The 144,179-nt window shown below is 41.4% G+C and overlaps 1 protein-coding gene across 1 annotated transcript; it reads right to left on the bottom strand.

Moving 5' to 3' along the window:
• Positions 1–31,408: 31,408 nt before the first annotated feature.
• On the bottom strand, positions 31,409–109,996 carry LOC124788651 (monocarboxylate transporter 13-like). Its single transcript, XM_047255927.1, has 8 exons — positions 109,718–109,996; positions 95,812–95,938; positions 90,409–90,549; positions 71,251–71,738; positions 59,752–59,882; positions 49,931–50,229; positions 45,374–45,565; positions 31,409–31,679 (listed from the first exon to the last, which is right to left on the bottom strand). Exons 1-8 carry the CDS (start codon positions 109,994–109,996, stop codon positions 31,543–31,545), a joined length of 1,794 nt encoding a protein of 597 aa, XP_047111883.1. The 3' UTR covers positions 31,409–31,542.
• Between the last annotated feature and the right edge of the window lie 34,183 nt (positions 109,997–144,179).

Raw genomic sequence — 144,179 nt, 5'->3', positions numbered from 1 at the left:
GAATTGTTTTTGTGGACTTTTGTTGTTTTGTACATCAGTAAGTACAGTTTATGGCAATAACGAAATAATGTGTAAGCTTTCACAACTTCATTTCGCATTTTTGTGTAAGTGGGAGTTTTTGCGCTTTTCCAGTTTCTTGGACAAATGTACAAGGTCCTTAAGAGATGTATTAGTTCACAAATTTACTCCCGGGCTGAAAATCAGGTACTCTTATGCTGCACCCACACAACAACTTGTATTAACTGTACACTTCTTGTTAAATGTTCTCTTGTAGTCACTCTTAGTTGATTTCGTCACTCTCTCAATCAAAGGATCTGTTCTCGGAGGCCCTAGTTCCTTTGCTGCTAACTTTTCATGGTAATTTACTTTTCTATTCGTAGAATGGACCCATCCTCACAGCTTTACTTTTCTGTTAGCATTTAAATTAGTTTCAACATAGTTCATATTTACACTGTACACGATTTCCCACACAGTAAGAAACCAATGCCAAACACAAAGTGCCATTTGCGGAAATGATTGAACTGAAATAGTAATGTCTACTAACGTGGTCACTTAACTAGAATACAAATGAGGTGCTGAGCTCCATAAGGGACTAAAGCACATCATCATCAATCCCACATTTAAGTGAATATTAGAGAAACCAGTGATATAGCTTTTTGTGAATTTTCATATGTTCAATGTGAGTCTATAACATAGATAAACCTGACTGAACAACAGATTTCAGAAGCTTGAATAAATGCTACAATCTCACAATCAACATTGATGCCCTTTAGGCCCTTATGATTCTCACAAGGCAAACTCCCCGTTACACCCCCCCACCCCATGAAAAACTGAACACAAATCTAGCATGAAAACAGGAAGAAGGTATACCGATCTGTTAAAAAATAAAAAAAGCAAAATAGCAACGAGCCCGTGTTCAAAGTCCAGTCACTGACATGTCTGTTCATTGTATTCAAATTTATATCTGTGTTGTGGTGTAACATCCCTTTGCAACAGTGCAGTGTAAGGAAGAGACCTATAATGAAAGTCAATTCTGCACAACTACTCGATTAGCAGCCGAAAGGAAGAGGCTTCGCCTTGATGACAAGGTGATAAGTCAACTGAATCCTCCACCAGAAAACACATCTGGTGTGTCATACACGGCATTAGTGACAGTGTATGTGTAATATGATAGGCATCTCTTGTGCGTGTGTAATAGGATAGGAATCTCTTATCAACACACCTAACTTGTATGATTGATGAGTGAGAGAGATATGTCTCCTTGTGCAGTTTAGGTGTTTGTATGAATGTGATCACTCCAAAAGAAATGATGAAAATATAATAGTTTGTCACATAAGCTGCAACAAATGAACACAACAGTTTCACAGTCACATAGTTTCCACTGCGATATGTCAGGACATATATTTTTAACATTTTTGAAGTTGTGTTCCTTTTTGGAAGTTTTGACACTTGAATTCCTTTGCTGTAGATAGTTCACACCCATTTGTTTGTTGTTTTCATCTCTGTGAGACGTCTATGTGGTATCGCACCTGCTCTCGCTATTCGTCACACTCACTTGCGAAGTAATGTATTCTTACCACATGATTCATATTCCATAACCAACGGATAATATGGCAGTCGCGAAGACTTCAGAAAGAGAACAAACATTTCAATGTCCAGGTGGACAGTTGTTAATTTTGTGAAAAAAAAATAAATAAAAAAATTGGCATGAGGGAATTTTGATCACTGCCCATCCGCTTTGCAGTCCAACACCCTGCTCACTTAATCATGATGCCATGGCTATCCAGGTGCACTCAATGTTGTATATGTTAAGCTTGCACCGTTCACTGTTTCTATTTTGACTTTTTTTCACAGTTCACTACACCTTCTTCCCATTTTCATGCTTGATCTATGATCAGTTTTTGATGGGCTGTTCACTGGTTCATCTTACCACTAAATATGAAGGGGTTGTGATGGGGAGTTTCCCCCATCAGCGCCTCAAATGGATTACTGTATGATAAACTTTTATAACTTAATATATTGTAGCACATTCAGAAGCCCACAAAATAGGTTTACTGTCAGTATAACTTTTAACATATTCTGACGTCTGATCTAATTTTACCTACAGTATGTGAATTAGCATATCTGGGGAGTGGGCTATCATCTAGCAGGATTTATGCTGAAGGACCATGTGTATGCGACCAATATGGAAGATATTCCAATGTTAAGAGGTTGTATCACAGGTGTGATTGTGGCAGTGACAGAGGACAGTTTATGAAGAATATGACAACAAAATGAATACATTGATATACTTCATTCCGCAAATGATTCACATTTAAATGAAAATAGGTTTTCTTGTGAAGGAAACACATGCCATTAACTCATTCAGAGCTTAATGTTGTTATGGATCACAATTTTAACTCCATGTTTTTAGCTTTCCATTTTGTGCAGTGTCAACTGTTTTCTGTCTTTTATACTTCACATCATTTGTCCTTGCTCTGTGTTCTCTTTTGTTCCTTTTCTTCAATATCAACTTCTTCTTTCCTTTTTAATTATTGTCAGAAACCTCTTCTCACATAAAATTTTCAACACATCTTACTTGCCAACAGTCTTCTCTTTAAATTCCTATTTCTCATTTTACCATCTAATCATTCAATTCATTAACTCTCACATTATGTCTTTTATGAATGCCCACAAGGATAAATCCAGCAGGGTAATGTTGGGCAATGTGGGGGCCAGGCAATAGGTCCTATGCGTCTGATCCACTGATTGGGAAATTTCCAGGAACTTGCGAACAGCCATTGACCAATGTGGTGGAGCTCCATCCTGTTGGAAGATGATGTTTGGTTGCAAGTCATGTATCTATGGGTACACAAACAGCTTCAACATGTCCAGTTACACTGACTGATTCCCTATTCCGGCAAAGAAGAATGGTTCAACAATACTGTCACGCATTAGACCACACCACACATTCCATTTAGGGCTATCACAAACATGTTCAATGAGAGTGAGCGTCAGATCTGAACATTATGCCAATTAACTATTCGTAGTACATGAAAAGTTACTTCATCTGAGAATAAAAATCTTTGCAGGAATCTGAAAGTCATGCCAATAGGCTGCACCATATCCATAGCAAAGTGTTGTATGAATTGTTTGTTGTTTGGCATTAGATGTTGCAGGATTTGCATTTTGTAACCATACAAACAAAGACATTGGTGTACTGCACAATTATGTCCCCAGCTGCAGTATACGATGTTTCCAGATTCCCCCTAACTGTGATAAAGAAGAAGGATTTTGTGTTAATGGAACATATCTGAGACACCTTTATTTTGCTAATTACACTGTATGGTTTGAATTGAGTGAAGTGAAACATTAACTTTAAGTGAAAGTACTCAGCAAAAGAAGTTTGCAAATAGGCTTGAAATTCAAAAGCGATGAGATTAAAATAGTGTATATACAACACACTGGAAGGAAAGTTTGCAAATTAATAAAGAAATCATAGTGGCAGTCGTGGTGTTTTTGTATTTAGGATATTTAGAGATAGTAGATTAATACTTAGGGAAATGATCATGAGTGCTTTTAGTGAGCGAAATAGAGTTTCAAAAATAATCTTTTGATATGTCTAATAAAGGAAATTTACAATTAATGTCTCTGTTTGGCTTAATTGTAATGAAATGTAGAATTTTAATGCAAAAAAAAACAATTAAAAATTGAGAGCTGCTCTGTGACCAATTGAAGAGTGCATGCTGGGAATTACCAGGAGAGATTGAAAACAAATAAGTGAATCAGGGAATAAACTGGAATGAAAGACATAATTCTGACTATATTTAAAATGGATCAAGTTTGTTGATATTGTCAACCACAAGATACACAATCTGTTATAAATTTTTATTTATGTTAGGGATTGAAAACCCATTATATCAAGATTGTAAATGAAATCTTCTTTATTTGCATGTATTATTAATTTCAGCTAACAATCTAGCAATCTTGGTGCCACTGCAGTTTCACACATCATTACAATATTTCTTACAATGATAACATCCATATATGACAGTTAAAAACAGCTTTTTATCATTCGTGGCCAGTGTAATTGAATGATGATCCTAAAACAAAGGTGTTATGTCATTAAAACTTAATAACAGACAATACTAGCCACACATACATCTAATATATATAGGGCCTATAATGCCTTGTTTTATAACCACCACTCAATTACACTGGTCATGAATGATGAAAAGATGTTTTTAACTATCTCTGGTAAGGATGTTGTTGTTTTAAAAAAGATTTTAACGATGTGTGAAGCCATATAATGGCATCAACATTACTCAAGAATGTTTTATGATCAAAATGTGACTTGATTGTTAGCTGAAACTAGTAATTCATCCAGATAAAGAAGATTTCATGTTCTAGTGAGTTTTCAGTCCCTAACATAAATAACGATTTAAAATTGAATCGGGGTGGAGCACCATTCAGCCACACAAAAGGACAGTTGATGGACTGAGGATTGAAAGAGCACATTAATTTCACTGAATACCATGTGTTTTTCTGACTACTCACTTTAGTGTCATTAACATTAAGGCACTCTGCACACTGAGCTACTGAAAAGAAAGTGAAATCACTAATGATATGCTACAAGCCAGAATCTTTCTGACTTAATGAGATGCCACACACAGTGCTACTGGTAGCTAATCAGTCAGTAATCTGATAGTAATCTGACCCAGCTACTCAATGCATCAATCTGGAGATGACTGAAATCTCTGAGTTGCTGCATCTGACCTAGTGCAACAGTGCCCCATTCAGTAATACAAATGGTTGATCAGGCAGCTAACATAAAATTTGTGAACAAAATGGAAAAACATCTTGTATTACACAATTATAAACTGCTGCAATACATGAGAAAGTACGAGACTGAAAACACCAGAAGTATTTTTCATGCCTGAAACAGAGACTGGTGAGACATCCACCTTGCAGATGTGCCAGCTAGAGAACTATAAAAAGTGCAGGTCCCAGAAGGGAACTATGAGATAGTGCAAGAAACATTTAAATAAGGAAATTAATCTGCATAAAATTTAAACATTTTCAAAGATATATTTTGAAGAATTTGTATTTTTTTAGATAAACTTTTTTCCCTATGAGAGATTGTTAATATCAGTTCTTCTGGATCCACACATTGCATCTTGTGGGCATTTAATCTGTGCAGTTCAGGGGAAGTCAATTCTCCTATATGTAGATAACTACTTTTAGACATATGAGAAAATGATAAAAATGTTGCCGCAAAAATCTATAGTTCTTTCGCAGCAATCAAAAATAGTCAATTAAAATTTCTTTCAATATCTTTATAAGACCAGAACCTTGTTTGTATTATGTTTCTATGATAGTGATAGTAACAACATAATACTACAGTTTCATCACAGGAATCATCACTTAAAGTTCAAAAATGGTTCAAATGGCTCTGAGCACTATGGGACTTGACATCTGAGGTCATCAGTCCCCTAGAACTTAGAACTACTTAAACCTAACTAACCTAAGGACAAAAGGACATCACACACATCCATGCCCGAGGCAGGATTCGAACGTGCGACCGTAGCGGTCACGCGGCTCCAGACTGTAGCGCCTAGAACCGCACGGCCACACCGGCCAGCTCACTTGAAGTGTTATCCATGGAAACTAACAATGACTGTGCTACTCTTTGAACCAGGAACACACCAAAATTACCTATTTCAATCACTTCTGAGTAGTGCTTGAGGTGCTACGTCACTAATGACGTTGGTAATTTCAGTATCAGTTTATTTTGAGTAGCATTGTGTGTGGACTGCTTAACTTTCTAAGTAAAGGGTTGCCCCAAAAAATTATGGCATGAGATATTAATGACTGGAAATGTTCAAAAATCTTAGCCACTGTTCTTCCAAGTATTATTATCTTTATCATAAAAGTTATTTCAAACTATTTTCCTACTAATCTCAATCAATTCCCCACAAATTTCTTCAGTTTACTGATAACATATGGTGTTTAAGTTGCTTCCCCCATCACCTGGAGGACTCAAGGGAACTTTTCAACAATTTACAAGAAGTTGATCAAGTTCTTTTTGATTCAGAATGTTTACCATTTATTTACAATAATATGTGTATTCTATGTGTTTCTTGGATATTCTCTGTTCAAAACCAATACCGGCAAGCCTTTACCATTTAACATCTACCTGCATTAGTATGAATGCACAGCCAATGACTATTAAACAATGTATCAGGTTTCAGCAGAACCTTAAACAAGCAAAACACTTACCAAAATCAGAGACTGAAAATAACATTACTTTAGGTCTTTGATTAACATGTAGCTCACTCATTCAGGGAGTATGATCCTGTACGAGACAAAAGGCTGCAGTATAAAAGTAACAGTAATACAAGGGATGAAAATTAGTGCAAGAAGATTGCTACATATATCATCATGGTGATTGTGTCATCATGGACAGAAGAATCCAACGAAAGAAGAAAAATGTGGAAAAATTAGAATGAAATTTGTAATTGGAAAAAGGCTGTAATTGGAAAAAGGCTGTGATTGCAGAAAAGACTGTTCTGAGGATCTGAAGAAAAACGATGCCATAAGAAATAAGGTAAGCTGTTGAAAAATTGTTGTTGTTGTGGTCTTCAGTCCTGAGACTGGTTATGTTCCTATAATTATTAATGTCAGAAGATATTGTGACTATTATTGGTTGTAAAGGTTCTCAATTCTTTAAAAAAATATGAAAAAGTAACAAGGTAGGGGATACAAGGCTAACTTGAAAACTGGAAAACAAATCATTTAGACATACCTCTAGTAACAAATGTGTATTGAGATATGGGTCATTTTACTTGTGTACTTGCACTCCATACTTGTTAGTCCATTGATTGTGGTGTTGTTATTAGACATAGCACGAACAACTGTCTCCGTAAAGAATGCATTGTTTTGAGAATGTTGAGAACGAGATAAGTGATTCCATGCAGTGTGTACACTGAAAAGGCCTCCCACAATTCTATACAGGGAATGGCTGCCATGGTTTTCTGTTATTGTTTACCAACAGGCATGTGTCATGTATCTCAAACTACATCCTCAACATTGCTTTCTGCGTGCAAAAATGTGCAGCAGGTTATTCCAGCAGATAGCTAACGTAAGATCATTACAATAATAACAGGGGATCATAGCAGACCTCACAACTCCAAACAGTAGACATGGAGAATGGAGTGTTGCAATGAGTAGAAGATTATCTTGGAACAAGTGTGCAGAGAATTGGAACTGCTGGAGGCATAATCTATTATGTATAAGAAGTTATTTTATCCATATCACTTAAAGCATTTTCCATTTTCCACCTCTCAGACCTTAAGACCACTACACCTAATTACATTTTGGCCAATGAATTTAAAGAGAGATTACTGAAGATCCATTGCTCAAAGTTTACACTTTACTGGCACGTGAGGAAAGGAATTGGTGTGTAGCATTGTTGCAAGGCCAAATGAGACATTGTTTTTCAGAGTGGTTGAACATAGTGTATCTGAGGCAGCATATTGGAACCACCATGATATTTACCTAAAGCACCTGAAACCACATCCAGGCTGTTTGGCACACAGATCCCCATCATTAATCTGCAAGGCAGATTTAATCCACGGCCCATGCACCATCCTTTTGGATATCAACAAAAGTAACCAACAAAAAAGACAAAAAGTTCTACAAAGTTGAGAAACAGTGAATAAACTTAAAAAAATGTTGTTCAACTTCGATGACATGTATATGGGAGAGGGGAAAAGATGGAAAAATTAATTTCATGCACTTACAAAGAATACTGCAAGGCAATTCAGTCCAAAAGGTAACTACTTTTTGCAACCCGCAACTATTTGGTACACTTATACATAACACAATACTTTGTATTTACAGATCACGTACAGACAATACATAATTTAAACTTAGACATTAATTCCATCTTGTTCTAAGACAGAGGGCACAATGGAAAGACTGTGAGGGTAAAATGGAAATATATTAACAAATGATAATATATTTTCATTGGCTACAAGGTGCTATAAACCAAAATTTAACAAGTTGCCATTTAGATTTGTGACAAAGATCATAAATAGAGAAACTCTTATTTTTTGTGAAGTCTGTACATTGTGTGAAAGCCTACTTTGTACAAAAATTGCACTGAATCCATTATTCTTTGTTCAAACTATTCTCAAGTAAAGCAGCACAGATAAGACATGGGACAAATCCTTCAGGGACAGGAATGTCTAGAGGTAGTTTTGACATCTGTAGGTTTTCTTTTAAATATGGTTAGCAATGTTTCTTATTGTGTCTGGATGAACAAATTTTCTGCAAGGGCCTAGACCTATCCCCAGAAGACGAAGCATTTAATCCAGATAGAAAACACCATTTTGGGTATGCTTTTACTTTATCTATCATTTTATTTTTAAATAGACAATCAGCTATAATTTATGATTTCTGTAAAATAAGATGATGTTTTTTCTCAGGTTATTCAGGTTCATTAACTTGTGGAAGAGGAAAATCTTTGGTAGAGGTCTACCATACTTGACTGTGTTTTAACACTTGTAGACCTTGGACGAGTTATCAAAAAATCTGTTGATTATAGCTTGACTGAATCCACTTTAATGGCCTGTGCTAGCTGATTCTGGAGTTCTGAAAGTAATTCCAGGATTCCTTTTCATAGATTACTCTGGCCAATCTGGTCCTGCATTTCCTGTCTGAAAGGGATGTGCAATGTTGTTCTTCACTGCCAATGAATTCAGACCATGAAACTCTTGTCTAGTTCCTATATGTGTCTAACAGTTTTCAGTTCCATTTACAATGAAAATTCCTTTTTTAAAATATCCAAGTACTGATTTAGCAGAACCAGATTTAAGATGTAGATACAAAGTTCCCCGCAAAAATTAAGAAGTTTAGATGCCTATGCTATGCCAGTACTTGTTTTTTTTTAGCCTCATCCATTGCTTGCCGAATAGAATAGAGATGGTGAATGTATGGTGCAGGGAAACTACTACCCACATTGATGCATTTGTGTATGCAGATTGTAAGCTCAATGCCAAGAAAATTGACTTAAGTAACTTGTGTGTAGATGTGGACTAGAACTGGTTGCTTTAGAGCTGCCAGATGCTAACTTTTTTTTGTTTCTGTATACTGTTACTGTTTCCCAGATAGAAATTTTGAAAATTTCATCAACCAGTTGGAAATTGGTCACCTAGTGCACCTAGGAGCAAAACTAACCCTATGTGAAGATTTCAACATTTTTATTGGAGACGGCAGTGATGAAGTGGGATGGACTATTTGTGATAAGTTATCTACCAACAAGAGGATATATTTGTCTTGACGAAATTGTCACAAACCTAAATAACTGAGACGGCAAAGTAAGTGTCATTAACTCTATACTTGCAGATCACAGTACAGTAACTATGAAGCCATGGACAAACTTGAGTGAGTACACAACAAATTCCCAACTGGCATTCAAATTATGTGTTAAGAAATAGGGCAATTACAAGGAAAAGCTCAGACACTTTTAAGACCATAGTCTGTTCTATAGATTGGCATCAAATATTTGAAGAATTGGTGCCAAACAATGCATTCACTTGCATGTTTCAGAGCCCTGAAGTCAAATTTGATGAAAATCTGCCACTTAAACCCAAGAGATATTCAGTTGCCTCATCAAAATGCATTCAGAAAACTGTAAAAGTGAAAAGTGGTATACCAACAGACTAGCTAAAATAAAATGTATCACTCAAATAGCAAATAATAAGCTGAAGATATTGGCATTAAGGCTAGACTGTACTATAGTTATTTACAGGCCAAAAGGGCCTGCTGAAAGGAAGTAGAAAAGCAAAGATGGAAAGCAATGCAAAATTTATCATAGCAGCTCACAATCCTTGTATGGCAGCATGGAGTCTGGTTAATTGAAGCAGGAAAAGATCCACCTCCTCCTCCTAACATTGCAGTTCAGATGAATTTAATGAATATTTTATAAATATTGTAGAAAGCATGGTAGTTGAAATTCCTGGTTTTATTAGGTCCTGCAGCTGCTGTGAAATTCAGAAAAAAATGCAAAATGGTAATGTGGAAGAGAATATATCTAAGAGAAAAAAAATTGTAGACAATTAAAAGTCTTTAGGGTAGTCTGATATTTAGGACATGTCCTGTCCTACATTAAAAACTATAATCCAAGAAATGTGCAAACACTGACAATAGTAACAAATAAATGCCTCCATGCTGGGGTATTTCCAGATTCCTAAAAATAGCACATACAGTTCTTGTTTACAAAAAAGGTAACCCACATGAAGTGTCAACCCAGAGGGTCATATCTATAAATAATACCAGTTCTAGCTAAGGTGGTGAGTACATAATGAAACATCAAGTATTAAGTTACTTTGAAGGAAATAACCCTTTTATGAAACACAACACAGTTTTCAGAAGTGTAGGTGAATCACAACAGCAGTATTTGAGAAATAAGGCACAGCTGTGAAGACAACGCGTCTATACCAGTGGTACTCAGTGACCTTAGTAAAACATTTAGCTATAGGTTCTGCTTGACAAGCTAAAATCATATTTTTTTAGAGTATCTGTTTTGCAAACTCCTAATCCTAGCTAAATAACTGGTGACAGATTGTACCAGTGCAAGGAGCAGACACAGATGAAAAGAAGTAACAACATGGCATCCCACATGGATTTGTAACATGACCCCTGTCACTTCTGAGTTTCTTTAATAACATAGGTTCCAATGGGCGCATCTTACAGTTTGTGGATGATACAACAATGGTCTCAACAGGAGAGTTTGTTGTTCAGTCAGTTCAACAAGTGGAAGTTGCATTTAGTGAAGCCAAGGCCTGGTTTATCATGAGCAAGATGATAATTAATGAAGACAAAGCACAGACGATGATATGTAGCTTCAGCTATATTGGATAATTGGGCGGCACAGCCACAGTTAAATGTCTGCGCTTTATCACTGATATATAGTTAACTTGGCGGCAGCACACCAAACACCTATATTCCAATCTTTCATGGGTTCTGTTTCTCTTGAGAAAACAAAAAAATATAGTGTCAGAACAGTATCTACTAACAGTGTACAAAGCAATGTTCCACAGCCACATCAGTTATGGACTGTTGCAGTGGGGGCTTTCTGCAGGCTACAAGAATGTGCTTTTACTGCAAAAAAAGCAATGAAGACCATTACTGTAGACAAAAAATTGTCCATTGTAAACCATTATTTCTAAATTAGGAGTTCTGACTGTTTTCAGTCAGTATATATTCAACTACCTCAACAGCATAAAGATAAATCACAAAATATACAGAAAGAGAAATGAAATAAAGACATTATGCTGATTAACAAAGACACAAAACAGCTTCCCAATGATGGCCTCAAAGCTGATTACTGCACTGCCTAAGGACATCCAGTCTTTACCAACAGAACAATGTAGAAACGACATTTTGTGTAGATTGAAAGAGCAGCCTTTGCATATTACCAAATAATTCTTCTCTGGTGATAGCACACTGTGTACCCGAGTTCCAACTTAGTACCATGGCTACAACAGCAAATCTGCTATTTAATTAGACTTTGTTGTTGTATTGATTTTATAGGTGTGTTAATATTGCAAAGAATACTGTGATCTAGTTCTTAATTTTAATGTAATTCATAGTACCTATTCTAGTATCATGGTTTAAACTGCAATATTGTTTTCATTTTATTGATGCAATATTACTGTATCTCACTGCTGCCTGCGAAGCCATGGCTGGTAAAAGACATAGAATTGGTAATAAACAGCAATGGAATTGCAGGAGTAGTAGTATTTATCTGTAGCTCTCTTTCACTGGCATGTTAAACATGTTTTGGTTTTACAATCTACAAACAACAAAATAAAGTAATTAATATATACAGACATTTACAGACTTTACAAGGAGGGGGCAGTTAATTGGGGGCTTTATAATACGAACTATCTAGGAATTTGCCTGAAACAATCTAGGAAAACCGCAGGAAACCTAAATTTGGATTGCTGGATGAAGATTGGAGCCTTCACCCTCCCAAATACAAGACCACTCTGTTTAAAACAGTGTTACATCATTCAGTGTACCACTAGCATACAATGCTACATTGTCCATTCATTTTTCAATCCCACCCACTGCACACACTATACACACGTTGCTTCATAACACTATACACACAACCAGCTGATGTCAGGACCATTGAAAAACTCTATAATGAGGAAGATAATGAGCTCAGAAAGGATAAGGTTTTAGTGTTATACATTACATTGCTTTGGGGGTAAGTTTTTCCAAAATAAGAAAAAAAGGAAGGAAATATATAGTGTGAAAATGCTACGCCGAATGTTAGATGTTGTGTTATCATTATTATTGTGTTACATTTTTTTGGCAAACCCCACTCTGTATTATGTAAATAATCCTTCTAAGTATAGAATGTTTGGATTATCAGGTACTTTTTAACTGCCTTTTTAAATTAGTTTGTTCTAACAGTTTCTTCATTCTCCTTTGGTAACTTATTGCACAGGTGGTATAAAACGATATTTTGAGTTTTATGTTTATTTGTTCTTGGTAAATATAAATCTAGATCTTGTTTCATGGTCATGGACAAAGCTGTTTGTGCAACAATTACCAATGTTATTTTTGATGAGTATAACTGTTTGATAAATGTATTCACACAATGGCTTTAAAATCCCCAGTGTTTTGAACAGATATTCATAATGAGCTGGACAACTAATTTTAGTTATTATTCTTATTGTCCTTTTCTGCCATTTGATAAATATTGTGTTAATATTTTGCGCATCTGATCCCAGAAGAGTACTGAGTCTACATATAAACAGTATGTAACTAAAATACACTATCTGTTACAGTAATAATAAATGGCACTTTCAGTCCAACTGCCACAGTTACTTTTCATATTTCAAATATGTATCACCTAGAGTAAATTAATAACAAAATTTGATAATAGTAACAATAATAATTAAAATGTTTACTTGCTAATTGTATAAAGCACATAATTTATTGCAGTGTATGTAGAGGTCAAAATGAAAAGCTCCCCTTAAAACCAGTACCAATAAACGATCACATTCTTTTTGATACACATCAGTATTGCCACTGCCACGTTGTCAGCTGAATTTCCACACACTGCAATGTTTTTTCTAGACATTGGAACATTACTACATATGCTGTGTCGGCTATGAAGTGAGTAATAAATTACTTTCCATATTGAGCTTGCTTTCCATATTGAATTTTGCTCCCTTACAATTTTGTTTGCTTAAACTTTACATCTGATCACGCTAATGGATTTGTGGCATTGCTTTCATGTTTTCTATTTTTAATGTCGACTGTCATAATGAAGCTGAATAAAAAATGTTTTGAAAGGTATATTTTTCACATTCCTTAGACAAAGTTTAATCCATTCACGGCATTTGAATGAATGAAAGTGAAAAATCTGCCAGAATCACCCTCAAACAGGCTCACAGAATCAGCTTGTAAATGCCTGGAGCTGAACCTGTGTGGCCTCACGCTATTGTGCAGTCAGATTAATTGGTCTGCAGAATTCCTAGCTCTGTGACTGCATTTCGGGTTGTGTTGCACCCCATAGAGTTCGGAAAGGTCCCAGTGGCTGGAGAGGGCAGTTTTACGATCTTGAAAATTCACGCTGTTTTTTTTTCTCTTCTATCACAGAAAATGGCGTTATCTTATTTCGACTGAAGTGATTAGATACCAAATTTCAGTGTAAGTGTACACACATGTGGTATGGCATGATGTGTTTTTTAGAGAGTACTACAGTAGCTCTGCCATGTAAAATTGAATGTAGCATAACCATGCAGCGAGCCATGACAGCAAGGGGGCTCATACCCGGGAACAAGGGGAGGCTCCCGACCCTCCCAACTCTCAGGGAAAGGAAAAAAATCTAGTCAGGTGTATTTCTCTCAAGGAAACGCTTTAAAAGTTGGTATTAGCTGGCTTTCAACAGTGTAGGAAATGGAACTTTTTATAGCTACTTACAGGTCACCATTCGTTTTCCAAAATATTAAAAGTGCCCCATACCCCCAAATATAGCCCCCCCTACAAATTCCTCCCCCCACCCCCCCCACCCCCTACAAACTGTCGTATGTGCGCTATTGCATTACGGATCTTCTTCGCCTACATAAAACGGTAAAGAACAGTTATGATGCCATTGTTCAACAAAGGGAGAGATCGTCCATATCGGAATAGGAGAATGGATGATGGCATGGTTCTGTAAAATCTCGCACCCATCCTGATAGCAGAAGAATGCCGAAATCGCTGCCGCATGTAAGAACTGGCAAATTTCCTATGAACAGCGCAACAACCAAACACGCCGAGATGTATAGTGGTTGCTGAAGTTAGGGTAATTTCCGTTGGGGTCAGCATATGTTAAACTTGCAGTTCAGTAGAGTATCTGATAATCATTGTTAGAAATGTTTGAAAATACTATAATTAATATAAATCCTGCACTCAAATTACATCAACCTCTTGCCTTCTCTTGCGGATTCCTATGGTGTCAGGTCTACTGTGCACAGTAGGCCTAGCTGACAGCATGATGAATCATCTTATTAGCATCTACAATTCCAGCTACCGCTACCCATTCAGTAGTGGGGGGACGATATGCGAGGAAAATGTGGGTACACTATACTTGGATTGAGGATCTGGCTCACCTTGTTTAATTTCAAATCGCATTTCTTTCCATAACACGCCTGTGACTTAAACGACAAATTAGTTTTCGGGCAAAAATACAGTTTAATGTTCGAAATTCGCCCATAATCGTTAGATATTCTCATGTGTGCATGGAAAATGTGTTTTTCAAGAGACGGTGGTAATACGCTCGAGTTGTTGAACAATGTCATTAGAGAGAATACAGAGATCATTCGGTACAGAAACATTTTAGGAGAATGTGTAATTTGTAATGTTCCGAGTTTCCAGTAATTTATAAAATTCCTGGTTATCCGACACAAACTGCCTCAGGCAACCTTGATAAACAGTTTGGAACCGGTCTTAATTTTGGCCGAAAGTGTCGGAACGGCCTTACGGCACCTTTCAGGAATTTTTTTAACTCACTGGACCAAGTCGGCACTGGAGTCTGAAAATAGTACACGTGTTTTAAATCGCAACGGAACTATAATTTGACGCTGCACCGGCTCCTGTGAACGTGACGAAAAGTGACCAGCGTGATGCCTACGAGATTTTATGTTATGCGTTCACAGGAAGGTGCACTCGATCTGCCGTCTGTGTTTTTGGTGGTACGGTTTGGCAGAACTCAGATGTTCGATGATGTCTTACCTTCTGACTGCTACCGTTACCCCGTGCTCTTACTGCATTTCACGGTTTTCGTAAGATATTGCTGACTGTGGACGCACACACACACTTACGTTGCTCGCCAGTCGCTTAAACTGACGCTAAGCAAAGGCTTGCATTGATGCAGAGACTTGTGTATTGTTGCGTAACGGCGTCACGTCGCCATGTTTACTCCAAGAGCAAACGCAGAAAATAACTACCTCGAAATTATGGAAACTAACAGCAATAATAGCAGGAGTATAGCTATACTGTTACTATCAGGGGGAAAAAAGGAAAAGTGAAAAAAAATCAGTATAATTCGCTAATCAAGATAAGTCTTTCGTTTACGTTAAAATAATGAAGGACTGTTTAAAAAAAATCACTATGACACGGAGATATGCGAATCAATTACCTTCTGCAGACGTCACTTTCGTTAATATTGAACGAAAGATAATATACATGAGAAAGTGTTTTGGCCAAGGCTGGGACGGAGCAACCGTCTTGAGAGGTTTATACAATGGTTTGCAAAAAGTATAAAGTCACAAATGAATCGAATCGCTTATTTCTAAGATCAACAGCCCGCAATTCATAAATTATTCAGGAGGACGAAAAAAACATTGCACAACCTTATAGTTTAATGGCAAATTTCTTGCTACCTTGTGAAGTAGTTAATTTTGCGGAATGTGTAATTCCAATATTACCTTATTTGTAAAGTATTTGTGGCTGTTGTGATTTTTATCATCTGGCGTTCTCAGCTTATAGCAATAAATGGGGAAGCAAATATGTTTCAAGGCATTTATTTATTTAAATAAAAGTACGAGCTTATTATTAATTAATGATAGTATTTTGAGCACAATAAATGTAATAAAAAGTAAATATGTCTGTGCTGAGCGTACTATTGCACAGAAAAATGCCTAGTTACAGTGCTGTACGTTATGAAGTTACAAAGTACGTTTAAATGATGACCAAAAAATTTACTGTTTCTCAATGCTTTTGAACCTAAACCGCTGAAAATGTCTGATATTAACTTTTTTAACCCTACGTGTTCACAAACCTGTAGTAAGTTCACACGAAACTGAATATGTAACATGTTACAAAAGATAATAATTTCTAATCATTTTTCAGTTCTGTGGTAGGTGACGCCTTTAGCTGATTATGAAAGACTTGATCTGCGGATCTGTAACTTACTTCAGTTGTTTGCTACTATCATCTTTCTTCATATGCTTCCGCTTCAGAAAACGCAATGCTCTTGTTGGAAATATAAATGTCTTGGCTTTCACTGATGTAAAGGCATGGACTTCGACCTTCAGATTTAGAACTCAGCAACTGATTACTGTTTCGTTTCTGAACTGTACTCACAGTACAGGAACTGCTGGGGAGCAAGTTCTATTTTTTGTCCTGTTTGGCTTTTTTCATTGTTTCAGCTTTGAGGACGACATTTTTATATGTAACAACCCACCACGTTTTAACAACCACCACATTATTTATTTTTGCAGTACAAACTTTAAGCAGACTGAGACAGCTGGATTCGATGATAAGTGACATGCACTTACTTGGAATAAGAACTCGGTCGTAGATTTGTAATTTTCCTTTCGCGATCCCTAAGTCACGTTGAGATGCAGATGGAGAGTCTTCTGTAGCATGGTAATAGTGGAAGATTTTGTCAATTCAGCCACTGTCTGTTAACAACTGTTAACATTTTTACAACCATATGTGTGCGATTTAGGCCTCAGTGGGCATTACTGAACAAGTAGCGTTCTCTTATGTTTCTTGGGAACAAATATATCAATATAAAGGTAAAGAGAGGTGCACACTTCATTAAGGCCTTCTTAACCTTGACCTTTGTGGTAACATTAGAATATAACTTCATGTGTTTTCAAGTCGTGTGTCTCAAAATTAAGCCAAAAAGTAACCAAGCTTACCTTTCTTCCGTTCTCTTGTGTTTTCATCATTATTTAAAACTGAAAACCCTAAGCTACTCAACATTATCTGCGAACTAGTTAAACAAAGTTTGCAACATAAATCACGGAGTGGCTCAGCATGAGTCCAGGCCCGCCGCATGTTTGTTTCTAAACTGCGACAACTCATGGAATTGTTGTGGCAAAATTAAATCCGCTCTCTAAAAGAGGCAAGGTCACGACAGCGTCCCATTTTGGTTACAATCCATGCATCTATGTCTCAAAAAACCCTAACCGATAAAATATGCATCTAAATTTTTTAGGAGTTTTATCTCATTTTAATAATATGCAATTCAATTGAAATTTAGTTCTTAAAGTACTGTAGTTGAGGACATCTACAATATTTTTGTCGCATTCGCTATGATTTGAATAACTGTTTCGTGGACCGTGAGTACTTTCAAGGCAAAGTTAACAGCGCCGAGTGCAACGCGTTGGACCGACTGATAGGAAAGCAACTTGCACACTTAAAGAGAGATTCATTGATGTTCTTAAGATTCCGTCAAACATAATTGGTAAGAGTTACAAATGTTACGGACGAAGTCTAGCAATAAAACTTAAAAACATAATCTTCCCCTTTTCAGGTTCAACGATCCAGATGAGCAGGGGCGAGGGGTGCCAGTAACTGCTTCAAACGCGGATTACAGTTTCTGATGGTTGTCAAACGTTATTGGTATACATTTTTTTTAAATTTCACTTACGGACATACTTCATACTTGTAAAACGCACTGTTTACGCTGGTGCATTTCAGACATTAACGGCTGTCAGAGTTTTATTTTACAGGTCCGTCTTGATCACATAAACTTTTACACTTCACTATTACCGGTTTCAGCTACTGCCATCATCAGATCTGTTACAAACAAAAACAATGTCTAACCAAGTAAGTTCAGTTTGCTGACGCTAAATCTAAAAATGGCCTGGTGCTACAGAAGAAAGGTAAAAAAGTATTTACATGACTAACACCGATGTATACTAGCCATACATACCATAAAATATTCTGATGTAGTATCAACGTCAAACTAAACATGTAGGTACTCAGTAAGTGCTGGTGATGATCAGAATGCGTCTGATATTTATGCAAGGAAACTGAGGCCAGCAGAGGGCACTATAGTTAGGGTACATGATTAACCACTGTCGCAAAAGTAATGGGTAAAATGCGGTATGTGCCCTCTGCTGGCCTTCCTTGTATACATACCAGACGCATTCTGATCATCACCAGCACTTACTATGTACCTAAATTCTTAGTTTGACGTTGATACATCAGAATATATTATGGCATGTATGGCTGGTATGCACATTTTATCTTTCTTATGTAGCACCAGGCCTTTTATAAAAATAAACAATGGGGGTTACTATTAAAAAAAAACAGTTGATATCCGTTTGAACTATGGCGGCACCATCTAGCGGGCCAACCATAGTGCCATCTGGTTTCCCCCTTCAACCCAGACAAGTTTCGTTCTTTGTAGTTTTTTCGTTTGACGCTCATTTCGTGAGATATTTGGCCCAGTCACGATCAATGGACCACCCTGTATATTCGTTTAGAAATGTCCACTTCTGCGGTGCACACAGATAATGGAGTACCGAGAGGTCACCGTTGTTATATATTACAATGCTGTTTACAAATTATCCAGTTAATAAGTACTTTTAAAAAAAATAAAATGGTATTTGTAATCAGATAGTACTAAAAGGGAATCTCTCCGTGTATAATCCTTTCGTGGTTGATGGGACACTGAGGTGAAAAAAGTCATAGGATATCCCCTAACATCTTATCGGACCTGCTTTTGCTTGGCTTAGTGCAGTAATTCGACGTGACATGGACCCAACAGGTCGTTTGAAGTCCCCTGCAGAAATATTGAGCCATGTTGCCTCTGGAGCCAGCCACAATTACCGAAGTCTTGCCGGTGCAGGATTTTGATCACCAACTGACCTCTCGATTATGTTTCATGCTCTATGGGATCCAAGTCGGGCGATGTGGGTGGCCAAATCATTCGCTCGAGTTGTCCATAATGTTCGTCAAACCAAATCCCTTGTGGCCCGTGATATGGCTCACCGTCCTCCATAAAAATTCCATCGTTGTTTGGGAACATGAAGTCTATGAATGACTGCAAATGGTCTCCAAGTAGCCGATTGTAACCATTTCTAGCCAATGATTCGTTCGTTTGCAGCATGTAAACACACCACACATCACTGTGGAGGCACCACCAATTTGCACAGCGCCTTGGGTCCATGGCTTCTTGGGGTCTGCACCACACTCGAACACTAATATCAGCTCTTTCCAACTGAAACCTGATGGATCAGGTCATTGTTTTCTAGCCGTCTACGGTCCGAGCGATATGATCACGAGCCCACGATAAGCGCTGCAGGCGATGTCGAGTCGTTAGCAAAGGCACTAGCATCTTTAGTCTACTGCCATTGCCCATTAACGCCAGATTTCGTCTCACTGTTCTAACGAAAACGTTCATCGTACGTCCAATATTGATGTCTGCCGTTATATCATGCAGTGACAACTCTACACAAATGCCGCTGGTCTCGTTCGTTATGTGTAGACCGCGGGCCACTGTCTTATCGGTGGTGAGAGGTAATGCCTGAAATTTGGTATTCTCGGCACACTCTTGACACAGTGAATCTCGGAATGTTGGGTTCCAGAACAATTTCCGAAATTAACTGTCTTATGCGTCTGGTTCCAACTACTATTCCGCGTTCAGAGTCTATTAAATCCCGTAGTGCGATCGTAATTACATCTGAAAACTTTTTGTATGAATCTCCTAATTTCAAATGACAGCTCCGCCAATGCGCTGTCCTTTTATACCTAGTGAATGTGATACTATTGCCATATGTAAATATGCTCATTGCTACCCAATTACTTTTGTTACCTCATCTCACCGTATGCCCCACAAAAATAATATGCAGTTTCGAGCGTCGAGATGTCTATATCTCATTTTTATCTAGTGCTAGCATGTAGCGAGATACTTTCGGAACTTGGAGAACAATACTACGGTTCATGGGGTCGATATATGGAAGGCTGTGAGTGACCAAATTGAGCAGCGTGTGTTTATAGCGTGTCTGTTTCACGAAAAAGTAGGTAAAATCACCCTATTGTCCAGTCTAAGAGTGTCTGAAATAACTAACAGCGTTTTTTAATACATGATAGACATTGTTTTGAAATATTGCTAAACATCTCAGTAATTTGACTGGTTTGTACATAGTTTGTATGTAGTGGAACATACAGGTACATACCCAGAAAACTTAACTGAATGCAGAAAACATTTGTGTGTGGTATGTCAAAGCCATCTTCAAATATTATGCTGAAATCTTGTGTGCAACACTTCATGTTTTTCACTCTCAAGAGAATAAACGTTATTTGGTACTGATTTGAGAAATAATATATATAATTTTCCGACAAAAACCTTTCATCACATATTCACAAGGCTGTTACGGAGTCAAAATACCTAAAAAAAACAATTGAAATCTAAAGAGCTGAAAATCCTCTTAAATTGAGAGGTCATCTGGAAAAGCGCAGGGTGCAAACATCATCACATTGAGCTGCCTCTGGGAGCAACAAAGGCTCTAACCTGGCTGGAAGTGTAGTGAGTCTATACGAGTACATCTTTCTTCGTTGCTTCAGCCCTATGCCAGAATACAACAACCATAGTGCCTGGCCAGTTTTGGTGAGGCAGTATCTCGGCAGCCCGTGAATAGATATTTTAAATGGGTGAAAGATGTGGAGAACTTTCTGGCCAGTGCAACAGTCGAACATCCTCCGTATCGATGAACAATGAGGTGAGAAAAGCCATGAGGTAGCGATATGCACAAATACAGATGGCGACAGTATCGCGTACACAAGGTATACAAGGACAGTATATTGGTGGAGCTGTAGTTTGTACGCAGGGCATTCATTTGAAACGACTTCAGGCGTGATTATGGGCGCACGACGGAAACTAATACACTTTGAACGCGGAATGGTAGTTGGGACATTCCATTTTGGGAACCGTTAGAGGATTCAATACTCTGAGATTCACGGTATCAAGGGGGTGCCGAGAATGCAAAACATCAGGCGTTACCTCTCACCAAGGACCACGCAGTGGCCGACGGCCTTCACTTTACGGTCGAAATGGTTCAAATGGCTCTGAGCACTATGGGACTTAACTGCTGAGGTCATCAGTTCCCTAGAACTTAGAACTACTTAAACCTAACTAAGGACATCACACACATCCACGCCCGAGGCAGGATTCGAACCTGCGACCGTAGAGGTCGCGCGGTTCCAGACGTAGCGCCTAGAAACGCTCAGCCACTCCGGCCGGCTTAACGGTCGAGAGCAGCGGCATTTTCATAGAGATGCCAGTGCTATCAGACAAGCAACAGCGTGTGAAATAACCACAGATATCATCGTACGACGAACATATCCGTTAGGAGAGTGCGGCGAAATTTGGCGTTAATGGACTACGACAGCAAACGGCAGACGCGAGTGCCATTGATAACAGACTAACATCTCCTGCAATGCCCCTCATGGGTTTGCGACCACATAGATTGGACCTTAGATGACTGTCAGATGAGTCCCGATTTCAGTTGGTAAGAGCTGTTGGTAGTGTTCGAGTGTGGCGCAGACACCTCGAAGTCATGGACCCAACCTGTCACCAAGGCATTGTACAAGCTGGAGCTGGCTCCTTAATGGTGTGGATAGTGTTTACATGGAATGGTCTGGGTCCTCTTCTCCAACTGATCCCATCATTGACTACAAATGGTTGCGTTTCGATAATGGGAAATCGCTTTCAGCCATTCATGGACTTCATGTTCCCAAACAACGATATAATTTTTAGGATGACAAAGGGCAATGCTACCGGGCCACAATTGTTCGCGATTGGTTTGAAGAACATTCTGGAAAATTCGAACGAATGGTTTGGCCACTCAGATCGCCTGACATGAATCCCATCGAACATTTTTGGGACATAATCAAGAGGTGAACAAAATCCTGCGCTAGGAACACCTTCACAGATATGGACGGCTACAGAGGCTGTACGGCTAGATATTTCTGCAGGGGACTTGCTGAGTTCGTGCCATGTCGAGTTACTGCGCCGGCCGCCGTGGACGAGCGGTTGTAGGCGCTTCAGTCCGGTCGAAGGGTCGAATCCTGTCTTGAGCATGGACGTATGTGGTGTGCTTAGGTTAGTTAGGTTTAAGTAGTTCTAAGTCTCGGGGACTGATGACCTCAGACGTTAAGTCCCATAGTGCTTAGAGCCATTTGAACCGTTTTTTCTAATAGACGCTGTTCATGCATTGTTGTTTACATCTTTCGGCTGGTTTAGTGACATCTCTGAACAGTCAAAGTGACTGTGTCTATGATGCAATATTCACAGTCAACGTCTATCTTCAGGAATTCTGGCAACCGGGATGATGCAAATTTTTATATATATAGGGTGGTCCATTGATAGTGACCGGGCCAAATATCTCACGAAATAAGCATCAAACGAAAAAATTACGAAGAACGAAACTCGTCTATCTTGAAGGGAGAAACCAGTTGGCGCTATGGTTGGCCTGCTAGATGGCGCTGCCATAGGTCAAACGGATATCACCTGCGTTTTTTTTAAATAGGAAGCCCCATTTTTTATTACATATTCGTGTAGTACGTAAAGAAATATGAATGTTTTAGTTGGACCACTTTTTTCGCTTTGTGATAGGTGGCGCTGTAATAGTCACAAACGTTTAAGTGGTATCACGTAATATTCCGTCAGTGCGGACGGTTTTTTCTTCGTGATACATTACGGAAAAGGTCGATACCGTGTTGATGTATGGCTATTGTGATCAAAATGCCCAACGGGGGTGTGCTATGAATACTGCTCGGTATCCTGGACGACATCATCCAAGTGTCCGGACCGTTCGCCGGACAATTACGTTATTTAAGGAAACAGGAAGTGTTCAGCCACAGGTGAAACTTCAACCACGACCTGCAACAAATCATGATGCCAAAGTAGGTGTTTTAGCTGCTGTCGCAGCTAATCCGCACATCAGTAGCAGACAAATTCCGCGAGAATCGGGAATCTCAAAAACGTCAGTGTTGAGAATGCTACATCAACATCGATTGCACCCGTATCATGTTTCTATGCACCAGGAATTGCACTTAGAACTACTTAAACCTAACAAACCTAAGGACATCACACACATCCATGCCCGAGGCAGGATACGAACCTGCGACCGTAGCGGTCGCGCGGTTCAAAAATGGTTCAAATGGCTCTGAGCACTATGGGACTTAACTTCTGAGGTCATCAGTCCCCTAGAACTTAGAACTACTTAAACCTAACTAACCTAAGGACATCACAGACATCCATGCCCGAGGCAGGATTCGAACCTGTGACCGTAGCGGTGGCGCGGTTCCAGACTGAAGCGCCTAGAACCGTCGGCCACACCGGCCGGCAGCGCCTATTAGACGGATGGGGCCCGACGGCCTATCAGTTCCAGTCATTCCACCAGGAAGAAGGTACGCGGCTCGTGTTGTCAGTAGTTCAACCATCCCTAAACGGCCAATATTTCGGTCCGATCGCGTTCGGAAGGGCTCTCAACCAGGGAAGTGTCCAGGCGTCTCGGAACGAACTAAAGTGATTTGTTCGGACATGGAGGAGATACAGAGAGACAGGAACTGTCGATGAATGCCTCGCACAGGACGCCCATGGGTTACTACTGCATTGGATGACCGCTACCTACGGATTATGGCTCGGAGGAACTCTGACAGCAACGCCACCATGTTGAATAATGCTTTTAGTACAGCCACAGGACGTCGTGTTACGACTCAGACTGTGCACATTAAGCCGGCCGCTTTGGCCGAGCGGTTCTAGGCGCTTCAGTCCAGAGCCGCGCTGCTGCTACGGTCGCAGGCTCGAATCTTGCCTCGGGCATGGATGTGTGTGATGTCCTCAGGTTAGGTATGTTTAAGTAGTTATAAGTCTAGGGGACTGATGACCTCAGATGTAAAGTCCCATAGTGCTTAGAGCCATTTGAACCATTTGAACTGTGCACATTAGGCTGCAAACTGCGCAACTTCACTCCCGACGTCCATGGCGAGGTCCATCTTTGCAACCATGACTCCACGCAGCGCGGTACAGATGGGCCCAACAACATGCCGAATGAACCGCTCAGGATTGGCATCACGTTCTATTCACCAATGAGTGTCGCATATGCCTTCAACCAGACAATCGTCGGAGACGTGTTTGGAGGCAACCTGGTCAGGCTCAACGCCTTAGACACACTGTCCAGTGAGTGCAGCTAGGCGGAGGTTCCCTGCTGTTTTAGGGTGGCATTATGTGGGGCCGATGTACGGCGCTGTTGGTCGTGGAAGACGCCGTAACGGCTGTTCGATACGTGAATGCCATCCTCCGACCGACAGTGCAACCATATCGGCAGCGTATTGGCGATGCATTCGTCTTCATGGACAACAATTCGTGCCCCCATCGTGCACATCTTGTGAAAGACTTCCTTCTGGATAACGACATCGCTCGACTAGAGTGGCCAGCATGCTCTCAAGATATGAACCCTATCGAACATGCCTGATATAGATTTAAAACGGCTGTTTATTGACGACGTGACGCACCAACAAGTCTGAGGGATCTACGCCGAATCGCCGTTGAGGAGTAGGACAATCTGGACCAACAGTGCCTTGATGAACTTGTGGATAGTATTCCACTACGAATACAGGCATGCATCAATGCAAGAGGACGTGCTACTGGTTATTAGAGGTATCGGTGTCTACAGCAACTGGGACCATCACCTCTGAAGGTCTCGCTGTATGGTTGTACAACATACGATATGTGGTTTCATGAGCAGAAAAATGGAGGAAATGATGTTAATGTTGATCTCTATTGCAATTTTCTGTACAGGTTCCGGAACTCTTGGAACCGAGGTGATGCAATGCTTTTTTTGATGTGTTTATATATGTAACTGTAAACTAAGAATATATATATTCTTAGCTTATAATGGTGCTCATTGTATATAGGGTGATTCACGAAGATATAGGTGTATTTTAATATGTTATTCTACAAGTAAAACTAAAGAAAAAAGTCTTACATATGTAGGTCTGCAAATGTTTAGTTGCGGCGAATAAAACATTTTGCCTACAGTTTAGCAACTTCGCTAACATGAAGCCATTGCAAAACTGTACGAGGTTAAAGTAAAGCACGATTTCTATTTATTTCGTTGTTATTGATCTGGTGAACCCAATAAAACATGTCCCAGATATGTATCTGCAGTATTTCCCCAGAACATCCAGAGAAGCAAAGAATTATTATACAAGTAAATTTGTTCACTTTCCATTAAGAATGTAGAAACGTTTATGTCAGTTTGCAACCGTTAGTGAGTTGTTTCAGTTGTTTCCTAACCTTGAAACGAGCTAGGTTTCTGTATTGTTCAGTGAAAGAACTTAATAACAATCGTGTATTTAAGTGAAACCACATAGTAACAGTTGTAGTTTGTAGATTATTTATGAAATAGTGATGCCTTTCAAATTTACGACAGAGGAATTTACTGACATGGCGTTTATTTACGGCAGACGACTGAAAGAAGCCACTAATATATATTATTAGTTGATATATATTCTTAGTTTCCGATGGTGCTTATTGTTTCATAATATTTACGCAAAGAAACCCATCATCATTACGATCGTTTAGCAACCACTCACTGTAAACCAATACAGTATTACGTAAGTTATTATTAATCTTGTTAGACGTGCTTACATCCAGTTTCATGGCATATAATAGTTATGTTAAAGTGTAAAATACAAATGACCAGCTTGAAGAATGTGCGCCTTCCTTCTCGCTTCATTAATGTCCTTTCATGCCTATGCTTATGTTTTATTATTATCTCTTCCATGGGAATTCCGGTAGTCATTTCCAGCGCTGATTAGGCGACAAACTAAGTAAATCATGCTGCCTTAATTCTATGTGTCGAACGTGATAGATTTATGGCTGTAGCATATTTGCATATCTGTATTTTACAAAAACGTCTGTAATTTTTTATATACGTACAGGATTTCAAATTCAGCCAATTCTGGTGTTTGCTGACATCGTCAGCTCTCATTTAATGCATTATACGAAGTAATAGCTCCAGCGATTTTATTGTTATTAATTTTTGTTGTCCAGTTTAATATTCATAATAAAAACAACAGCAGCTTTTTTAACACTTATTCTAGAATCGTACTTAATGTTGCCCATATCATCACTTGATTTTTACGGTGCTTTTGTAGTGTCATGTTTGTGCGGTATGTAACGTAGTTTCCCGCAAAATGTATTCTTCATCTCACACATAATTGCTGTATTTTCTTCACGTGGGTCAGTCATGCCTGCGTTGATAAGACAGAGAAAAAAATGCGCCCACCAGTCGCTCTCCTTAACCAGGGCCGGCCTAGCTCGTCGACGGTTAACGCCCCCTCCGCCAGTTCTGGACCGGCGAACCGGCTTCACGTAATATCGCACACTGACGAATTCCGACACACGCTGTTAGCCACTTCTCCTTCTTACACAATCTTCTCGCAGTAAACCAACGTTTAAATGCGATTTCTGAATGAGAGATCTACTGTGTAATCACTTCTTATTTATAGATGGCGTTCTTCCTACATACACTATCTGATCAAAAGTATCCGGACACCCCCAAAAACATACGTTTTTCATATTAGGTGCATTGTGATGCCACCTACTGCCGGGTAATCCATATCAGTGACCTCAGTAGTCATTAGACATCGTGAGAGAGCAGAATGGGGAGCTCCGCGGAACTCACGGACTTCGACGTGGTCAGGTGATTGGGTGTCCCTTGTGTCATACGTCTGTACGCGAGATTTCCACACTCATAAGCATCCCTGGATCCACTGTTTCCGATATGACAGTGAAGTGGAAACGTGAAGGTACACGTACAGCACATAAGCGTACAGGCCGACCTCGTCTGTTGACTGACAGAGACCGCCGACAATTGAAGAGGGTCGTAATGTGTAATAGGCAGACATTTATCCAGACCATTACGCAGGAATTCCAAACTCATCAGGATCCACTGCAAGTACTATGACAGTTATGGGGGAGGTGAGAAAACTTGTATTTCATGGTCGAGAGGCTGCTCATAGGCCACAAATCACGCCGGTAAATGCCAGACGACGACTTGCCTGGTGTAAGGAGCGTAAACATTGGACAATTGAACAGTGGAAAAACGTTGTGTGCAGTGACTAAGCACGGTACAAAATGTGACGATCCGATGGCAAGTATGGCGAATGCCCGGTGAACGTCATCTGCCGGAGTGTGTAGTGCCAACAATAAAATTCGGAGGCGGTGGTTTTATGGTGTGGTAATGTTTTTCATGGAGATTTCACCCCTTGTTGTCTTGCGGGCACTATCACAGCACAGGCTTATATTGATGTTTTAAGCACCTTCTTGCTTCCCGCTGTTGAAGGGCACTTCGGGGATGGCGATTGCATTTTTCAACACGATGGAGCACCTGTTCATAATGCACGGCCTGTGGCGGAGTGATAACACGACAATAACATTCCTGTAATAGACTGACCTGCGCAGAGGCCTGCCCTGAATCCTACAGAGCACCTCTGGGATGTTTTGGAATGCCTACTTCGTGCCAGGCCTCACCGACTGACATCGATACCTATCCTAAGTGCAGCACTCCCTGAAGAATGGGCTGCCATTCCCCAAGAACCCTTCCAGCACCTGATTGAAGTATGCCTGTGAGAGTGGGAGCTGAAGCTGTCATCAAGGCTAATGGTGGGCCGACACCATTTTGGATTCCGGCATTACCGATGGAGGGCGCTACGAACATGTAAGTCGTTTTCAGCCAGGTGTCCGGATACTTTTAATCAGATAGTGTAGTTTGTGTGGTTGTACTGAAATACTAATCATCAGCATATCCGAACATGTAGTGCACCTCATGGAATTATTCTATTTGTTGCCTGACGTATTCATGGTGTTGCAATTTTGATGAACAGCACTGTATTAGTCGACCACAGTGTTATTGTACCTGAGAGGGAGTTTTTATCGTGATATTCGACGAGGACACGCTGAAACACGTGACAGTATATGCGGAACTACCATGAAGTCATTCACAGTACGATGCGTTTTCCTTAGTCGCCACTGTGGTTTTTTACTGTATCGCCACTGTGTGCTTCCGATAACGACCACGGGAGGCCGAGTGCAATAATAGCGTGGTCGGGTAGTACATGGAAACAATGAAGCATTTACAGTTGTTGCATATGTTTCTGGTTTTTCTGAATTACTGCGGTAAAAGTTCGTGGTGCCCAGCGGCATAATTAGGATTTTACAACATCGTTATAATTTAAGGATTCACAGTCCTTTGATTAGAAGGAGACGTGACGTGTATAGGAGATTCCAGGTTAGCAGTCTCTCACTGATATTATTAGTGCATGTAACTTACTAAAACACCACCTGTGGACCACGACGTTGTTATCATTCGAAGTGTATCACTACAGTACCAGTCGTTAATATACGTTGGAATGGAAAATGTTATGGCGTGTACGTTAACAATTTATTTCAAATTGAGTATATATGCTGAGCTGTGCGGTAAAGGGGCTGTAAACCAATTCCAGCTTTCGCTTTTAAAAATTATGCAGTGTATACAACTCAAGCCAGTATTTTAAACTCCGCCATATGCAAAACACAATGTATTCCCTTTTTATTTACGTAGACACATTTCGACACCTATGTGTGTCATCTTCTGTGGTCTCGATTCGTCTCTGTAAAATATCATGCAAAGCTCATAGTAGTTTCTCTATTTTAGGCTTATTTTGACTTACGCGTTTTGCTTAATTTGTTTAGATAGCTCGGCTTGAACTACATGACTTGTGAAAATTAGTTTTTGCTGGTCGGCTTGTTTTGCATCGTTTAATCGCTATGACAGCATGTCATCTGTAAAGTAATCATAAAGAAACTGGATTATTTTGGAAAGTGTTTTTTGTGATTTGTAGTTCTGTAGGGCGCTCTACTTACATTTTCCGTCCGGTTGTGTACCTCCGGTGAATTTATCTATCTATTTCTATTGTGTGCACTGTATTCCACCCTTTTTCTAATGTTTCACTCTCAACTTTTTTCCCTTCACAGGTATTTTTCACTAAACAACATTTGAGTAAATGCTTGCTTCCCTGTATCATATAGAAGTGCTAAGTTACTGTCGCCGGACTTGTTCATCGTTTTCCTTCAGTTCAGTGTGGCACTAGTTTTGAATTTTCTGGTGACAATTATTCTGGTGTGTCTGCTGGGGAAGAAATTACGTGTTGTGACGTGATGTGATGTTTGTGTGTTTTCCTGTGTTTTTGCGTTCAGTGTGGCGCTAATTTGGAATGTTTTGGTGCGAATTATTGTGGTGTGTCTGCCGAGGGAAAAATTATGTGATATAATGAGATGTGATGTATATGTGTGCGTGGGTGAATTGTGTTTTGCATAAGGTGGAGTTTAAAAAGGAATAAATTGTGTTTTGCATAAGGAGGAGTTTAAAAGAAGAAAACAACAGGAGCTTCCAATCCAAGCAAGATGATTCTATGCAGTTTAAATTGGTAGGACACATTCTGAGGTGGCAAGGAATAGTAAGATGGTTCAAATGGTTCAAATGGCTCTGAGCACTATGGGACTTAACATCTTATGTCATCAGTCCCCTAGAACTTAGAACTACTTAAACCTAACTAGCCTAAGGACATCACACACACCCATGCCAGAGGCAGGATTTGGACCTGCGACCGTAGCAGTCCGACGGTTCCGGACTGCAGCGCCTAGAACCGCACGGCCACCGCGGCCGGCAATAGTAAGATGGCAATTAAGTAATGTATATAGTCATGCTGGGGAGAGCGTGGAGGGAAGGGAAGTAAATATTGTAGAGTGAGACCAGGACTTCACAACAGTAGGCAGATCCCAGTGTACGTAACTTGGAATAGCTATGCATAGATAAAGAGGCTTGCACAGGATACTTTATTTTACAGGTCCGTCTTGATTACACAAATTTTTACACTTCACTATTACCGGTTTAGGCTACTGAAATATTCTGATGTAGTATCAACGTCCAGCTACACAGGTATGTACACCGTAAGTGATCTTACTGATTGCACAGGAAGGGCTGCAATGTATAGGATGATCAGTCTCCGGACTGAAGACCACAATATCAACAAAATATTACTTAAAAACATATCAGACGTTGTCTGTAACAAATGTACAAATTTGTGTAAATTCACAAAGGGCTCATTGTAGTTAATTTACAACGTTGTACGTATTTATTAATAATCATGTTGTGAATGTTGCACTTGTTATTTCCGTGCTTGCTAAGAAAACCTGGACAGGAGTTCCACCTTATGCAAGACACTGTTTTGTTGTTTTGTTCTCACCCAAAAAATTTTGAGCACTTTGTATACTATCGTCAGTGGGCTTATTTGCTTATTTTCTTTCTCGCGTGAAGCTATTGGTTGTTAACGCTGGTATTTCTAAATCTACTACACAATCCACAACTTGTCATGGTTTTTGATGTTGTGGTGTTTTCTCCTTGTTTGTGTCGAGGCAACATGCTCATTCCTTTCGCTGTTGTCGTTACAAACGCATTTTGTAAGATTTGGCGATGGCGAAAGAAACTCTATGCTTGATGAACAAATCTTACGAAATGCACAATTAACGACAACAGCAAAAGAAACAAGCATGTTAACTTGACAAACACACACACACACACACACACACACACACACACAAACCACCATAACATCAGATACTATGACAAACTATTGCTTGTGTAGCAGATTTAAAGCTACCAGCATAAACAACCAATAGCTTAACGTGAGAAGGAAATAAACAAATAAACCCACTGAACTTAGCACAAAAAGTGCTCAGACAAGTCTGGGTGAAAACAAAGCTACGAAGCGTTGTATTCGTTAGCCAGAATACCTCCTTGTGTTTATGACATTTGTTGTTTTTCAGCATGGAATGCGAAGTCATGTACAAACATTACAGTAAATAAGAATATACCAATAAAATGGTAGGAGTTTATTTTACGTATACGAAATTAAGATCTATCTGTAGCGGGTTTTATCCTTTTACAGTGCAGAATGTAATGTAGTATCAGTTAATGAATCTCTTAATTTCTTTCGAAGAGCAGCGCCATGTGCCCCTTGCAAGGCTTTTTCAAGATTTACTTGTCTAGTGCGTTACCATCCAGGGAATCTTATTCACAGTACATAATCTGCTGAGGCTGGAGGATAAGGGATAAAACCATTACACCAGCGGTAACGAAAGATCTCCGCTTCGTGACACACTTTTCTGTGTTGTTCTGCTCACAAGCTTCAATAAATGTGGCGTTAAGCGAGCGGCTTCTTTCGATTTCTGAGTGCAGTGACCACCATCTCTATCGTCCACGGCACTACACACAGCAGGCCGAGGACCATGAGCGCGAGGAAACACGCGGCGTAGCTGCCGGTGACATCTCTCAGTTTTCCTGGAAAATAGAAAAGAAATGAGAAATCCTACTAAGAAAAGGAATCAGACAAATTGCTATCAAATAATAATGTTGCACAGCCACATAAAAAACCACTACGTGCCATTTGCGCATTCGTGGTGGCTGATGGGAGTTAGTAAACGGCCAGCTCCCTTACGGTTGCTCAGTCACCGCGCCGAATAGTATCTTTTGAATACGCGAATGGTACTTACAGTATGTCATCGTAAGTTAGTTTAAGTTAGATTAAATAGTGTGTAAGCTTAGTGACCGTTGACCTCAGCAGTTTGATCCCATAAGACCTTACCACTAATTTCCAAATTTCAGCCAGTATAAAAGGAGGCGGGGAGTATTGTGTTATCAGTAACATAGGAATGGCTACGTGAGGCGAGCTCAGTGATCTCAAATGTGGACTTCTTTGGCTGTCACCTGAGTAACAAATCCATTAGGAATATATAAACCCTTCTAAAGCTGCCCAAGTGACTGTTGGTGATGTGACACTGAGGTGCAACGCGTAGGAACAAACACAGCGAATGGCTGGAAAACGTTACCTGCCGTCATGTTTAGCGCCAACAGTGAAGTACGGAGAAGGCGGTGTTACGGTATGGGGGTGTTTTCCGTGGGTGAGGTGTGATCTCAGTAATTGCGCTTAACAAAGCGTTAAATGCCGAAGGACATGAACGTAGAGCAATAGTCCGGAGACGAGGGTTATGTCTGGGATGAGTTAGATTCACGACTTCCCTCCAAACCCCAGCGTGTGCAGTTGGAGTTATCTTCTCTGGTTGCGGCTCTTGAGGAAAAATGGGCTGTCTTTCCTCCACAGACATTCAGACACCAAACTGAAGTCGTCCCCAGCAAGGTTCAAGCCATCATAAGGGCGAAGGGCAGACGCATTCTATAGTAATGTCCAGTAATATGCGTATGGACACTTTTGAATGGATAGCATAGATGGGCCATTGATATTGATCACATTTCATATACACTGAAGCGCCAAAGAAACTGTTATACGCACGCTTATTCAAATACAGAAATATGTAAACAGGCAGAACATGGCGCTGTAGTCGGCAACGCCTGTACAAGACAACAGGTGTCTTGCGCAGTTGTTAGATCGGCTACTGCTGCTACAACGGCAGGCTATCAAGAGTTAAGTGAGTCCAAACGTGGTGTTATAGTCCGCCCATGAGCGATGGGAAACAGCGTCTCCGACCATTTCATGGGTGTACCGTGAATATCAGGAATCCGGTAAAACATCAAATCTCCGACATCGCTGCGACCGGAAATAGATCCTGTGAGAACGACGACTTCAGAGAATCGTTCAACGTGACAGAAGTGCAACCCTTCCAAAAATTTCCGCAGATTTCAATGCTGGGGCATCAACAAGTGTCAGCGTGCGAAGCATTGAACGAAACATCATCGATATGGGCTTTCAGAGCCGAAGGTCCACTCGTCTACCATTGATGGCTGCACGACACGAAGCTTTAAGCCTCGCCTTGGCTCGTCAACAGCCGAAATTGGACTGTTGATGACTGGAAACATGTTGCCTGGTCGAACGGTCTCGTTTCAAATTGTATCGAGCGGATGGGCGTGTACGGGTAGGGAGACAGCCTCTTGAATCCGTGGACCCTGCATGTCAGCAGGGGGCTGTTCAAGCTGGTGGAGGCTCTGTAATGGTGTGGGGCGTGTGCAGTTGGAATTATATGGGACCCTTGACACATCTAGATATGACTCTGAAAGATGACACATACGTAAGCATCCTATCTGATCAGCTGCATCTATTCATGTCCATTGTGCATTCCGACGGACTTGGGAAATTCCGGCAGGACAATGCAACACCTCACACGTCCAGAATTGCTACAGAGTGGCTCCAGGAACACTCTTCTGATTTTAAACACTCCCGCTGGCCATCAAACTCCCCAGACATGAACATATTGAGCATATCAGGGATGCCTTGCAACGTGCTGTTCAGAAGAAATTTTCACTCCCTCGTACTCTTTGGGATTTATGGACAGCCCAATAGGATTCACGGTGTCCGTTACCTCCAGCACTACTTCAGACATTAGTCGAGTCCATGCCCGGACTTGTTGCGTCACTTCTGCTTGCTCGCGAGTGCCCTACACGGTATTAGGCAGGTGTACCAGTATTTTTGGCTCTTCAGTGTACACGGTGAATATTCTAAAACTTGCACCCCAAACACTTCTGAAATGGAAAGTGCCATTGATGTGATGCTTTCACAGAAATGAAGTGTAACCAAAGTCCCACAATTGCAGCACAAAAAAATGTCTTAACAAGCAGTAGAATGTTCATTTAATTTAGAAGGTAAGATTTTCGCAAATGAAACGATGCCCACCGACGTAAACAAAATTAAACTAGTACAATTTTACTGTAATTGGCGTTTTTATAGGTCTGGCGTACAATCGGTGAAGGAAAGCTGTTGCAGGTCATGCACTGTGTATATTACAGTGGTTTCCAACAAGATAGACACCAGTGAGAGACAATTAGTTGCAGAAGCAGACGAGCAGTACAAGAGCAATCACAGTTAGAAAATTGGATACACCGGATATTATCTGTTCCCTGTGTTTGCACTAACTTATGGAAAACAAGTGAATAAACAAATGCTGTGGAATACGAACAAGAAAGAGAATTTGTCTTCACATATAATGTTATAAATGTCCAGCAATAGCTTCAGTTCAGGCTTCCTGTTTGCCATGTCATGACTGATGCACATGTTCTATCATTATACCAAAAATTTTAGTACAGGCAACAGTAATAGGTCGTTTTGTATCATCTGGTGTAGTCTGACGTCCTGGTAAACAGTGACTTTTAGCTATCACCAGAAATATTCTCGAAGGATGTCAAATATAGAGAACAGGCCAGCCAAGGTGCCGGTCCCCTTGGTATAATCCAACGATTAGGAACAATTAGCAAAGGCAAACAGTAGCATGTCGTGCGCTATACAGGGTGAATCGAAATTTGCGCTCTCGGGTTTCGCAGCGCGCCTCTTTACATGCTAGCGATAAAAAAATGTCTCTAACAAAATTTCGTCCGACGAGTACATCCAGCAGAAAACTGACGTTGAAGAGTGGCAATCTGGCAACTCTGTAACCAGATGTATGCTAACTATGTCTGTCAGTATACATTAGTTGTGCAGTACAGTCAGTGCAGTGGATAGAGTTTTGGGTTAGCATGCAGGAAGTCGAGGGTTCGACCATGGGTTGGGCCGCATTTTTTTATTTGCTAATTTCATTCTGACATTTCATACTACAATATACACCGTTTCTTAGGTCACATATATCCTAAATTTACAACATTTTGTATCGTTGAACATAAGAAATAAGTGGTTAGACAAATAAGAAATAGACAGTTGAAACAAATGACCTGTAATAGGATAGAACAACTACAAAAATAATATCAGTTTCGAGATGCTAAAGATGATAGCACAGTACAATAACACAACATCTACTAGTCGTTTATACTACACGTAATATGAGCGCTCAGATGTCGCACATTAGTAACCAGTTACAGTAATAATGTCCAAATTAATGACGGCATGACCCTCACAACAGAATACTTTGTCCTCAGAACAACAGGTGCTCAAAGCGACCTCCCTGTACGTCCAGCCGCTGCACAACCCGCCGGATTATACAGCTCTGGACCCTTCGCAGAAAATCTGCATCCACAGTAAAAAGAGCAGCATGAACACGCACTACCAATTCTTCCATATTCTTGGGCGGAGTAGAGCGCACGTACTCCTTCAGGTGTCCCCACAGGAAGAAATTCAGGAAATTTAGATCAGGTGAACACGGTGGCTTTACAACTAGACCTCCACGACCGAGCCACTTCCCTGGAAATGTTCTGTCCAAATACTGTCGCACATTAATTCCAGAGTGTGGAGGTGTACCATCATGTTAGAACCATATCCTCTGCCAAACATGTAGTGGAAAATCTTCCAGCGCATCAGACGGATAGTTTGAGAGGAATGCATGATACCTTCGTGCAGTCAACTGGTCAGGCAATATGTAGGACCCAAACCCCTGTCACCCAATATTGCGGCCCAGACATTGATACCAAAGGGAACTTGATATCCATGGTCACAGGTGACGTACAGGCTAACCTCACACTAGTAGTAGGCATTGTGAGTATTGAAGACGCCCTCAAGAGTGAATGCTGCTTCATCCAGTCATATTACTGTGTTCACGAAGTCGTCGTTGGCTTCGTGTTCCTGTTGGAACCATTCGCAGAATTCGCAAAGCACGTTGTTAGTCCTACTGGTAACGTAAGGCGCTAACGAAATGTAATGGACCTGAACGAGGCAAGAATAATACTTCGTACTAATTTATGCTACCATTGGAGAAGGATACAAAAGAAAACAGGTTTCGCATCTAGTAAATGAAGTGGTGAGAATAAATTCACGCCGACGACGTGCAAAAGGGCTGCTTTAAAAGCTGACCAATCTTCCATTTCTGGCCGCGCGGGATTAGCCGAGCGGTCTGGACGCTGCAGTCTTGGACTGTGCGGCTGGTCCCGGAGGAGGTTCGAGTCCTCACTCGGGCATGGGTGTGTGTGTTTGTCCTTAGGATGATTTAGGCTAAGTAGTGTGTAAGCTTAGGGACTGATGACCTTAGTACTTAAGTCCCATAGGATTTCACACACTTTTGAACATTTCTTCCATTTCTACGATTGTAGTATATAAGTGCAAATGTTTTCTTGAGGACCCGCTTTAGTCGTTGTTGATTATTAAGATGGCAGGTACTTTACCACCTGGACTACATTTACCAAATGAAAAACTTATGCCTCAAACCAGGATGGAACCATTGACCTCCTGCATGATAACCCAAGACACAATTCCCTGACAGTGGTAGTTACCATAAATGTGGTTACAGTGTTGCCAGATTACCACTCTTTAATGTCCTTCTTCTGCTGGATGTACGCGCCGGACGAAATTTTGTGAGAGACATTTTTTTTTATCGAGGGCATGTAAGGAGTCGCGTTGCAAAGCCCGAGTGCGCGAATTTCGCTTCACCCTGTATATGGTGGTCCCTACTGCTGTCGTTTGATGCCACCCGCAGTGTCACAACTGGTCCTCATAAAGCACGCGCGAGATTTTCATATTCTCTCGCTCGCTACTCGCAAACTATCAGTCCTACAGAAAAAAATGAGCAGGACCTTTTTGTAGCAGGAAATATAATGCGGTTAAATTTTGTACTGGGATGCGCTTTCGCAGGTGGCCATGATTTTACAGTTATTCAAGGAAAACAGACACACCTCCACCTCACACTCATCCCACAGCTGTCAGGATTTCTAATACTATTCGTGGTACACCCTCCGACCACTGAACAAAAATTTCCGATCACAATAACTATTCCCAACATTCCACCTGTTTTGGTCTCTATTGACTGGACTATTACACTAACAGCATATTCGGCAACTTTGTGAACGTTAGTAATTTAAACGTGACCTTGAGGGTAATGAACGAAGAATAATGTTTGTAAAGCGTACACTGAAACAAGCCAACGGCCCTGCCGCACTGGCAACACCGCTTCCCGTCAGATCACCGAAGGTAAGTGCTGTCGGGCTTGGCTAGCACTCGGATGGGTCATCATTCGAGTCTGCCGAGTCCTGTTGGCAAGCGGGATTCACTCGGCCCTTGTGAGGCCAATTGAAAAACTGTTTGATCGAGAAGCGACGGCTCCGGTCACGAAAACTAACTACCGCCGAGAGAGCGGTGTGCTGACCACATCAGTGCGCGGTGGCACGTGCAAAACTTGTGCACGAGGCTTTTCCGCACCCCCCCCTTCCCCCCACTCCTCTAACACACGTTATACACTTTCGCCAGCATCAAAAGAATTCTAAGTTTCGTCATCGACATACCGCCAATATATCATCAGACTCAGGCTACAGTGGACCTGCTGTTGTTGTTGTTGTGGTCTTAAAAAAAATGGTTCAAATGGCTCTGAGCACTAGGGACTTAACATCTGAGGTCATCAATCCCCTAGAACTTAGAACTACTTAAACCTAACTAACCTAAAGACATCACACACATCCACGCCCGAGGCAGGATTCGAACCTACGACCGTAGCGTAGAGCTGTTCCAGACTGAAGCGCCTAGAACCGCTCAGCCACACAGGCCGGCTGTGGTCTTCAGAGACTGGTTTGGTGCAGTTCTCCATGGTACTCTATCCTGCGCAAGCTTCTTCATCTCCCAGTTCCTACTGCAACCTACATCCTTCTGAATCTGTTTAGTGTATTCATCTCTTGGTCTCCCTCTACGATTTTTACCCTCCATGCAGCCCTCCAGTACCAAATTCGTGATCCCTTGATGCCTCAGAACATGTCCTACCAAACGATCCCTTCTTCTAGTCAAGTTGCACCACAAATTTCTCTTCTTCCCAATTCTGTTCAATACCTCCTCATTAGTTATGTGATCTAACCGCTCAATCTTCAGCATTTTTCTGCAGCACTACATTTCGAAAGCTTCTATTCTCTTCTTGTCCAAACTATTTATCGTTCACGTTTCACTTCCACACATGGCTAAACTCCATACAAATAGTTTCAGAAACGACTTCCTGACACTTAAATCTATACTCGATGTTAACAAATTTCTCTTCTTCAGAAACGCTTTCCTTGCCATTGCCAGTCTACATTTGATATCGTCTCTACTTTGACCATCATCAGTTATTTTGCTCTCCAAATAGCAAAACTCCTTTACTACTTTAAGTGTCTCATTTCCTAATCTAACACCCTCAGCATCACCCGATTTAATTCGACTACATTCCATTATCCTCGTTTTGATTTTGTTGATTTTCATCTTATATCCTCCTTTCAAGACACTGTCCATTCCATTCAACTGCTCTTCCAGGTCCTTGGCTGTCTCTGACAGAATTACAATGTCATCGGCGAATCTCAAAGTTTTTATTTCTTCTCCATGGATTTTAATTCCTATTCCGAATTTTTCTTTTGTTTCCTTTAATGCTTGCTCAATATACAGATTGAATAACATCGGGGATAGGCTACAACCCTGTCTCACTCCCTTCCCAACCACTGCTTCCATTTCATACCCCTGACTCTTATAACTGCCATCGTTTCTGTTTTGATGCAGCATCTGGTTTCTGCTATTATGATAGCAAAATAATTAATAGGGAATGTTAAGAGATATGGTAATTACTAAATTGTTAATAATAGACACTAACTCATCTATGGGCATCCTTCGAATTTAACGAAATTCAAAATCAAATAACGTTCACAAGTATTGTTCAGGATATACAGTTACATGTTTTCATCACTTGACTGCGCTCCATATTTACAAGAAATTAAATGAGCTGTACGTTATAAACACTAATGGTTTTCTATTTTACACACTTTACACAAAACATTTTTTTCTTACTTTTTGACGAGCAAATTCATCAACGGTATCATCAAAAGTCTATTCTGAAACCACGTCGTGTTCCACTGACAGCATGGAAAGAGAAGACAGTCGTTCTTACGAAGTGCTGCTTCTGAAATAATTCTTGATGAGCTTTAAACGTGAAAAGCTCCTTTGAGCGGAGGTGACAGTCACTGTCACGGTTAGCAAAATTCTATTGGGCAAAATAAATGTTGAGAAATGGGTTTCCGGTGTCATTCAAGTATTGCAATATTAACATAGTCGTTTTCACATCATCAGGCACCATTTCTCTGAACACTTTAATATCTCTCAAAAGATCTATGCCTTTCGAACATTCACCATTTATGTTTACACATAGCTCTTTCTCAAGGGTTTTACATAACATTTCCAGTTCTTCGTCCTGTATGTATTTTAAAACTTTCTGGAGAAAACAAAAAGCCGAATATTTCGGAATGCTTAGCCAGTTGGCCAAATCTTTCTTTCAAATTTATCAACAACAGGGTAGGAAAAAATCGATTTTGTATTTCTCCTCTGAGGGTTGAGCTCTGTAAACCATTTCGTCACATTCGTAATCAAATTGCTTAGCCTTCTTTCCATTTCTCGTAGCTCCAAATTTTGGTTCAATCTTTAACCTTTCAGATATCTCTTTCGCTGTTATCTGCTCATTAACAAAACTTTCTTCACGGAAATTCTCAATAAACTTCATTAGAATTTCGAGGGATTTAGTTGCTACTTTAACTTTCATATTTTCTGCTTGAAGTGCCTTGCTTGCTGCGTTAATGGTAGAGAGACCACATGACAACGCCTACAATAAACTCGCTCTGTAATTCGTTCACAGCACGCGAGGGTCCTTCGCTCTTTGTTTTCGATTCAACAGTGCTGTTGCTCACCTCAAGAAGGTCATCTCTGACTTCTCTTGTCTGGTACTTTATAGCTTTGACACTCGCCACCCTACTTTCCCATCGAGCATCTGAAAACTTTTTCACTGTTAAAGCTGGTACCCTGTTCAATAAAATTTCCCATCTCTGAGTGGATGCGCTGACAACAATGTTTATTCTTCGGATTCCTCCAAAAAATGTGAGTGCTTTTGATATAGAATTTGCCGCATCTGATAACACAAGATTAAGACTATGGCTGCCACATTGAATATAAAATGCTTTTGGATTGCACTTTAGGATTCTGGCTTGAACACCCCTTCGATAACCTTTCATATTCGCGCCATTACTGTAACTTTAGCCTCTCCAATCATGAATGTCGAGTCATAGTTAATCAAGTTTCGACAAAAGGGATCCGGTCAAACTTTCTCCTGTTGCTGAAGGACGTTCAGAGAGCCGCGGAAGTATTCTTCTACAGTAACTGCGATTTCTGATAAATGTACGAACCTAACAATCAATGTCATTTGTTCAGTGTGGCTTGCATCAGGAATACAATCAAGTATGACAGAAAAATATTTACTTACTTTTACAAAATTAACAACGCTGTTTTTCACTTTGCTTGCAAGAAAATTTATGAGTTCATTATTTTGAACGTTTTTCTAAGATAATAGTCACGAATCACTTGAGATTTTAGCCATCTTAAGTGTACCTGCAAAACAAGGTCAAATTCTACTATAATTTCGATCGGTATCAAGAAAATTGCCATTATTTTCTTGATAGAGATTGTCGCTGGTTCCCCTAAAAGCCGTATTACGTTGAGCTAGGTAGCTGATGGTGGGTATAATTCTTTTTATAAGCTGACGCCAATGTCTCTGCTCTTTTTCCAGTGGTTAAAGGTCAGTTTTATTAATATCACTTCTTTGTTTAAAATTTACTTCACGTTCTATCCATTTTTTGTACAGTTTATGCGGTTAAATGATTGTTCACGTTTTTGAAGCCGATTTTCTAAATGAACCCAATCGCAGAGTCCATCACTTGGCAGTTTGTTTGAAGGATATACAAAAGTTTACAACAAAAACAAAGAGCTTTGTCGGCAGATTTCGAACACACAAGCCAATTACGATCCCTTTTTTCTCAATTTGGTAAAATTCTTACACAAAAACGAGTTGCAAACTTTCTTCTGTTCTCATTTAAGGTGTACTGAAAATTTATAATTTTAGTTGGGCCTTTCTGTACAATTTCGTTTATGATGGAGAATGTTAACGTATTAGGCCAAGTGCCTGGGCCCGAATTAGTGATTACCTTCCAGTTGCTACCACTAGGCCTCACTGAATATGGGATATCAACAGGTCCGCTTTCCAATGCTTCATGTTCACTTGTATCTGAACCACCACATGATGAGAGGCTACTGTTAATGCAATCGTCCTTTAAGCACACTTTAGTTCACTGTCTGAGGTTGGTGGTCGAAGAAACTTTTCGAAAGGGCCTTTTTGTTAATTCAAAAACTGTTGAGGTTGTAGTTTTTTCTTCATCTTTTGAGCACTTGAATCGTATTTTCAAAATCCATGCCTTTCACGAGACACTTCACTGTTGTCACTTTGAACTTCACAGGATCAACACAGAGTGCACAAACAACACGTGAAACGGCGTGAACTGAAAAAGTACCGTACATTTAAAATGACGACAATGAACAAATTATTCTGTAGGAAATACCTGATAGCGGAAGAATGTAATGCATGATTGTTAGCCACAACAACAAGTAGAAAGGTGGCGGAGAGACGTTGAGAAACAAAGAATCGCGTGCCCCTTAATTTACGCATGAGCAATAATCATGTGTTGGCCATAGATATTACTACAGTGCATCAGTATCGTAGCTCCTGTTTCCCTCGACTCCGAGGCACAATTTCCTGAGAGGTTCTCCGGTGGCTATAGTCGTGTCACAATGGGTATGTAATTGAATTACATTACATTAAAAGCAATTTCAGAAACATCGTAATTTATTTTTTCAATTTATCTGTAATAACAAAATTACGGGGTACAGTTTTCAAACTACTTTCTAATATTTTGTGCGGGGCCCCTACAAGCGCGGGGCCCTGTGCGGTTGCACCGTTTGCACATGCTTGAGGCCGGCTGTCATTATATGCCTCTCCGTATCTGCATCCGGTGACGCCTAAGGGCTAAGTATGACACGACGGCTGATCGGTACCGTTGAGCCTTTAAGGCCTGTTTGGAAGGTCTTTCTTTGTTTGTACGCTAAAACAAATTACGTTGACTGTTCGATCCAGACTTACAAGCACACAATAGGTTCGTAGTCAGAAGGCCTTACTAATACAAGGATGTAAGTATTATTTTATGCTCTTAATGTTGACGAAATAATTATGTAAAATTTTCACAAATGTTTATTTTTGAAATTTGTAAATGCTCGACTAAACCAGTGGCGTAATGCGGCCAGTCAGTGAAGACTAAAACTGGTCGAATGTGGGAAATAAGTCGTGCTGTCGCAAATATTTGTACTGTGGGTGGAGGGAGTGCTATGCTATACCCGTAATTCTGACCGGTAGAGGCTGAGTGTGGGAATGGGGGTGAATTTAAATGTCATATCTGTACGTTTTTCTTGAATAATCCAAAAGCCACGGCCTCTAGCGGAAAACTCGCCCAGTAAAAACTGTAACTACGTTAAATTTCCTACAAAATGGTCTTGTTCATACAGGGTTATTACAAATGATTGAAGCGATTTCACAGCTCTACAATAACTTTATTATTTGAGATATTTTCACAATGCTTTGCACACACATACAAAAACTCAAAAGGTTTTTTTAGGCATTCACAAATGTTCGATATGTGCCCCTTTAGTGATTCGGCAGACATCAAGCCGATAATCAAGTTCCTCCCACACTCGGCGCAGCATGTCTCCATCAATGAGTTCGAAAGCATCGTTGATGCGAGCTCATAGTTCTGGCACGTTTCTTGGTAGAGGAGGTTTAAACACTGAACCCCACAGAAAGAAATCGCATGGGGTTAAGTCGGGAGAGCGTGGAGGCCATGACATGAATTGCTGATCATGATCTCCACCACAACCGATCCATCGGTTTTCCAATCTCCTGTTTAAGAAATGCCGAACATCATGATGGAAGTGCAGTGGAACACCATCCTGTTGAAAGATGAAGTCGGCGCTGTCGGTCTCCAGTTGTGGTATGAGCCAATTTTCCAGCATGTCCAGATACACGTGTCCCGTAACGTTTTTTTCGCAGAAGAAAAACGGGCTGTAAACTTTAAACCGTGAGATTGCACAAAACACGTTAACTTTTGGTGAATTTCAAATTTGCTGCACAACTGCGTGAGGATTCTCTACCGCCCAGATTCGCACATTGTGTCTGTTCACTTCACCATTAAGAAAAAATGTTGCTTCATCACTGAAAACAAGTTTCGCACTGAACGCATCCTCTTCCATGAGCTGTTGCAACCGCGCCGAAAATTCAAAGCGTTTGACTTTGTCATCGGGTGTCAGGGCTTGTAGCAATTGTAAACGGTAAGGCTTCTGCTTTAGCCTTTTCCGTAAGATTTTCCAAACCGTCGGCTGTGGTACGTTTAGCTCCCTGCTTGCTTTATTCGTCGACTTCCGCGGGCTACGCGTTAAACTTGCCCGCACGCGTTCAACCGTTTCTTCGCTCACTGCAGGCCGACCCGTTGATTTCCCCTTACAGAGGCATCTAGAAGCTTTAAACTGCGCATACCATCGCCGAATGGAGTTAGCAGTTGGTGGATCTTTGTTGAATTTCGTCCTGAAGTGTCGTTGCACTGTTATGACTGACAGATGTGAGTGCATTTCAAGCACGACATACGCTTTCTCGGCTCCTGTCGCCATTTTGTCTCACTGCGCACTCGAGCGCTCTGGCGGCAGAAACCTGAAGTGCGGCTTCAGCCGAACAAAACTTTATGAGTTTTTCTACGTATCTGTAGTGTGTCGTGACCATATGTCAATGAATGGAGCTACAGTGAAGTTATGAAATCGCTTCAATCATTTGTAATAGCCCTGTATTTTTCTGTGGAGATAACAGTTTGTGCATAGTGAGCGAGAGAATATGAAAATCTCGCGCATGGTTTATGAGGTCCAGCTGTAAGAATGTGGGTGGTACAAAACGACAGCGGTAGGGAAAGCTGAATCACATTGTATATTACATAGAAATATCTTCCAGCAAGGTAGATGTCTTTGAAAGACACATAGTCGCAGACCTCAGATACTAAGATGAGAATCACAGTCAAAATAAATCTTGTTCAGTGGGCTAAATTTGTCGACTGTCCCCTACGCCTCACACGCAACTGGGCGGGAGACAACCGTTAGCTCGGCGCTACTAAGTATTTCCCCTAGCGATTATTGGGTTGTATCGGCATGCAATACCACGTGTTTTTATCAAGAAAATTGCTTTCGTTGTACGTAACTCAGCGCCGCCGACTGACCAACTCACAGCATTACGTACCCTACAACCCACGTGAAAATATTGAATACTAACTTGAAAATATTGAATGTTGTTTTGATGGTCCAAAGATGTACCGTTGGCTCAATTCCGTATCAGACTTGTGGTACATGTTTTTCAATAATACATTTTATCTCCTTATTGCATCACATAACAGATGTAGGGAAGAGTTACCCTGTTCCTTGTAAGCTCGGCCACTACCAAGATAACTAATGGACGAGAACGTCTCCCGTAAGCAGGAAAATTTCACTTGCACAATATCTTCACCAAATCGATTCCTTATGGCCAATTCCCGCTCTAATGGTATATATAAGAGTGCACTGGAGTTATGTCCTCTTGTTGAACTAATATTGAATATAATTAATTACCTGACATTATCAGAAAAAGAGCATCTCTATATTAGCGTAAAAAACTCCAAAAATAGAAGTCTTATTGCCCAGATAGCAATTGATATATATACTGATTACTGTTCGGAGACATTTAACGCACATCTGACAGCATTGGATGTGTTCTAACTGGTGTATCTAGCAGCTCTGTGCTTTACTGATACAGTTATGGCTTTTATTTTTGTGTCCTTAGTGTTAGATGGGAGTGTCTTTTCTGTGAGTTTTCCTCATGTTTCCAGTGACCCTATGGCAATAAGCCACACGTAGGCGCTTTATAATTCACACATCCGATAATATGAAGATGGCAATATAACTTCGCTGAAACTAGTTATCAGGATACGTATTAACTGCCATCTGGGCAATAAAACTACTAATTTGGAAGTTTTTCTCCATTAATATTGAATATTTTATTTCAAGCTATCCAGGACATAATATACTCTCAATGACGTGCCAGGTTATCTTCACTCATCCAGTACTGTTTCGGCAAGCGTATGTACAATGGAGATGTTCGGAAGCAGTAAGAGAGGAAACAACAAGAAAACGTTTTGAAATAAAGAAGTAGAGAGTAGTATAAACTAACCAATAGCAGGTCCGAACGCCATGTTCAAGACGCCGCCCAAGACAGTCTGAAGTCCAAAGGCGGCAGGGAACCTCTCTGGAGCGCAGGCGTCTGCGATGACCAGCGGACTGACTGCCAGCATGAAGCACTTGCAGAACCCCAGCAGCGCCGACAGCACGACCACGGCAGTGAAGTTACTGACGAAGATGTACGCTGCAACAGACACCACGAAGGCTGCTGCAGCTCTGTCTCATACAATATTACCTTATACCGTAAACTAGTCCCAGCACAGTGCACTTTATAATTTGTCCATATTTATCTGCGTGAAACGACTTTACATATAAATATACTACTGGCCATTAAAATTACTACACCAAGAAGAAATGCAGATAATAAAGGGTATTCATTGGACAAATATATTATACTAGAACTGACACGTGATTACATTTTCACGCAATTTGGGTGTATAGATCCCGAGAAATCAGTACCCAGAACAACCACCTCTGGCCGTAATAACGGCCTGGATACGCCTGGGCATTGAGTCAAACACAGCTTGGATGGAGTGTACAGGTACACATGCCCATGCAGCTTCAACACGATACCACAGTTCACCAAGAGTAGTGACTGGCGTATTGTGACGAGCCAGTTGCTCGGCCACCATTGACCAGATGATTTCAATTGGTGAGAGATCTGGAGAATGTGCTGGCCAGGGCAGCACTCGAACGTTTTCTGTATCCAGAAAGGCCCGTACAGGAGCTGCAACATGCGGTCTTGCATTATCCTGCTGAAATGTAGGGTTACGCAGGGATCGAATGAAGGGTAGAGGCACGGGTCGTAACACATCTGAAATGTAACGTCCACTGTTCAAAGTGCCGTCAATGCGAACGAGAGGTGACCGAGACGGGTAACCATTGGCACCCCATACCATCACGCCGGGTGATACGCCAGTATGACGATGACGAACACACGCTTTCAATGTGCGTTCACCGCGATGTCGCCAAACACGGATGCGACCATCATTATGCTGTAAACGGAACCTGGATTCATCCGAAAAAATTACGTTTTGCCATTCGTGCTCCCAGGTTCGTCGTTTAGTACACCATCGCAGGCGCTCCTGTCTGCGATGCAGCGTCAAGGGTAACCGCAACCATGGTCTCCGAGCTGATAGTCCATGCTGCCGCAAAAGTCGTCGAACTGTTCGTGCAGATGGTTGTTGTCTTGCAAACGTCCCCATCAGCCGACTCAGGGATCGAGACGTGGCTGCACGATCCGTTACAGCCATGCTAATAAGATGCCTGTCATCTCGACTGCTAGTGATACGAGGCCGTTGGGATCCAGCACGGCGTTCCGTATTACCCTCCTGTACCCACCGATTCCATATTCTGCTAACAGTCATTGGATCTCGACCAACGCGAGCAGCAATGTCGCGATACGATAAACCGCAATCGCAGTAAGCTACAATCCGACCTTTATCAAAGTCGTAAACGTGATGGTACGCATTTCTCCTCCTTAAGCGAGGCATCACAACAACGTTTCACCAGGCAACGCCGGTCAACTGCTGTTTCTGTATGATAAATCGGTTGGAAACTTTCCTCATGTCAGCACGTTTTAGGTGTCGCCACCAGCGCCAACCTTGTGTGAATGCTCTGAAAAGCTAATCATTTGCATATCACAGCATCTTCTTCCTGTCGGTTAAATTTCGCGTCTGTAGCACGTCATCTTCGTGGTGTAGCAATTTTAATGGCCAGTAGTGTATAAAAAAATATTTAGCTGTTATGTTCGAACTCTTACATGATAAACACATTCAACAGACGCCGTCTTCTGTGTCTGCTGACTCAGTAGAGCCAAAAGAATGCCATTACAACCGTCGCCGAAACGTTTGTCTCTCCAGTATATCATAATCAGAAAAAACTTTTATGTCAACTGACTGGCCGCGGAAGCCTACGCAGTTATACGGTCCTCGTCACCGACGGTGACGTTCGCAGGCCCAGTTTAAGGCACAACCGATACTTGGGGCGTCAAGCAGAGAGGAGCGAAAGAGGCGCTCAAGAGGAAAATTTGCATGAGGGATGTATCATAATTAGCAGTCAATACTGACACGAGAGAAATTAATTGATAATAGAAGTGAAGACCTTCCAGTATACATGGGTCCGCAAATGAGCAATTTGCGAGATCTTTGTGAATGTGCTATTACGAGAGGGCACTGACTTTAGTAGTAAATATTGTCCAAGTTGGCATTTGACCTAATTTAGATGGAGACTTAAAATAGTAGTTAAAATATCAAATACATTTGTACTAAGACAACATTTCACTCTGCAGTCAGCGGCATGATGTAACCATATATTCGTAAGTATGTCGCAAACAGCTGTTTTGCGGACCCATGCTAACTGGAAGGTTTTCTACAGAAATAAAAATCAATTGCTGCATGTATGAAAGATCGTCACTTGAGAACAGATCGTCCGATAGGGCAGGCCTTTTTTGTGTTCGTAATTGCCAGGACAAAATCTGTATGAAAGAAAACTTGTGGGAAATCCACCAGAAAAGTCGAAAGTTTTGATCGTATTTTTGTATGAAAATCTCAATGAGAGAAATGTGACGGTCGGTCTGACAGTTCTACTGTCACATGTTTTCGTGGTAACAACAACAAATTCCACACAGAGTAATGATATTTTGCGAAAAACAGAACAATTGAAAACGATGTTTCAGTTTGTTACTGTGGTTATTGGCATGTTGCAAACAGTGAGTTGACGTTAGTTCATGGTAATTTGGTGTGCTGCAAAGTGAGGCGGCGAAATATCGGTTGGTGTACACCCAACGCAAGCCAACTACATGATCGTCGAGTCAATGAGATTGACGAAGAGTGTAGACAGCGTTTGGAGGCAACTCGAATAAGAATTTTTCAAGCGCGATCCATTATGATTCCGGGACAAGGGGGCCGTCATTAAAGCTACTATCCTCAGAGATCCAGTAGGTGGAAAGTTGTCTCTCATACCCCGTGTACTAATGATTCCAGACGATTTACCCATTCATTTTGAATTCTATTCGCAATCAATATTCCACTTGCTACAACAATAAATAAGGTCAGAGAGAGGGAGGCGTAGGAGATGGATAGAGAAATTGTTGGATGAGAGACGTACAGGGAGTGGGGGAAGAAATAGGACGGAGGGCGAGGTGGAAAGGGGTGGAGACACGAGGGGGGGGGGAGAAGATTACTTCTATCCAACTCCTATACATATTTAGCAACTGCGAAGCGTTGCGGGGTTCGCTAGTAAATAATAAATCTCGTGCAGCTCAGAGCTTGGTGCAGATATTTTCGTCTGACGCCATTTCAGTGACAATCGTGTCAGTTTGAACTATTAGCGCTGCCACCACTAGCCGAAACCATGTCCACCACGTGATTTCTCTTTGGTATCACACACAAAGTTGTGTTACACTTACCAGTTGCATACATAAAAATTTTCAGTTTTCGACCATTTTTACTGAAAATATCCAAAAATGTAACTACTTACTGGTGAATTTTCTTCACGTGTAGCTCACAAATTTCGCAGTTAAACATTGTCCTATATTTAATTTGTCAGTATAAAATTAAATGATATTTTTGTATTTTTGTCTCACTTTTTCCAAGAGAATGTGAAATACATGCAATTTACAGAATTAAAAAGTTTCATTATTAGACAAATGTAATAAAGATTGTACATCTTCATTCTTTGCATCTAGTTAATAGAGAGCACAATGTAATTGAATCTAGAACAACACTACAGGTATAGTTCTCTCTTCTTTGTGTAAAAGCTTTTAAGCATCTCAGAAATTGACTTAAATGCAAATGAACTGTTTTTTATTGCAGCCTTCCTCGACATATTCCGATGATGAAATCTTCTCCAGTGATCAGCTGAGTGGTGGCTTTGTCTTGTCACGACATTTCGATTAGTTTCGTACCCATCTTCGCTTAAAAATGATGGGTTCTAAAGACTGGCGATTTGTAAGTAGCCATAAGGAAATTCCAGTTCCGGCTCTGATAGAAACCCGCGTAATACCGACTTTAAATAATTTTCTTGAAAGAGGAACAGCTGATAACACTATTTTTTCCCTTTCCCTTGGAATTAGGGGAGTGAAGTGGGCACCAAATATGGGCGTCCTTGCTGAAGGAATTACGTGGGAGGCAGAAGGGGGCGCCAGGTCATATGTCGGTTAATGGGCAAAGTGTTCTCCAATCGGCCCTGGATATTCGCCATTGGTGCGCGTCACGTCGATGGGGATGTTCAGTCAGAGAACTAGAAAGAGAGAGAGAGAGAGAGAGAGAGTGAAAAGCATAGAGAGCATGAAGTGGAAATATCTGTTCCCGGGCTATGGTGCGAGCTACTTACTACATTGACAATGTTTACAAACCGTTGCTGTGGACAACAATAAAACTCTATCGCCACTGAAGTATGCCACTGTTGCAGTCTACCTTTCATTCGACACTGGCTTATGGTAGAACTGGATACGGAGAATAGCACAAAACTTGACCGCCTTCCAAAGTGATGCATAGGATAGTGACACTGCCCTCAGGTAAGTGACCCTGGAGGGAAGAGTACTCACACGTTCGCAGGAGGACAGAGGCGGTGGCGCTGCAGAGGAAGATGAGCCTGTTGCTGGGGGAACAGCAGGCGCCGATCACGGCCAGGCTGAAGCGGCCTGCCAGGTCGGCCATGCCCATTACGGACATGCACAGCGCCGAGTCCTGTCGCGAGAACTCCTTGTGGAACAGGTAGAGCGGTAGCAGCGTGAAGAACACCAGGTCGATGAACAGCGACAGCGCCGTGCCCACCAGGATGTTGGCGCAGCGCAGGTCTTGCAGCAGTCTCAGATCGAACAGGTCCACTACCGTCAGCCACCAGCTGTGGATATGACATACACAATAAAAAATAATTAACGTACAGTAACGAAATTTCGGGAACTCATTTGTGTAGGTAGCATATTTCAGTGACAAACATTGCAAGACCAAAGTTTAATGTAAGCGTGAGATAAGCCATTGCAAATAAGAGATGCTGTACACTCATAACCGGTGTAACCGCCATAAGGTTGAACGCAACCATGCACACATGCGTGCATTGTACAGGCGCCAAATGTCAGTTTTTGGGTTGGAGTTCCATGCCCGTTGCACTTCGTCGGTCAATACACGGACGGTTACAGTTATTTGCGGATGACGCTGCAGTTGCCGTCCGGTGATGTCCCATATGCGCTCGACTGCACTGCAGACAGATCTGGTGATCGAGCAGGCCGAGGTAACATGTCGACATTCTGTAGACCAGGGCTTCCCAACGTGTGGTCCGCGGATCCCTTAGGGATCTTTCTAGGGGGTCTGCGGCCACGTTTCACCGAATCGTGTAAAATAATGAGTAAAATTATTGAACAAAAATGTGAAAATCAAATTCATCACTTTTTTTCGTGTGAAAAACATGTGTACTTTTACTTCAGGTCGTATTCCCAAGCAGCCTTTGCGGTTCCTAAGTGAGAGCATACACAGTTTAGTGCCGGAGAATGCGGCTTCTCTGATTGACTGTTTCGCAACAATACGGGGGTCGTTTGTGCGCCGGCTCACGGCGCTAGATGCGCTGAAACCTTTTACGCATGCGCGGAGCGAGCTTTGTCGACCAGTCACAGCGCTAGCTGGTACGTATGCGCCCCAGGCATCATTAAACATTAAACTTGTTTTGTCAGTGCACTATCTATTTCATTAGTCGATTTTTGACCAGTTTATTACTTCTAACATGGATCGGTGGCTGAAGTGAGGATCGTTGAAGAACGGTGCAGTATCTCCATCGCCTTCACAACAATGGAAGTTTCCAGTTGAAATGAATGAGGAGGGAGGACGACCAAAGGAAGAACAATCAAAAGAAGTTCCACAGCCGGATTTATTATGTGAAAACGCTGCAAGTAGTCCATTGGTTCCAACATCCTGTGGAAGTGGAATAATCAAGAAGCGTAAGTACAACGAAAGCTAATTAGAAATGGGCTTTATGGAGACAAAGGAGGGTAAAGTTCAGTGTGTAATTTGTTCGCGAGTCCTTCCGAACAGTCCAATGGTTCCAGTTAAATTGCGCCGTCATTTTGAAGGTACTCACCCGGATTTCCAGGCTAAATTTTCTCCATGTCTGAACACGATCGTTTTGGTTCATTACGAGACTGCCATTCTGGCACAAAGTGACAATGCGGACGCGATCGAACCGCGGTATTGACCGTCTAGGCATGGTGAACTACAGACAACACGAGTCGTGTACCTCATTCCTGGTGGAATGACTGGAACTGATCGGCTATCGGACCCTCTCCGTCTAATTGGCGCTGCTCATGCATGGTTGGTTACATCTTTGGGCGGGTTTAGTGACATCTCTGAACAGTCAAAGGGACTGTGTCTGTCATGCAATATCCACAGTCAATGTCTATTTTCAGGAGTTCTGGGAACTGGGGTGATGCAAAACTTTTTTTGATGTGTGTATTCTGTCGCCTGGAGTGGAGGAACTGTGGAGGAGGAGTAGGAGGTGGACATTGATGGGGGGAGAGGTGGAGGAGATGGACAGAGAGAGGGGAAGAAGGAGGTGAACAGAGAGAGGGAGGAGGAGGCGGGAGAGATGCAGGAATCCGAGTGAAGGTGTAGTGGTACATTGTGCTGGTAGAAAAGGAAGAGCAGGGAGGAGGATGTGAACAGAGGAAGGGGGGAGGAAGACTCGCTCATAGAGGCAGGATGAAGGAGTTGGACAAAGAGAGGAGGTGGAAGAGGTAAACATACAGAGGTAGGAGGATGAGCTGGACAGCGAACAGGATGAAAGAAGAGATGGACCCAGAGCAGGCATAGGATGTGTGTGCAGTACATTTGTCGGATGCATATGTGGGTGAAGCCATGGGGAAAAGATCTAGTTCTGTTCACTTTTAGCGATGAATGCCATGTCATTATTGATCTGTGTGCTGATTTTATGACAAACAATCTTCTCATTGCCTATTAATAGATACATTAAATAAAAATGGTATCTATAACTGAAAAAATAAAGTACACTATCACAGAAATTATATTCATATTATTTTTTTCTTCGTTACCACTGCCAATTATTTATTTGTAATTTTACTATTAATATTAATCAGAATGGTAAATTACTACAAAATTAAAAAAAAATCACAAATTTACTTGAATAATTACGTAATTATATGTTACTCATTGTATGTAGGTGATGTATTATTAGACTATTCATTAGAGTTCCATCAAAATGTAAGTTCATAAAAGTAGAAAAACATTTAGAAGTATTGGACTTTTAAAACTAAAGCTAAAGTAAAATTCTTATTTTTTAAAATTATTTTGATTTTTTAGGCATGTGGACATGTGTATTACCTTTCATTTTTTCAGGAAATTCAGAAATTTCTTTGAAATTGCAGTCTGTAAATAATTCACTTTCTAAGTTTAATGGAAACTACAGCCATAATTTTTCTCGAGAGCATGCAGCTTTACTGTATGGTTAAATGATGATGGCGTCCTCTTGGGTAAAATATTCCGGAAGTAAAATAGTCCTCCATTCGGATCTCCGGGCGGCGACCACTCATGAGGACGTCGTTATCAGGAGAAAGAAAACTGGCTTTCTACGGATCGGAGCGTGGAATGTCAGATCCATTAATAGGGTAGGTACGTTAGAAAATTTAAAAAGGGAAATGAATAGATTAAAGTTAGATATAGTGGGAATTAATGAAGTTTGGTGGCAGGAGGTACAAGACTTCTGGTCAGGTGAATACAGGGTTATAAATACAAAATGAAATAGGGGTAAAGCAGGAGTAGCTTTCACAATCAATAAAAAAATAGGAGAGCTGATAAACTACTAGTTAACGCTCTATTGTAGCCAAGATAGACACGAAGCCCACGCCTTCCACAGTAGCACAAGTTTATATGCCAACTAGCTCCGCAGATGACGAACAGATTGAAGAAACGTATTATGAGATAAAAGAAATTATTCAGATAGTGAAGGAAGATGAAAATTTAATAGTCATGGGTGACTGGAATTCGATAGTAGGAAAAGTAAGAGAAGGAAAAGTAGAAGGTTAATATGGTATGGGGGTAAGGAATGAAAGAGGAAGCCGCCTGGTAGAATTTTGCTCAGAGAATAACTTAATCATACCTAACACTTGGTTTAAGAATCATGAAAGAAGGTTGTATACGTGGTAAAGGCCTGGAGACACTGGAAGTTTTCAAACAGATTATATAATGGTAAGACATAGATTTAGGAACCAGGTTTTAAATTGTAAGACATTTCCAGGGGCAGATGTGGGCACCGACCACAATCTAATGATTATGAACGGTAGATTAAAACTGAAGAAACTGCAAAAGATGGGAATTTAAGGAGACAGGACCTGGATAAACTGAAAGAACCAGAGGTTGTAGAGAGTTTTAGAGAGAGCATTAGGGAACGATTGAGAAGAATGGGGGAAAGAAATACAGTAGAAGAAGAATGGGTATCTTTGAGAGATGAAATAAAAGGAATACAAACGTTTCAAAAATGAGATCGACAGGAAGTGCAAAATGGCTAAGCAGGGATGGCTAGAGGGCAAATCTAAGGATGTAGAGACATATATCACTAGCGGTAAGATAGATACTGCCTACAGGAAAATTAAAGAGACGTTTGGAGAAGAGAGAACCGCTTGTATGAATATCAACAGCTTAGATGGAAAACCAGTTCTAAGCAAAGAAGGGAAGCAGAAAAGTGGAAGGAGTACATAGAGGGTCTATACAGGGGCGATGTACTTGAGGGCAATATTATGGAAATGGAAGAGGATATAGATGAAGATGAAATGGGAGATATGATACTACGTGAAGAATTTAACAAAGCACTGAAAGACCTTAGTCGAAACAAGGCCCCGAGAGTAGAAAACATTTCATTAGAACATTGGGAGGGCCAGCCCTGACAAAACTCTACCGATGTATCAGACATGTGAAATACCCTCAGACTTCAAGAAGAATATAGTAAGTCCAATCCCAAAGAAAGCAGGTGTTGACAGCTGTAAAAATTGCCGAACTATCAGTTTAATAAGTCACAGCTGCAAAATACTAACACGAATTCTTTAAAAACGAATGGAAAAACTGGTAGAAGCCGACCTCGGGGATGATGGGTTTGGATTCCGTAGAAATGTTGGAACACGTGAGGCATACTGACCCTACGAATTGTCTTAGAAAATGGATTAAGGAAAGGCAAACCTACGTTTCTAGCATTTGTAGACTTAGGAAGAGCTTTTGACAATGTTGACTGAAAGACTCTCTTTCAAATTCTGGTGGGAGGGGTCAAATACAGGGAGCGAAAGGCTATTTACAATTTGTACAGAAACCAGATGGCAGTTAAAAGAGTCGAGGGGCATGAAAGGGAAGCAGTGGTAGGGAAGAGAATGAGACAGGGTTGTAGCCTATCCCCGATGTTATTCAGTCCATATATTGAGCAAGTAGTAAAGGAAACAAAAGAAAAATTCGGGGTAGGAATTAAAATCCATGGAGAAGAAATAAAAACTTTGAGGTCAGCCGATGACATTGAAATTCTGTCAGAGACAGCAAAGGAACTGGAAGAGCAGTTGAGTGGAATGGATAGTGTCTTGAAAGGAAGATATAAGATGACCATCAAAAAAGCAAAACGAAGATAATGGAATGTAGTCAAATTAAATCAAGTGATGCTAAAAAAAGTAGATTAGGAAATGAGATACTTAAAGTTGTAAATGAGTTTTGTTATTTAGGAAGCAAAATAGCTGATGATGGTCGAAGTAGAGAGGATATAAATGTTAGTCTGGCAATGGGAAGGAAATCGTTTCTGAAGAAGAGAAATTTGTTAACATCAGGTATAGACTTAGGTGTCAGGAAGTCTTTTCTGAAAGTATTTGTATGGAGTGTAGCCATGTATGGAAGTGAAACATGGACGATAAATAGTTTAGTCTAGAAGAGAATAGAAGCTTTAGAAATGTGGTGCTACAGAAGAATACTAAAGATTGGCTGGGTAGATCGTGTAACTAATGAGGAGGTACTGAACAGAATTGGAGAGAAGAGGAATTTGTGGCACAACTTGGCAAGAAGAAGGGATCGGTTGGTAGGACATGTTCTGATGCATCAAGGGATCACGAATTTAGTATTGGAGGGGAGCGTGGAGGTTATTCAGCTCTTGGTCTCCCTCCGTACAGGGGTATGAATACACTAAGCAATTCCAGAAGGATGTAGTTTGCAGTGGTTACTTGAAGATGAAGAAGCTTGCACAGGATGGAGTACCATGGAGAATTGCATCAAACCAGTCTGTAGACTGAAGACCACAACAAAAATTTTAATGGAATACATTAATTTTCCATTTCTTCATTTGGTTGACATGACATAAGAGTTTTTGCACACTGTGTTCATGTTGCAGTAATAACGAATACATATTTAACTATTTTTCAAATACTCATAATTTCTGATCAACACTATTTAAAATTATGCATCATTTGCTACTTGACGTTTGGCAGTTCTGTAAAATGTTTAGAGCTTCATATAGAGCCAGAAAAGTTAATCTCAATTAACGTGAATTGATTGAGAAGGCTGTATGTATTCAAAGATAGTTTTTGTTTTTGGCTTTGAAACATCAATAACATCAACAATTCTCTTGTATGTAGGAAATGAATTATTTAGCTCCTTTAGAAATGACTTTCTTTCAAATTTAGAATATTCATCAAAATTAAAGCGTTTTTCTAAATAAGCAATAACTAAAGAAAAAGAAAATTTAAAGTCATCGATAATTGGTTGAGACCTTGTGTTATCTAAATTTTTTAAATGTTAATGACATTGAAATAAACAGGTTACTAATCCTATTGAGATTTAAGCTTGCTTTTTATGTTGGTTGCAACATTGAAAACACGCCAAAAGTAGAATCTCCTCTATTTCTTCCATAGTTAAGGTGAGCAGGCCAATAAAATAATTAAATGGCAGCTGACAATTAAAAAAGAAGACACAGGAATGCTGGTTAAGGGACTGTCCTTTCCAATAAAGGATGGATAGCAATTCCAATGGCGGAAGACCCTTTCATCACCACTACCTGGTTAGAAATGGCAGAAAAGATGATGACGAATGCGTACAGTTCATTATCAACAAAATGTCTGCAGAAACTGTGCAGTGGATTGAGGATAGGTAGTAGTGTTTCATCAGAAGGAGACAAAAGCTGCCCGAGATGTTATTCAAGATGAGTGGTTATTTGCAAGTACATGTTTACCGTCTTCTTTGCCAACATGAAACTAACGTGTCACTTCATTCTATAACTCGTCGCATTAAACTCTACCAGTGGATGCTACAGGGCTCCCGTTAATTATCAATTATGTGAGAGGAGACGAAGTCATATGGCGACAATGACAGGGCTCTTGCATAGCGATTGACGTAAAAATGTTGTGACCCTCAAGCGATTGAAGACTACTGATATGCACAGTTTTAAAACATTGTTATCAATGGTCTAAATACGAGCTAGACACGCTAAGACAAAATGAGAATACTAAGTTTCGCGGAAACAAAAGCAGAAATGTTGAGATTAGTGAAAGGAACGAACGCAGACATTTGTAGATTCGAATAGCGAGTACTTGATAAGGAATCACCATTAACTGAGCGGAAGGTTCAATAAGAATAAGTGACAACTTGACATGGGACATCTGCGTGACTGGGAACGCAGTACGCGAGACTAATCATCAGGTGCCTCATTTACATTCCCCTGAGCATCTGTAGTTGAGAAGATCGAGAACTCTGTAAATGAGAGCCTTTTTCTGTGCCCAGAACAACTGAAGTTCTATCTTTAAAAGAGAACTGCTTCCAGGGAAGCTGGAGAAATGATTTTTCTATATAGTCATTTTATCGAGTATTTTAAATGCTGGGGTGAGAAAATAGGTCGCAAAATGGGTTAGTGACACGAACGTCACTAACTCAGCCTGAAATTTAATTTGCTTTACAACATCGTTTGACAAGACCTTGAAATCCTGCAGTATAGAAATCTTGCAGCAGCTGTTGCATCCAACAAGTGACTTATCGGACTATATCCTCGTCGTGTTCCGAGTATTATCCATCCCATGGTTTTTAAGAGATGAACTTCACTGAAGGCTAAATCTGAAATAACGCCTAAGTTCGTCTTGCTGCATGAGGGCGGACTTTGTGATCCAGACGATCACTAGCTGTCAGCAATCCAAGACGTTTGCGACAAATGGCCTGGCGCAGATACTAAAAGTTCTGTAGTAACGTGTTGTCTTGATAGCTTCATCGTGACGTCTAAGGAACAGCCTTAATTCACCATCTCATTTTCTTTCACTCATTTTTCTTTGCTTGGGGCGTGTTATTTCTAACTGTGACTTAGGTTCGTAGTGCTGAACCTGTGATTCGCCCCATGTGATGATTTGCAGTAGCCAACCACATCCTTCTTCAAGAAACTGTATGAAGTGACACATGGCTAGGCCCTTTCTATTCCATTTGTACTCTGGTGCTATCCGGTGTCGGACCCAGTGCGTACAAACTTTACGAAAATTCAACCACTTAAGAAGTATGATGTTGCGATTCAACTATCTACTACCACGCGACCGTCTTTGCGGATCATTTATTCCACGAGTTGCGGTGTGTAGTGGTAGTAGTAGCAGTAGCATTACTTATCCGTAGATATCTTTTTTAAAAAAAATAACTTAGTAAATAATTTAATGCCACACTGTTCACTCATATCTCACTATCAGTCACTGCACACACTACGCACACATTGTTTCATAACACTTCACTCACTACACATACCAACACACTCACACACACACTGGTGATCTCTGGCACATTTTCTGTACCGCAACTTTCCCTTTGCTATCCTGAAAAACTGAGTCAGCATCCCTCTATAATGAGTGAGACGTTGAGCTCAGAAAGAGGAAGAGGTGTTTGTTTTGTGCTGTGATAGAACAGGAAAACTCAACAGGATTACCAGGAGGTTACTTGATTGAGATTCTTTCTCGTCCTAGTCAAATTTCTGCACTCAGTTGACCACAGCTTTCCACGAAGTACAGCTCCCAACACATATGGGATGACGAGTTCTCTGTATATAGTCCCCTGGTGAACAAAGGTCAGACATCTGCGTTCTGTTCTGGTAGGGTACACTCCTGTACTACATCTCCCAGTTTGCTATGTCACAGTTATTAACCACCCACGATGGAAAACAGTGTATCGGCTAGCTTCCAGCCAATACGTGCTACCACCATATGGAAACACTCGGGAACGACTATTTGGAACAATATGCGGTATTCTGGTGTTTACGACTTATAATAAATTATTAGTGTTCTAATATTTGCCATCTTAAGCCCAGGAGGTAGCGGTTGTTAAGGGAATCGTTATAAATATTTTAGCACGCAACCGCTAATGTTAGGAACATAGTCCACAGCAAAGCGTTTCAGGATTCAGGCTCCCATCATTTGGCTGTCTAAGTTAACCCCACATAAAATGCATTTCGAAAGCACTCAGCGTCAAAACATAAAAAGATTTAAAATCATTTAGTCATGAAGTCCCCCCCTTACTTTATAAATGGCAACAGCTGATGCCCTGCTCTGCTTATCCATGTTACCGCACATGCTCCAAAGCGTTCCTTCCGTAAAGCGGTGAACACCGGTCACATCAGCTGCCTCTCCATACACGGAGTTGTATTATAACTATTTATAACGAAATTATAAATGTGCGCATGTATCACCCCACGGATGTCAACTTTGTCAGCGATTGTGTCATCACATTCAAGGGCATAAACAATGGCGATGACGATCAGCTAACAGATCATTTTATGAAGATGATTTGCGTCTTCCGAATAAGCAAAATCTTTAAAAGCACTAGGTAAAGAACGCATTTCTGAAATTTTCAACAGATGCTGATTATTCAAATTCTGATACTGTATATGAGTTAAAGAAACATGTTCAAAACAACAGTACAGCGAAACAGACTGCAGTAATCTGTCAAATCTAAACAGAAAAATGTGGCAGATTTTCTTAAACAGGCTTACTATTGTACTTATTGTAGTCCACGGGTGTAACTGGGGAAGGTCATATTAGGGCTGCTGTCTCCCCATTCCCTCTCGCATCCCATTAGACCCTTAGAAAAATCTTCGCAAACCAAATTCGCACCATTCGCTGCCAGGCAGACAGACAGACAGACAGACTACTTTGAGCCAACAATTCAGAACAATTCTATTCCTTCCAAATTCCTGAACGTTCTCTATCATGCTGAGAACTACAAATAGTTACACACCTTCGTGGAGAAGGCATTTACGGTTAGGGTACCAGTGTCTCCTTTAGAGGAGCCCATATTTTTTCGCTCTCGAGTTGAACTCAGATTTCCGATATCTCTCGTGTCAAACATGCCGCATTCGAGTTAGTAATCGAGTAGGTGGAATTACAACCTTTTAGACGCTTTCTTGGGCGTGGTGACCACAGCGTCTGGGAAGGGCAGGCTGGACACACTGGTGACGGAGACTCGTGGCTGCCATCTGGCGTCCTTGCGCTGAACCCTCTTGCTGCCGCTGTTCTCGTCCTGCAACCAGAAGTTCGTGAATTCATACACATTCCTCCCGACCACAAACGTGTATTGTGACATAAGCTGTGAAAAGACATTTTTTATGTACAAACCATTATTCTGAATGTTAACTACTGTCATGGACGATTCATTCACATCAAAGAAAAGGTTCGCTATTTTTTAGTTATACAGGATTCTAGGACTTGTACAGGGGACTGAATAGACAATATTTTGAGTTGGAATCCATATTCTGAAACGTATCGTTTTCCTGCTAAGCCGTTTGAAAATGTGTTTGCTGTATTCGAGTCGCTGCAAGAGAATCTTTGACAGTTGCAATGGACTGGGTGGAGCAACTTCGCGTGCCTGCTACGACCAATCACATTATGCGGTTTTATAAACTTTTCTATAGCAACGCCTCTGTGTTGCCGGAGCTCTGTAGACGACTAGTGTTTTCGCCTGCAGCAGTTTGCGCTTCGTAGTTGATAACTGCCAAGGGGGCTGCCAGCTGACAGGAATCAACTTACGCCAACTCAACTGCGGGTAGGTATGGGTGGGAATGGTGGCAGGCCGAGCATGGCAGGGGGCAGGGGGGCGACGGTGCTTATGTCGGATCGGCTGACGTTGTTTGGTGGCTGTACTACCTCACTGTCGTAGTCCGAGCCTCATTCACGTGGTCGATGGTTTGAATGAAGAGTTTGGTTGATGAAACACCTGTACAGACAGAAGAAGATTTGGTAGCACGAATTGTGGTCGCAGCAGAATAGACTGCAGAGACACCAGGTGTGAAAGAGCGTGTGTACCAAAACAGTATTCGCAGATACAATGTGTGCACCGAACTTGGTGGTCACCACATCGAACCTTGCTTCCAGTGGATCAGAATGCTAACCCTCTTTTGAAAATGATAAAAACGGTAAGTTTAACTGTAAACAATAGAGTCTGGGAAAACTGATACGTTTCATGTCTGTTTCTTTGGTTATTAATGATTGGAATTATAAAACAAGTGATGTACTGGACGACGGTTCAAACCCGCGTCCGGCCATCGGCTGATTTAGGTTTTCCGTTGTTTCTTAAATCACATCCGTCAAATGCCAGGATGGTTCCATTGAAAGGGTACGGCCGACTTCCTTCCCCATCTTTTCCTAATCCGATGGGACCGACCTCGCTGTTTGGTCCTCACCCCCCAATCAACCACCAATCACTTCGATGTTGATGATGTACCGGGCCACGCCTAATAAATTACTTGTAAAAGGGGTCGCCTTACAGGCATGTTTTCAAATGGCTCTGAGAGCTATGGGACTTAACATCTGAGGTCATCAGTCCCCTAGAACTTAGAACTACTTACACCTAGCTTACCTAAGGACATAACACACATCCATGCCCGAGGCAGGATTCGAACCTGCGACCGTAGCGGTCGCGCAGTTCCAGACTGAAGCGCCTAGAACCGCTCGGTCACACGGCCGACGGCGTGTATTCAAATGGTTGTAGCACGGAAACAGTACGTTTGCAGACATGAGTTCCATTTCGAAATATTATCTACTCAGTGCCCTCTACAAATCCTAGAAGTTTAAAAGGGAATTTTAGAGCTCCCTACAAAAGTGAAATATAGTGCTACTGGACCGATAGATGTGTTTGTTTAGCGCTCGTGTGGTCATTCGGCATCGTCTGCTTGATGGCTGCTTTCTGTAGGATTTTCCATGGCTTGAAGTCTTCAGCTATATGCTTCCATGACACAGTTGTGTTCACAGTTGCAGCGTAATTACTTAGAATTATACATGCAGACGTTACTTCTAAGTGTATGCCGAAAATAGGCCAACATGTAACCATGACGATTTTTAAATAAAAAAAAAAAAAACGAAACGCGTGTGTTAAAATAAATACGGATTTTAGAAGTTCCATAGATAGATCTGAAATACATTAAGGGATGCTCAGTATTTGTCCATGAGATCCAAAAGGCACCTGAAAGCGGCGGCGAAATTGATTCTGTATTCTTTGACTTTCGTAATGCGATCGTTGCAATTTTCAGCTGACTCCTAGGGAGCAAAATATGAGCTCAAGAAATAGTGGACTGGTTTTATCACCAGATTGCATACTTCCTAGGCAACAGAACTGAGCACTAAGAGAAATCACCAGATCAAATTTAGCTTTGGTTGTATCCTCAAAGAACGTTACAGGACCGTTACTGCTCAAAAATACGGAGGTTCGTCAAAAAATATGGAAATGCCGTACGAAATGAATGCTTGAACGTAAGTATAGTCTAGCCTAGACTGCAGGTTTCGCTGTTGTATTTGGTCCTCAACGGCACCTGTACAATGGCCACTATACGTTTCAATTGTCGGTAGTGGTCAGAGCAGTGTTTTGTGTAGCTGTGAGTGCATTATGTCGGAGATAAGTGAATCTGAACGTGGAGCAAATTGTTGGGGCTCGTATGGTGGATGCAAGGTCGCATTACCGCCAAAGATTATGTCACCATTTTGACTGATCTGGTCCATCCCAGAGTACAATGTCTGTTCCCCAGCGGTGATATTCACACAACTCGCATCATCCGTGACTGGTTTTGTGAGCACGAAGATGAATTATCGCATCTCCCCTGGCTACCACAGTCATTAGGTGTCAATGTCTTTGAGGCTTTGTGGTCTGCTTTGGAGAGATTGCAGTATGATTGCTATCCAGCTGCATCATTTATACCTGAACTTGCCACTATTTTGCAGAAAGAATGGTATGACTGGAAACTATTCTGAAAGCCAACGGGTTTCCTACACACTATTAGACATGGTAATGTGATATGTTTGTGATTTTCCCGTACTTCTGCCCAGACCCTGTGCGTAAGGCTCTATGACGCTCTTAGTCCACAGTGCTTTTGAAAGTAAGCAAGTCTTACAAAACAAAAGATTAATGCTCGGAAACTCGCAAAAGATATATACTTGGGTCTTGCAGTTAATTCTTAATGTAAACAAATGGCACATATTATGAAAAATAGGCGGAAATGTCTATAATTGTTTGATCACGTAGTTTGGCTATCAGTCACAAGAAACAGTTGTAATCGTAAAGTATCTAGGAGAAAATTAGTTGCAAGTAAAACATAAGAATCTGATTCGTTTCCTTAAGTGCGTGTGTCACTGTACTTATTGTAGATTTTGTACTGGTAGCACTGATGGTCGGCGCGTGTCGAGTGCAGAATGGAGAAGACGTGAAATATCAGAATGTCTGAGTACGACCAGGTCACGGTTGCCTCAGAAGTATTGCTGTGCTCCATTAAATACCACAGTATTGCGCCGAGATTATACTGTCAGTACCTTGATTCGGTGGAATCTGCTGCAGCTAGAGTCAAATTCCATGAGCATTAGTATCCGTCCGAAATCTGTCTCGTATTATAACAGCGCATAAGCGAGTCATAGTGCAGCTCGCCCCTCACGTGGACCTCTGCTCTCTGTAGATTTCGGGACGGAACGGTAACTACTGGTGGAGGACTACCACCGGAGTACACCAGAAGTATGGTCGTGGTTTTCCTCTAGTGACGATCGCAATAAACGCTCACTATATGTTGAGGGCGTGCAGAAATTCCTGAAGTGATGTATCCTACTAGCCAGCTGGGCTCTGCTCTGGCAGTATTAACGTGTGTGGAATTTATACAAGAGATGAAATTGTCAGCCATCGTTTATTGTCGACGGTAGATGCAGGGTACTGCTGGAAAATAAGGATGGGAAAAACCGACCGGTTAAAACAGATACCGGAATTTTAGTTCTGCATAACCGGTATTTTTTGGTATTTGTTTGTACTCGGTTATAAAAAGTGTTTTATGAATTTTTTACTAATAACCGAGTAAAAAACGGCAATTAGCTACAGCAGCAGTGCTAAAATTTAGTATTTTATCAATTTTCAATAATTGTAGTTGCTGTAGTTGTATGTATCGAAATTTTATTACTTTAAGCGATTTCAGGCATTTAGTACGCTTTTTCAGAAGGCTGTACATAAAAAAAAATGTACCACAGATAAGTAGAAGCTACATATGGCTGTGAAAATTAGGAACGAAAAGTTTAAAAAATTTAAAAATTAAAGACAAAAAGTGGTATACGCTTATAATCATCGCATTATCTACGAATGTCAACATAACATGCATGCAGCATGTTACTGTGGTCCTAAAAAAATACAAGAACAGTATGTACGAGTAATACAATGATGAATGCATCAGTATAAAAAGAGCTCGTAAATGCTTAAATGTGATTCGTAGCGCCTGAAAATCGTCTCAGGGTGGGGCCAAAGTACGATGAAATAATGAAACAAAACCTTATACGACTGCAGTTGTCATAAGGCATAAACGAAAATGTAACTGCACACAAACTGGGTAATAGATAATATATAAAAAACTAATGATAAATAAAATAAATTTACACCAGCGATAAGTGGCGCTATGGTTGGGAAATTTGGGAACTAATCTCAAGACAGCTGTAGTGGCCGGCCGGGGTGGCCGAGCAGTTCTAGGCGCTTCAGCCTGGAACCGACCGACCGCTACGGTCGCAGGTTCGAATCCTGCCCCGGACATGGATGTGTGTGATGTCCTTAGGTTAGTTAGGTTTAAGTAGTTCTAAGTTCTAGGGGACTGATGACCTCAGATGTTAAGTCCCATAGCGCTCAGAGCCACAGCTTTAGTGAGGTTGGTAGCATGCTAGCAGGGAACCTTTCAGCAAAAAGAAAGTGCGAAGCTCATCAAGGGGCTGGAAACTGTAATTGGAGTAAGTGAAGAAACAGTTCTCAATCACTGTCTAATATTAAATCTTGGAAAGTGACTATAGAGGAAAGAAAATGTAGTCACAGTTGTGTTATAGTAAAACAACTAGTATTGGAATATATACAGGTAACAAGTAACTTTTATGAAAGAATTGTAACTAGAGGCGTTCATACCACTTTTTACGGTACTGTTAAGTTTTAGAACACATCGTTGAGCTCGTGTAGAGATGTCAGTAGCGTGTCAGCGGGAAATATGGCCGGGCAAACAGCGCACCAGATGCACCAATGGGGAAGAGGAAATGACAGGTGTAAATGGCAAAACAATTCCTAGTCAGGAGTTTTCGTTTATGCCTTATGTCAACTATAGTTGTGTAAGGTTCTATTTTGTATGAACACATAGTAGATTTAGTTTCTGAGTTTGTTGTTCTAAACACAAATTTGACGATTTGGTGCCTGTTTTACCAAAGTATGTTATGCAGTATGAGGAATGTTTGGCTTCATTACTAACTGGATTACGTCATAAACTGATTATATAAACCAATTTTACATGTTTATAGAATGGAGTCTGCTAAGAATTCCCTAAAACATTTTATAAAAGAAATGTTGTTTTAATATCGCAAGGAGTTTGATTTGGATTGTATGTAAATAACGTTTTTTTCAAATTTCTTTCTTCAATTAGCATATTAACAATTATTTGGTGTTGTATATACATGCCTTTGCTTTACACAAAACGAATCCAAATTGTGCTACCGCAGTACCACCTGATGGATTTATCAAACAGTAGATGTGGTCGCATCTCAGTCTGTAGGCAGCTGTTGTATAATCACGAGGACTTGGTTCGGCCCTCTATTCTTATGTTTGTACATACTCTTTATTTTAAATTTGACATTCCGATATCCGTTGATTTTCGTGATCTTCATATGAATATTCGAGATGTGACACAAAACAAAGCACAGTTGGAGGAGCTCATGCGAATTTGTAGTGCGTGAGTTATGTTACTTTTCCTAGCGTACGAACAATTAAGTTTGTATATTGTTGTACTTGACTTGCAACCCTATTTATCCTGTCAACTTGATTCTACCCATTGCAGATACAAATGAAGGTAACATAATCTTACCGAAACCGGTTATCGAAATAAATCCTTTACTAGCGACATTGGCTTTTTGAAATTTTTTTCTTTGTTTATTGCACTTCCGGTCGCCCCCATTCTGACACACTGTCAGAATTATAATTAAATGAGATGAGATGAGATCGCGCTGCATTGAGCACTGACGAATCGCAATGTGACTTGGGTGGCAGTTAAGTGGGCTTGCATGTATTAGCCTCTTTGGCTTGCATACGTGTGACGGAGTCTTACGAGACATACTATGCAAGTAGCTTTGTGTGTTGTACAGTGAAAATCGAAAATCACAAATTTGGTGTCTTGCCAATCAACCACTAAATCTTCAGTGTCTGAGCAGACGCAGCTACTAGTCATATTTTGCAACTGGTCCATACCCACTCGGCAGTGGGGCGGTTATTGTTACATTACGGCGCTAGTGGGATGCCAGTTCACCTGTCATATGCCGACCATTTAACACGGGTACGACAGGGGATCGCTGTCCGTTATCCCCACTCCAAAGAACTAACGCGGACGACTAATTGCACCAACAAAGTAGTGAGGCGCCAGCACTTTGTGATAAGCAGACCAAATAAATTCACCACATACGTAGCTCTGTTAACAAGCTAGCACCCAGCCCAGTAGATCTGAGGCAGAAGCTTCATATTTGGTGACACATTTTACCTCTTTATAAAGCGTTCTGTGTGTTGCTCAACTGTGTTAATGCAGTAATTTGGGAACGCATGTGTTAATTATTTTGTGTTTGATTTCAAAAGAGTTTAGATGTCCTAGTCACGCAGCAAGTTTTCGATTCAACAATGGATCTTATATATTTTCATTTGACAATTGTAGTTCAAAACGAAATCAAAATCTTCTCATGACCATAATACTTCTGTTAGTCTACTTAATTAAATAATTACGAGCCTCGTATTTGCTCTTTTTGAAATATATTAGAAGCTGACGCAAAAGATCCAAATACCACACAGTTACTGTGTAAAGTGAAATAGTGGTAATGATATGAGACCTGAGTTTCTCCTGGCGTATACAACTTTCAAATAACTTCCGGGAATTCAGCCAGGTAACACTTTCAGCAACCGCCGATATTTCGGCGGGAGAACACCCCGCCATTTTCAAGGCAAACTGCAACGGACAGGCGACGTACATGCAAATTTAATACCTCGGTTCTCGGACCCAAGCAGGAAAGATAACACACACACACTGAACACTAGTGCCACCAAAGATGGCCAAAGTCAGAGCTATCGATAGTGAGACTATGAATTCGCAGGTGAGGTAGCATTGAGTCTGTCCCTCTGTTTCTTGACAAGGGAGAGAGCCGGATTCCAAACAGAGTTTAAACAGAAACCTCCATCCCTGTTAACAAGGTTGCTCGCTAATTTAATCTCAACTGCCTCCCGAATCACACTGTCCCAATAGCTGGACGTGCATGCCAATATCTCGGTGTTATTATATAACATGGAGTGACCAGTATCCAAGCAATGTTCGGCAATAGCAGATCTATTTGGCTGCTGTAATCGTGTGTGCCGTTTATGCTCAGTACATCTGTCCTCCACGGTCCTGATAGTTTGACCAATATATGCCATGCCGCAGCTACAAGGGACACGATATACACCCGCCTTACGCAGTCCAAGATCATCCTTAACGGAACTCAAAAGTGCTCTAATTTTAGATGGAGGTCGGAAAACACATTTCACATCGTATTTCCGTAAAATACGACCGATCTTATTGGACGTGTTTCCTACGTAAGGCAAGAAGGCTGTAGACTTAGGTGTTGACTCAGAATTATCAATCACCTGATGTACAGTTGGTCGATAGCGCAACGCACGTTCAATCTGTCTATCACTGTAACCATTTTGACGAAATGTAACTTCAAGATGGGACAGCTCAGCTGGCAAAGTCTCAGCGTCAGAAACGATATGTGCCCTGTGTACCAAGGTACGAAGTACCCCTTCACGCTGAGCCGAATGGTGACAACTATTAGCTTGTAAGTACAAGTCGGTGTGAGTACGTTTCCTGTAGACAGCATGTCCCAATGATCCATCATCCCTCCTCCTAACCAACACGTCGAGAAAGGGAAGGCAACCATCCTTTTCCACCTCCATCGTAAAACGAATGTTCGGGTGGATCGAGTTCAGATGTTCTAGAAAGACATTCAAATTCTCCCTACCGTGAGGCCAAACAACGAAGGTATCGTCAACGTATCTATAGAAACAGGCGGGTTTTAAAGGTGCCGACTCCAATGCACGTTCCTCGAAGTCTTCCATAAACAAATTTGCGATCACAGGAGGCAACGGACTACCCATCGCAACTCCATCTGTCTGCTCGTAATACTGGTTCCTTTCCGTCCTATAGTGAGTAACATCGGCGCCCCGACATATCGTGTATCCAAGCATCTTGCATCTCTGTTGAGTCCACAAGTAGGACGGTGTGAACATCATATCAGGAACTCAGCTGATTTTTTACGTCGTTTGGAGGGACTGAGGCTGAATGACTCTGATATTTTAGTGAGTTTCGATGTGGTCTCTCTCTTCACTCGTGTTCCTCTGTCTGATTCGTTGCGGTTAATTGAAGCCAGGTTTGGTGCTGATTTAACTAATCTCTTTAGGCATGTGTTGACATCCACTTATTTTTTATTTAATGACCAGTATTACGAGCAGACAGATGGAGTTGCGATGGGTAGTCCGTTGTCTCCTGTGATCGCAAATTTGTTTATGGAAGACTTCGAGGAACGTGCATTGGAGTCGGCACCTTTAAAACCCGCCTGTTTCTATAGATACGTTGACGATACCTTCGTTGTTTGGCCTCACGGCAGGGAGAATTTGAATGTCTTTCTAGAACATCTGAACTCGATCCACCCGAACATTCGTTTTACGATGGAGGTGGAAAAGGATGGTTGCCTTCCCTTTCTCGACGTGTTGGTTAGGAGGAGGGATGATGGATCATTGGGACATGCTGTCTACAGGAAACGTACTCACACCGACTTGTACTTACAAGCTAATAGTTGTCACCATTCGGCTCAGCGTGAAGGGGTACTTCGTACCTTGGTACACAGGGCACATATCGTTTCTGACGCTGAGACTTTGCCAGCTGAGCTGTCCCATCTTGAAGTTACATTTCGTCAAAATGGTTACAGTGATAGACAGATTGAACGTGCGTTGCGCTATCGACCAACTGTACATCAGGTGATTGATAATTCTGAGTCAACACCTAAGTCTACAGCCTTCTTGCCTTACGTAGGAAACACGTCCAATAAGATCGGTCGTATTTTACGGAAATACGATGTGAAATGTGTTTTCCGACCTCCATCTAAAATTAGAGCACTTTTGAGTTCCGTTAAGGATGATCTTGGACTGCGTAAGGCGGGTGTATATCGTGTCCCTTGTAGCTGCGGCATGGCATATATTGGTCAAACTATCAGGACCGTGGAGGACAGATGTACTGAGCATAAACGGCACACACGATTACAGCAGCCAAATAGATCTGCTATTGCCGAACATTGCTTGGATACTGGTCACTCCATGTTATATAATAACACCGAGATATTGGCATGCACGTCCAGCTATTGGGACAGTGTGATTCGGGAGGCAGTTGAGATTAAATTAGCGAGCAACCTTGTTAACAGGGATGGAGGTTTCTGTTTAAACTCTGTTTGGAATCCGGCTCTCTCCCTTGTCAAGAAACAGAGGGACAGACTCAATGCTACCTCACCTGCGAATTCATAGTCTCACTATCGATAGCTCTGACTTTGGCCATCTTTGGTGGCACTAGTGTTCAGTGTGTGTGTGTTATCTTTCCTGCTTGGGTCCGAGAACCGAGGTATTAAATTTGCATGTACGTCGCCTGTCCGTTGCAGTTTGCCTTGAAAATGGCGGGGTGTTCTCCCGCCGAAATATCGGCGGTTGCTGAAAGTGTTACCTGGCTGAATTCCCGGAAGTTATTTGAAAGTGGTAATGATAGTGGGTTAATTTTTGACACAGAGAAGTTTTCTGTCTTGTTATTCCAGTTTGGTGTTTCAAACTTTTGCTCAATCGTCAAAGGCAAATGAAAGAATTTCTTCTAATCCATGGGTAAGACTAATTTCCTTCGCCATCCTAGTCGAATCAATCTGTGTACTTTGTCTCCAATGAACAACACGTCGAAGGGGCGTTAACATTTCAGAAGAAATGCCTTCTCTACTTTGATGCCTTGATGTGAACAACGTATTGCCAAAGCTCAGGGTATCATTATTAAAATTTGGTACTCTGGTAATGTAATTTTCTTTGTTTGAAATCTTATTCCCGTATTTAGTCACGACTCTTATAATGCATGAATTTCATATTGTTCTAACTGTCCCACGTGATGGCGAACAGAAGAGGTCGCAATATGCTGACCAGCCTGGGACCCTGAATCTGAATGACAGTCAGAGATAGATACAGGACTCTATAGAGGGAAGTAAAAAGAGAAGTGTTAAAATGGGAAACAAGGCGTGAGAAGAAATTGGTGGAAATGTAGAGAGGATGGTTGGTGAGGCTCGTAGAGCTGAAGCATGAAGAACGATCAAGTCAATGCGAGTGTCAACTAGTGACGAGCAACATCATAATAGTATTAGTCATTGTCAATGGGAAACGCATTTTAAGAACTTATTCCAGGAAAATCGGCCTGAGTTTTCACATAGTTGCGAGATGCTGCAACAGGAGGAGTTATGACGTTGAGACATAAAAGTTTTTCAGCAGGCTGTGAGGAGCCTTAAGATGAGAAAGGCACCAGGATATGGGTCTCTTCTTGCAGACTTGGCACAGAAAATTCCAGGTTATGGGAGTGACAGTTGAGAACAGCAATAGATTTTGCCTATATTTTGTAGATGAAAGGTTGTACAAGTAGAAAGTGGAAATGATCTCAGGTAAATGATAAGGAAGCTTAAAGAGGAGTGCAATAAGTCTGACCTGAAGACGAACACGAAGAAGTATGAGTACTTGTTGGTTGGAACGGAAAAAGTAAATAATTTGGATGGAGAAGTAATTCTAGATATGGAAACTGCAAAATATCTTGGAGTATTGTTTAATAAACAGGGCAGAAGTAATGATGGAATCCTAAGTAGGATTAATAGAGTTGTAACAAGGGCAATGAACTCTGCTCTGTGGAACAAAAAGATAAAAAGAACAACGAAGAAGAGAGTGTATAAGACTATAGACCGGAGTGTAGTTTTGTATGGAGCAGAAGCGTGAGACGTAAAAAAAAAAGAAAAAAGAAAGCTCTTACCACTGAGATGGATTATTTAAGATGAAACTCAAGCTGTACTAGCTTGGGTAGGACAAGAAATGACTTAATCCGACAATGGATGAATATGGATAGGTATAACTGTGGAAGCAAAGAATATGAATGATGGGCGAAGTCAAGACAGAAGAAGATGGCGACTAGTTGCGGAGAAGCGGCGCCAGCCGTAGATAATATGCAAGAATAAAGAGCTACTACTTTTTCTAGAAGCGTCTGTGTGCACCAGGTTTTGGTTACTATTTTATGTGAGTGATAAGTTTTAATAATGACTTACCTGTTTGAAATTCTTACCGTAAAGTTTGTTTCCTTTTCCACAAGATCTTGCTTTCCTTTTTCTAATGATTTGACATCGTTGCCCAACACATCTGGGCTACTATGATTTTCAGGTTTCATCTTCTGTGCGTTAATGATATTCCCGTCCGCGTAATCTACCGCCGGGCCATTTTTGGTATCGGTCTCCTTTTCTGCGAAAGTTTCCACTGTTTTACTGTTTTGTGACACGGGGTTTAGCTTGCTTCCGCGGTCGTCACGCTTTTCCGCGTGTTTAATCGGCCTCATCACTGCAATTCCAGGAAACAGCAAGGCGCTGATGGCGCACAGCACACCCTGCGTGGTCCTGAAGCCTATGGCGGCGACCAACTGCTGAGCCATGAACGGGATGCCGACCGTGCCCAGACCGACCGCCAGCTGCACCAGGCCCATGGCGAACGTCCTCCTGCGCTCGAAGTAGCTGTTGAAGCACGTGAAGGCCGCGGGCATCACCAGCCCCAGGCCAATACCTGCAACGAGGACACCATCCACTGTACATGGCGTGGGAATACTTACGACTTGTGTGCTGTAGCGGTTCAACTAAGTGGTACAATGGAGGTAGCTGGGACTCCATGTCCAACACTGGTGATAATCAGTTAGTTCGCACCTAATGAGCTCTCAGACCTCTTAATGAACAGAACGGAATTAGACTCAGTTTACTAAAGTGTATAAATAAAATGTATTGGCTATAACATATTATGCTAGCTGAGTACCTGGCATTGCCTGGGTACGTGTTCATTCCAATCTTCTATTAGTTCAACTCTTCCTTCTTCCTCTCTCTGTCCATCTCCACCAGCCCCCTTTCTCTCTCCACCTCCTCCACCCCAACTTCTATCAGTCTACTCCTGCCCCTCTGTCCATCTGCTACTTCCCTCTCAATTCCAAATTCTCCTCCCCCTCTCTTTTTAAGTCTCCTCCTCCCTTTCCCCTATATGTCCATCTCCGTCTCCCCCCCCCTTCTATTTTTGTCCGTATGCTCCTCCCTCTCTGTCAATCCTCTCCACCCCTCCCTAATTCCAACTCATCCTCTGCCTCCATTTGCCAGTCTCATTTAATCCTTCTCTGTCCATCTCTTCTTCTTTCCGTTCTCTGTCCATTTTCTCCTCCCCCTCAGTCTGTTCATCTCCTTCTTCCCAATCTCTGCCTGTCTCTCCCGCCCCTGTCTGTGTCCATCTCCTCCACTTTCCTTTCTCTGTCCACTTCTTCCTCTCCCCTCTCTCTGTTCACACCCCTCTCCCCAACCTCTGTCAATCTCTTCCTTCTCCACCTGGCACGAAGTAGGCGTTCCAGAATATCCCAAAGGTGTTCTATAGGATTTGGGTCAGACCTCTCTGCAGGCTAGTCCATTACTGGGATGTTGTTATCGTGTAATCATTCTGCCACAGGCCGTACATTATGAGCAGGAGCTCGATCTTGCTGAAAGATGCAATCGCCATCCCCGAATTGCTCTTCAACAGTGGGAAGCAATGTAGGCCTCTGCTGTGATAGTGCCACGCAAAACGACAAGGGGTGCAAGCCCCCTCCATGAAAAACACGACCACACCATAACACCACCGCCTTCGCATTTTACTGTTGGCACTACACACTCTGGCCGATGACGTTCACCGGGCATTTGCCATACTCATACCCTACCATTGGATCGCCACATTGTGTACCGCGATTCGTCACTCCACACAACGTTTTTCCACTGTTCAATCGTCCAATTTTTACGCTCCTTACACCAAGCGAGGCGTCGTTTGGCATTTACCGGCGTGATGTGAGGCTTATAAGCAGCCGCTCGACCATGAAATACAAGTTTTCTCACCTCCCGCCTAACTGTCATAGTACTTGCAGTGGATCCAGATGCAGTTTGGAATTCCTCTGTGACGGTCTGGATAGATGTCTGCCTACTACACATTACGATCCTCGTCAACTGTCGGCGGTTCTGTCAGTCAACAGACGAGGTCGGACTGTTCTGTACGTGTCCCTTCACGTTTCCACTTCACTGTCACATCGGAATCATCGGACGTAGGGATGTTTAGGAGTGTGGAAATCTCGCGTACAGACGTATGACACAAGCGACACCCAATCACCTGACCACGTTCAAAGTCCGTGAGTTCCGCGGAGCGCCCCATCCTGCTCTCTCACGATGTCTAATGACTACTGAGGTCACTGGTACGGAATACCTGGCAGTAGGTGGCAGCACAATGCACCTAAAATGAACACGTACGTTTCTGGGGGCGCCCGGATACTTTTGATCATATAGTATATGTCTCAAATCGGACTTACGTTTGCGAGGCTTCTAGTAAAAGTTCTAAATATGTTTCGCGTGCTTACCGCCAGATTTTCTTGTCGGATCTCCACCAAAAGTCTCCAGTTATGCAAGGTGGTGTAGGAACTCAATATCAGAAACCAGTGCATAACAGCACTGGATGTGCACTGTCACGGAATTATCTATAGATACTAAGAGTCCCCCACCACCCCGCCAGCATCGTTTGCATACCACTGGTATACTCTATATTTAAAAATGTTAATAATACTCAAAAAGATACTACTTTCTAAAGTAAGACATGGTCTTCCTCAGGGTTCAAGCTCTCTCCATACCAAATACGACCGGAATCGATTCACTGGTAGAATCGTGAAAACGTGACAGAGAGAGTTACTTTCGCAATTAATAATATTGATATTAGTCTGAAAGTATTTGTATGGAGTGTAGCCATGTATGGAAGTGAAACATGGACGATAAATAGTTTGGACAAGAAGAGAATAGAAGCTTTCGAAATGTGGTGCTACAGAAGAATGCTGAAGATTAGATGGGTAGATCACATAACTAATGAGGAGGTATTGAATAGAATTGGGGAGAAGAGGAGTTTGTGGCACAACTTGACTAGAAGAAGAGATCGGTTGGTAGGACATGTTCTGAGGCATCAAGGGATCTCCAATTTGGTATTGGAGGGCAGCGTGGAGGGTAAAAATCGTAGAGGGAGACCAAGAGATGAATACACTAAGCATATTCAGAAGGATGTAGGCTGCAGCAGGTACTGGGAGATGAAGAAACTTGCACAGGATAGAGTAGCATGGAGAGCTGCATCAAACCAGTCTCAGGACTGAAGACCACAACAACAACATGGAAGTATGGATTAAACACGTTGAGAATTGGACAAACGTTGTATTGATTACGTTGAATTATACTACGTAGACCATATCAAACAATAAATGCATTTTCACAACGACGATGAAGTTAAAAGTGGAACAGTAAATGGCTTTTTCAAAGAGTAAATATTTTTATTAATTTGCGTAATGTTTTTCAAATCAATAAATATCTCGTACTACATAGTTTGTAAAGTAAAGTAGCCCATCTTCTTTATCAGGACTGAAGCTATCTCACGTCAAATTTCAGTGGTTTATTCGTGAAACTGTAACAGAGCTACTATCGCATTTATAATTTCAGTATGGAAATGTAGATTGGCGTGGATTAAACACGTTGAGGACTGTGCAAGCACTGTATGGCAGCTGCTACCCACGGCTACGCTCGCGTATCAGTAAAATGAAATGAGATGTGCGCCTGGCTTTATTGGCCTAGGGAGCCCGTTTGGGATATTCGGGAGTTGGTGTAAATCTTTGTATCTGACGCAGCTTCGGTGACTTGCACGTGGACGATGATAAAATGATGATGTGAACAACATAAACATTTAAACGCGAGCAGAAAAAAAATGCAACTCCAGGGGGAACTGAACATGGGAACCCCTGAGCGTGGAACAGTTACGCTAACCACATAATAATTTTTTTTTTATCCTACGAAGGCTACGAATCCCTTGATTATCAGCTAGCTATTACAAGCTGAGCAAATGAATGTCCTTTAAAATATGTTTAAAAGGTAGGAAAGTCCTGACTCAGTGGGCATGCTCTGGAGCCTCTTTGCTCCTGAGATTAGAAAAAACAGTCCTCTGGGCCGGATTTGAACCAGCGACCTATGAATAACTGTGGATCCTCTGCTACAGTCGACCGCTCTACCAACTTTTTTTCCTTTGTATTGCCTTCTAGCTCAATTTTCGGGTACTTCGTTCTTACGTACTAGTAGCCCTTCAGCTGAAAACGCACCATATTTGTGACCATTATTTGCGTTTAATGAGCACAGCTGCTGTTTTCTACACATCTCATACGATACCAATATACACTTACAATTCCAAAACAACACATTTATTTCGCTTTACGAATCACTTTCAGATTCAAATACTATGCCTCTGATATTGATACGCAGCTAGGCAACGTCGTAAGCGGTTACGTCCATTACGCAAGGCTCACGAGAGAGGAGACAGCTAGCATCAACGTGGAAACAAAATTCTGCGACGCCCAACGTGGGGACCGAACAAACGACCCTGAGATTAAGAGTCTGATGCTCTACCGACTTTCTCTCTCTATCTCTTTTTTTCCGAACTCACAATCCCGGCATTGCTCACGGCTACTGCCTTATAAGTACCCTGCGCTACCCAATGGCGTGTTCATGAGATATTCGCGGGAATTCGAACGCAAGAAAGAAGTTATAAGGGACGCACGACGCTCAGTGGCTAAAGTGTGACGGATTTGTGACTCTTATTAGTATGAAAGTATGGATTAAACTCGTAGAAGATTGTATAAACACTGTATTTATTATGTTGAGTCGTATTACGAAGAAGATATCAACATTAAAAGCATTTTCACAAATATGATAAAGTTCGAAAATCAGAGTAAACAGATCTTTTAAAGAGTGATTACTGTTGCATATTTCGCGTTATATTCTTCAAACCAATGAATATGAGTATTACAGAATTTATAAAGTAGCCTATGTTGTTCCTCAGCGTCCAAGCTATCGATTTAATCGTGAAATCGTAAAGGAGAGAATTATTTTCGCATTTGTAATATTAAAATGATATAATTCTGCAGATACATTCAGCGGCGTATGTGAATACTGGCTGCAGAATGTGTCACGTATAGAGCCAGGGCAAAGAAATAATAAATTAAAACGCCATGCATGACGTGGCAGTTTTTCACGCATCTCAATATTTGACGTCATATCTCCTGAACTACGTGTGGTACAACGATATATTTTTGTAGGTACATTCAATGGCAAATGTGGATGATGCCTGCGAAAACTGTTACGAGTTGAGTCAGTAGCAACGATGTGATAAATTTTAAAGTCTTGCTTCATGCAATAGTTTTCCACACATTCTGTGTTTAGGACGTCGTACCTCCTGAACAAAGTGTCGTGCAATGATGTAATTTACCCGGTACTTTCATGGGTATATGTGAATAGTGACTGCAAAATATGTCGTGAATACAGTTAATAGAAAAGAAATAATGAACTAAAACGTCATGCATTATGAGACAGTTTTACTGCTTGAACAGTGAAAATGTAGTAACCGACAAAGTTTTTTACTTTCGTCATTTTGTGGGTGTAGTCAGCGAGAAAAAGTTTCGTAAAGTTTTTTTAGAAATCTGGAAGTGCTTTCATCTTCAAATACTAGATGACTGAAGAATGGGTATTCTCGCATCGTGGGCTACAGCCCCACCCCAACCATTCTGATAGGCAGGTGGTTCTTACCACCACCACAGAATAGAGAGTATACAGAAAGGAAAGCAGAGGACGACGCCTTCGATTTTAAGTCAAGCGTTGCGCTCTACGCCATATTGAAACAGAGTAAACGCGAAACGATATCTGCTTACTGCAACGTCTCGAAATTGACATTCTAACGAACGAAAGTAATCTAACCGACTAAATAAAAATTTTTACGAAAGGAAATGCTAATGAAATGAATTCATATGAGCTTTTAAATTCAATTTTGTTGACATGTGCAAGCTGTGAACTGCCACTGCTTTTAGCTTCAGTTGACAATGAAGCTACTTTGTTTTGTAATTATCCTTTTTTCACAATTTTATTTTATTTCTTGACTCTTCTTTCCTGTGACTTTAAACTGGTGTATCGATTTCACTTCTAACAGAAACAGCTGTTATGGGACACTGCCGCGCGGGGTAGCCGCGTGGTTTGAGGCGTCTTGTAATGGTCCGCGCGACTCCCCCCGTCGGAGGTTGCAGACCTCCCTCGGCATGGGTGTGAGTGTTGTCCATAGCGTAGGTTAGTTTAGTTTAGATTAAGTAGTGTGTGTAAGCTTACGGACCGATGACCTAAGAAGCGTGGTCCCATAAGATCTTACCACAAATTTTAATTTATGGATATCCTGCACGAGTTTCAGCGTTTGTATCAGTGCTGTGATTTTCATTCATAGGAGGAAGGAAGGAAGATTTGGTTTAGCGTCCCGTAGACATGAAGGTCATTACAGACTCCATTCATGTTTTCAACCTAAAATTAACATATATGTATTAATGCAAATGAAGACAGTAGCCTGGATTAAAATTTAATTTATACAAGTGTTCCAAATTAGACCCAGACGTATAAGTTCACTTTAACATATTACGTAGTGCGAATCATATTCATTTAATAAACGTAGGTTCGTGTGTCATAAAGAAACTTCTGTCAGGCTTTGTCGTAAACATGACATATGTTTTAACTTTTCCATTATGTGCCTTTTGGTGTGTGGAATGTCTTCTTCTTCATCACTTTCTTCCAGCAGTAAGTACAACAATTAATCGCGATCACTAATTTGAGAAGCGTTAGTCTACTTGCGCGAATTCTTCACGACTGAGCTGCAGGCTATTTGATCGTGGCACCGTTAGGCAGAGTTCTCAGCGCCAGCGCACTCAACTAAGTTACTTTAACGTCTGTTTTCTCCTTAGTATAGTGAGATGTGGCTCTCCCTCCAATTTTAGAAACAATTTCGATGTATTAGCTACATTTAGAATACGGCAACGTAGCACGTAAAATGAACTAAAAGTGAAGTAGCCTACGACAACGTTTCTGACTACAAACTCTTCAAACTGTATGCTGCAGAGTGCTTGATAACAAAGTATCATAGTAGCTATGACCAATATCGAAAAAACAGGCACTTCAATATCGAGCTGTGATAGGAACCTTTAAGATACGAAGAAAATCCATTTTGTACGTCAGTCAGTTTTCTCGTAATCGAATCAGAGGTAACACATAGAAATGTGCAAATGCGAAACATTTCGTTTTCAATTTTTTGAAGGAAAGGGAAAACCTCTGTGGAGAAACCAACTATAGGAGTTGATGTACAGGGTGATAATACGAGGCCTGTTCAGAAAGTAAGCTCCGATTGATTGCCAAATTGAAACCACAGTGAACATCAGAAATGTTTTACTTGTAACAATTAGCTACACCTTTCAGCTACTTCTCTACGTAGTCGCCGTTCTGACTTAGACTTTTGTCATAGCGTTGTACCAACTTTTCAATAGCCTCATCATAGAAGGCAGCCGCCAGTGCTTTCCGCCAATTCTCCACGCTGGCCTACACCTCGTTGTCTGTGTCAAAATGTTGTCTTCAAAGACAGCGGTTCATGTGACCAGAGATGAAACTCAGGGGGAGACAATTGCGGACTGTATTGTGGGTAATCTCACATTTCCATTTGAAAACGATGCAGGAGCATCTTCATTGCCACTGCAGAATGCGGCTGAGAATTGTCTTGAAGAAGAAACAGCACGACAGTTATGTAATGTTAGCTGCATAGCTTCAGGCGAAATTTCTCACCAGGCCCTCGTACTTGGCGGCAGACACTATTTTCTAGACATCTTTACGCACTCACTGCGAGCTCAGAAATGAGAAGAGCGACGTGATGCTAACTGGGGTTATACTAGAGACACTACCCAACACATCTGTGCAAAGCTTTATCGGATTTTCATAGTCGTTTCCATTTCGCGACCGATCGGAGCTTACTTTCTGAACGCCCCTCGTAATAATGGCGTGTGACGAGGGCCTCCCGTCGGGTAGACCGCTCGCCTGGTGCCAGTCTTTCGATTTGACACCACTTCGGCGACTTGCACGTCGATGGGGACGAAATGATGATGGACAACACAACACCCAGTCCCTGAGCGGAGAAAATCTCCGACCCAGCCGGGAATCGAACACGGGCCCGTAGGATTGACAGTCTGTCGCGCTGAACACTCAGGTACCGGGGGCGGACTACTGGGTGATTATAATTACAGTTAAGCGTTCAAACCACTGTAGAAATAGCACCACTGGTCAGAATGACGTCAAACTGCAAATGAATATTATTGGAGAAGGGGGAAACGTAGGTTAGAAGAAAAGTAAATAGATACAAAATGTAGCAATAGATGGCGCTATAAGCATCATAATTTAACAGTGCTCGACTACAGATGGCAAATGAATCATACAACGATGCCTAAGGTGTACGTTTGACTTTAAACAAACTGTACTACTCAGTGTGCCTGGGTGCACAGGTGTGATACTGTTAGTTACGTAAATCCATCCAAAAAAATCGGTTTTTAATTGTCCTGAAGCCAAAAACCGCATAAAAAGCACCAGTCACATCGGTTTTTAGTCGTCCTGAGGCCAAAAACCGCATAAAAAAGCATCAGTAAAAATTAAATCTGATTATTAATTTCCGTGTGGCTGGCGCAAAACATGTTCAATATGCTGTCCACCGTTTTCTGCAACTAGCTGAAATCGTGAAACAGCATGTTCCACAACTGATCGAACTGTTTCCGGGGTCACATTCAGAATGCGTTGCGCAATGCTTGCCTTCAATGCAGCTAACTTTGCAATCAGAACACTGAACACAACCTCTTGCAGATAGCTCCACAGCCAGAAGTCACGCAGATTAAGATCAGGTGATTGGGACAGCGAGGATGTAGGGAAATGGCGGCTGAATATTCTAGGATTTCCGAAATGGCGCTTCAAAAGCTGCTTAACTGGATATGCAATGTGCGGCCGTGCGCCATCTTGCATAAAAATGATCCCATCCACACACACACAAACACACACGCTGTTGGAGAGCAGGAATGACGTGGTTCCGCAAAATACATTCTTAGCGCTTACCAGTGGCGGCACAGGTAACAGGACCTGTCTCTTCAAAAAATATGGCCCTGTGATAAATGATGCAGTAAACCCGCTCCACACAGTGACCTTTTCAGGATGAAGTGGTACTGGTTGATTTGCGTGTGGATTTTCCTTTGCCCATATTCGACAATTCTGTGTGTTGACATATCCTGTCAGATGGAGGTGGGCTTCGTCTGTCCACAAAATCTTCCACGGCCTATCATTGTCCACTTCCATGCGAACAAGAAATTCTAAAGCAAAGGTATGTCTTGCTGGCAGGTCAATAGGAAGCAACTCGTGCACATGGGTAATTTTTAATGGATAGCAAACAAGGATGTTTCGTAGGGTTTTACGCACCGTGCTCACGGGTATGTCCAATGTTCTGATAACTCTCCGTGCACTACACATTTGCACACCATCACTCGTTTCCTCCTGCATTGCTGTGGTCACTGCTTGCCATGAGGTCGAAACAATTCGTTTCCTCACTCTACCTGGTGGCACGCCAAAAGAACCCGTCTTTTCGAATTTGAAAATCATTTTCTCCAGACCCACGGCAGCCATCGGACCAACGCCTTTTTTCAAACCCTTCAGTGTCCGGAACTTCTGCACAGCGACGTGTGCACAGTCATCATTCTTGTGATGCAGCTTTACAAACTGAGCGCGATCCTGCATTGAGACAGTCATGGCAAACGTCGCAGACGCGAAACGAGGAAAATCCATGTACCCTGCGTGTTTATACCAACTTCAGTGGGTCGTGCGTATGACAGGTGTTTCAATTTACGTAGTCTGACACATACAGCACTATCTATTGATCAATTTTCACACTATTTTTTCCTTCTGCCATACGTTTTCCCCCTTCTCCGATAATATTCCGTTGCAATTTGACGTCATTCTGACTAGTGGTGTTATTTCTACGGGCTTGTGAAAGTTTAATTATAATCACGCTGTAGATTTTCTTCATTTACAGGCGGCAGTTTTTACTGTTCGATGAGCTTTTATTGTTTACACTAAGAAAATCGAAAAACTCATTTCTCTCTACTGTTATTAGCTGTTTCGTGGGAGCTGCTCGTTACTTTCCTGTGTGGTCGTTTTTCTTACCACTGCCCGTTATACAGGGTCCATCACCTAAAACTTGCACCGCAAATATTGCAGGGGTGGAAAGTACTAGTGTTTCCACAAAAATTACACTTTCTGAGTATTATTACAATCTGTTTATTTGTTAAGAAAACGAGCCCATGACCAAAAAGAAATACTACTTAGTCGACTTTAGAGCTTCGCTCACGCAAGTTCCAACCATCTGCCCGTAGAGGTCTCCGAACTGTCGCGTGTAACATGGCGGTGTGTAATGTAACTGCCGGCCGGAGTGGCCGAGCGGTTCTACGCGCTACAGTCTGGAACCGCGCGACCGCTACGGTCGCAGGTTCAAATCCTGCCTCGGGCATGGATGTGTGTGATGTCCTTAGGTTAGTTAGGTTTAAGTAGTTCTAACTTCTAGGGGACTAATGACCTCCGATGTTAAGTCCCATAGTGCTCAGAGCCATTTGAACAATTTTTATAATGTAACTAAACTGACGAAAACAAAATTGCAACGCCAAAAAAATAAATAATGTAGAGGTATGAAATTTCGGGAATACATTTGTGTAGGTCACATATTTAAGTGATTAACATTGCAAGATAACAGATTAATGTAAGCGAGAGATAAGAATTTGGAAATGTGAAATGCTGGTATATTACAAAGCGGTGTAACCGCCAGAATGTTAAATGTAAGCATGCAGATGTGCTTTCATTGTGTTTTGCAGATACCGCATTTCAGTTTGTGGATCAGAGTTGCATGCCTGTTGTACTTAATCGGTCAATACAGACACGGTTAATGCTGGTTGTGGATGACGCAGGAGTTGTCGTCTTGTGATTTCCCGTAAGTGCTCGACTGGAGACAGATCTGGTCATGGAAGAGGTCAAGACATGTCGACACTCTATGGAAATGTTGTGTTATAGCAGCAGTATGTGGGCGAGCGTTATCCTGTTGGAACACTGGAATGCTGTTCATGAATGGCAGGGCAACAGGTCTAATCCGCAGATTGAAGTACTATTTTGCAGTCAGGATGTGTGTATTAAGCACGATAGTGCTACTGCTGTCGTATGAAAACGCACTCCAAACTATAACTCCAGGTATAGGTCTTGTTTCTCTAGCACGCAGATAGGTTGGTTACAGGCCCTCAACTGGCCTCCCTCTGACTAACACATGGCCATCACTGATACCGAGGCAGAATCAGCTTCCATCAGAGAACATAACAGACCTCTACCCTGGCTTCGAATGAGATCTTGCTTGACGCCACTGAAGTCGCAAATGGCGGTGGTTTGGCGTCTGTGGAATGTACCCCACAGAGCGTATGGCTTGGAGCTGTCCTTGAAGAAACCTATTTGTAACAGTTCGTTGTGTCACTGTGGTACCGACTGCTGCTCAAATTGCTGCTGCAGAAGCACTGCATTGCGACAGAACCGTGGGCAGAAGACGATGGTCCTGCCTCTCGGTAGTGTCACGTGGCCGTCTGGAGCTCGATCTTCTAGCATTCTCGTGACCACCGCTGCCAGTAATCACGTACAAGGTCTACATTCCAACCAAAACTTTCTCCAGTATTGCAGAAGGAACATCCAGCCTCCCGTAGACCCATTACATGACTTCGATCAAACTCAGAGAGGTGTTGATAATGACGTCCTTGTTACCTTAAAGGCATTTTCGACTAAATTCAACTGACCATGTGCAATCTCAAAGGTAACAAACATTCACGACCTTTACAGCGTATATTTAAAGCAAACCTGGTTTTCATCCTCATAGTGGTGCTATTAGCGCCACTCTTACGCGACTAAGGCGATATCTGAATGGACATAATGCTTCAGATGTGGAAATCCCTATACCAATTTTCGTTTATGTTGCATTACTCCTTAGTTTTGCGATTTTCATTCGTCAGTGTGCGTCGGAGCATGAGAAACAACGTTATGTAATGAAGTTTCGAATTCGAAGAGTTCGTCCACACATGGAGCACCCTCTCCTTCAGCAAGGTAATGCCAGACCACATACGAGCGCTGCGACATCTGCAACAACCCGAGGCCTTGGGCTCACTGTCGTAGACCATCCTGCATACAATTTCGATTGGGCCTCAATCGCTTTTCATCTGTTTCCAAAACTTAAAGAACATCTTCAAGGACTTTACTTTGATAGTGATGAAGTGGTGCAAGCAAACGCAACGTAGTGGCTTCGTCAACAAAGTCACATATTCTACATCGACGGTATCAACAAACTGGTCTCTCGTCTGGAGATATGTGTTCTTCGTCTGGGTGAGTGTGTTGGCAAATACATCCGTAGACATGAAGAAAGAAGATGCAGAACGTTAATAATGTTTGCTTCATTTAAATGGCTTTACTAGTGTTCAGATAAAAAATTTGGAGGCAGTACTTATTAACACTCCCTCGTACACTTTTACTCGCAGTTGCTTAAGCTCTATGGAATTCAGACTTTGTTATTTCTACGGACAGTCTCTACTAATCATGTACAAGCGAACGACTTGTTAACTCATTAAATACGGTACGTATGTACACAGGCAATTCTCCCGAGAGTCTCTTAGTTCAATATCAGCGCTCATCCCTTCGTGCGTTTCATTGGCTGTGGGGCAATTTTTTTTTTGGTTTTGCTGCTGAAATTTCATTAACTTCTTTTATTTTTTGTCTTCAGTCTTCTGACTGGTTTGATGCGGCCCGCCACGAATTCCTCTCCTGTGCCAACCTTTTCACCTCAGACCAGCACTTGCAATTGTTTGCTGAGTGTATCCTAATCTCTGTCTTTCTCTGCGACTTTTACCCTCTACAGCTCCCTCTAGTCCATGGAAATTATTCTCTGATTCCTTAACACATGTTCTATCATTCTGTCTCGTCTTGTCAGTGTTTCCCGTATATTCCTCACCTCATCGATTCTGCAGAGAACCTTACCTTACCAATCCACCTAATTTTCAACACTCGTCTGTTGCATCACATCTCAGTTTCTTCGATTCTCTTCTGTTCCGGTTTTACCACAGTCCATGTTCCACTACCATACAATGCTGTGCTCCAGAGGTACATTCTCAGAAATTTCTTCCTCATATTAAGGATTACGTTTGATACTAGTAGAACTGCCTAGGCGAAGAATGCCCTTCTTGCAGGTGCTAGTCTGCTTTCGATGTCATCCTTACTCCGTCCATTATGGGTTATTTTGCTGCCTATGTAGAATAATTCTTTAACTTAGTCTAATTTTTGAGCTCCAATTATGTTGTTAAGCCTCTCGCTTTTCTAATCTCTGCTGCTTCTCATTTCTTTCGTCTTACTTCGACTTACTCTTTGTCCACATTCTGTACCCATCAGGCTGTTTCTTCCATTCATCACTTTCTGGAATTCTTCATTTTCACCAAGGATAGAAATATCACCAGTGAATCGTATCATTGATATCCATTCGCCTTGAATTTTAATTCCGTTCTTGAACATTTCTTTTATTTCCGTCGTTGCTTCTTCGAGGCATAGATTGAATAGTAGGAGTGAAAGGCTATATCCGTTTCTTACACACTTTTTAATCCGTGCACTTCGTTCTTGGTCTTCGACTCTTATTTTTCCCTTTCTAATTCACTGCAAGTCTTCAAGAATAGAAAGAATCCTCCGAATACACGACATCAAGTGTGTTTTTCGGCCACCAGCAAAATTGAGGAATTTGTTGTTCTCAGTCAAAGACGATCTTGTTTTGGCGTGTAAATGATCCCATGCCGATGTGGGAAATATTATGTTGGGCAGACAAGCTGAACCGTGCAAGAACGTTGTGTTGAACAGCCGGGACAGCCTGATTGCCTGGACACGACGCGTCGTATGTTTTACAAGCAGACTGAAGTTTTATTCGCAGCTGGTTTCTGGGACCTGGTTTTCAAGGATGCCATATATATCGATACGGCGGATAATGTTATCAACAGAGATACAGGTTTTCAATTAAGCGCCGCCTGGATTCCAACATTGGCTTACATGCAATCAAAACAGAAGAAACAGAACCTCCGATTGCAGAATTTTATTCAGCTTTTAACCACTGGAGCGTCCGGAGGCACAATCTTTGCCCACAGCACACGCTCGAAAAGCTTTTTCTTTCGCTCCTGGCAAGGGGGACTACAGTCGACGCTTTCCTCCAACTGCAGGCGACTTCCGGCGCAAGCGTGCTACCTGGCTCCTGGACTGATAAATTTCGACGCCATCACGCGCCTGTCATCAGCAGCGCTTCGCAGCAGTGACAACAGAAAGTACCACTATCTGAATATGTCGAACAGCTGTATCGACGAAATACTTTAGTATTTGCATAATACGATCTGACAACAAACCCGAGAAGAGTATTTGAATTAATTAACAAGATTTTCATATAAACATGCTGTTAGATCGGATAGTTTTGCATGTTTGCTTGCTGCGGATACTTGCTCCCAACCACTCAGTGGAGATCTAAATGTTTAGAAGAGTCAGCTGTGGTGCGTGTTAACACTTACCAAGCGAGGTGACGCGGTCGTAAGCACTAGACTCGCGTTCGGGAGGTCGGCGGTTCTAGTCCCCCTCCGACCATCAGATTAAGTTTTCCGTGGTTTCGCTAAATCGCTTAAAGCGGATCTTTTTAAAATGGCATAATCGATCTGCCTTTCAATCCTTTTCCATCCTTCCCGTTGGTGAGTTTCGTCTCTTAAGAACCCTGTCATCGACGGTACGAAAAACCCTAATCTTCCTTGTGTTAACAGTTGCACCTCTTGTAGACCAATGAACGTAGTAACAGTGAAATAGAACATTTTATTTAGTGAAATAGCACATTAATTCCTGTAAGAAATTTGTTGCCAACAACCAGCCACATTTCAGAAGTAATAACTCCTATCAAAATACGACACTACAAGAAAGCTGACAGACAGGATCCTATCACTAGAGTTTTACGTACGACAAAAAGCTATTAAGTAAGCGCTTACAAAATTTTTTGGGCAGGTACCAAGTAACATAAAGAATCTTACAGAAAATCGAATACTTCTAAAAAGAACTCGAATCGTATTTGATTGACAATCTGTTATCGCGCATAAAAGATTGTCTCAACATTTTCGAAACATTTAAATGGCATTCCAGATTTGCTCAAGACGACTGACAAGCATATACCCAACGGATCACCAATTTTGCTGCCTTTAGTCACGATTCTAGTACGTAATTAGATGTAAAAAGTGCTGTCATATTATGAGACGCTTCCGAATTCTGAGAAATATAGTCACAAAACATTTATTATCGACTCGAAAAAAATCTAGCTGGCGCCATTAAACTTGGTCGTGAAGTTAGTCCTTCTCTACGTATTAATCTCGAAATGCGACACAGTTTTCCCGACGATGTACTTGGCACAGACTTTGGCTGTAGAAGTCTGCATTCTAGCTATCCAGGAAAGTTACACCTCTAAAATTCTGGAACTGCCTGGTGCGCAATCCTTTCTTCATCCGAGGCAAGAGGGAGCCGTCACCAGTTGTTAGATCAGTCAGGAGAATAGCGCGGTATGCTGCTTTGTCTGTTTGCCCCTTACGAAAATAATGTCAGTATCAAACCATGACAGTCCTAAAAACCAATCATCACCATGCTCGAAGGTAGTTGGGTCTTCGCCTTTTTCGGCGGTTGTGAATCCAAATTCTTCCAGTGCTTGCTTTGGTATTTTGTCTCGATATGATATTGATACAAGCAGCACTTAGGCAATGTGAGTCGGCGTTTAAAGCATGCTGTCTCTGTTCGGCGCGCTTTTTTAATAAGTGTGAGCTGTCGTGATACCCAAAGTTCAGCGACATGCGTCGTGTTCAAAAACTCGTAAAAGTTGTTGAAAACTGATCCATGATTTGTTTAAAGGATTGTATTTTACATGAAGTTGTCAAATTTCACTCTATTTTCTAATAATGTATTATTCTGGTCTTACGCCTTTTGAAATATATGAATATTTGTACACAATACATTCTTCGTAAAACAGTGATTACAAATTATGCCATATTGGTGTTTTGCAGACTAGTATTGATAATTTTAAGTTTAATTGACAAATTGTGTGATGAAACCGTTGATACGTCCAATATCCAGCTAAAGTATAGATAAATATGAAAATTCGATACATATGGTGAATGAACGATACAGTCGATAGATCGCCAGTATAACATTGATGTATGACTCTGAATTTATTTTTTCGGAATCCATATATATAATTAAAGTGGATGGAAGTATGTATGTATCTACACTATGTGATCAAAAGCATGCGGACACCCCCCAAAAAATACGTTTTTCATATTAGGTGCAATGTGCTGCCACCTACTGCCAGGTACTCCATAACAGCGACCTCTGCAGTCATTAGACATCGTGAGAGAGCAGAATGGAGTGCTCCGAGGAACTCACGGACTTCGAACACGGTCAGGTGCTTGGGTGTCACTTGTGTCATACGTCTGTAAGCGAGATTCCCACACTCCTAACATCCCAAGGTCCACTGTTTCCGATGTGATAGTGAAGTGGAAACGTAAAGTGACACGTACAGGACATAAGCGTACAGGCCGACCTCGTCTGTTGACAGACAGAGACCGCCAACAGTTGCAGAGGGCCGTAATGTGTAATTGTCAAACATCTATCCAGACCATCACACTGGAATTCCGAACTGCATCAGGATCCACTGGAAGCACTACGACAATTAGGCGGGAAGTGAGAAAACTTGGATTTCATGGTCGAGAGGCTGTTCATAAGCCACACATCATGCCAGTAAACACCAAACGACGCCTCGCTTGGTGCAAGGAGCGTAAACATCGGACGATTGAACAGATTGAACAGTGGAAACACACTGTGTGGAGTTACAAATCACGGTACACAATGTGGCGATCCGACGATCCGATGACGGGGTGTGGGTATGGCGAATGCCCGGTGAACGTCATCTGCCAGAGTGTGTAGTGCCAACTGTAAAACTCGGAGGCGGTGGTGTTATGATGTGGTCGTATTTTTCATGAAGAAGGCTTGCACCCTTTGTTGTTTTGCGTGGCACTATCACTGCACAGGCCTGCATTGATGTTTTAAGCACCTTCTTGCTTCCCACTGTTGAAGAGCAATTCGGGGATGGTGACTGCATCTTTCAACAAGATCGAGCACCTGTTCACAACGCACGGCCTGTGGCGGAGTGGTTGCAGGAGAATAACATCCCTGTAACGGACTGGCCTGCACAGAGTCCGACCTGAATCCTATAGAACACCTTTGGGATGTTTTGGAACGCCGACTTCGTGCCACACCTCACCGACCGACATCGTTACCTCTTCTCAGTGCAGCACTCTCCGCGAAGAATGGGCTATCATCTCCCAAGAAATCTTCCAGCACCTGACTGAACGTATGCCTGCGAGAGTGGAAGGTGTCATCAAGGCAAAGGGTGGGCCAACACCATATTGAATTCCAGCATTGCCGATGGAGGGCGCCACTAACTTGTAAGTCTTTTTCAGCCAGGTGTCTGGATACTTTTGATCTCATAGTGTATGCATGTATGTAGTATGTATGCATGTTCCACATTTCCTTCCACTCCACCGGATCGACTTCAACAAAACTTAGTACATGTATCACTTATTGTCTGAAAAGAACTACTGTGGGTGTGATAACGGGCGGGGGGGGGGGGGGATGGGGGGAAGGACAGAAGATGGGGCGACAGAAAGGAGGGGAGATGGACAGAAAGAGGGAGTAGGAGGAGGAGATGGTCAGAAAAACAAGAGAGCGAGATAGGGAGAGAGAGTGGAAGGGGGGGGGGGGAGGGAAGGAGCAGATGGACAGAGAGAGGAGGGAGGAGCAGATGCACAGAGACATGGGGAGGAGGAGGTGGACAGAGAGAGGGGGGAAGGAAATTGTCTTAGAGGGTGTGAGGAGGATATAGAGGGGGGGAGCAGGAGATGGTCAGAGGGAGTAGGAGAAAGCGAACGGAAGTAGGGGGAGGAGCAGATGGACATAGAGCGGGGCAGGAGGATATTGACATAGAGTGGAGGTGGAAGAGGAGAACAGAGAGATGGGGGAGGAGTAGATGAAGTAATAGAAGAACGGAATAAATACATACTAGGGCTGTGCCAGGTACGCAGCTAGTATTGATAATAATTATTATTTATCAATGTAACAATGCCTTTGTTTCTGTACGGCTTAGTGAGGTGATGGATATGCATGGTACAACTGTTCACCGACAGACGCTGTCCATCACTGAAAGTCATGTAACTTGCAGCACTCTGGCTCTCCTACTCAATGCTACAATTCTTGATAGTTGAAGATGACAGACACGAACTAATTACACCCCTCACACAGTGGCTCCCATGAGGCCTATTGTCTGCTATGAAGCGTTCAGGAGTCGTTATCAAATGCGATGACACAATGCGCCACGTCTTGCGCAAATAGCTCTTGCGCTGGCACACGCGATATGACGACATTCTAGTCATACGACGCGCCAGACTATTGCAGTCTTTATGGCGACAGGAGTTTTATCTCCAACAGAGCAGATATTTGTAATTCTGCCGGCCAAGATTCGAAACGACATATTTATCTTCATAACTCCCCAGTTTCTTTAATAATGTACTTGGTTATTTGTGCACACATTTTCTCAAAACGCGCTACCATTTAGTCTGGGTCTGCATTCCGTTGGCAACCTTTTATTTCAAAGGAAAAAAATGGCCGTTTTGGAGAACATTCTTTCTGAAATATAAAAAAAGTAGTACAAATTCCCAGTTCTGACCGAATCTTTCGGGACGTTTTCCTTGGCTGTCAGGTACATTTCGGAACTAGGAATACCTTTCCATTTGTCCTAAATGGGAACTCCTCTGATCCCACCTGGTAATTGGATGGAAAGAAACACGAGTCCATGAGCCAGCCATGCTCATTGAAGAAAATAATAATAACAATAGTAATAATAATAGCAATAATAATAGTAATTGATGATAACGTTTTTTTGCGCCTCGCCAACTTTTTCGTTTCCGAAAGTTAGTTTGTAACTCCATTCACTGTTCAGTCCCCTTAATAACCACCACAGCTTTACTCAAATTTACTAATGACTGCCACGATAGCAACCAAGTAGTTAAAATGTTGCCGGACTAGCGCCGGCCTAGTTGCTGCCATGCTAAAACAAGGCAATGCATCAGTCTTCCTTAGCTACAGCGTTACGGTAAGTCACTCACCAGCGCTAATCGAAGACAGGACGAAGTGAACGAAGGACGTAGCAAACGCCACCGGTCCCTGAGCGAGGACGTAAAACGCAGCTCCGACCAAACCGATCTGTCTGCAGGAGAATCGCCGGAACAGCTGATTGCACAGGAGACCTGCAACACACAATCAACAAGCGTCAACTCTTCAATATACTTTGGGAAAGTAACGAACACGGGTGCTTCATTCCTGTACAGCTACCCCAACCTACATCCATTTCAGCCTGTTTCCTGTATTCATCTCTCGGCCTCTACAGAATTTTCTCCAACTCGTCCAACACACACACTTCCCTCCATTATCAAATTACCGAATCCTTGTTGCCTCACAATGTGTCCCATCAACCGATCCCTTCTTTCAGTTAGGATGAACATAAATTTATTTTTCCAAATTACTTATGAAACTCCTTATGATCAGCTGGATACACCCCTCTAACCTTCATATTCTTGTGTAGCGCCACATTTAAAAGTTTCTGTTGTCTTCGTGTATGAACGCTTCACTTCTGTACAACGCTACATTCCAGACAAATATCTTCAGAAAAGACATCGTAACATTTAAAATTACATTATATGTTAACGAATTTCTCCTTTCCAAATTCATTTTTCTTTCCATGTCCAGAGCACAGGCTCTTTGGCCATTTTGCCACCAAAATCGCAAAACCCATCTACTACTTTTAGTGTCTCATTTCGTAATCAAATACCTTCAGCATCGCTTGATTTAATACTTTGTACTCGGCAATTCATAATTAAGTTCCTGGAAGAGGGTTCATAGAACCACCTTCAAGCTATTTCTCTACTTGTCCTCTCTCGAATAGCGCCCGGGAAAAATGTGCACTTTAATCTTCCTGTGCGAGCTCTGATTTCACTTATTTTATCATGATCATCATTTCTCCCTGCGTACGTGAGCGCCAATAGAACATTTTCGCAATCGGTCGAGAAAGTCGGTGAATGAAATTTCACCAGAAGATTCTGCGAAACGGAAGTGTCCTTTGCTTTAATGCCTGCCACTCCAATTCGTGTATCATGTCCGCGGCACTCTCTCCACTATTTCATGATAATACAAAACGAGCTTCCCTTCTTTGAACTTTTTCGATGTCCTCCATCAGTCCCATCTGATGTGGATCCCATACTGCAAAGAAGAGGGCGGGCAATCGTGGTGTAAGCAGCCATTTTAGTAGACCTGTTGCACTTTCTAAGTATTCTGCCAATAAATCGCAGTCTTGATTTGCTTTACCAACAACAGTATCTATGTGATCGTTCCAATTTAAGTTATTGATAATTGTATTTAGTAGAAGTATTTAGTAGAATTTACAGCCTTTAGATTTGTGTGATTTATCGTGTAACCGAAATTTTGCGCATTTCTGTTTCGTATTTTTGTGGACGGTTTCAAACTATTCATTATTTAGAGTCAATTATTATTTTTTGCACCATACGGATGTCTTACCTAAATCATTTTGCAATTGCTTCTGGTCATCTGACGACCTTACAAGACGGTAAATGACAACATCATCTGCAAACCATCTAAGAGGTCTGCTCAAATTGCCTCCTCCAGTATGTCGTTTATATACATCAAAAACAGCAGAGGGAATATAAAACTTCCTTAGGGAACGCCAGGTAAGACTTCTGTTTTACTCGATATCTTTCCGTCAATTGCTAGGAACTGTGACCCTTCTGACAGGAAATCGCGTATCCAGTCCGGTGCCGACAGTCTTCTGGAAATCTAAAATATGGAATCAATTTAATATCCCCTGTGGATAGCACTAATTACCCCGTGAGAATAGAGAGCTAGTTGTCTTTCACAAGAACGATATTTTCTGAATCAGTGCTGACTATTTGTCTATAAATGTTTTTCTTCGAATTATTTCATAATATTCGAACACAGTACATGTTCCAAAATCCTACTGCAAATCGACTTTAGTGATATGGGTCTGTAATTTCTTGGATAGATTCTATTTCCTTTGTGACTTGTACAACTTTCCTGTCTTTAGGTATGGATATTTCGAAGAGCTAAGTAAGGAACTATTGTATCAGCATACTCTAAAGTACCCTGACTGATATATAATCTGGACTGGAGGCCTTGCCTTTATTAAGTGATTTAAGCTGTTTCGCTACACCGAGGATACCTACTTTTAAGTTATATATGTTGTCAGTTGTTCTAGATTCGAATTCTGAAAAATTTACTTCGTCTTATTCGGTGAAGAAGTTTCGGAAAACCGTGTTCAGTAATTCTGCTATAGTGGCACTCTCATCAGTGACATCACCATTGTTATCGCGCAGTAAAGTGTGTGTGTGTGTGTGTGAAATGGTATGGGACTTACTACTAAGGTCATCAATCCCTAAGCTTACACACTAGTTAACCTAACTTACCCTAAGGACAAACACACACACCCATGCCCGAGGGAGGACTCGAATCTCCGCCGAGATCAGCCGCGCAGTAAAGTATTGATTGCGTCTTGCCGCTGGAGTATTTTACATATGATCAGAATCTCTTTGGGTTTTCTGACACATTTCGAGATAGAGTTTCGTTGTGGAAAGTATTAAAAGAATCTCACATTGAAATTTGCGCTAAATTTCGGGCTTCAGTCAAACTTCGCCAATGTTGGGGATTTTGCGTTCTTCTAAATTTGTTATGCATCTTGTCGTTGCTTATGCAACAGTTTTCTGACTCTTTTTGTGTACCACGGGGGATCAGTACCAGCTCTTATTAATTTTTGTAGTACATATCTCTCAACTGCCCTCGATACAATGTCTTTGAACTCAAACGACATCTGGTCTACGCTTACATAATAACATCGGGAAGAGAGGAAACTGTGTCTTAGAAAGGCGTCTAGAAATTTTTTTACCTGCTTTGCCTTTATTTATAGTGGGTTTGGACGTTACGGTGTTCGGTGTCTTCAAAAATGGTTTATGGGCACTATTTCCTGTGTCCGTCACGATGCTCCCTATTCGCTCAGCATTGTTGGTAAGAGGTCAAGTACATTATCGCAACTGTTTACCCTTCGAGTAGGTTGCTGAACTAATTGTTCTAAACAGTTTTATGTGAAAGTATTCAGTACAATTATTTTTGGCAACAAATCGATGGTAGACAGAAGTCACTACCAACTATAATACTATGAAAGGAGTACCTATTTGAAATAAATACAATTACCCTTTTCCTTTGTTATGTTCATCTTTTCAAGACTCTGCCCACTCCGATCAGCTGATCTTTGGCAGAACAGCAATGTCATAAGCGGAGTCGGATTAGAAAACGAGATGAGTTTTGCTATTTGGGCAGCAAAATAATTGATGATATCCGAAGTAGACAGGATATAAAAATTAGACTGGTAGTCGCAAAAAAGCTTTTATGAAGAAAAGAAATTTGTTAATACTGAATACAGAGTTGATTGTTAAGAAGTCTTTTCTGAAGATATTTGTTTGTGTGTAGTCTTGTGTGGAATTGAAACGTGGACAATAAACAGTTCAGACAAAAATAGAATAGTAGGTTTTGAAACGTGGTGCTACATATGAATGCTGAAGATTAGATCATGTAAGAAATGAGGAGATACTGAATAGAATTGGCGGCACTGGTTGACTAAAAGAAGGGACCAGTCGACAGGACACATTCAGAGACATGAAGGGATCACCATATTTGAATTGGAGGGAAGTATGGGGGATAAAACTTGTAAGGGGAGACCAAGAGATTAATACAGTAAGCAGGTTCAAAAGTACATGAGTTGCATTAGTTATTCGGAGATGAACAGACTTGCACAGGATAGAGTAGAATGAAGAGCTGTATCAAACCAGTCTTCGGACTGAAGACAACAACAACAAGAAGCAAACGTCAAGGTTTTTATATGTTCTCTTTGACATTAGTTAAGTTTACAAATTTATGTAATAAAATGGAACATATACAGCTGTCCTTACGATGTTGTTTATTATATGGCAGCCAGCTTCGTTGCTTCAGTGCGCCATCTTGTATTGACGATTCATCAGTGGCCAACATCTATGAACTTGTTTTCGCAGACTATCAGTAACAACGATACTGTTTCTCCACCCATCAACTTGGTTTGCGTTGGAGCATGCTCAGTGTAAAGACTGATTAATGTAGGGGATAAGGACGCAACCCTGCCTCACTCCCTTCTCAACTACTGCTTCCCTTTCACATCCTTCAACATTTATGACGGCATATTGGTTTTTGTATAAGTAGTGAATAGCCTTTAGCACCCTGTATTTGGCTTCCGCTACCTACAGAACTTAGAGAGTGTCAGGTCAATATTGTCAAAAGCTTTCTACACTCTAGAAATGCTGTGAACGTTTAAATAATGATGCGGACCTTTTGAAATTCTTCTATTATTAAATTACATGTTCATTTACTATTTCATTGCAGGAAAGCAAGCACACCCCCATGGAATCAGCTGCATCTACCTTTAGCTCTTAAGAAATCGTATCCATTACTATATACATCTGTGATTATAGCTGAAACGACAGGTAAAGAGAAATTGCCATAAATAGTTTGATAGATGACGTTTCGACTAGTTGCTCAATCTGAAGGTGTCTTTCGCTTAACTCATAAATTCCAGAATGAGATTTTCACTCTGCAGCGGAGTGTGCGCTGATATGAAACTTCTTGGCAGATTAAAACTGTGTGCCTGACAGAGACTCGAACTCGGGACCTTTGCCTTTCGCGGGCAAGTGCTCAAGCATCTTTTTTTTTTTTTTTTCTCTCATTTTGTTCGATTTTATTCGTTGCGTTTGTTCTGTGCGGATGTCTCATGACACCCGTTGAAGTTCAGTGTTGAGCCGTTGACTCAGTTTTTTATTACAGAGGGCAGCTAACCCTCTGACCGAACACGCTGAGCCACCGTGCCGGCAACCATCTGAGCTCCCCAAGCACGACTCACGAACAGTCCTTAAAGCTTCAATTCTGCCAGTTCCTCGTACCCTTCTTTCCAAACTTCACAGAAGCTCTTCTGCGATCCTCGAAGAAAGGATACTGCGGAGACATGGCTTAGCCACAGCCTGGGGGATGTTTACAGAATGAGATTTTCACTCTGCAGCGAAGTGTGTGCTGATATGAAACTTTCTGGCAGATTAAAACGGTGTGCCGCACCGAGACTCGACCTCGAGATCTGTGCCTTTCGCGGGCAAAGGTCCCGAGTTCGAGTCTTGGTCCGGCACACAGTTTTAATCTGCCAGGAAGTTTCAACTCAGAAATTGTTTGTGTATTTACTTGCGCTTCTAGCTGGAATACTGTGCGGTAAGCATGAACTGGTATTGACGTTTCCTGAGACACCCTGTAAAAGCAATAATGGCCTCTCCACGCGAGAAATTATTGATAGGAAAGAAATGTTCGCACTGATAGGTGAGTAGAATGTTAGCTACTACGACTACCGTGTTGCTTACCGGAGAATGAGGAAATGGACATGCATATACTGGTGAGAGTAGTCATGGCCTCCGTGCCGTGACCGATCTGCTCCAGATAGTCTGCGAAGACGAAGGGGAACGACATCGCAGCCGACAGCATCACCACCTGCAACAGAACCATTACCGTCGGTAGCCAGTCCAGCAGGCGTCTGAGGCCTTAGAGAGGACAGTTTACTACAAGTACTGACATTTTTAAGGTGCAGATGGTTATGGAAAGGGAGAAGCATAATTAAGGAACGAATAAAATTCTGTTCCCACATGGCATAGTGAAATTATTGAATGTCTGGAACAATAATACAATGCTATCTGCCAAAAATCAATATTTGCTGAAATTGACACTCCTTCGATAAAGAGAGCCAGCACACCAAAAAATTGAATGAAATGGAAACTAATTAGATCGAAGAACACAATCGCAAATAGGTATCACACACGTCAGTGGAGGAAATATTTGACAACAAGAGAATGCATCGAGGGTAAATGTTCCTCGAATGTTATACACCCATCCTGTAGTTTGCGAACCTTGTTATTATTCCTTATTGATCTACTTACTTTATTAACCCTCCTATTCCTACCAATTTCGAAATGAAAAATGGTTATGGAAAGGGAGAAGCATAATTAAGGAACGAATAAAATTCTGTTCCCACATGGCATAGTGAAATTATTGAATGTCTGGAACAATAATACAATGCTATCTGCCAAAAATCAATATTTGCTGAAATTGACACTCCTTCGATAAAGAGAGCCAGCACACCAAAAAATTGAATGAAATGGAAACTAATTAGATCGAAGAACACAATCGCAAATAGGTATCACACACGTCAGTGGAGGAAATATTTGACAACTCGGTGAGAATCTGAGTGTCTCAAGTGAGATGGTGATCAATAGAATCCGAGACTTATTCAACGGGTAACAGGCATCAGGTACCAAAACCATTTGATGCAGGGACCGCTGCTGAGTATAGTCAAGTTCCACCAGGGAGGAGTCTCCATGGTAGACATTTGTGTTCTGGGCCAGTGCACAAGGAGCTCAAGATACTATCCCATATGTGACTGGCGCTATAACAGTCTTGGAGACGGTCTATAATGTTAATCGACACTGTTGGCTATCACGCTAGCTCAGACTGAAGCTAAACTCGTTAATGTAAGTCTTGCAATACTGGTGCAGAATCTGGCATACCCCGGCCTTCTGTAAGCTGAGGTCTTCTTTGATGCGTCCCAAGAATACCGTGTTGTATTGGGTGGGCAGAAGACAAGTCTTATACAAGGGGGGAAGGCCTCAGACACGGTAAACCGATGTGGCTCATGTTTGGCATGTCGCTCGCGTACGACCGAAAATGAAAAAATGAAAGACTCTTAGATATTTTTGATCTACGCAACCCCCCCCCCCCCCCCCCCCTGCCCACCGCCGCCAGGCCCCAGTCCCTTTTTGAGAAAACCACCGGTGAAGTTCATAAGGCGCAATCGATTCAAAACTGGCGGGAGTGACAGATAATTGCAAACTGAGCATTTTTCATTATGATATATGGTGTCCGCAAACGCATATTTTTCTAGGAATGAAGGAAAAAAGCGTTTTCGGTTGCTGTTTATATACCGTCAGGCGTTGGCGTAGCGTCCAAGGCATCATATTGCGAAGCAGAGACCTCGCTTAAGTTTTGCAGATGGTTTCTTCAGTTCTTTTTCCATTTTTATCTTTTTCCGCTTCAAAATTGGGAGGAATAGGAGGGTTAATACGGTAAGTTAACCAACAAGGAATATTAACAATGTAGGCAAATAAATTTCTTAAACGATTTGAATTTGTAAGGAATTATAATTTTAAGCCTTTTTGTATGAAAAAATCTCCGAGTAAGACCGTTATGAAGGCGAGCATTCGATGTAAGTTATCGTATAACGGGGAAAGAAGAACCCTTATTGCAGTTTGTAGTATACATAAAATAACTCATTGTACATGGCGCAATATTCCATCACGGCGTTTAGAAAGTGATTGCCTATAGTTGTCGAGTGCTTATAAGAAACTAATGATAATTCGTTCCTTGGGGTATAAGAGTAGGCGATCGCTTGACGGACGTCACTTGCTCCAAATCCGGGAAACTAACAAATTTCAAAATATATCTTGAGAACATTTTAAAACCATACGTTGCTGATAAGTTTTGTATGCAACTGGATTCCTGGTGTGCACAAACTAATACAGGCTTGTATGACAGCGTGTTCATAGCTGATGAGGGCCAACTGACTGATACGGTAGAAGTAATACCATGGAATTGTGCATCTGTGTGTTAGCCATGTGATGTTTATCTTACCCCAAACTTAAAAAAAATATTTCGTGTCTTCTAAACTGCAGGCTGCTTCTGGAAATTGAACTGTAATTGCGCAATCGCACGGATGCAAAGATGGTTCACAGCACAATTGATGACCAACTTGCTGTACCGATTTTTCAGGCAATGTTATCATATGCGTGATATGCATCAAAATAAATTCCCGAAAATGATATATGTTTAATTGTAATACCAAATCTGTTTTCCGACGAATATTCGAAGGGACAAAGATTGCGTTCGTTACATATTCTTGTAGTCGAGGGTAAATGTTCCTCGAATGTTATACACCCATCCTGTAGTTTGCGAACCTTGTTATTATTCCTTATTGATCTACTTACTTTATTAACCCTCCTATTCCTACCAATTTCGAAATGAAAAATACAAGCGAAAAAAAATTGGAGAATGCATCTGGGAATCCAATATAGCTTTAAGGTTCGCCGACGGACTCAGAGTCTGTGTAGCCTGGCCACCAAGAGCTGTTGCAGGACGATAGATTCACGGATCCAGTTATATGGCTCATTCCGTGTATAGCGATTTTACGACTATGACGAGTGGGGCCTGAAGATGGCATCAATGTAATGCCGAAACTAGTAGCACATAGAAGTTCATAAAATAAAATACATTTCTACAATACATAAGGCTGATGGTAAATTAATGCATCAAAACACCCCATGTAGGTGTTCTGAGGTCGTCTTCGAGTTCTTTTACGAGGACAGAACTGCTCAAGGTCCGAAAGATCGATTCTTCTCTTGTGTTTACTTTTTCTGTATCGACTCCGTCTTTCTACCATACTCACACAGAGAGCATCCCAGAGTGCCCCAGAGAGCTAAAACACTAAAAAGAATCGCTTCTCGGGTTTTGGCAAGATGAATGTGTAGAACTGTATATAAATATATTAAAAAAACAGCAATTGTTAACCATGAATTACCACTAACAAGTTCTGTCGTAGTACATGAAAAGTTAATCTTGCATCTAACAAATGTGATTGGACCAGTCAGTAGCTACTCTTGAGAAACATTATTAGGAACAAAACTAAAAGCGTCCACTGTCTTGTACACTGGCAATCTGCTCCTTCTTCTACACATTCCCCTCCTGTACGGCATGGCTGTGTGCTTCGTGCGGCTGCCTCGAGTCGAATGAGCATGCTGCTGCCTCAGAACAGGATGAACTTCCTGCCCCCCACCCGTGCACGCAGCGCCAGCGCGCCTTATCAGTGTTGCGCAATCTTGATTTTCCAGCAACACGGGCCTAGTAATACTAGGGCCCGTGTTGCGCTCTCTCTCTATCACTCAAGGTCACACGCCTTACGGCTGCCTCGCTCAGCAGCTAAGTCCGCGCTAAGTCCATGAAATGGCTGTGTGACTTTGCCTTATGCTGCTGTGTAAGGCGTGTGACCTTGAAGCGGACTTAGCCGCTGAGCGAGGCAGCCGCGCAACACGGTGCCTAGTATTACTAGCACCGTGTTGCTGGAAAATCAAGATTGCGCAACACTGATAAGGCGCACTGGTGCTGTGCGCACTGGTGGGGGGCAGGAAGTACATCCTGTTCTGAGGCAGCAGCAGGCTCATTCGACTCGAGGCTTTCTACCATACTCATAGGCTGTTTGGGCTCATTGGTGGCCAAGAATCGTGGCTATATCTGTCAGTTTATTATCTGGTGGATTTAGGTTCAGATAGTGTTTTACCTGACGATGCGCAGGAGCTTTGTTATGCTGGAAGAACATACCCATCCTTGTACCCAGAGGAACCTCTTCCAGTAAGGTAGGAAGCTAGTTTCCTAGTAAGTCTGAGTAACCGTGCTCTGTAGTAGGATGAGGTAACAGAATAGGCCCAATCAGCTGACTGTCGTATAATAACACACCACACATTTATAGAGAAGCGTTCTTGAAACTGTGTCTCACAATGGCTTGTGTGTATTCGTCAGTCCACCGATCTGAGTCGCGAGTGTTATTGACAAAATCGCGAGTGTAATTGGCTTCGTCAGTTAAGAGTATTAATGAGACTACTCAGCGGTTTGGAATATGTCAACGACAAAACTCCAAGCCTTTACTTTAATCTCCTTCTAGTAGGTATTGAATCAGTTTTAAAGATAAGGATAAAGACCGTACATATGTAATGTCCATCATATTCTTGTATGTGGAACACCGACAAGTGTACAAATCCAGCTTGTGCCTGTTGAAAGACTACGTTGTACCAACTGAATAATGCCTCCTACTTCATCCACATCTGTTCATTTGTACGTTGAGATGAAATGGGGCTGCTGGGCAATGAAAATGCAAGTAAACATTTTTGCATCTGTCACTCTGAGGTTGTGAATTCTTATTCCGTATTTTCTATAAGCAGCCTGCTTTCAATTGGAAAACCCGTGAATAGTACCATATCGGTGCATTCAGCACTTCTAAATTCGTCCTGTATGCTTAAACGATGCAGTCGAATTTGCCAACAAATAACAATCACAATCATAGTTAAAAAACTTCTTAACCCAAATTCAAACAGAACATCGTCGGTCTAGATTTCTATGCTGGGAGTGCCAAAGATGGTGGACTTTGTGAAACCTTAATGGCAGACATTTCACAGTTCGTACAGAAATTAATAGTAGTCAGATGAATCGTGATACCTTAAAAAAACATGTACATTAGTATTATTTGCACAACGATTCTGATCGTGTAATCAGATTTTCAATATTTTTATTAGTTTACAGTTTAGTATCTGACGGTAAATTATACAAGTAATACCCAGCAACGAATTTCCAAAATCTAAACGGTTCTTCAGATTTTGTCGATCGATGTGTCTTTAGAAAGCTATTAGTATAAACCTAAACTGGTATGAATTACAGGCATTTAACTTGAATAATACATGAGTTATTGGAGGTCAAAGTGGCCGATTACTATCGATCGCGTCAGGCCATAAGTACTCCACAGTTACACGAAAAAACGGTAGCAGCATGCTTATAAATATGTTTATTCATCTATGTCTTTGTTTATATCCGATATATACTATTCATGAAGAAATTGGTTAAATATTTACTGTGTGTTAGAAAGCACGGAGACATTAGTCTCCTGGCCTACCTTTTGCTTCCATTCTTTTGATATATGTTTGTTTAATTTGTTTATGTATTTAAAAATGTGTGTTAGAGCGTGTTTATGGTCCAGCCGTAGGAATATTTATTTAATTTCAAGTTTTTAAATGTAAATCCAGTATTTAGTGCTTAAATATGTTTGTGAGTGTATGTTCGCTTGGAGACATGGAAGGAGCGCTCTAGACAATCACAGCGCTCGTTAATGGTGACACTGTATAGAAGTGGGGGAGGAGGATCGTTTCGAGAGAGGACACGAGGCAGTTCTGGAGAGTACGGCACAGCACAGGACACGGATAGCACGGCGACGGACGTGAAGTCACGGGAAAGACTTGGAGTGGGCGCAGCTTGCGCGTGATCGCGAGAGATAGAGATACTTCGGAGTGCCGACTTGTGCTCTTGTGTGATTTCCGTGGCTTCTGCAGTGAAGTCGTAGTATGCGATCAGAAGTGAATATCTCGTGAGCTATCTTGTTGTTCGCAACTAATTACGTGAAGTAGGAATCTATTGTTTCCCTGTCATTCAGCTTATATGTTATTTATTTGCTGGGCCATCGGCACCAGTAAGTGATTTGCAGAAATATACCGCATTTTCAAAAGTACTTCTACTATCGTACTCATTATTTAAAGTCGTTAAGATAGTACCTGCAGATTTTATTTAATTGGAATCTTTCATTTATAAATTTATATGCTACTTTCATAATTCGCAGTTGCCAAGTGATGGAAACCTTCGACCATTCGATTCATGTGTGTATTCTTATCGTATATTGTAGATTCAGCAGTATTTGACCTGTAATGCGGCAACTTCGTATCCCAGCCCCGAGACAGCGAAACTAGCCAAAACTTTTAATATTTCAGCTCTGAGTCTGAGGGTGCGTAGTTATTGTGAAATCCCTCAATGTACATACGGAAAACCGTTTTGATCCATGAACAGGACTTGCACAACTGACAGACACCACCGGAACTGCTGACACAACACAACAAACAAAAACTCAGAGTACACTGAAAAAACCAAGAATACCACCAATTACAATACAGTATGAAGGCCACTATTTAACACTCATCGCTGCATTAAAAAAGTACATGGAAGGACTAATTAAATCCATTTACAAGGGTAAAACTATCAAATACCACTTTGAAACTACAAGGACCAAAGAACCGCACTGGATTTCTTCCGCCATCATATCATCCATCACTAAACACACCAACCACTGAGCGAACGACACATCAAAGTAGTTATAAAAGGTCTCCCAGAAACGGATCCAGAACAAGAAGCAGAGGAAGATCTCAAATTACTAAACTTTCTTCCGCATGATGTTCAACGGTACAAGAAGAGGGATAATGACACCAAAGATTTACGCCCCATGGACGTCTTCTGTGTCACTCTCGACGAGAAAGTCGAAAACGACACAATCTACCACGTAAGATACATATAAGATACAAAGATAAAAATAGAATCATACCAGAGCGAAGATGGCCTACCTCAATGTAAAAAATGTCAGGGATTCTTTCACACCTCAACTTACTGCTCAATGCCGACGAGGTGTGTACGATGTGGAGGAGATCACGGGGCGAGAGATTGTAAGTAACCAAAAACCACCACTCCAAGTTGTGTCAATCACAGTCAAGACGGTCACCCTGCTTCATTCAGAGGATGTGAAGAGTTCCAAAAGACAATCAGGGCATATCACACCCGAAGACCTCAGACCACCGCACCAGCAACCAGAAGTACCCAGTCAGGCATTAAGATAACACGAATGCCCACACCTGCAGAAGACTATCGTAGGGGAAGGAGAATTTGGGCAAACATTCGACCAAACGAGCCCACTAACTCAAACAACCAATCACAAGAAGGAACACATTCCAACACTAACCAATCAACCACCGGACTCTCTGCTTTTTTCGACATCATTAACCAGATTAAAAGTGTATGGGAACGGTTTCAATGGACAAACATCAACTCCATCGTAACATCGACCATCCACCAATTCACCACAGCACCAGACTTACTGTCCAAAATTATGACAATAATTGGAGGAGTGATGAAATTTTTCGGAGACACACATGGAAATTAGACTCACTAAACGATACAACCTACGTTTTTGCAACTTCAATGCCGCAGGGTTGATGAACAAAAAGGACCTACTAAATGAATTTGTCGAAAATCAAAAAATTGACATAGTATTTGTTACGGAGTCGCGTTTACGGCCCACAGAAACCTTCAAATTACGAAATATGATTTGCCACAGAACGGACCGCACCAACAGACAGGGAGCAGGGACAGCCATCTTTCTCCGATCGCAGATCAAACATAACCCTGAACTCACGCAGCCCATGACGTCTTTCGAAGCTACAATAGTCACTATCGAAACATCGCAAGGCAAGGTCACCCTGGTGGTTGCGTATCTCAGCCCCAGAGCAATTTTCGACGAAAATGACTTTTTCCAGATCTTCGACAACCACGACCGTGTATTACTCGGCGCAGATCTAAATGCCAAAAATACTGCTTGGAATTCACGTAGGAACAATGTACGCGGGAATCAGCTACACGATTTGGAGGGACGCCTGCATGCAGTAGTAACGCCCCCAGAAGAGGTGACCTAGATCACCTTCAATCACCGACACCAACCTGATATCCTCGATATCTTCATCACCAAAAACCTGAATCCTGAATTCCACCAAAGGACACTGGAGGGGCTCACTTGGAAATTTAGTCAACGCAATAGAACTACCTCAGCTGCGCCACAGCACGGTCGTAGACTGGGAACAATTTGAAAGACGGTTCAACAACAACACCCGCCCGACAACAGGCCTCAGCTCACACCAACGAATTGAAGAATCAATAGATACATTAACTGACAAAATTAGAACAGCATACTGACACGCACCCAGGTGATCTTCCAGCATTCCAATCTTCATACCCTTACAACCTTATCCAAAACTTTAAATACCTGAAAAACACAGCAAGACGCAGATGGCTTCGCTCCCGGAACCAACAAGACAGGAGAGAAGTCAACAGACTAAGGAGATCCACCGCCGTGTGCTGGAATGGAAAGCAGAAGTCTGGGAAGATAGAATGAGCACACTTCAACTTAGGAACAGGGACGGTTGGAAATTAATCAGAAATATCAAAGGGACGAGACCACGTAAACCGGTCTTGCTGCAAGACAACAACCTAGTCTTTGATGCCTTACGCCAGGCGAGATTGTTCGCTACAACGTACGAACAACAAAAGAAAGTCGAGGTAGAAGAATATCCCCAACAAGAGGCTAACCAGTTGGAAAGGTATGTTATGGCAGTAGCGCGAAATGTAAGGGAAACACCACCTAGCGTCCAACTGTAACTAACCACACCAGCAGAAATAAAAAGAATTATGAGCAGACTTGGTATAAACTCAGCACCTGGACAGGTCCTAATAACCGACATCCAACTACAACATCTGCCGAGAAAGCCCATAGACTTTCTTACCAGAATCCTTAACTCATGCCTCTTACAACACTACTTTCCAGAAGTGTGGAAGATTACCCAAATCTTTCCAATACCAAAAACAAGAAAAGACATAAATAAAACAGAAAACCACTGATCTATAAGCCTCCTCCCAACGATGTCTAAAGTTTTGGAGCGAGTCCTACTCTGACGCATCAAACAACCACTCCTGGACCGAAACATAATCAGAAGAGAACAGGTTGCTTTTCAAGGAACACTCTGTGCCGAATTACAAGTTTTAACAGTTACAGAATACATTACAAAAAAAAAAAAAAAAAAAAAAACATGAATTACTCTCGGTATACAGTTGCAGTCTTCCTGGATGTCGAAAAGGCATGTGATAACGTATGGAAGGATGATCTGGTCACCAGACTTAAGGAAGATACAGACATACCGGACTGTTACATGAATATCCTGGACAGTTAACTTAAGAACAGAAGATGCTTTGTCCTAATTGACCGAAAGCGATCTGAAGTCAAAGCACTACAAGAAGAAATACCACAGGGCTCGGTTCTCTCAGCGACGCTCTTCACAGAATACGTAAACGAAATTGCAGCCACAGAAAACTCCATTATTGCACAATTCGCCGATGACACGGCACCGACGGCTCAACACCACAATAACAGGACTCCAGGAACAAGTAAATAACACCGAAAAAGGGGCTACACTAAATAGAGTGAATAACTATTGACAACAAGATGCTTTTCAAACAACACATTGATGGCAAAAGGCTACTTATATCACGAGCAATTTATGCAATATATCCTCTACTTGCAATCAAGGAAATGCGCCACAAAACTAAACTTCACATATACAAGGCCATCATACAACCCATGATGTTGTATGGCTGCTCATCATGGGGAATTACAAGCCAGTCCAACAAAAATGGTTCAAATGGCTCTGAGCACTATGGGACTTAACTTCTGAGGTTATCAGTCCCCTAGAACTTAGAACTACTTAAGCCTAACTAACCTAAAGACATCACACACATCCATGCCCGAGGCAGGATTTGAACCTGCGACCGTAGCGGTCGCACGGTTCCAGACTGCAGCGCCTAGAACCGCTTGGCCACCCCGGCCGGCGTCCAACAAAAGACCGCTACAAGTGCTCCAGAACAGATGCCTCAAACTTGTATTAAATGCATCATGGTGGACAGACACGGACCAAATTCATGCATAACTTGTTGTGCCCACAGTCGAAACTCAAATCATCCAGGCAACAAGAAGACTTTTTGGAAAGGTAGATAGACCTACACGAAACCAACTCCAGGACTTAGCAACAGTACAGCCAGCACGCTGGCACGAAGTAAGAGTACCAATGTCGATATTAGGTCGCGAATAAGTTGGGTTCACTTCAAAAATCAAGAATAAGGATCCGAGTAAGTTAGGATCTGCTAAAAAATCAAGAATAAGTGAAATCTTTTAATTATACCAGGAATGAGTGTCTCAAGGACCAATATTTGTGCCCAAAGGCCCGCAAAAGTCCAAAATGGTGCCCCATTTTATGCAAATAAATGGTGTTCCCGATAAGTAACCCTACACTTGAGGGAGTAACCTCCACCGTAGGTAGAGCCCTGGCCACCGAACAAAACACACACACATACACACACACACACACGCACACACACACACACACACACACACAAACGGAACTTCACATCCCGGACTTCAAGACGAAAATTAAAATTGATTAATATATTTACAGCAACTGGAGAACCAAGGCGAGAAATGCACACTTGTCTCTGTATGCAATTGTATCTTTGCAACCAATACACATTTTACATCTACAATGGTAGGAACTTCAGTCGTGACAACTGTTTATTTGCGAATCGTACAAAAACAGATACATGCTTCGTAGTTTTGCTGTCCTTCAGAGTAGTCTCCAGCATAGCATATAGCCCACTGCAGCGATGCGGAAGTCGTAGACACCTTTAGCAAGGCAGTTGTGTTGATAATTCGACTGCAGCAGTGTATTGCGCGACGAAGCTCTGTAACAGTTCTGAAGCAAATCTCTTGAAGTGGTTCCTTCAATTTAGGAATCAAGTTGAAGCGCTCAGTTATGAGGAGTACAGCACTTCCAAGCCCTCTCGATCGAACAAATCAGTCACCTCTTGCGCCATATGCGCCTGAGCATTGCCCTCCAAAATAATGTGCGGTTGTTGCAGAAAGTGTCGACGGTTTTTTCTCTAAGCTAGCTGCATGCTGTGTTCCAAAAATGAACAGCTTAGAGAAAGAGGCGGCTACACTTTCTGCAGGACTTCCCATTGTTTTGCAGGGCAATGCTCGGACGCATATGCCGCAAGTAGCGACTGGTTTTGTTCAGTCGATGGGGCCGGGAAATGCTGTATCGCCCACCACACTCTCTGCACTTAAGCCGTTGTGGCTTCTTTGAATCCTAAATAGCAGGAAACACTTCACGACATTCACTTCAGAACTATTACAGAGATTCGTCGGGGACAGACGGCCGCAATCGAACTATCAACGTAACTGGTTTTCCGGCGTAACGTCAAGCGCTGGCACAACGATCAAGAACGGAAGAGCAGAGAGGGATGTGAAACGATTTCAGCCAATAATACGCTGACGGACCTTTCTCTAGGACGACTCCGAGACAGGAGCGGCCTCTACACGAAGAGAATATAAGCGCCGCCTCGCCTAGCCGCGGCCCGAGTGGAGCCGTCCTCCGAACGCTACAGTAGTGACTTATGAACTGTCTTGTTTTGCTTGCATTGGAATTGTATTTACCGAAGGACATTTATTGTTTGCACGTCACCATTTGCTTGGAGACGCACAAATGTGGATACGGAAAGTAAACTATTGTCATTTATCTTTACTGTAATACACTGCATTAACACGATTTGCTTGAATTGTTGTCTAGCGATCCGAGAAAGCAGCTTTCCTAGGCACCGTGTATTAGACGAGTGAGCAGAACACAACAACTGGCTCTGCTAGGCGTGTCCTACGACTTCCACATCTCTGGCAACAGATTATAAACAACGCTGGTGACTACTCTGAAGGACAGTAAAAACTTTAAAACATTCATCTGTTTTCCATAAGTTGTAAATAGTTGCCACTATTAAAGTTTCGTCACTAGTATTGTATGGAATCCATAGAAATTATAAAGAATTATATTTGTACACATGTAAATGTGTATATAAGTATCTATGTATATTCCACATATCCTCCTAAACTACTGGACAAATTTCAACCAAACTTGGTACATCTTTATTGCCTGGAAACAATCCCCGCGGGGGTAAAAGCCACCTACCTTTGAAAGAGTTGGGGGTGAATAAGCATTGTAGCCCACGACACTGGAATACCTATAATTTAGTTTTTCAGTATTTGAGAATGACAGAGTTTAGAGACTTGAAACAAACTGTGTAACTAGTTTCAAACCTTTACGAAACTTTTTCTTTCTTAAGGCTCCTATAAAATGATGAAAGGAAAAAAGTTGGCCGCTTACTAAATTTTCGTTATTCGTGTAGTAAAACTGCCACATGAAGCATGATGTTTTAATTTATTACTTCTTTACTATCAGCTTTATTCGTAACGCATTTGGAGACAGTACTCACATATACCGCAGAATGTATCATAAAAATTACGTCATTGTACGATTCTTAGATCATGAGATAGACGTCATAAGCATTAAGTTGCGGGAAAATGACACTGCAGTGCTAAATTCCCTAAACATACAGATGAAATGATGACAGTAACTGTTCTCGAAAGAACAGATACGATTGATGACCGTGCAGCTTCTCTAGAATAAATCATAATTAAATGAAACCCTCAGCTACCGACAGGTGTTGTTGATATACCTTGATGGGGGCAGCTGAATATGTGTGCCCCGAACAGGACTCTAACCCGTGATCTCCTGCTTACATGGCAGACGTTCTATCCATCTGAGCCACCGAGGACACGGATAAACAGTGCGACTGCAGGGACTAATCCCTTGCACGCTTCCCGTGAGACCCACATTCCCAACTGTCCACAATGTACATACGTAATGTACCTGCAGTCACGCTATTCATCTGTGTCTTCGGTGGCTCAGATGGATAGAGTGTCTGCCATGTAAGCAGGAGATCCCGGGTTAGAGTCCTGTTCGGGGCACACATTTTCAGCTGTCCCCATCAAGGTATATCAACAACACCTGTCGGCAGCTGTTTCAATTAATTATCATTTATACAGTTGAAATACGTGTACAAATACCCGTGAAATATGGTAAATATGTGTAGAAAGTATTTGACATGTGCGTATGCGAGCAATGCCACGAGTACAAAAGCTCATACTAAACCCCTGGAATGATTGCACTGAGATTTGGCACAGGTATTAGGTACAACCTGGAAAAAAATACTGTAGGCGTAAGAACCACGAGTCTCTTATTCGGGTGAGTGTGGTAACGTGGGGAGAGAAGGCAGGATGAAGAGATAGATAGCGAGAGGGAAGGAGGAAATAGGCAAAGACAGGAAGAGGAGAAGATGGTCAGAGATAAGGGAGGGGAAATGGACAGAGAGAGGTGAAAGGAAGAGATGAACAGAGAGAGGAAAGTGGAGACGGGCAGAGGCAGGGAGAGTAAGAGACAGGGAGGGAGTTTGGGAGGAGGAGATGAAGAGACAAAGGGGGACGAGGAAACGGACAAAGAAAGGGGAGGAGTTAGAGAGAGGGCAATGGAGGAGACTGTTAAAGAGAGGTGCAGGAGGAGATGGAATCCAAAGGGGGAGGAGGAGATGGACAGACGGGTAACGAGTAAATGGACAAAGGGGAGAGGAGCAAATTGACAGGGAGAGTGAGGAAGAAGAGATGGACAGAGAGAGGGGGATGGGGGAGATGGACGGAGAGAGAAGAGAGGAGGAGATAGGCTAAATAGAAGATTGGAATAAATAAATACTCGGGCAACGCCAGGTTTCTCAACTAATGTTTTGTTAAATGTAGCCTATACGACCCCTTCCTGAAACTTTTTCCAGTGTTTAGAACGCTATTACACGTCAGCACAGGGTGTGGCTTGTCGCGGCGCTACTCACACAGCAGAAGGCAACTGAGGCGGCCACGACCCATCCCCAGCCCCCATCTGGAGCCGGCGGCTGCCCGCCGTCCACCGCACCCCCCTGCTGTGGCGGCTGCTGCTCCTGTTTAGGCGGCGCTGTGCCAGCCTTCTCTTCTTCTGTGGCCAGCAGCTTCTCAGTCTCATGCTGGTCTGGTCTCCTCTGCTTGTCCTCTTCCCCCTGCTCCTCCTCCTCCTCCTTACTCTGATGCTCTTCGCGATTCCCATCAGTCTGGTGCTGCTGATTGTCGTTGAGCATTGTCACAGCACGCTGTAAACGCTGAAACGAGAAGAAACAGTCGTAAGAACGCCACTTTCTCTGTATTCGAGCACCAGCAAGATCGGCAAGTGTAGTTGAGCTTTATATACTAAGATGCCAAAAGTCATGGGCAGGTTGGTCATATTTGCTGATGGGTCTTGCATCACGCCCGAATGTTGTGGTTAGATGTGGTGTCTGGCGCGAGAGTAGACGAGATGTCTGAACAGCCTGTTTCAGAAACGTGTATCGATGCTGAATATCGGAGAGACAACGTTTGCACCCTCGTAAACCGCCGTACATGCAGAGCACAAATGTTGGACAAACAGACGTCACGTCGCCTTCGCGAAGCCATACAGGGCGATCCACGGTCCTCTGAAACTCAGATTACAGCCGGTATGAAATGGGGCGTCTGGGCTGTAGGGTGACAAACGCGCTTCATGTGTTTCAGCAGTCGCCGGCCAACTTGTGTCCCAATGTTAGCCCACAAATTTTAGCAGTCACTAGCGGAAAGTTTTTGATACAGGCAACCGATTCGACTTATATTTCACAGTTCGCTTGCGTACAACCTAAAATGAAAGACTTTACGATAGTTTGACTCAACGCCCACTCCTCATTTTTAAGAAAACAATACCTACATTTCAACACGCGTAATCGACTCAGAATTTACGAGAACAACAGTTAATTAAAAACTGAGCATTTTTCATCATCATAAGAGGCGTTCGCAAACGCGTATTCTTCTGCAAACCTAAGAAAACGTCTTACAACTGATACTTATCTAAAATTTCTTCCACACCCTTAGGCATTCTCGTACAGCAAACTTATGTGCAACATTTCATCTAAAACCAGTCTTGGTTGCATGTTATTCCTTTCCTACCGATGCGCTTCGCCTTCGTAGGGAATCTTCAAATTACCTCAAAATTTTCCTTCTACGGCATTTTACAGCTCACCTGTGTGCGTGCCCACCTGACGCTCTTGCCGTGAAGCTACGACGGCAGCACGGTGGACTACGTTTGAATGTGTAGAATTCTTTGTGTGTGTGTGATTCTACCATTGCACCATTCTGACCTGCTGATACGACTTTATTAAGGTATCTGAGGTTTCATCTGATTCCATGCGTGTTTCAGTGTAGTACAGAGCCCTTTATGTTTTTTTTAATGTTGTAAAACGAAAAGGTCTCTACGAATTCATGTGATTTGAAGAGTCCTTCACTCTACCACAGAGTCGTTTTATGGTTTTTAAAATACTCTAAAAGAATAAATTGCAACCAAGAATATTTTTAATTCGAATATAAGAGTTACGCGCCCACACAGGTTGTTCAACGACACCGCCAGTGGAATAACGATCAAGGCATTTCGATGGGTAGCAGAGAACCTGCCTTCGTTTCTCAAATGCATTGTGCAGTTCCTTTTTATTTGTGTTTTTCTCCATATCCAAATTGGCAGGAATAGGAGGGTTAATAAGGGAATGAATAAGCAATAATAAGGTATTAAAAATATTTCACACGACTTGGATTAGTAAAGAATTAAAATTGTAGTCTTGGTTGCCTGAGAATGGCAATTTCACTCACTCTGTTACACATCCTCACTTTCCTTCGAGCAGTTAAAGAGATCATACTTGTCATGCGGAGTGCGGGTAAGCTACTACAAACAGCATAGTGAACGCGTTATTGTGGCCAAGATAGACACGAAGCCCACGCCTATTACAGTAGTACAAGTTTATATGCCAACTAGCCCTGCAGATGACGAAGAAACTAAAGAAATGTATGATGAAATAAAAGAAATTATTCAGATAGTGAAGGGAGACGAAAATTTAATAGTCATGGGTGACTGGAATTCGAGAGAAGGAAAAGGGAGAGAAGGAAACGTAGTAGGTGAATATGGGAATTGGGGGAAAGAAATAAAAGAGGAAGCCGTCTGGTAGAATTTTGCACAGAGCATAACTTAATCATAACTAACACTTAGTTCAAGAATCATAAAAGAAGGTTGTACACATGGAAAAATCCTGGAAATAGTAGAAGGTATCAGATAGATAATATAATGGTAAGACAGAGATTTAGGAACCAGGTATTAAATTGTAAGACATTTCCAGAGGCAGATGTGTACTCTGACCACAATCTATTGGTTATGAGTTGTAGATTAAAACTGAAGAAACTACAAAAAGGTGGGAATTTAAGGAGATGGGACCTGGACAAACTGATTAAACCAGAGGTTGTACAGTGTTTCAGGGAGAGCATTAGGGAACAATTGACAGGAATGGTGAAAAGAAATACAGTAGAAGAAGAATGGGTAGCTTTGAGAGATGAAGTAGTGAAGGCAACAGAGGATCAAGTAGGTAAAAAGACGAGGGCTAGTAGAAATCCTTGGGTAACAGAAGAAATATTGAATTTAATTGATGAAAGGAGAAAATATAAAAATGCAGTAAATGAAGCAGGCAAAAAGGAATACAAACGTCTCAAAAATGAGATCGACGGGAAGCGCAAAATGGCGAAGCAGGGATGGCTAGAGGACAAATGTAAGGATGTAGAGGCTTATCTCACTAGGGGTAAGATAGATACTGCCTACAGGAAAATTAAAGAGACCTTTGGAGAAAAGAGAACCACTTGTATGAATATCAAGAGCTCAGATGGAAAGCCAGTTCTAAGTAAAGAAGGGAAAGCAGAAAGGTGGAAGGAGTATATAGAGGGTCTATACAAGGGCGATGTACTTGAGGACAATATTCTGGAAATGGAAGAGAATGTAGATGAAGACGAAATGGGAGATACAATACTGCGTGAAGAGTTTGACAGAGCACTGAAAGACCTGAGTCGAAACAAGGCCCCGGGAGTAGACAACATTCCATTAGAACTACTGATGGCCTTGGGAGAGTCAGTCCTGACAAAACTCTACCATCTGGTGAACAAGATGTATGAGACAGGCGAAATACCCTCAGACTTCAACAAGAATATAATAATTCCAATCCCAAAGAAAGCAGGTGTTGACATATGTGAAAATTACCGAACAATCAGTTTAATAAGCCACAGCTGCTAAATACTAACGCGAATTCTTTACAGACGAATGGAAAAACTAGTAGAAGCCAACCTTGGGGAAGATCAGTTTGGATTCCGTAGAAATATTGGAACACGTGAGGCAAACCTACGTTTCTAGCATTTGTAGACTTAGAGAAAGCTTTTGACAATGTTGACTGGAATACTCTCTTTCAAATTCTAAAGGTGGCAGGGGTAAAATACAGGGAGCGAAAGGCTATTTACAATTTGTATAGAAACCAGATGGCAGTTATAAGAGTCGAGGGACATGAAAGGGAAGCAGCAGTTGGGAAGGGAGTGAGACAGGATTGTAGCCTCTCCCCGATGTTATTCAATCTGTATATTGAGCAAGCAGTAAAGGAAACAAAAGAAAAATTTGGAGTAGGTATTAAAATCCATGGAGAAGAAATAAAAACTTTGAGGTTCGCCGATGACATTGTAATTCTCTCAGAGACAGCAAAGGGCTTGGAAGAGCAGTTGAACGGAATGGACAGTGTCTTGAAAGGAAGATATAAGATGAACATAAACAAAAGCAAAACGAGGATAATGGAATGTAGTCGAATTAAGTCGGGTGAAGCTGAGGGAATTAGATTAGGAAATGAGACACTTAAAGTAGTAAAGGAGTTTTGCTGTATGGGGAGTAAAATAACTGATGATGGTCGAAGTAGAGAGGATATAAAATGTAGACTGGCAATGACAAGGAAAGCGTTTCTGAAGAAGAGAAATTTGTTAACATTGAGTATAGATTTAAGTGTCAGGAAGTCGTTTCTGAAAGTATTTGTATGGAGTGTAGCCATGTATGGAAGTGAAACGTAGACTATAAATTATTTGGACAAGAAGAGAATAGAAGCTTTCGAAATGTGGTGCTACAGAAGAATGCTGAAGATTAGATGGGTAGATCACATAACTAATGAGGAAGTATTGAACAGAATTGGAGAGAACAGGAGTTTGTGGCACAACTTGACAAGAAGAAGGGACCGGTTGGTAGGACATGTTGTGAGGCATCAGGGGATCACTAATTTAGTATTGGAGGGCAACGTGGAGGGTAAAATTCGTAGAGGGAGACCAAGAGATGAATACACTAAGCAGATTCAGAAGGATGTAGGTTGCAGTAAGTACTGGGAGATGAAGAAGCTGGCACAGGATAGAGTAGCATGGAGAGCTGCATCAAATCAGTCTCAGAACTGAAGATCCCAACAACAACAAACAATAACTTGTCATTCGGTGCAAATGTACTAGCGGCACCAAGAATATCTAATGAATGGAATCTTCGCGCAACTACATCGTTGCTTCAGAAGATTTTGCAGAAAAATATTGGTTTGCATTTAAAAATATTTTTTTCGAGAATTAATTTGGATCGACCTCACACAACAACGCGTGAATAGTCGGTGCTGAAATCTGATCATGAATTATGTTATGAATCATTCTTGTATCCGCACGGTTGTGCAATTCCTGCTGCATTTATCCAAGCACATTTCTCTTTTGAAACATCCTGTACTCCGCTTCTATGTAAATAACCACCTCGCAGTCTATTTTCTGTGGTCCCTTGTGATGAATTCACACAAGCATTACTCGGAATTGTTTACATACAACGACACTTAAAACTTCAACTCTTGACTAATCCAATTCGTTACACAATTTTTTTTGCCTACCTTCTTACTATTCTGAGTCTACATCTACATCTCTGCAATGCACACTTAAGAGCTTGGCAGATGGTTCATCGAGCCACTTTCACACCATTGCTCTACTGTTCCACCCTCGAACACCGCGCCGGTTAAACGAACACTTAAATCTTCCCGTGCAACCTCTGATTTCTCTAGTTTTATTATGATGATCATTGCTCCCTATGCAGATGGGCGTCAATAAAATATTTCCGCATTCGGAGAAGAACGTTGGACATTGAAACTTCGTGAAAAGATCTCGCCGCTACGGGAAACGTCCTTGTTTTAATGATAGCCACCCTATTTCGCGGATCGTATCCGTAACACTCTCCCATATTTCACGATAATAAGAAACGAGCTGCCCTTCTTTGAAGTTTTTCGATGTCCACCGTCAATCGTATCTCGTAAAGATCCACCACTGAGGAACACTCTAACAGAGGACGGGCAAACATAGAACATCCACTCTCGTCAGTAGATCTATGCGAAGAAGACATAGTCTTTGGTTTCTTAGATTTCAGGACGTACACAAGCGAACTACCAATATGACCTGAATCGGTTTCGCCATATCTGAGGCCATCCCCTGATCAATGTAAATTCAGTCGTTTACATAAATTAAGAAGAAGGGTATGATTTTGTACAATGGGCATAGTTTAGTAAGGGATTGTTCGGAATTTCGTCCCTAAGAGGGTGAATTTGGTGACGAAAGGTTTTTTGAAAATGAGTCTTTATTAAGACAATTTTGAAGCTAGGTCTATGAAAACTGATATTTGGTTTCTGCGTCGACAAATATCAGAATTATTGGAGAATGCAACCACTAATTGGGTCAAATAGTGTGCGGAAGATTATTGTGAAAATAAATTGTTATTAAAGTACTACTAAAACGTTTTTAAAGCTATATCTATGGAAACTGGTATTTGATTTCTCCGTCAGAAGTAAAACCAAAAAACGGGTTTCAGAGTTTTTGGAAATTAAATCCTTAACAGGGTAAAATAGCGGATGTAAGTTTTGATGGAAATATTTCATTACGAAAGCACTTTTGAAACTAAACCTCTGAAAATTTGTATTTGGCTTCTCAGTTAAAAATAAAAGAAGGCGTGTTTCAGTGCTTTAGTGTTTTTTAAGAAATTCAGCCCCTTAGGTGGTGAAATAAGGGATGAAGATTTTTATGAAAATATTTCGTTATGTTGAACATGTTTAAAGCTGTGAATTTTAAAATTTTCCTGGCGAATTGACTGTTCAAACAAATTTCGGGCTTGCAGCCGGTCGTCGTTCAATACTTCGCACGATATTTCAACTGGGCACCTGCCAGTCATCTTCAGGTGAGCCGTCGCAGACTGGCGATAACTTCCTCCGCTCCGCAATATATAGTGTACTGTAACCATTCTGCTGGACAGTGCATGGAATCCCATCATCTCCACGATTTGCTCAAATCGAAGACGACAGAGTGCGTCGAAGGCCGTGGCAAACAGCAACGCAGAGGGCGACTGAGTTCCGCTATTCCACCAGCGAGGGCGATGCCGGCGGGCAGTGTTGGTTCAACTATCAAGTTTTCGACGCATGCGCAGAATAGTTACAGTACGCTATATATTGCGGAGCGGAGGACGTTATCGCCAGTCTGCGACGGCTCACCTGAAGATGACTGGCAGATGCCCAGTTGAAATATCGTACGAAGTATTGAACGAAGACCGGCTGCAAGCCCGAAATTTGTTTGAACATGTTTAAAGCTATTTCTATGACAATTGGTATTTGACTTCTAAAGACGTATGTGTTAGGGCATCACCACAAAACCTCTTTCGGATGGTTTAACAGACACCAACTCCAGCTACCAGAATCGCCTTTTGGTAAGAAGTACATTCTCAATGAGTGTTTTTTAGCCCATGTTTAACGCTGTCGCCGAAGTTAGTAAGAGTCATTTTAATTGAATCAGTCGTGGGTTCTTTGTGAAACATTGTAAATTAACTAAACAAACACTGTTTTTTGCCTTGTTTCACAATTTTATTATTAACGTTACTGCACAACCTAGGTTTCGGGATATACGCCCATTTTCAAGTACACTACTTATTCCCAAAGATGATAATGCACAAATTCACATGATGGGAAGGAAAAGATAGTAATCTCAACTTCTTAAGGTGATGTAAAATTATGCCAGTGAGCATTTTTTTCACAAATTCACACGTTATTACACAAGTCAGCAATTACACTAACATGACAGGTCTAAAGTTATCCATGAACCAACAACTTTTTAACCCCTATTGACTGGGGCCCAAAGTTTTGCTTCTATCCTAAGATTGTGATCTCTTCTAAAAGAAGTGAATAATTGAATTGGGTTTGCTCGTTTAATAATCGGTATGGGGATGTACCCATCTGTCTTTTAATTTCTAGAATTTCTAATTGGCTGAGTTTAGCGCCCCTTTCCTCTGTGTGTAAAAGTTATGCATATATTACGTATTTGTGGTTATTGTTCAGGCAATGTTCTGCAAAGGTTGAATCAGGCTTCTTCACACAACATTAATCCAGAAGAGCAGTTGAGCATTGTCAGTACAGTGGAAAGTTATTTAAATCAAAATTATTTCTTTTTTTAAGGGAGCTATTATCAGCAAGCAGGTGGTCTGGCAATGGGCTCACCTTTATCCCCCTTTCTAGCAGAAATGTTCATGGACAAGTGGGAGACTGTTTTTCTACGTATCTGACCAAATACATAACACACCAGGAGTTATCCACAACGTGTGGCAAAGCATGGAACGCAGGCTCAGGGAATGCATGGAATTAGGAGGTGGTCACTTGGAACAGTTTCGGTAAATGTGAATGTGTTTGGTAAATTTATCATCCACGTGCCATGAGTAATGAATCATTTCATATATGTAAATGTGTTTGGTTAATGTATTGTTTTTGTGGCATCAATAATAAATATTTTTATACAACCGTAACAAAAGATTTTCGGACCCATGTTCAAGTGAACTTGTTGAAATGTTTTGACGTCGAGAATAAATTCCTTAAGTTTCTGACACATGTTTTTGGACACCCTGTAAAGTAGTTAGACCGAAGGGTAGCAGTGAGCCTCAGTGCTAAGCGTATACTAGTTTCATGAAGTGCGTGAGCTCAGCTTTCCAATTCATGTTCAGTCTCTACACAAGTGTGCATCTATTCTCCAACGCGGCGCATTCTTCCGTTTTATTAATTCACTGTCAGTGCTGCAGAGACCCAGAATATATACTGCGCAAGAGAATTAAAGGATCACCTACGACATCCAGTAACTGTCTCCCATTGCGAAGCCTAAGTTAGAAATTTAGTTTCTCTACTGGTGCAAACGCCTGGCGCTCTGAGACGTCATCGTCGGCCTCGAAGACGCTTCAAACACCAAAGTGTCGACACATGCAAAATAAAGGCCAGAACTCAGAAGTTCATGACGTTCAGAAGTTAATGATGACTCATTAGCACAAAATTTCACCACAATTCTGTCGAACGCCACTGTTGACTTTTCACTTGGTGGGAAGGTAGAAACAGCCTCTCTTACCCACATTTCACCCATCTTCTTTTGCTGCCTCTGGGATGTAGGTCATAAAAGCGACCCCCTAATTGAAATCTAGCAGTTTTCTTACGGGTGGTGAAAGGAAAAATTTCAGACACACCGCCGCTCAGAAGCAACACGAAAAGGCTTAGGAGGTGGCGCAATGGTCGTCAGTGGGACCATCAATTCCGTTGGGCGTTTATTCTCAAAAATTTCGGGGTTTAAAAGGACAGTTTGCAGTGTTATGAGCAACAGGACGATGTTCTTGACAACCTTTGATACTACTGAGATCTGCTGGAAACTTCAACCCTTCTCTAAGGACATCGTGGCCTAGCAATTTCAGTCAACGTGATTGTACCCCTTTTGAGCACAATGTGACCACAATTTTTGTGCAGATGTACAGGTGGAAACACTAGGAAACGTTTAAAACAAATCGCCGACATTTGAACGTGATCCGAAGTAGCAAAAGGTATTCATCTTTTTGAATTCTCCTGTTTCACATTCTCCTGTGGTGTGATCATGAAAGGGTGCGACATTGTCACATGTGTGAATAAAATTCAAAGGTTCCCTCTAAGACACCCAAGTTCGGCAACATCGTCAGTGGCACCCGCTGACATTTACTGAAAAATTTATAAGATGTGTCTTTACAGGGAAAACATATGAAGTAGTCTAGGCGCCTATATGCAGGCAACCACTTGACACCCAAGCAATGCCCGCTGCCTGCCTACAGTCAAAATAGGATAGGCGGCGATCTGTGGTGGAACTAACATCAGATTTTAATGCTGGGCGGAGTACAAATGTGTCTGAACAAATGGTGCACCGAATACTACCAACGATGGGCCACCGCAGCCGACGACCCTTTCATGTGCTAATGTTAACACCGTGACATAGGCAACTGCGACTGAAATGGGCATTTCACTGTCGAAACTGGACGTAGGCGCAATGGCAGAGCGTTGCATGGTCTGATGAACCCCAATACCTCCTTCATCACGCCGGTGGAAGGGCGCGAATCCGTTTTCTGCCAGGGGAACAGCTCCTTGACACGTGTACTGCAGGACGGAGACAAGCTGGCAGCAGCTCCATTATGCTCTGAAGAACATTCCATGGGTCCTCGTGGAGCTAATGCAAGATATCATGACGGCCAAAGAGTATCGTATACAGGTTGCAGGCCACGTACACCCTTTCATGACGATCATGTTTCCCGACGGCAGTGGTATTTTTCAACAAGATAGTGCGCTATGTCACAAGGCGAGGAGTGTGATGGAGTATTAGAGGAACAGAGTCGCGGGTTCCAGTTGATGTGCTGACCCCCAACTCGATAGATCTGAACCCGATCGCACACATCCGGAATGTGATTGAACGTGGAGTCAGACCTAATCGTGTCCCTCCCCGGAATTTACGAGAATTAGGTGACTTGTGTGTGCAGATGTTGTGCCAACTCCCTCCAGCGATCTCCCAAGGCCTCATTGCTTCCATGCCATGACACGTCGCTGCTTTTATCCGTGCTAAAGTTGGACATATCGGCTATTAGGTAGGTGGTCATAATGTTCTGGCTGGTCTATGTAAAGTCACAATTGAGGCAGGTAATGTAAGACGTCCCCCCTGGGTGGTGTTAGGTCCTATATTCTTTTCGTTGTATGTAAATGATGTTTCATCAGTTTTGTCCTGCTGTAAATACCACTTGTACGCTGATGACATCCAGTTGTATTTAAGCCAAATCAACAAACCTGAAGAAAGCTATCAAGAATCTCAATGCCGACCTGTGTGTACTATCAAAAAGGGCGCAGGTTATAGGATTAGAGCTGAAGCTATCCAAAACCCAAGAGGTACTGGTTGGTCATTATAGGCTTATTAGACCGAAATATCAGCAATCTCTACTGTCTTTAACTCTAAATGGGACAAATAACTTCTCTCCTTCAACAAATAGCGCAACAGTAACAACCGGAAAAATCTAAATTGGACTGAGCACAGGCCGGCCGATGTGGCCGAGCGGTTCTAGACGCTTCAGTCTGGAACCGCGCGGCCGCTACGGTCACAGGTTCGAATTCTGACTCGGGCATGGATGTGTGTGATGTCCTTAGGTTAGTTAGGTTTAAGTAGTTCTAAGTTCTAGGGGACTGATGACCTCATATGTTAAGTTCCACAGTGCTCAGAGCCATTTGAACCATTTTATTTGGACTGAGCACATAACTGCAATATGCAGAAAGACATTAGCGTCTCTCCATGACCTACAAAAATATAAATAGCTATCCTTTCCTGACCTGAAAGAGAAACTTGTACAAACACTATACTTCCAATTACCGATTGCAACGATGTTATCCTGCAAGACCCTTCTCAGAAAAGCTCTCGGTGACTGGAACTGGTTATGAACGCCTGTCCTCGTTATATATGTGATGTTCGATTCTTTGATTGTATTTCACCTCGTATGCACAGCTATCCTGGCTGCGTGCTGACAAGTGCAGAGATTTCCATACCCTCTGTCTTCCCTACTGTCTTATCAACGAACTCTCTCCCTCATATCTCTCCTCAATCTTAACAATCTTACCCGAACAACACCGCTGTTCCCATCAAAGCCAAATACTTTCTGTCCCACTCCATCGTTCAGCCACTGTCTAGAAGTCCTTCTCACTAGCAGGAAACCGTTTCTGGAATAACCTCCAGCAATATATTACAGAATTGAATAACGTCTCCAGCTTCAGAAGTGAGTTAATGACATATCTACTAAAGCAACCATACGACCTACTATTGACCCTGTACACACTCTTTACCTCTGCGCACAGGTCACGTAATTCGCGTAAATAATGGGCCGCTGATTAGCGTACTCAGTGCAGGCGTCGTATAGCGACCCATATGGGTTCCATAGGATTTACGTCAGTCGAATTCGGTACCCGAAACATCAACGTGAGTTCACTATAATGCTTCTCAAACCACTGTGGCACTGGTCTGGCTCCGAGACACGGACAATTACACTGTTCAAAGATGACGTCGCCATAGGGGAAGACATCCTGCATGTAGACGTGCAAGTGGTTCGCAGCTGTCAGCGTGTATTAGGTTATTATCACAGGTCCATACAAGAGCAGGTGAGTGTCTCCCATAGCATTATACTGCCACCAACAGTCTGCGTCAGTGGAGCGCTGCACGTTTCTAGCTGCCGTTCAGTTCCATGACTACGTTTGTGGAGACGACCATCGACCTGGTGTAGCAAAAATGTGATTCACCCGAAGAACCGACACGTTTCCATTGACCGACGGTCGAATCCCGATGGTCAGTGGAGCGCTGCACGTTTCTAGCTGCCGTTCAGTTCCATGACTGCGTTTGTGGAGACGACCATCGACCTGGTGTAGCAAAAATGTGATTCACCCGAAGAACCGACACGTTTCCATTGACCGACGGTCGAATCCCGATGGTCCGTTCTCCACTGAATCGTAATTGACGATGTCGTTGGCTCAACTTGTGTACAATTAGGAGTGGTCTGCTGCGGAGCTCCATGTTCAACAATTTACGAAACACTTGTGCATGCACCAGCATTATTCTTTTTCGGCAGAGATGCCACGGGTCACCATCTGTCCTACCTTAGAGAGTAGACAAGCCTCCGAACCCCACGTTCTGTGAAGAGTTGTGGATGTCCAGCCATTTAGCACCTAGTGGTAGTTTCACTGTCCTATCTCTTTCTGTAGATGCTCACAACAGTAGCACGTGAACATTCGAGCAGCTTCGTCGTTTTCGAGATACTGGTTCAGAGGTTGTGCGTAATAATAATAATCCACCCTTTGTCAAAGTCTCTTACCTCAATAGATTTCACCATTTGCAACTCATATCTTCGCTAGGGTGATCACCTGGTGCAAGACTTTCGTACCTGAGCCACTTCAGCGACTTGCGTGTCTTTGTGATGAAATGACCAGTTCAACACAAATATCCAGTCCCCAAGCGAAGAAAACGTCCACCCAATCTGGGAAACGAAGCCAGGACCCCGCAGTCTAGAGGTAGTGACCCCAACCACTACACCACGAGCTGAGTACTAAAAACAAAAAGCATCACGGTCCTTGCTGTTATTTCTTATTTCTAGGGCATATCAAAGGGGCTGTCCACGGTAGTAGTCATTTAAATAACAAGCCACTGGCGATGTATTCTCGAGAAAGCGAAGAACCCAGCACTAAAACACATGTCACTGAAGTTGCCATCGAAATGAGACAATTTGGCGCCTTTCGAGTCAGCAGCGCCCCCCCCCCCCCCCCCCACTATCTTTTAACAAAGTGCCAGTTACAGGGATGGTGGCTGGCCGGTGTGGTCGAGCGGTTCTAGGCGCTTCAGTCTGGAACCGCGGGGCCACTACGGTCGCAGGTTCGAATCCTGCCTCGGGCATGGATGTGTGTGATGTCCTTAGGTTAGTTAGGCTTAAGTAGTTCTAAGTTCAAGGGGACTGATGACCTCAGCTGTTAAGTCGCATGGTGCTCAGAGCCATTTGAACCATTAGGGATGGTGGTTGTCACTGAAACAACCGGTTTTCGATTAAACCGGTTCTTCTCGGCTCCACTTTAACCTTACTGTTAAAACCAGTCAAAATATTCGGTTTCTGAAATAACCTGTTTTCGGTTTTTAGTTGCTTCTACTTCCACTAAAAATCATAAACTTGGGACAAAGATTGAAAAATTGTATTGGAGCTGAACGTGTAGGAGATCACAATGGGCATGGGGTTGAGGCTGCGGTAGAAATCAATCTTATTGCCTCGAGCAAAGTTTGCGAAGGTGAAGCAGATGGGCGCGAAGACAGCGAGAGAGAGAGGACACAAGATGATGACTTCCCAGCATCGTCACTTTTGAATGTCGTCTGTGTTTCACCTTGAAACAACCACAAAGTCAAATGTTCATTTATTAACCCAGGTCTAGAACACTTCAATAAAAAGTAGGTGTTATCAGTCAAATCTACCTTCTATTCCAAGGATGATTGTGGATTTTTTCTCCTTATATGACGTCGCGAGTTCGTTGTGCTCCTCCAGTTTTTCATCTTTTAACACAAATGGAAGATTGTATTTCATTGCTACCACTGTTCGTAAAATACTTTCAAAACAGGGATGGTGCCATTCTGCAGTACAACTGATGGACTGTACGTGCACACTGCACGTACAGACGTGCCGTCTAAGCGGCCACAGCACACCGTCATGGATTCATTATCGTCTTTGCAATGCTCTATCGACTCCATTTCTTGCTAGTTTTTAACTATAGGCGTTGTTAGTAGAATAGTGATGATCGCTTTTCCCAATTTCTGTAATAATGCAATGCCGACGGCCTTGCCGCATTGGTATGGTAACACTAGTTCCCATTAAATCGCCGAAGTTAAGCGCTATTGGGCTTGGCTAGCACTTGAATGGGTGACCTTTCGGGTCTGCCGAGAACTATTAGGAAGTGGGGTGCACTCAGCCCTTTGCACAAATTGAGGAACTATTTCAGAATGAGTTTTTCACTCTGCAGTGGAGTGTGCGCTGATATGAAACTTCCTGGCAGATTAAAACTGTGTGCCCGACCGAGACGTGAGTCGTGCTTCGGTAGCTCAGATGGTGTCCGCAGCTCGTGGTCGTGCGGTAGCGTCAGGGGTCAGGGATTTTCTCTGCCTCGTGAGGACTGGGTGTTGTGTGATGTCCTTAGGTTAGTTAGGTTTAAAAATAGCCGGCACGGTAGCTCAGCATGTTCGGACAGAGGGTTAGCTCCCCTCTGTAATAAAAAAACTGAGTCAAACGATCAACAACGAACTTAAACGGATGTCTTACGATGTCTGCACCGAGAAGATGCAACGAAATACATATCCATATATATATGTAGGGGCGCCGTGGTCCCGTGGTTAGCGTGAGCAGCTGCGGGGCGAGAGGTCCTTGGCTCAAGTCTTCCCTCGAGTGAAAAGTTTACTTTCTGACTAGCTGCGTTATTGCAATGGTTAAAATGTTTGGCTGCGAAGCGAAAGGATCTGAGTTCAAACCTTGTTTGGTGCTTAATATTTTGCCGGCACGGTAGCTCAGCGTGTTCGGTCAGAGGGCTACGTGCCCTCTGTAATAAAAAAAAACTGAGTGAAGCGATCATCAACGAACTTCAACGGATGTCTTACGACGTCCACCCCGACCAGATGCAACGAACAAAAGCGAACAAAATGAGTTTAAAAAAAAAGATGGTAGAGCACTTGCCCGCGAAAGGCATAGGTCCCGAGTTCGAGTCTCGGTCGGGCACACAATTTTAATCTGCCAGGAAGTTTCGAGGAACTACTTGATTGAGAAGTAGCGGCTCGAAGTGACGAAAACTAACAACTGCCAGGAGAATGACGTATTGATAACATGCTTTTCCATAACCGCATCCACCGACTATGACAGGCGTCGCTATGTACTATGGGCCTTCCAAGACTTGTTCGGAAGGACCTTAGTTTAATTTATAATAATGTAATATTTCAAAGCAATGGAAATTTTTCGAATAGATATGACTCCATTTTTTAAAAAAGATTAAAAGCCAATAATTCTGGCGCTGCTGCTATGGCATATCGATATGCTGCTTTTTTATCCGGTTATTAGCGAAAAATTTAAAAAGCCTGTTATAACCGAGACCAAAGAAATACCGAAAAATAACGGTTACTCGGAACTAAAATGCAGGTATCGTTATAACCGGTAGTTTTCCCCCATTTCTAGCTAGTGACCGTGGCTCGGTGCTCGTGCACGGCACCCACTTCCCTATTGCATGTCCCGTCGCATTGGATCCACATTCATCATTTGGCAAGTTTATTTGATTTTCTCTGCCGCCAGCCTTAGTACACCAGCAACAAGGGGTCCAAACGTAATTGCTAACAATCGATTCAAAATTTTCAAATCATATTCTGTGTCATCTCGCTATATGTTGAAATGCGTTCAGGTTGCACTTATTGAAATGAAGATGAACAGCTTTCATTGTTATTTACAGGGTAAGACAACGTGGTGACAAACCGACTGTCTTGTAGCCATGAGATTCGGTTTCGACTATAGTTTCAGCACTTTTTGTACGTTGGCCTAACTGGAGCTTTTACTTTGGTAAAGCATGCTTAGCACGTATATGCTTGACGTATACCGGACGATATAATTCCTGGAGGGGTTTTATGAATCCCGCAAAATTTGTCTTCCTTCCCAAGGATGTGAAAACAAGCTGTTTGTAGGCCACTCTCCGTCGTATGTATTACGTTAGTCGTGCAGTACTTTAAGAAATCTAGAACAAGGAAACATACCTGTAGATAATGTGATGATTTCTGGGTCACGTTGATGTAGGAAAGACGCCTCCTTTCTGTACAGCCCACAGTGCTCCTTAGTAGGATACCTAGGACACTGTGGAAGAGTTACAGTTTCATTTCTACTGGTACTCGGCATACCTGGATGGAATTATATAATTGGCTCTGCCGCTCGTATATAATTGTCCTCGCCACCCACACGAATGCGAGATAAGGCAAGAGGCTCCCTTTTCTCTGGTGACATGTTCAGCCTCTCTGACGTACTTAGCATTGCTGCGTCAGCAGCGAAATACTTTGTTTCATATCCTTCATAGTGTAACGTACACACTCCTCCTCCCTAGTTTCTAATATGTTTTCGAGAATAGTAAACCGTTTATTTTCTTTATTAGTACTCGTAGAAGTTTTCTTTTCTATGTTTCAGTTTTACTAAGCACATGTACAGTAATGCTCAAAAGTATCCGAACTACCTGAATTGCATTTCGCCTGATAAGCATGCAACCCACATAACGCAGCTGTCTAGCAGGTCCTCTAATCGCTCCTCGGTACAGTCGTTTGACTATTGAAAATGGTTCCAACAAATCACCACTAGAAAACACTGCTCTGTATCGCATTAACTCAAGATGTAAAATAATACCAAGGTACTACAAATATCAGGGAACCCCTTATCACAGATAAGACTGTCCTTATGACTTGTAAGCTCACATTTATTACAATAAATGACATACCTGAAATGTTACCACTCTCATTATTACGTCAGATAGGTAGTGCACGTAGTAAGTTCGTCGTATACATGATATCCTCTTCAAAGTAACATACCGTACTTATTGTTTAACACAAAATGACAGTAAAAATTTAAGTTATTCACGAGCAGCTAGTTGAGAATACGTACAAATGACACGACGAACCGCCTCGTTCTGCATATGGATTAAAACCCAGGTCATGCATACCAAGCAAACACTTCGTGACTGACGGAAAGTAACAGTCATTCCTCACTAGGCATACCTCGAGTTTAGACAGTATCAGTTAGCAAATACAAACTTTAAATTACATAATGTAAACATTTTTAAGGGACGCGATTCGTACCCAGCATCTATTGTCCTTGTTAACGAACTAAGGGAGATGTTAAATATTGCTTCTTCACAAGTAACTTACTTGAAATTCCGTGAGATAAAGCTTTGTGTTGGACAGGGATTCGAAACCAGAACTTAATCACATTGTTATCGAAGCACAATCAACTGTGACATATCGCATTTTCTCGGCAGAAGCTAGATGTTTTAACTTGAATGACGAGATGAAACATTAATTTTTTCCTTCCTAGAACTCCAACCTGGCACCTATCGCTATTATATTCTAGTGAAAACGAACGTTAAATGTGGGTTTGTTACACCAGCAGCGATATGTGATCATGTTTGAACTAGAAATAATATGAAGAAGAGTTCAGTGCTGACTGGGAATCGAATACCACACATATCGTTGTTGACTGCACACGAAGAGACGTCACCTACCGAATTTTTCTCCACCAGCAGCTCGGAATAACATCCTCGAGCATACAATGATCTCGCTAATAGTTCTGTGTCCCACTGGGCGTCAAAAACGTCAGATATCGTTAGTGTTGACAAAGAATGAAAATACATTAAAAACCTAAATTATTATCCACCAGCAATCGGTGTTCTTATGCTAGAGCTTGATAATACATAATGGAAACTTTAGTGCCGGACAAGGATTCGAACCCATTCACGCGCAATATGTGGAGATGAGGAATCTGCACTTTTGAACAAACAACAAATTGTAGTCGAGCTGTATTGTCACGAAGGGATCAAATTCCGCGTTAAAGGCGGTCTGTGTTCCATTCCCCGTTCAGAAACAGTTTTATCGACATACAAAAGCTGAAATAAAAGATGGAATAAGTGTCCTGTGACCCTACATAGCGTTTGTTTCCACACTAGAAATAAATAACTAGTACAAGAAAGATTACTGCTGATAAAGCTTCTACATGACGCGACTTCTGACTTTATTGTGGTTCAACCTAACGTCTACTTGGTAAAGAAGGAATATCATGTTTAACGTGAATTTCAGACCACAGTGCCATTATACCTTCTTCACTTGGCGAAGCCGGAAGAGAATAGAATCTGTCTCTCCTTATTAAGAATCATGAGCAGAAGTTGGAATCGAATCCAGACCATAAGTATATGAACTTATCATGAATCCAATAGACCAGCAAATCCTCTTCTCTGTGACTCTTTTTTCTATCATAGCGACGTTGCGTCACACTGGATGAGAATTCTGACACACAGGCTCCCTGTAGTGGTTAGCAGCATGTTCAGTATATTCATTTACTTGGTTGACCGAGTCGCCATAGCTGCCTCGGCTACCCAGTGTATACATTCGACTCTATTTTGTAATCACCGAAATAAAATCACGTAACTGCCACCTACACGGAACTGCCAACAGTGTAGGATGCACAAATTTAAAGAGAAAGTGTTCCTTTCCACTTGAGCTACTCTATTGCGCTATCTGTTTGTTGAAAACGTCGTGAAGTGCAAAAGTGAAGCTCTTACTGTCTGTCTTTCAGACGTTATCAGTCTAATGGAACTTTGAACGTAATTTCCTTCACTCCTCAACCAAAAATAGTCGCACTTGGAAAAAGGGCTAACTTCTGAGACATTTTGTTGTTTTCAGGTTTAATAGACGGCCAGGCAGTAGATGCATCTCGAAACTTTTGTATTACGTATGGGGAGAGCGCATCGTGCCAAAATAGTCAGAAAGGTATTTTCTACGTTAACTGTCGTGTAACAGTGGAATTTTATTCTTCATCAAACCTTGTTTGACATCATTTATTCAGAACAACTTTTCTACATGCATGTAATCAATAAACTGCATGTGCATTGTCAGACTGTTACAGATAACATCAGAGAATTCGCATATATCGTTGATGATTAATTTCTCTCTTGTGTTTACTATTGTTTTAACAATACTAAAAGAAACCTTACGAAAACTGTGCTCTGTATTATAAGAAATGATATAAAACTACTGACGATAACCTTACGACGAAACTCTGTTTCAATAAAACTGAGTATCTGTACACAAGCGTGCCTGTATCGGCACGAATTAGTAAACTACTATTCACATATATTTCGATTGGGTCTGTGTTTAACTGGTATGTAAATGTTGCATTTCATAAATAAAGTTATGTATTCCTAGAAACTCAAAATTTGCTTGTCAGCAGCGGAAAGAGGCATCACCTGTTGTGCAGCTTTGTAAGTTTTTCACCATTGCACTATTAGCCGAAAGTATTTTCTTGTGATTTCCTTATCGATGTTTGATCTGACTGCTTGTAGCTCTTTCACAGAAGGGATAAAAACGTTACAGTCAGCAAGACTGGAACCGCAAACCATAACAGACGCTTTCTCACCGATCAGCACGTTACCACATAGCTAGGGAAGATGTATCTACATCTACGTGTACATTTATACTTCGCAAGCCACCCAACGGTGTGTGGCGGAGGGCACTTTACGTGCCAGTGTCATTACCTCCCTTTCCTGTTCCAGTCGAGTATGGTTCGCGGGAAGATCGACTGCTGGAAAGCCTCCGTGCGCTCTCGAATCTCTCTAATTTTACGTTCGTGATCTCATCGGGAGGTATAAGTAGGGGAAGCAATATATTCGATACCTCATCCAGAAACTCACCCTCTCGAAACTTGGACAGCAAGCTACACCGCGATGCAGAGCGCCTCTCTTGCAGAGTCTGCCACTTGAGTTTGCTAAACATCTCCGTAACGCTAACACTCTTACCAAATAACCCTGTGACGAAACGCGCTGCTCTTCTTTGGATCTTCTATATCTCCTCTCTCAGCCCGACCAGGTGCGGATGCCACCCTGATGAGCAATACTCAAGTATAGGTCGAACGAGTGTTTTGTAAGTCACCTCCTTTGTTGGTGGACTATATTTTCCAAGGACTCTCCCAATGAATCTCAACCTGGCACCCGCCTTCCCAACATGTGTCTATGCTTCCTTTTACGAGGCCAATAGTGGCTAGAACTCTTAAACCGCTATTTAAAGGACGGGATTAGTTGCGATTTTCACGTGCAACGACTTTCCTAGGCCGAAAACTGTAAATTTACAATCTTTTGTTACACCTCAAGCAATAATAACTCAGAATATTCAATGCAAATGACAGGAAAAATCAAGTGAACTTTGATGCTTAATTCCGTGCACACCAGGAAGTAACTCGTCGATCGCAGAGTTGCCAAACATACCTTGCCTTGTTCGCAAATCTCAGTTACATTACGAGCAGGAAGAAGATGAACCGATGTGATCCTACAGCGGGCTGGGAAGTGACCATAGCTGTCGTCTCAAAGGCGCGGATGCTACGGCCTGGAATACGTAATCCGTCTGATTCACATTTCAGTAACTAGGTTTAACGACTGGAGCGTAGTTACTAATAATACTCAGAACTGACTGAAAACTAAGCATCATAAATCAGTAACTCTAATAGTTGTTTTTATATTCCTTTCGTAAGTTTACTCAAAACTAAGAAACTCATTGACAGACGTTTTCGTGCCTCGCCGATAATCGAGCACAGCAAACAAATAAAAATAAAAAAAAGTATCCTTCCATCTACTATCTTTGTGTGTTATTGCTCGGTGTTCAAAAAGAAAAACATTATGCCTGCTCCCACGAGGTATTAGAACGAGGGCGCAAGAAGGTACCTAATTATAATCAAAATACACTGAGACGCCAATTTGTCTGTCGTCATGGTGTTAAGTGGACAGAAATAGTTGGGTACTATTGCCTGCATCACCGGCATCCCGTTGTCGTCTTCTCTTACTGAGATTTTCATATTACCCTGAACACAAGACGCCGAGATAAATGTGTATTTCTCCGTGACGAAAGATCTCACATTCCAGTCATCCTGATCCATTCATTACGCGCATGGGCAGTAGAGTTTGTTGACGTGAAAAATGCCGGGTTGCACTGTGGTCCGAAAGCCACCTGAAACTGTAGGTTCCCCTATTAACTGGCTAGGTAAGTCAACTCAAAGGTCGGAGGAAAACAATGGCATACCACCTCCAACAAGGCCGTCCCTATTAAAGTACTGTGGTGTTCAAACCAATTTTCCGACTGCTGACTGCTTTACTTTACTATGGGTTCCAAAGTTAATGATCTTTGGGTTATTAAAATTTTTGTGTTTTCTTGCTGTGGTTTTGATACAAGTAAACGAAAGTAACCGGCCGATCACTGTCACCATTCGAGTTGTCAAGACGGTAGCCGACGATGCTGTCGACCCCGGTTACAATCTTGGACATGGCTATGTTAAAGTCGAATACCTCTAAGTGCCTTTGTGCATATTTCAAGATATACTTTTATACACTTGTTACACATCCAAATTGATATCTGATAAAGCTGTACTTAGCAACATGAATCAGATATGTTTTCCGAGCAATATATTGGACAACACGTGAGTGCAGCGAGATTTCGTTTGTGTGTTGCGCATGGTGCAAGAAATATTTATGTTTTGCTTGCTTCTGTGATAGGTTTCACCCCACTGAATGCGAGCAAGCTCACGAATAGACTGTCAATAATTGGAGTTACGCAATAATAACTTAAAAGTTGTATTTTTGCATTATGTATCCCAATGAAAATAAATGTAAAGAGATTATATGCCTACTTCCTCATTACTCGCGCTTCTCGATGTTTTCCTCAGAAAAAAAGTAAAAAGAGAGAGAGAGAGACAGAGATATGTATGGATACAAGGTCCTTTCTTTTCTCTCTGCAAACAAACAGAAAAGAATTCAGTAACAAAGTGGTAAGAACACCTATGCAGTGCGACAATTAAACACTCAGCCTTTCTTGGTTATTTTGTTAATCGTTAACAATTTTCTCTAATGAAGTAAACATCCATGATTACTGATCTTTCATTACTACCATTGTTATTGTTATTCGTCTCCTCAAAACAGAGTTCCTATCACTCACTGCTGCCGATACACGTAAAGAATGGATCAGGATGACTGAAATGTAGGATATTTCGTCACGGAGAATATACACATTTATCTCGGCGTCTTGTGTTCATTGTAATATAAAATCGCAGTAAGAGAAGACGACAACTGGATGCCTCGTTCTAATACACTCTTTCTAATACAGCGTGGGAGCAGGCATAATATTTTGCTTTTTGAACACAGAGCAATAACACACAAAGATAGTAGATAGCGGTGCTATCAGACGAAAAGATCAATCTGACACAAACTGTGGGAAGTTTGTTTTAGAACCTTCGTACCTGGACAAAGAGCTTTCCCTATTTTAGATATGTGTGCACGTTGCTGCATAAAATGATTTAAGAAGAAATTAAATTCCTTCGGTTAAGGCAATGTTTAAAGAAATCGTCTTAACGGCGCTAAAATGTGGTTTGTGAATCTTTACTAGCCGTACTCTGCCGCGTTTCGCTGGTAGGAAGGCAAAAAGCTTACTGACAAATTTCACAGAAGGAAAAGGGTGACGAAATGTCTCCCACTGGAAGGTCATGTTGTTTTATTTAAATGATTACAAAATCAGCTAAAACGAACAGGGAGGTTGTCAGTATAAGCACATTACTGTTGTCAGTACGATGTTGCACTGCCCAGGGCCTGTAATGGTAAAGGACCCGTTTAGGTCAGGCATATTGTATACAGAAGTGGAAGAGAGAACACCAGTAAGTTCTACAATCCGTACGCATTGCATACACACAGAAATTACTGTTACAGTGTACTATTGGAGCCCAATGAGTGAATTGCATATTTTCCGGTGAGAAAGAGCACTGGCAAACAGTCTTCGCTACATTACGTTACTTAAAGTGGTGTCACTCTGAGCTAGAATTTATTTTCAGCGACTGAGTGTAAGGCAATGAATCGGATGCGGGTTTTGCAACTGTGAAATACTTTCCCACACTATAGAAGCGAATATTAAATTTGAACTAATACTGCGAAAATTTTGAACTTGGATAGCTTAGAATGAAAATCTTTCTCTTTATTGCAAAGGAAAACAATTGTTTTTCTAAAACATTCTCTGTCATACACAACTTGAAATAGCTCACGTCGACCAAATCGTATAGAACAACTGACAGTGACGTATATCGAAAGACAGTAAGATCCCTTGGCTTTTGGTTTGTCAGTATTCGACAGCCATTTCTAGGCGCATGTAAATGAAGAAAGGCAGCGAGTTTTTGTTATCAAGTAACGTCTTCATAAATTACTTTAGTTTTAATGTAATCTACGAGTAATTGCTGATTTTTGACATTAACATGAAAAGGATTCCGTAGACAGGGAAAGAACCTCTTCGTAGGCAACTACTTCTATAGTGACAAAAAGGCATTAAATGATCCTCAATCACATGTCTTCCAGCAGTGGTATGAAGAAAATGACAGTAATAATGACGGTAATAATCGAATTATCCGATAACTTCGCACTTCACAGTGGATTTTCTCGAACTAAGAAATTTGCTGAATTAGTGAAAATTTCAAAATGTCTTCGCATCGAGGCTATGATGCCTGGAAGAGTCATTACATCCTGCTGACATGAGAATAGCATAATCTCCGCGTCAGAAGCTTGCTTCTACTTAACCATTTAATATACTCGCATTTTTTACACCGTGACTAATATTGTAACCTAAGCACATCATCCGTTACAGGACACTCCTGGGGCTGGGAAATGTGGCCACAATGGACTGGTGGAACAAACTATCACAGGTCCAACGCGTGGGTTCAGGAACTTACTTTTAAGAGGCACAAACAGATTTCCTTTACCTCTGGTAAAGTCAAGAGAAAGATGTTTTAATACAGATTCCGCATTAAACATCACGTTCCTTCATTAAGTTGGGAAATGACATAGGCGTAAGTCATGGTAAACAGAAATACTGTCGCCAATAAACTTACTTACATTAGAAAATTATATTTTATCTTATAAGCCGATAGCCATTTAAAGGAACTTGATTGAACTAGAGACGTTGAAAAATTTGGTACTAGGCTGTGTTCGAATTCGTATCTCCTCTTTCGAGGATCTGAATCTCTCGGAACAGTATAGTTCAATCATTTCGTTCCTTTTCCCAAGACTGCAACCTTCTCTAGGTCTCCTCCAAAGGTAAGTATGTGGGTCCGAATCCTGATCCAGAACAAAAATATTCATAATTTCATTTCAAGCACTATCACGTGCACACCGGCCTGCTAGTGAAAATTAACGTGCATTTTTGATGTCTGTTCATGTGTTGCCAACAATCGTAATAGGTGTCATTATTTCTGGTCAAACACGCACACTTCTTACTGTTGGTGAGTAAGCAATTGATACTTAAACTGTATTCTTGGATGATAAAGAAGGACGGTAGGTGTGCGGTTCGATTGTCGCTCAGGCACAAAATTTGTATCCTTATTTTAGATTGAAACACCTAGCAGCTGGTAAGAAAAACCGATACATAACATTTGATTTTACTTAGTTAACAATCCGATTACGTGTTGGGTTCGTATCTCCGTCACAGATCGTCACATCATGCGCTTCATCTTTAAACGCATGCACACTTTGTTACTTCTGAATGGAGGTATATCAGACATTTTTTTACTATAAAAACAGGTTAATAAAGACCCGACTTCAAGATTTCAAACAAAAATTAAAAAGCTGATTGATGATAGTGACTCTTTACTTTCACCTAAAGATAAAATAACACTTAAAGTTATGAACCCCACTTTACCTAAGTTGAGATCACAAATCAAATTACGCAAACCAAATTTACCAATTCGTCCAACTGTTAATAATACCAACAGTCCCTCTTATAACCTGAACAAAAAGCTTAATCAAATCTTAAAATCCTTTTATATTTATGAAGAAAGTTATAGTATTAAAAACAGTTTCGAATTAACTAGATTAATTTATGATGTGGATATTCTAAAAAACACAAGGTTCGCGTCGTTGGACATCACATATCTTTACTAGAATATACCTATTCAAGAGACTGTCTCTATTGTTAATGATACCTTAACGTATCACAAAATCATGAGACCCAAAGAAATAGTAGAGTTCATTGAACTGTTAAGAATTACTCTAGATTTTAATTATTTTGCATTTAATAATATAATATATATTCAGGAAGATGGACTTGCAATGTGGAATTCCCTGACTAGCACTATAGCAGATATATTCGTCAATTATATTGAAATTCAATTTTTCAAAAATAATCCAGAAATAACAAATAAAATTATATACTACAAAAGATATGTTGACGATACATTGCTATTATATAACGGTTCTAAGGAAGAAATTGAAGCTTTCGCTACCAACTTAAATAATTTACATCCAAAACTTGTACTTACAGTAGAACACGAACGTAACAATAGTATTAATTTCCTGGACCTCACAATTACAAACAAAATTGGAAAACATAATATTTCTATTTACAGAAAACCCACAGCAACCAATGTAATAATAAATGCTACATCATGCCATCTATTAAGATACAAAATGGCATTTTTTAACACTATGAGCATAGGATACTGAAATAAACCTCTTCAACCTGATGCAATCCTGAAGGAAATTGATACATTAAAACAGATAGCAGATGCTAACAATTATAATTCCCATCAGGTTGATCTGTTATATCAAAAATTAAAAGAAACAAATGTTGCTGTTATAAATTCCAAGAAGAGATTTACAAAAATGACATACAAGGGACCTATTTAAGATAAAATAAATAAATTATTTAGGAATACAAGCGTGACAATAGCATTTAAAACCAATAACCCACTACAGATGAAACTGAAACACACATTTGGGAATCAAATATATACCAAAAGTCAGGCGTTTACAAAATAATATGTAATGACTGTGAGAAACAGTATATTGGACAAATTGGCCGTAACTTTCTAACACGTTTTAAAGAACATACTACTGGTACTGCGCGTACCAAATCAATATTTGGTCAACATATTGATGGATACAATCATTCTGAGGGTTGCCTTTCTAACAATTTGAAAATATTACATACTGTGCTAAAAGAACTACTGCTAAATACTTTAGAAGAAATTGAAATCTTTTCACTTCACAAAAGTAATCCATTATCTGTTTTAAACGAACAACTTCAATTCAAAGAAAACATTTCTTTGAGCTTTTCGATGATCTGCTTTAGAATGTTCACTCTTCTGTCCTTAGTTTTTTTTTTAATTATCAAGATTTTTAGGAAATATTTTGTCTTTACTTTGTAATTTTATTTCACCAAACATTATTTTATGACTGAATATCTGTTTTAGAATGTTTGATTATATGCTTTTAGACTGCATACTGCTAATTCACATCCTTTTATTTTTGACACTACAGCTCATAGTATTATAATTTTAGATTCCTTCCAATATCATTATTTTTATTTGTTTATAAGACTGGCATACAACTTAAGGAATAGCAATGCCTTTTAAAATTTGTCACATTTAATTTAAAAAAATGCAATCTACATACGAGCTTCATAAACAATATTTCATAAATATGGACAACTACTTCGTATCGTATTTGTGCAGCATGTAGTATGCATGTCAACTAAAGATTATTGCAACCTACTCATTGAAAATCGTTTCAATAAAGAGATGTTTCTGCTCAATAATACATCGTCTGACGTGACAGTCTTCGCCATTCCACTTTCGCAACAACTTCGTCGGAAAGAAGCCTGCTGCCACATCTTTGCACTGGCGTTTATCCTCACCATGGCAACCACTAGTTTGCCTATCGACTTGACAACAGCTTCAGTGGAAAGAAGCCTGCTGCCTCAACTTTGGAACGGCGTCCAACTTCGCCATGGCAACCAGTGGTTCCAAATGGTTCACTAACAGGCCTTCAGAGGGCAACCCATGAACTGCCAAACCGAAGTTCACTTATCTTACATATTTAAATATTTTTAACGCTATTAATTGACAATAGCTGTTTAATAAGCTAAATCTAGTGTGTGTTTATTTTTATTTCTTGACAATATTCTTTTACTAAGAAATTTTACATTGTTATTCGAGTTATCACTCATTGGTTAGTAATGACATCATGCCGTCAGAAGTGGGTGGAGCCTCCATTACATACAGTAAGACGTGCACTGGTTTCTCCAGTAGTGATTCTCCAGCAGAAAGAGGTTCCTGCTCAATGGTAATTCATCGTTTTATAGCTTTATAGCTTTATGTATTTTCCTTATGTATGTAGCCCTCTAATTACAGCTATCTATACGACTTGTAGGTCTGAAGATGACCACTGTAGTGGTCGAAACCGGTCACCTTAATAAATAAATCGTGATCAAGACTGGTTTTATAGTAAATATTTATAACACATTGATCATTGTCACGCCCATAATGTATTCAAAAATATGTCAGACATCTTTCGTGGTTAGTTAACAGAGACGAAATAGTCTTGATAGGAGTCACGGTTTATTACGAAAACTGTCGTCTTTTATTTTCAAGTTTAGATTTAGGGAAAATTTCGGTAGTTCATGCCTCTTCATGGCTAGTCAGCATTATGATATGATTAGATTTGATTAGATTACTACCTGTCCCACAGATTTTGAGTACGACATTCGCAATGATGTGGAACGTGTCGTTTTAATTAAAGATTTCTTTACGTAGCATGATTCAATTTCTTTACAACAATTTCTTTTTTCTCTCTCTCTCTCCCTTATTCTTTTTTATTTTTATCTCTCTCTCTCTCTCTCTCTCTCTCTCTCTCACTCACCCACTCACTCACTAACACACAAACACACACACACACACACACACACACACACACACACACACACACATTCCTTTTTATTTTTGTTTGTTTGTTGTGCTCGACTATCGGCGAGGCACGAAAACGTCTGTCAATGAGTTTCTTAGTTTTGAGTAAACTTACGAAAGAAATATAAAAACAACTATGAGAGTTACTGATTTATGATGCTCGGTTTTCGGTCAGTTCTGAGTATTATTAGTAACTACGCTCCAATCCCTAAACCTAGTTACAGAAATGTGAACCAGACGGATTACGCTTTCCAGGCCGTAACAACCGCGTCTTTGAGACGCCAGCTATGGTCACATCTCAGCCCGCTGTACGATCACATCGGTTCATCTTCTTCCTGCTGGTAATGTAACTGAGATTTGCGAACAAGGCAAGGCATGTTTGGCAACTCTGCGATTGACGAGTTACTTCCTGGTGTACACGGAATTAAGCCTCAAAGTTCACTTGATTTTGCCTGTCATTTCTATTGAATATTCTGAGTTATTATTGCTTGAGGTGTAACAAAAGATTGTAAATTTACGGTTTTCGGCCCCGGAAAGTCGTTGCACGTGAAAATCGCAACTATCCCGTCCTATAAATAGCGGTTTACGATTTCTAGCCACTATTGGCCTCGTAAAAGGAAGCGTAGACACATGCATCTTCCCTAGCTGTGTGGTAACGTGCTGATTTGTGAGAAAGTGTCTGTTACGGTTTGCGGTTCCCGTCCTGCTTACTGTAACGTTTTTGTCTCTTCTGTGAAAGAGCTACAAGCAGTCAGATCAAACATCGATAAGGAAATCGCAAGAAAATACTTCCGGCTCATAATGCAATGGTGAAAAACATACAAAGCTGCACAACAGGTAACGCCTCTTTCCGCTACAGACAAGCAAATTTTGGGTTTCTACGAATACATAACTTTATTTATGAAATGCCAAATTTCATACCACTTGAGTATGTCACAGAATACCAGTCAAACACAGAACCAATCGAAATCTAAGTGAATAGTAGTTTACTAATTCGTGCCGATACAGGCACGCTTGTGTACAGATACTCAGTTTTATTGAAACAGAGTTTCGTCGTAAGGTTATCGTCAGTAGTTTTATATCATTTCTTATAATACAGAGCACAGTTTTCGTAAGGTTTCTTTTAGTGTTGTTAAAACAATAGTAAACACAAGAGAGAAATTAATCATCAAAGATATATGCGAATTCTCTGATGTTATCTGTAACAGTCTGACAATGCACATGCAGTTTATTGATTACATGCATGTAGAAAAGTTGTTCTGAATAAATGATGTCAAATAAGGTTTGATGAAGAATAAAATTCCACTGTCACACGACGTAATACAAAAGTTTCGAGATGCATCTACTGCCTGGCCGTCTATTAAACCTGAAAACAACAAAATGTCTTAGAAGTTAGCCCTTTTTCCAAGTGCGACTATTTTTGGTTGAGGAGTGAAGGAAATTACGTTCAAAGTTCCATTAGACTGATAACGTCTGAAAGACAGACAGTAAGAGCTTCACTTTTGCACTTCACGACGTTTTCAACAAACAGATAGCGCAATAGAGTAGCTCAAGTGGAAAGGAACACTTTCTCTTTAAATTTGTGCATCCTACACTGTTGGCAGTTCCGTGTAGGTGGCAGTTACGTGATTTTATTTCGGTGATTACAAAATAGAGTCGAATGTATACACTGGGTAGCCGAGGCAGCTATGGCGACTCGGTCAACCAAGTAAATGAATATACTGAACATGCTGCTAACCACTACAGGGAGCCTGTGTGTCAGAATTCTCATCCAGTGTGACGCAACGTCGCTATGATAGAAAAAAGAGTCACAGAGAAGAGGATTTGCTGGTCTATTGGATTCATGATAAGTTCATATACTTATGGTCTGGATTCGATTCCAACTTCTGCTCATGATTCTTAATAAGGAGAAACAGATTCTATTCTCCTCCGGCTTCGCCAAGTGAAGAAGGTATAATGGCACTGTGGTCTGAAATTCACGTTAAACATGATATTCCTTCTTTACCAAGTAGACGTTGGGTTGAACCACAATAAAGTCAGAAGTCGCGTCATGTAGAAGCTTTATCAGCAGTAATCTTTCTTGTACTAGTTATTTATTTCTAGTGTGGAAACAAACGCTATGTAGGGTCACAGGACACTTATTCCATCTTTTATTTCAGCTTTTGTATGTCGATAAAACTGTTTCTGAACGGGGAATGGAACACAGACCGCCTTTAACGCGGAATTTGATCCCTTCGTGACAATACAGCTCGACTACAATTTGTTGTTTGTTCAAAAGTGCAGATTCCTCATCTCCACATATTGCGCGTGAATGGGTTCGAATCCTTGTCCGGCACTAAAGTTTCCATTATGTATTATCAAGCTCTAGCATAAGAACACCGATCTGCTGGTGGATAATAATTTAGGTTTTTAATGTATTTTCATTCTTTGTCAACACTAACGATATCTGACGTTTTTGACGCCCAGTGGGACACAGAACTATTAGCGAGATCATTGTATGCTCGAGGATGTTATTCCGAGCTGCTGGTGGAGAAAAATTCGGTAGGTGACGTCTCTTTGTGTGCAGTCAACAACGATATGTGTGGTATTCGATTCCCAGTCAGCACTGAACTCTTCTTCATATTATTTCTAGTTCAAACATGATCACATATCGCTGCTGGTGTAACAAACCCACATTTAACGTTCGTTTTCACTAGAATATAACAGCGATAGGTGCCAGGTTGGAGTTCTAGGAAAGAAAAAATTAATGTTTCATCTCGTCATTTCAATTAAAACATATAGCTACTGCCGAGAAAATGCGATATGTCACAGTTGATTGTGCTTCGATAACAATGTGATTAAGTTCTGGTTTAGAATCCCTGTCCAACACAAAGCTTTATCTCACGGAATTTCCAGTAAGTTTCTTGTGAAGAAGCAATATTTAACATCTCCCTTAGTTCGTTAACAAGGACAATAGATGCTGGGTACGAATTCGCGTCCCTTAAAAATGTTTACGTTATGTAATTTGAAGTTAATATTTGCTAAATGATACTGTCTAAAATCGAGATGTATCACTATCTGTATGTCTAGTCAGGAATGATTTTTAGTTTCCGTCAGTCACGAAGAGTTTGCTTAGTCTGCATGACCTGAGTTTTAATCCATATGCCGAACGAGGCGGTTCGTCGTGTCATTTGTACGTATTCTCAACTAGCTGCTCGTGAATAACTTAAATTTTTACTGTCATTTTGTGTTAAACAATAAGTACGGTATGTTACTTTGAAGAGGATATCATGTATACGACGAACTTACTACGTGCACTACCTATCTGACGTAATAATGAGAGTGGTAACATTTCAGGTATGTCATTTATTGTAATAAATGTGAGCTTACAAGTCATAAGGACAGTCTTACCTGATATTTGTAGTACCTTGGTATTATTTTACATCTTGAGTTATTGCGATACAGAGCAGTATTTTCTAGTGGTGACTTGTTGGAACCATTTTCAATAGTCAAACGACTGTACCGAGAAGCGATTAGAGGACTTACTAGACAGCTGCGTTATGTGGGTTGCATGCTTATCAGGCGAAATGCAATTCAGGTAGTTCGGATACTTTTGAGCACGACTGTACTTCTATACACTTCCGCCATAAATTATCATCATCATCCTATAAACTGGGAGAAATACGGTCGAGTACATATTAATACATATGTGCAAGGTAACGAAAATACGTGTACAAGATCTAGGGAGGGTTTACAGGAGGTAGAAACAATTTTTAATGTGACCGCTATAACGGGTCACCCTTCTCTAACATTGCCTTTTTTTTTTACAGAAATAACCGATACCATGTATACTATCGATTCTTGCATAGGTCAAAATTATCTCAGCTGTTTCACTAAAAGAATTCATATGATTTTTACATACGATGTATTCTATTTCAGGCTAAAATGTATAAAAAAGATATCAGTGTGTTGCAATCGATACGTATTAACAGTTAAAAGGACTCTTCTTTTAGAAATAATTGAATTTACAAAATGTGTGGCATACTTAAAATTTATATTATTAATTGCTTAATGTAACTCTAATTATTAAATTTGTTTCTGGATTTATTTGTGAACTAATGATATGATTTGGTAAAGATTGTTCTCCTGTCGAGAAAGTTTGCAAACTGTTTTGCTTTGTAAACTCTTTGGAAATTGTGAGTGCCGCAGAATGTAAATAGCAGTGGGCCTGCCTCAGATGGAAGTAGAGAGGTTTTTTTTAAGTTTGTCACCAACAGTGTAATTATTGGTGTTTCGAATGTGGAAATTGTAAAGTCGGTGTGATTTTGAAGAATGGGATAAAATAAAATAATATTTACAGCAACAGGCAAATCTTCATCAGTAATTTAGTGAAACAAAAAACCGCAACGTTAAATCAGAATTTCAGCTGCAAGAATGTACCCCTAGACAAGACATTGAGCCATCGGCAACAACAACAACAACGAGATAATCAAGGTAAGTAAAAAAAGTTCTTCTTTTGTAATCTTTCTCCTCCCGGAGTTTTCAAATTTTGTGCGAAGAATGAGAACTTGAATGGCGCTGTGTGTGAGAGTAAGATTACACCACGCTAGGGATTTTCGTGTTGATTTTGACATTAGTGCTGTTAAAAGGTTGTGTTCAAACTGCCATGTGACGAATACTGTTTTAGAAATGTTGAAAATGTCGCCAATTTACATTAATACACAACAGGCACCTGCGTGCCAATGATTATTATCTAACACGCTTAAAACAACCAGGTGTAGTGCACACTTCGCAAGCCAACGTATAGTGCTTGACGGAGGACATCTTCTAGCACATGCTACGTTATCAGCAGGGCAGACTGAATCTGCCAGGTCGGTTGAGGGCCAGCGTGAATGTTGCTTGGAGCGCCCAGCTGTCAGTAGCTTTGGGACAACCGATTGTTTTTGATAACCGATTGGCCAGTCTATTGTTTTTTCGTAGAGTGAAGGAACCGAATGAAACTAGTCTCTGCGGACATACCGGCTGTATGAATGTTTTCACTCACTCACCGGGCTTCAGTGGTTTCATTCAATGCGAGACAACCGACTCAGAAGTCTGTCTGCTGTAACCGTTATATGAATGTTTTTACTCAGTCTCTGGGTTTGAGTGATTTTCTTTATAAACTTGTTTAGAGTTTTCTGATATACGTGAACCATGACTAGGGTCGACAATATTTTTAGGGAAAAATAAAATATTTTATTTCAACGACATGCATAAATATAAATTTCTAAAAACAAAGTATTTTCAAAATTTACACGTTTACTTACTTAAATACCAATTTTTTAATTGGGACATTAAAAATAAATATTTGGTTGGTTTCAAAAGTTTTATATCTGGTCCTGAACTGCAAATTTATGTAAAATGAACAATCACTTTTAACACGTTTTTCTTAGGTCAGTTTCTTGTCTGTTTGATCAGTAAAAGTTTTGTCGTTGATTTTAAACTAACTTCCCTACCAGCTAGAGTCTTGAAACTTTCAACATAGCTCTCAAATGGATAACACTGCAATAGCAACTCGCTTTAGGGTCTGTTGTGTGCTGAAGGGTAGTTTGTTTTTCGCTGTGTCTGTCAATTCGGTAGAAACTTTGCTACTAATTTTAAGCTAACTTTCCGATGAGCTAAATACTTGAAACTTTCAATTTAGCTCAGAACTGAACGACAACACAATATTAACTCGCTTTATTTTCTCCTGTGTGGAGTAGAGCACTTGGTGTAGCACTGCTGTTTCCCTGTTTTTCTGTTCACAGTTTAGAGTGATTGCTGTTAAGCTTCCGCCTGAGATCGATTCTCCCTATTTTCTGCATTTGGGGTCTTTCAGCGAGATACACGTACGAAGCAGCAACATATTGGTTGACTCAGTTGAAGAGAAAATGAAATAAATCTGACATTTACCACATGTCTCTGTTGTAATCTTCTCACACACACTCCCGACTAATAATTAGGAAATAACTATTTAAATAAAAAACTTGTTTGTATAACGAGTTTTTCATTTGAAAAGAAAGAGTGAATAATTCAGTCAGTATGCAAAGCTGCAACGGTGTCCAATGTTTCAATTCAATTGCTCCCACAGACTGCTTTCACTCGAAGAAATAAATCAACAATAATCCAGGTGACACCTAAACCTACAACCGACTTTCTCGATCGTTTTCATGCAGCTGCTCCAACAGACAGGTTTTACTCCAAAGAATGAATGAATGAATTATTCAACCGATGCCTAATACTACAACCGAATGCGTCGATTGTTTTCCAACAACCGACTGAATCGATTGTTTTTAATTTGTTGTTCCCATCGCTGGCTGTGAGAAGGATAGTGACGGGTGAGCTGAGTGTAGGCAAGAGACAGTCACGAGGCCCAGCAGTTACTGTGGTTTTCCCGAGCGGAAAGAGCAGGATCACACTCTGCTTGTAAGCTGTATATTACAAGAATGTGTATTACAAGAATGCGTATTACAAGACTAATGACTATGCACACGTCGCTGTGCAGAAGTTCCGGACACTGAAGAGTTTGAAAAAAAGGCGTTGGTTCGATGACTGCCATGGGTCTGAAGAAAATAATTCGGAAATTCGAAAAGCCAGGTTCTTTTGCTGTGCAACCAGGTGGGAGGAAACGAATTGATTCGACGTCAGTGCAGGAGCAGACGAGTCGTGGTGAGCAAATGTGTAGTGCACGGAGAATTGCCCGCACATTGGACATACCCTGAGCATGGCACGTAAAATCCTATGAAACATCCTTCTTTGCCATCCAATAAAAATTACCCATGTGCACGAGTTGCTTCTTGTCGACATGCCTTTGCTTTAGAATTTCTTGCTTGCATGGAAGTGGACAATGATTGGCCATGGAAGATTTTGTGGACAGACGAAGCCCACTTCCATCTGACAGGATAAGTCAACACACAGAATTGTCGAATACGGCAACGCAAAATCCACAAGCAAATCAACAAGTAGTACCTCATCCTGAAAAGGTGTGATGCGGGTTTACGGCATCATTCAGC

The sequence above is a fragment of the Schistocerca piceifrons genome, chromosome 3 (assembly GCF_021461385.2).
Source record: "Schistocerca piceifrons isolate TAMUIC-IGC-003096 chromosome 3, iqSchPice1.1, whole genome shotgun sequence".
NCBI classification, from domain to species: domain Eukaryota; kingdom Metazoa; phylum Arthropoda; class Insecta; order Orthoptera; family Acrididae; genus Schistocerca; species Schistocerca piceifrons.
Note: the sequence above shows the minus strand (reverse complement) of the source record. Positions and strands in the feature narration are given on the sequence as shown.

Excerpts from the sequence above, each read along its gene's own strand:
- LOC124788651 (XM_047255927.1), bottom strand. The coding sequence starts at position 109,996 with ATGCTCAACGACAATCAGCAGCACCAGACTGATGGGAATCGCGAAGAG. Across the intron at positions 95,939-109,717 it reads CCTCAGTTGCCTTCTGCTGT|GTGGTGATGCTGTCGGCTGC; the intron begins GTGAGTAGCGCC and ends GTTCTGTTGCAG. Across the intron at positions 31,680-45,373 it reads GGCGTTCGGACCTGCTATTG|GAAAACTGAGAGATGTCACC; the intron begins GTTAGTTTATAC and ends TCTATTTTCCAG.